Raw genomic sequence first — 144179 nt, 5'->3', positions numbered from 1 at the left:
CCAGCAGCTGCATGTGGAGGAGCGGAGACGCGAACCCGGTTACCCAGATTACGTGACTACCGCTCTTAACCACTACACCACACTGCTAACTGGAACCAAGATTATAGGGAGTTATGATTAGTTGTTCATTGTCCTCAAAAAAGATCTGCATCACTCAAAAAAAGGGTGGAAATTTGCATATGATCATTTATATGTACAGACACATATTTAGAAATAATTACTATAATTACTATGATATAAATGTCTCATGTGCCTGTTCAGTCTGATCTGTTGATAAGTTGCTGCCAACTGTTGTGGCACCTCATCAATGAACTGAGGAGACCCCTGCTTTCTTTTCTTCTGGTTCTTTGCCTTTAAAGCTCAGTTGGGATAGGCCTCAAATAGAGGACATTTTCAGGTAGAGAACCGTCCTCTGTTAAAAAAAAAGCCTCTGTAAAAAAATGGCCTGTCTGCCCATTATTACTCAAATTTCTATATGCTAATTTATATGTATAGATGCTTCCTTATTAAGATAGTGGACAGGGACTCATCAGCATTGCATTTTGCAGTGTGTCCAGCTATCCTTTGAGCAAAGTTTTTAAAAATGTAAGTTGAAGGAATGGGATGGAAGGGGGCAGAAGATTTGGGGCTCAGTTCCAAAGACCCAGGTTTGGGGGCTCTAGGCCTCCCCTAGCAACCCCATGCAGCTTGGTTCATGGTGTCATTCCGGCATCATATCTAGTGATTCAGCTGCATTGCTAGAGCTTCCCACCACAATTAGTCCTCTTGCCATAGCTCAGGCTAATAGCTCACCTCTTAGCTTTCGGCAAGTTATAAAATGGAAAATCTTAGTTATGGGAGCTTCACTGCATGGTGTGTTGTAATTTTTGTCCCTGAGTCATACAGCAAGAGCTTTTTTTATAATATCTTGTGTTTTCTCTCCCTGGAAATGATTACATTTTGAGAGTACCAAAAAGACATTTGAGATTAATTTCCCAGTAAGGGATGAAGATGCTGCAGACAACACTCTTCCACCCAGCATGTGAACGGGCTGCAAATCTTCTGCCTGTTGAGTGGCGTTGGCATAAACACACGCCGCATCTAGGACAAGAATGCAATTCCATGCAGCCCGCTCTGGACAATATAGGAGAGAAGTTCCTTACCATGTAAGGAATGTACATGTTTGATATAAGGGAGATGATTCAAGAAGGCAAAACAGAGTCTGTCTTCCCAGAAAGCAAGAGCAACGGGTGTCAAAAAGTATTCTAGGAAAGAACTGGCAGACAGTTTCTCGTGCAATGAGCTGATAGTCAAAAGTAAAACAGACACAAATCAGTCCAACGTTTATTATCGGACTCCAGCAATTTAAGGAAAAGTGTTGTGCAGAACATATCCCAAAGTACGTAAAATCAGATGAAAAATATGTACTGGTGCTGCTAAGTACATTTTCTCAATAGACAAGAGGAACAAATATCTTCTTTGTAAAATGTGTTTTATTTCAATCTCAGTAAACGTAGATGGGCCTCCCCATCTTTAATGGTTCAGCCTACATAGAATCATAGAATCATAGAATCATAGAGTTGGAAAAGACCACAAGGGCCATCGAGTCAAACCCCCTGCCAAGCAGGAAACACCATCAGAGCACTCCTGACATATGGTTGTCAAGCCTCTGCTTAAAGACCTCCAAAGTAGGAGACTCCACCACACTCCTTGGCAGCAAATTCCACTGTCAAACAGCTCTTACTGTCAGGAAGTTCTTCCTAATGTTTAGGTGGAATCTTCTTTCTTGTAGTTTGGATCCATTGCTCCGTGTCCGCTTCTCTGGAGCAGCAGAAAACAACCTTTCTCCCTCCTCTATGTGACATCCTTTTATATATTTGAACATGGCTATCATATCACCCCTTAGCCTCCTCTTCTCCAGGCTAAACATGCCCAGCTCCTTTAGCCGTTCCTCATAAGGCATCGTTTCCAGGCCTTTGACCATTTTGGTTGCCCTCCTCTGGACACGTTCCAGTTTGTCAGTGTCCTTCTTGAATTGTGGTGCCCAGAACTGGACACAGTACTCCAGGTGTGGTCTGACCAGAGCAGAATACAGTGGCACTATTACTTCCCTTGATCTAGATGCTATACTCCTATTGATGCAGCCCAGAATTGCATTGGCTTTTTTAGCTGCCGCATCACACTGTTGGCTCATGTCAAGTTTGTGGTCAACCAAGACTCCTAGATCCTTTTCACATGTACTGCTCTCAAGCCAGGTGTCACCCATCTTGTATTTGTGCCTCTCATTTTTTTTGCCCAAGTGCAATACTTTACATTTCTCCCTGTTAAAATTCATCTTGTTTGTTTTTGCCCAGTTCTCTAATCTGTCAAGGTCATTTTGAAGTGTGATCCTGTCCTCTGGGGTGTTAGCCACCCCTCCCAGTTTGGTGTCATCCGCAAATTTGATCAGGATGCCCTTGAGTCCATCATCCAAGTCGTTGATAAAGATGTTGAATAAGACCGGGCCCAAGACAGAACCCTGTGGCACCCCACTAGTCACTCTTCTCCAGGATGAAGAGGAACCATTGATGAGCACCCTTTGGGTTCGGTCAGTCAGCCAGTTACAAATCCACTGAGTGGTAGCATAGTCAAGACCGCATTTTACCAGCTTCTTTACAAGAATATCATGGGGCACCTTGTCAAATGCCTTGCTGAAATCAAGGTAGGCTACATCCACTGCGTTCCCTTCATCTACCAGGCTTGTAATTCTGTCAAAAAACGAGATCAGGTTAGTCTGACATGACTTATTTTTCAGAAATCCATGCTGACTATTGGTGATCACAGCATTCCTTTCTAGGTGCTCACAGACTGTTTGCTTAATGATCTGCTCCAGAATCTTCCCTGCTATTGATGTCAGACTGACTGGGCGGTAATTATTTGGGTCCTCTCTTTTCCCCTTTTTGAAAATAGGGACAACATTTGCCCTCCTCCAGTCTGCCGGGACTTCGCCTGTTCTCCAGGAATTCTCAAAGATGACTGCCAGTGGTTCTGAGATCACATCTGCCAGTTCTTTTAATACTCTTGGATGCAGTTCATCTGGCCCTGGAGACTTGAATACATCTAAACTAGCCAAATATTCTTGTACTATCTCCATAGTTATTCTGGGCTGTGTTTCCTTTGCTGAATCATTTGCTCAAAATTCTTCAGGTCGGGCATTGTTTTCTTTATCGGAGAAGACTGAGGCAAAGAAGGCATTGAGGAGTTCAGCCCTTTCTGTGTCCCCTGTTTGCATTTCACCATCTTCTCCTCTGAGTGACCCCACTGTTTCTTTGTTCTTCCTTTTGCTACGAACATACCCATAAAAGCCTTTTTTGTTGCTTTTAACCTCTCAAGCAAGCCTGAGTTCATTCTGTGCTTTAGCTTTTCTGACTTTGTGTCTACACGTGCTGGCTATTTGTTTGAATTCCTCTTTGGTTGTTTCCCCCCTTTTCCATTTTTTGTACACATCCTTTTTTAATCTTAATTCAGTTAAAAGTTCTTTAGATAGCCACCCTGGCTTCTTTAAGCACCTTCCATGTTTCCATCTCATTGGTATTGCCTGACGTTGTGCTTTTACTATCTCCCTCTTAACAAACTCCCAGCCATCATGAACTCCCTTTCCTTTTAGTATTGCTGTCCATGGGATCTCACCCAGCACTGACATATAACGCCACTCCTCCTCCTTTCTTGTCTGGTCTGTTTCTCTGAAATAGATTGTATCCCCCCATTATTACATTCCAATCGTGGGACTTATCCCACCAGGTTTCAGTGATGCCTATTATGTCATATTTAGTTTGCTGTACCAAGAGCTCAAGCTCATCTTGTTTATTTCCCATGCTTTGCGCATTAGTGTACAGACATTGAAGTCCATTAATCATTCCCCCGTGTCTCTTATTTAAGGATTTTTTCCTCCCACCACTAGGTCCGCGTGCTGTTTGCTCCATTTGGTCTATGACATTTGGATGATCATCTTCATCAATTGATAGACTCCTACCTTCAGGAGCACTGTCTCCCTCCCCCACATTAGTCAGTTTAAAGCCCTCCTGATGAGGTTTCTGAGATTTTTGGCAAAAACATTTCTCCCAACCGTTGTGAGGTGCAGCCCATCACTTGCCAGAAGTCCATCTTCTAGAAACTGCAGTCCGTGATCTAAGAATCCAAACCGTTCCTGTTTACACCATTTGCGAAGCCAGCTGTTCACTTCCACTATTTTCCCCTCTCTCCCTGGGCCACGTCGTTCAACTGGGAGGACAGACGAGATGACAATTTGTGCATTTAGTTGCTTCAATTTCCTGCCAAGAGCCTCGTAGTCTCTTTTGATCTTCTGGAGGCTATTGCTTGCAGTGTCATTGGTTCCCACATGAACCAAGAGGAAGGGGTATTTGTCAGTGGGTTTTATGATTCCTTGCAGTCGTTCAGTTACATCTTGGATCTTAGCCCCGGGGAGACAGCACACTTCCCGAGACACCTTGTCAGGCCCACAGATCACTGCTTCTGTTCCCCTCAGTAGGGAATCCCCTATCACCACTACACGCCTCCTCTTGGGTTTGGTCGGGGTTCTTCCGTGAGCTGTCCGTTCCAAGGTCGCCTGCACATTCCCTGATGACTGACTTCGCTGCTCATCTTCATATACCTGATTGACTGTAATGAGGGAGAGATCCTCAAATGGAGTCTGCTCTTCGTCTCCCATGCTAGAGGAGAGGACCTCAAAGCGATTGTGTATTTCTAAACAATCAGAGTGAACCCTGGGCCTCCTACTTCTTTGAGTCACGTTTCTCCATATATCAGGCTCCTGTGTTGGTGAACTATCCTCCTTCTCAGGGGAGTCCCCTGTCTCCTCCTTGGTGGGGACGGTGTGCTCTGTTGCTTCCAAGAAGAGCTCCAGCTCTCTAATTCTTTGGAGCGTAGCTACATGTTCCTCCAGTTGCTGGACTTTGTCTTTTAAAAGGGCAATCAACATGCAATTGCTGCAGGTAAAGCTGCCTGCAACCTTTGGCAAGATGGCAAACATTGCGCAGGAATCGCAGGCGACTGCAGCTGTTCCCTCCCCTTCCATCTTGAGATCGTGTCGTTGGGGGTGGCTACAGAGGTCCTCCATCATAAAAAGCTTGAAGACAGGACAAATAACTTCCCACACAAAAAAAACCTAGGTCTCCCCCAACAAACGTTTGAGACTAGCTCCCCTAAATTTAAAAGATGGGTATAACTGCGCGCACCGCTAGGCGCGCGCCGCTGCCCTGCAAACTCTGATAAGCTCCTCCCACAGCTAATCCCCTGCCTCAACAGAAACCCTGCCCCCTCTGACCTTTACACAGGGAAAACAGCTAATCAGCCACAAAGAAACCCCCACACACAAGAAAAACCTTTTTTGCTCCTTCTTCAACTGCTGCCCTGCCAGTAAAGCTCCATACTGCCAAGATTTGTGATGCAGTATGTACACCATGTTGAGAACTTGCTTGCAGTGCCAACGGTCACTTACGATCAGGCTGGGGTCAGCATAAGCCCTGTGGAGATGCATGTCAATCCAGCAGCCAACTCCCATCCAGACCAGCTTTCTTTAGCACTACAGACAAACTGGCATTCAACGTTAGCAGCCATGTGCAGAAAAATAAGGCAAACCATGAGCACTTTGCACGAGTTCACACACGTGTGATCAAACCAAAACAATGGAGGACGACTTGCATTTACAACTCAGCCATCCTAGATAAAACTTTGAGAATGGGGCTTCATATTTCCTTGCATCGCCTCAAACACAGTGTTTTTCCACGGAGGAAGCTCACACCATCAACTGCAAGTCATCACATGATAAGCCACAGAATGATGAGCCACCCAGTGGTGACCAGGCATGTGTGAATCAGCCTGAGCAAGTGAAGACAATAATGAAATAGATTAGTAATGATCTAGGGTTGCTGGGTTGTTGTTTTTTTAAGAAAACTGATTGAGGTCAAATGAGTCATTTAGGAGTGTTATTTGTGTTGATCTCGGTAGCTGGTTCCACTTCTGGTGACTCAGAAGTGCCTTAGTGCCACTGCTTCTGAGTGAGGTGCCCACCTCAAGTGGCAGAAGTGCTAGAGGCAGTGTTCTTCCAGTCCCACTGCTACCAGCAGCAGTGGTGAGAGGAGGCATTCCAACGTGTGGTGCTGTCACTCGTCTTTCCCTCCCCTGGGTTAAGAAGCTGAGCAACAACACCTTGAGGAGCACCCCAATTCCCACTGAGTTCAGTGAAGGCCAGGATGTGGGGGCAGCGGAAGTGGTGAGGTGTGGCACTGGTGGGACAGGGGGTGCCAATTCCCGTTTTGTCTCAGTGGTCGCCCCTGCTTATCCTTGCTGATGCAGTCGCCACTGAAACAGATCTGACCTAGTTCCTGTCTTTCCTTACTCCTTTAGGCCATCTTGTTTGTGAACAAGTCATGGAAAGTCACTCTTTGTTGATGAAACATATTGCTGGGCTGACTTCTTGTTTATTTCTTGAAACATTTACCGTACTTTTCTGTGTATAAGATTAAGGGGGGGTTACTTTAAAATAAAGTTAAAAAACTAGGGGCGTCTTATACACAGTTGTGCATAAGCCCATTTTCTAAATTTGGGGTCCCCAAACGTAGGGGGCTTCTTATACATGGGGGCATCTCATACATGGAAAAATATGGTATATGTCACTTTTAAGAGGTGAAGTCCTCTTTTGGTGACAACTTCCAGTAACATATGACAACAACAGCAACAACAATATTGGTGGTGCCAAACCCCATAAATCTCTGGCCCCCTCTCCTAGGTCAATCCCCTGGCCCCCTGCCTCCACCACACACTCATCAGAGCCCTGCTAGTCCCTGACAGCCTGTCATGATAAGGCCTGCCTTGATATATCCATTTGGCAGCATGTTTTACAAAGGTTCCTCTCTATCTACTTGAAGCAAAGGCTTCTATGGCTTGGTTACATCATGATGGACAAGGGAAAACTCAAAGCTGTTTAGGTGAACTGAACCTCTATTGTTCTGTATCCATCATAAGGGGCTGTGTTTCTGCCGCACAGGCCACACAGAGTGTTTTCTTGGCCGTCAGGCAAACTGCTGGTTATTTCTTGGTTTACCAGCCTCACACTTATAATAATATACAATTAAACCAGGATGCACTTCCTCGTGGCTCCTTTGACTCCTAAAAGGATAGCCCAGAATGCAATGCAAGATGACATAACTACACACACACACACACCCGTGCTATATGGCACATATAACTTACATGAATATAGTTTCAGCCATACCACAAATTAAATGTTGCCGTGATTCTCAAATTATGTTCTATCACGCAAAAATGGTGAATTCTCTTAGGTCAAGGGGTACAAGGAGCATTTTCTCCCACAGCATATGGTTTCTAGACAAGGAGAACAGGAATGGAAGCCAACTCTGCTAGAGAATTTCAGCACTAGCCCTTTTCTCCATTTTCGACGCCATTTTGATGCAAGGAACCCAGGCAATGTTTTCTCTGAACTGCTCCCCTATTCTTCTTCATTTCTGTCAGGGGTTCAGGAGCTGAGGCACAGGAAAGGGAGGAAACGGAGAGCGAAGGGGAGGAAGACGAAGGAAACATGAGCGATGACGGGGGCCCGAGATCTCCGAGTCTTTCCAGTGAATCGGAAGATTCACAGAAAGGAGCGCCAGTGGTCAGAGCAAGGGGGGCACCTAGGGGGACACCTCAGGAAGAAGGGACCAGAGGGGACTCAGAGAGCAGCAGTTGGAAATCGGGGCCAGCTTCCCCACCAGAATGCAGTAGGGAGGAAGGGTCCCAGGTATCGGGATCAGGCGACTCGCCATAGGCGGGAGGGTTTGAGTCAGAATTGGCCACACCTCCGTCGGGGAGTGAGGAAACGGTCAAGAGGAAGGTGAGAAGTTGGGCGCGCGCGCCAAGTTCAAATGCGCAGGAAGGCGGCACAGTAAGCAGCCCGGAAAGGGAGCCAGGTCCTAAAGCCCGCCGCAAAGAGGGAGAAGGGTCCGGGGGGTCGGCGTCGGAAGAGTCCAGGAAGGAAGAGACCACGGGGGGCAGAGGGACCCAGAGAAGGAAGGAAAGGCGGAAGAGGTGGAGTAAGGCTAGAGTATTAAGTTGGTGTACAGGAGGCGGGGACTCAGACGGAGCTTCGCCGGTCTAGCTTCTAAGACGTAGAGCTGCACGCTGCAGCTTGGAAATGGAAACTGTAACTCAATAAAGACTTTTATAAAGTGGACGCTGGCTAGCGTGATCCTCTGTGAGCTGGGATCTGGGAGCAGCTCTGACAATTTCCATAAAAATAAATAAATGCTGGTTTATAGTATTTTTTCGAGCTTTCATTGCAATAGCAGTGCATACTTTCCAGTGTGACCTGGCACTATTATCTCACCTGGTTTGGAGGTGTGTGGAGTTGTGGTTTTTTAATGCCTCTCTTCATTCCCTGACTGCTATTGTGCCATTATTTTTACCACCCCACTTCCCATCAGCTGACAAGTTGCTTCTTTTATTGCCCAAACCTCAGCAGCCTCCTTCCCTGGGCCTGCCTCTCAGAGCCAGATTGCTGCTGAGCCTTGCCCTCATTACTCCAGTATACATGGTGCTTTCAAAGACAGGCATTTTAGGGAGCAAAAACTGTGCCATACACTGTATTTCCGTCCCTGAGAGCTGAAGCAGTTTTGATTGTTTTCCGCCTCTGCAAATGTGTTTTTTTGAAAAGGGTTTGATAAAAGAACACTTGGCCATGCTAAGGGAGTTGACACCTACTGGCTATGTTTCTAAAAGGTTAGTAGAATACCAAGATATCAATCAATTTTTAGTAAGAAGTTTCTTTTGTGATGGATTAGCCAAGCTCTTACTGGGTTTGTTTATGGCTTCTCTGCTAATGTTGTCTTTGTTCCAGCGATCACCATTAGAAATAAGGTTGCAGTCAGGGTTGCTCTGGCTTAACCTAAAGAAAGTTGCACAATATTTTCACTGGCATCTACTAGGTCCTTCCTAACTGCATTTAGAGTTGCAGGCATGTGTGTGTGTGTGTGTGTGTGTGTGTGTGTGTACACACACATGATGATGATCATGATGATGATGATGACACACACACACACACACACACACACACACAGTTCATACCAGCGCCCTGGAGTTTACTACAGCAAATAAGGGGTGCAAGGACTGCAGTTACGCAAATAGGATATGGCATGCATCTTTCAAACTGTTCCCCATGACCAGCTGGATTGTTGCATCCCAAAAAAAGCAATGTTTTCCCACAGGGCAAAGGTTGTCCCCCTTCTGCTCACATGTATACTGAGAAGAACATTATGTTCCAGTGCACTTGCTAGAAGAGAATTATGGGGCTGCTGGCCCTAAGGGATGATCATTAAAATGCCTTGGTACTGAAATGTTCTCAGCAGCTTTGACGTCTATGAAAAGCCACATGGGAAGGGTCACACTTCCCTGTGAAACAGTTTCACCTTAGGAACACAAGACAAGCTGGCTTGGCTTTTCCTGTTGTCATTTCCTCAATATTATTAGCTTACCTCCTCCTTCCAAAAACACCTCCACCGTTGGTCCTACCAAACATCTATTATTGTCTTTTACTGATCTGCTATTTTGAGGCATACCACATCCTTTTAATGGGAAGTACAAAGATCAAAACAAATCATAAAAGTGGTTAGGCCAAGATATTCAAACTAATCAGAAAGACAGGCAGAGCAAAAATAATAATATTAAGAAGAGAAGAAATGGAAGAAATGAGCTAACAGGAAGGGTTTGAAGCCGAAAGAGTACTTTCCAACTGAAAATAAACTGAAAGGGCTAGGTTTTAAAAATTACTTTATCAGCCCATTCTTCCACACATAAACACCGACAAATATCCTGTCTCAGGCTCAAACCAGAAGTGAATGGTTCATCATATTATTCCAGCTCCACTCACATATAACATGTGAGGCAGCCTTTAAGAAGAACCATTTGCTCCAAGAACCTTCATTTGTTTTGGGCCCAAATAAGTACTTACCACAGTCAACGCTAAGGGGAAATGAGGTTCAAAAGAAGGGGGGAGATTCACAGCCCCTCTCCCATATGCTCCTTTTACTATTCAAACTTTATATGTGAGTGGGCCAGCCTTGAAAAAAAGAGATGTGTTATCTGTAATCACCACACTGAGATTGGCCCTCACACATTGGCTCCTAAGCCAAGACATATGACCAGATAAATAAATGTTTCTGATTTGGGAACTTTCGGGAACAGATCCTGACAGAATGGACCCATTGCTTCTGAGATGCCAAAGACTGAATTGTGTCCTAGGAATTCAAAGTAAATTAAGCTGAGGAGAACTGCTGTTGTGACACTGGGACAACGGGAGGCGCAACAGTCAAGTATCAGTGATCTTCAGATAATGAAGTCCATTGCCTGGCTCACTATAGAAAGCGCCTTTAGTGAATAGAGGCAAAATGTGAAGGAGTCAGTACACTCCTCAGACCCCATGGTAAGAAAAGGGACTCCTGTGGCTAAATACCGCCCTCCCATGGCTGAATTTCAGACTCTGTCAATAATTGCTGGAGTTAGCGAGGTCTTTGACAAGGATGCTGGTTTAACAAGCAGCAAAATGGGTCCTGTGAGGGAGACGAAACGTCCATCAGATAGACATTTTGAAAAGCACGTCATCTGTTCCTGTTGAGGTCAGAAGAACTAGATGACCAAGGTTCTCTTAAAAAATATTTCTTCTTAGGGCAAGGTTTCCTATCAAGGCTAACCATTTGGACCATCAGGGCCTCAGGAGCAGTTTAGGCACTTTATTTAGGACAGAATTTTAAAGACCCAGATTTGTGTGCTTTGGTTGCCAGGTAATTTCCTAGAGATGGTGCTTTTAAATTTAGATGTTCAAAAGCACTAAGCAAGTACTCTGTTCCTCCAACAGTCTTCCCACCCATCTTCATTCCCTTCCTGTGCTGGGGCAAATGTAGTTTTACTAGCCACAGCAGAGGTCCTCCAATCTTGTACTTTATTCTTAGCCAACCTCTTTTGATGGAAAAACTACAATGGGTATGTACATGTGTCCTCCATTCCTAGTTGAACAATAGAGCACCCAGCCAAAAACACAAGATCCTCCTTTTGAAAACATGGGTCTTATTTTCCCTTGGAGAATGTCGTGCTGATTTCAGGAAGCTAGCTATATAAAATGAGCTACCTAATGATACAGTCAGCCCTGTCAGCCAACCTAGCACAAATCGACAGGAATCAGATGCACTGCACACACATCTGATCTTTAAAGTAAGTGCTATGCATCTATCCCTGTAAGTAATGCCATGCGCATAAAGGAGCATCAAGCACGTCTCTGGTGTATATTTTTGCAAGCTGGTGTTGTGGCCAAGTTACCGCATTCCGCTATATTTAACTTTCTGGCCCTTTATCGTGTATTTGGAGCTTGCCATTCAGAATTTGTGCAAGCATTTATATCACCATCTCTGCTTCAAAACATTTCCCAAAATACCCTGATTACAGATCTGCACCGTCTCTTGATAATTTGCCTTGCAATGTGGCAGGGAGTGGCTCTGTTTTCAGTAGGGCAGGTCTGGCTGGCAGTACTCTCCATGCCACCTAAGACGCTGACTTCAGTTCCCAGCAGTTGGGACTCTGCTTCTTGGAATCTGCCTGACTCTTTTGGTTTCATGTGTTTGGTGGTGACCAAACTTCCTTACTTTGATTTCTGTACCAAGACAGGAGTTCTAGAAATACACACCACTTTTTTTTTTTTTACATGACGCAGGTAGATCTATTCTTAGATACAATTGCACAAGTCTGTTCAGCTGACTTTGTTCTGCTAACATCCTTGTCCACACCCACCCTCGTAAGTTTGTGACTTGGCTTGCAGTTTCCTAAATGGAACCATTCAAAAGTTATTAAAGTGCAGCCCTCAATGAAACGACAGAATCGCTAAGTCAACTTCCAGCTCTAATTCTCTCTCCCCCGCCCCCCCCCGGCCGCCCTCCAGCTACTACATTAATGGGACCAGATTTTACACCTCTATTACTTTCTCTTTGAAGTAAGGGAAGAGGATGCATTGCTATAAATACCAAATTAAAATTTGTTCCCTGTTAAACCCCAAAGCGAAGGATATGAGCCAATCACAACTCAAAAAAGAAATATTATCCTATCTACTCACTGTGCTAAAATTAACACATATTAACGCTGCAATATTGGTTTACCCTTAGGGTCCTAACCATTAAAACACATCAAGGAAATAACTTCATTTCTCTTCCCCCACACCCAACCCAAATTTTCTTTTTTAGCAGAGGCATTAAAAAAATTCTAGTGCACCTTCCTCCTCTTCCAGGCCCCAAAGAGTGTCACACACCATATATGTAAAAGTAATTATGGCAGCATAGAAAGCTGCCTTCTATCATACCTTTAAAGCACATTAATTCCCCACCCCCCCCAAAAAAAACCCTAGGAACTGTAGTTTATATCCAGTTCCCAGAATTCTTTGGGGGAAGCAATGTGCTTTAAAAGTGCATTCAATGTATGGTGTTGATGTGGTTGGATAGTCCATCAAACTCAGTCTTCTTTGGCTCCAGGGTACCAGCCCTAGCTGCAGATGGTAGGGTTTATACCCAGGACCAAGCTACCACTGAGTGATGGCCTTGCCTCTGGGCAACATAAAGCCTATAAAAACATTACAAGCATTGTAATGCAGCATACATTACAGCATGCATCTCCTTTGGTGGCTAAGTATGAGCATGAGGACTTGGAGTACAGTATTTTAAGGCAGGAAATTGTATTCGGCGCTAGATTGGGAAGTGGTGTGTTTCATATGGCTTGCTTCCTGCACCTGGCAACAGTTCTTTCGAAGCCTTCTGGGCAGGCACCGTGTCACTGTTGCATCTCAAACACCCCTGGCACTCCACTGGAGCTAAATAACTGGTTAGTAGTAACAGCAACAGTTGCAGAAATCCAAAACGTCTACAGTCTATACAGCCGCCGTTTAAACGATTTAATAACAAACAACAGGGAAAAGTTACAGGAAGTCAATGGGGGCATTAAGGATAGGTTACAAAAATGTAATCTAAATTTGGATGGATGAAGCTATTGAGCAGCAAAGAGTCCTGCAGACATGTCTCTGCCCCTAGTCCACTCTCCAATACAGAATATCCTACTGGGTGCTCTATATATAGCTGCTACAACATAGGTTCTTCATATATAGCTGGCTAAAGCACATGCATAAGTTTAATCCACTTGACTGCTGTCTGATTTCAAGATTCGTACCCTTTGAATTGGGAGACTTGGACACTTTTTGAATTGGAGGATATTCCTCACTTCCTGCTGGTGGAGAATAGCAATTCAGGATTATTATTATTTTTTTAAGTGTGGGAAGCTGATTACTAGCAGCGCTGAATACTAGCATGTCATCTGGGGCTCTTGGGAACATGGATTCAGCATTCCTGAAGGAAACAAATGAGACATGTCTCTGAATGCCAGTCGCTGGGAATCACAAGTGGAGAGAGCGCTGTTGTCCTCAGGTCCTGCTTTTGGCTTTTCCAAAGGCATCTGGCTGGCCACTGTACAAACAGGATGCTAGACTGGATGGGCCAGTAGGTCTGATCCAGCAGACTCCAATTGCATTCTTGTGACATGTAGCAGGAATAATGACAACAACAACAACAACAACAACAACAACAACAACAATAATAATAATAATAATAATAATAATAATAATAAATTATTAGCCCACCCATCTGGCTGGGTTTCCCCAGCCACTCTGGGCGGCTTCCAACAGAATATTAAAATACAATAGTCCCTAAACAGGGCTACCTTCAGATGTCTTTTAAAAGCCTGGTAGTTGTTGTTCTCTTTGACATCTGTTGGGAGGGCGTTCCACAAGGAGGGTGCCACTACCGAGAAGGCCCTTTGCCTGGTTCCCTGTAACTTGGCTTCTCGCAGTGAGGGAACCACCAGAAGGCCCTCAGCACTGGACCTCAGTGTCCAGGCAGAACAATGGGGATGGAGACACTCCTTCAAGTATACTGAAGAAGAAAATATTGACCTTTCATCAGAGCATATTGCATCTTGTCGAGCCATTAGAAATCCTCATACCCATCCTCCACACAAGCTGAGTTCAGCAAATACACCAGCTGCCCAAATTCCAGGTCCCACATTGCTTCTTTCTCTCCATTGCGTTGAAAAGGTACCATTCCTTTCATGTTTAAAAAAACTCAAACATGTATCCTGCCCTTCTCCCAATAAGCTGAGAGTGGTGTAGCCGTAATTGTGGCTCTCCGTAGACCTTTCAAATTCAACTTATGCAATATAACCACAGGGAAGACATTTGTACAAATACATTCATACACCTCCATGTTGTTAGTCTCATACTCCCCATAGGAAAAGGCTACAGTGTTTTCTTTAAAAATTAGCCTACACATTTAGATAGATAGATAGATAGATAGATAGATGATAGATAGATAGATAGATAGATAGATAGATAGATAGATAGATAGATGATAGATAGATAGATGATAGATAGATAGAGATAGATGATATAGATAGATAGATAGATAGATAGATAGATAGATAGATAGATAGATAGATAGATAGATGATAGATAGATAGATAGATGATAGATAGATAGATAGATAGATAGATAGATAGATGATAGATAGATAGATGATAGATAGATAGATAGATAGATGATAGATAGATGATAGATAGATAGATAGATAGATAGATAGATAGATGATAGATAGATAGATAATAGCATATTGTGCCTGTGCAAACACAATCACTTTTAATATGAAATGCAGCGTTTACATATATGCACATTGTGCACATGCCTTCGTGGGAAAATAAGCATGGCTTTTGTTATTTCCATTCCTGCAAACTGAGCGGAAGGCATCAAACAGATCTGATCAATTTGGCTCAGCTACCCACTATTTGCACAACAGCAGGCTGTAATCCTATGCACACTTACCTGGAAGTAAACCCCATTGTCATGTGGGACTTATATTTGAATAAACAGGCACAGAACTGTGTTGTTAAAACACTAGCATCAGGACAAGTGCATAAACGCCATTAGCACATAATATTTTGATGCAACCAATGGAGTCCACTGATTTCAAATGGATTGCTGTCAGATTTTAACTGGTTTATGGATTGGGCTTTTACTCCTTATTTAAGAGCTTTAACGTTATTTAAAACACTTCCCACGACATTGGTGTGAAAGTGCTGTACAATACATACAAATGCTAGAAGCACTATAAATGAGCACCCTCAGAGGACTAGCCATTGCCATGGGGCCAAAGGGAAAAAGGAAATTCCATAACACAGGGAGAAATTGATGGGTGGTGAGATACTCTGAGAGAGCCCTTTCTAGCTATTCATAGACTACCCCCTAGGTATGCGTGTGACCTTAAAATACCTCAAGGATCCAGTCTAAATGTCAGCAATTGTACTATCCTCTGTTCACATTCAAAGCAGTGACCAGAATATGAAAACATATCCTTCCCTTGCTTAACCATCCAGTTTTCTGACAAAAACAGTGTATAAGGCAATTTGCTCTGCTTCTACCGGTGCTTACTAGAATAGGTCAACCTAGAATATCTTGAATGTATTAAAAATGGGTTTGTGGATTTCTGCAAGCAGATGCACCCAAAATCCAAAATGACAGGCTACCAGATACACATGACCATGGCCTTTGAAAACGTCGAGAATAGTCTGTTCCCTGAACCTGGACAAGTTGTGAATCCCAAGACTGCCCATGGGAACCAGACATATTTGAAGACCTTTGCCCCTGGTGTCCCTTTTCAGATTCAGAGAGAGAGAGAGAATGATGAGACAGCTTCCTTGTAAAACATCAGACATGATTAAGTGCGGAATCTGAATACTTGAAGAAGAATGCACTTAGGAGACAAAGAGTAAACAAAAAGTGAGCCATAGGAGCATAACCCTAATATTATGAAATTATAACTTATGTTCAAAAATAAAAAGTAAATAGCAGCTAATGTGCTAAAACTACTACAATACCTGGTAGATGATGATGATGCATGTTTTGGTATTTAGTTAGTTTATATGTTTCTCTTCTTCCCAAGGGAGCCCAATGCAATGTATAACATAGTAAAAATACCACCATTTACAACAATACGTAAACCATCTAAAAACTACAAGATTAAATCAACAGCATAGCACAGCACCAGCACTGCTTGATTTGAATCAGATTTCCTTTTCTCCTGAAAGCCTGGGCAACTACAGAGCTACAGAGACACCCCACCCCACAGGCTATGGCTTTCAAGAGGTTGCCAGTCTCAAAGCAAACACCAGTAGGAATTGGAGAAGGCACTTACAAGATTTCTTAGCCTACCTTTCAGCAACAAGAACCCCCAAGGTAGCTTAGAACATGGACATAAAACACATGTGGTTCCTTGAATGGAACAAAGCTAGAAACTGTTTGTTATGTACTGAGTTGAATAGGATCCAAACTGCAGCAGTCTGATTGGTCCTAGAACAATAGGATCCAAATTGCAGCAGTCTGATTGGTCCAAGAACAATGCAGCAGTATGATTGGTTGGCAGGAACCACCCAATCATGCTCCAGATATAAGTGAATCCACAACCTGATTGGCTTACAGTAGAATTCCAGAATTAACCAATCATGTGCAGCCCATCCTGTAAATAATGTATATAAAGCAGATACTTTGAGGGGACTTTCATTCATTCCTCCTCACCACCATGAGCTGAATAAAGAGCATGAAATCACTTTGCGACTCTGAGTATATTTCACTGTTGTAATCTAACAACAAACATGTTGTGATTTAATACAGGAAGCCTCCGTCTTTAATAACCTTCCAGCTTGTTCTCTCTCACTTCCTCTCTGTAGTCACCCACAACCCTTCACTCCTTGTTCCTTCCAGCCCATCTTTTCCCCTTGGAAAGGACAGCATGTGCTAGCCTTGCATTGTTCCCATAGGCATTCTGCCCCTAGGAAAACCATTGGACTGCTGTAGGCAGCCAAGCCACCTTGGGGTAAAGTAACATCCAAACCGGCCCAATTTTTAAAGGAGCCATGCAACTAGCCACTAACTCTCTAGGGGCAAGTAAAAATTCCTTCCAGTAACTTCCTACCACATCACACTTAAGTACACAAAAACAGCTCAGCTGGTTTTAAGGACAGGCTTCACACCAAAGATATCACTGGGTTTCATTTAAATCTATTTGGCAGGCAAATGATAAATGTAGAAGGAGCAGGAGAAACAACCAGAAATTAGGCCTACTGCTTTGTCTTGGCAGCACAGACACAGTCCTCTTTCTCCAATACCACCACCTTACAAAAATCAGAAAGTTGCCCTGACACTATTTTACAAAACTGTTCAAGAAGTGACAGATGGTAGGTAGATTCACTTTGAAAGAAAACCCTTTTCTTTTTGAGATACAAATACACTCATTTTAGAAGAAAAAAAAAATGGGTGGTCCATTACGTAATTATATCATCATACCATGAGAGACCTGAGCTAGCTGGTACATTTTTTGTGGGCTAGTTAAAATGGTTGCTTTAACTTGAATACATACCACAGTGGTGCACATCAGAGCATATGACGGGGGGGGGGGGTGTTGGGTCAGGATGAAGCTTTCTCTTATAATATACACTGCTAATGAGTAGATATGTGATATGTTCACACAACAAGGATTTTTGCTCCTTCCACTGGAATTAATTCCCTAAGCCATGAATGGGCTTCAGGGGGGTCTGTGAACAAGGTGCAAAAAACCTGAATTTTCCAATCATTAAAATTATGTGCAAAACTGTGTGTGTGAGTATTTATGTGCAGTTTTCTGAGGTCCCTTGCTTACATCAGATTCTCAAAGGGGTCTGTGACTCCAAAAAGATTGAGAATCACTGCTATAAACTAACAAACCAATCCATACCCTCTTTCCACTAGCGAGTCTGGGGTTTGGATTGGGTGGAGGTGTCAGCAGGGGCAGTCAGGATTGCTTCCTAATTTACTGTGGTCTATTTCCAGCTGCTCAGAAAAAGTTTCTTTGCACATGCAGCTGAGACAACTTGAGCTCCTATTTCTTCCATTGATGTTATCAACTCTGTTTTTACTTTAGTTTAGCTTTTGTTATCATGTGAAAAACAATGAGGGGAAATGTTGTACAAGTGTATCACTTTGCAACCTTGAGGAGTTAAAACCTCCAGGCTATGTGAACATGCGATAAACTGGCTTCTGCCCATTAATCCTACGAAAAGTATGCTATTGTTTGGGAGTGGGACCATTTGTTTCTTCAGTTGGCTGATGTCTTCATGTTTCATGTAATCATTAACCACAGGTAAGCAAATTAATTCTTTTGTATCATAACAGGTCTGTCCATAGTTTATTTTTGTGAACGTTCCAGGACTGGATTCCGGTCTTTTCTTTTCTTTTCTACAAACAGCTAGTGACTGTTAAATCAGTTTTCCATCTCTATTATTGTGCTTCCTTCAGCACTGAAGTAAAACATGTACACTGCCTGACGCCCCTGGATTGTGGAATAAAGATCCACAAAAGTAAGAAAATACATGAATTATCTTTGCCCTCTATTGAAAACAAATAAGAGTTAGCATGCTTTTGCTTCCACCCACAGCAGTCTTTAAGAAGTATTGCCTTCTTCATATCATCTGTGATGTAGTTTCAGTGCTACTTTGGCCATGTGTCCAACTGTACAGTTGATGACAATCCTCAATTTGAAGGTGCTGCCTAGCTGAAGTCTGGTTTAAAGATGAAGAACTGTAAGAAGTGAAAATGGGCCTTGAAGTTGCCCATGAGTAGATTTATGCAAATCTGTGCTTCCCGCTCAATGCACACAGGTTCTTTGTGGCAGCTCCAGAATGCTTCCCTTGCAAATTTTGTGAAAGCATAGCCCTGGCCATTCACTTTAAAAAAAAAATGACCCCCCCCCCCAATGTTACAGTAGCATATTGTTATCTTAACCAACTGCCTTTAAAATGGAAGGCAATGGGACATACTTCTGAGTAAACATGCATCAGGTTGCACAGTCATATATTCCACTGGATATTCACCTTTACATGACAAAGCATTTAGGTGACAGTGAGTGTTGAACACAGTGGTAATTTTAACTCGTATATTTTAAACTGTGCATAAACCCTTGTAGGATGGGCTGGGAACCTGCAGCTCATGGGTCAAATACAGGTGCGGACAGTGACAGACATTGCTTACCTATGTGAATTATGAAATTTGAATTATAGGATTGCAATTAACTATACCCCTGCCAGAAGGAATGTCAATTTGCACATTCATTATCATCATTTTTATTTATTAAATTTCCATACCACCCTTCATTCAAGGATCACAGGGCAGTTTGCAACATAAAAACACAAAAATGTATAATGTAGTAACAAATAAAAACAATATCAGGGAGAGTAAACTTCAAACACAAAACGGAATTAAAGGCAGTCACAAAACAGGATTGATAATTTCCCCTTCACTACCATATTGCATCAGAGTTTTATGAGATTTGCTTATCTCGAAAAGGTTTTAGATTTGCATCCCAGCTCCATCCTTTGTTTGATGTTTGCTTGTGGCAGATTTTACTGAGCATTTAATTTCCCACTGAAATGCACCAGAGCCTTTAATTTTATTTCCTCCTCTGATGCAAGAAGCTCTTACCGTCAGCAGAGAGTATGCGAGTCATGAGAATAATAAACCATGCTATATCTTGAAGGTTGAACGACCCGTTCAAACATGCTGGAGGGAGCAGTATAGCCTGCCCTAAGATGCATGGCTTTCCACGGGCAACAGCCCATTTTATGAGTCATGAAACATAATGCAGTATTGTTGAAAGTTTTGGGCCCATGAGAAATTATCTATGGCTGGACATGGCGAATGGTATAAACTGGCAAGAGACTAGAGTTACGTTCTTCTTCAGAAATGAAATCAGAGAGCCTTGGCCCAAGTATACAGTACTACAAATCATGAAGACTTGCATTTAATTAAAGACGATTTATTTTAAATAGCTGCAATCATGAACATAGGAAAAACTAAATTTTTCTTTGTCGTGAACTGGGGTTATGTGCCAATGATTTCAGGTAAGGAAGAAGCTGTTAACTTTGGAACCTTCGATGGATTTCCCAAGTTCTTTGTTTCTCAACTTCATTGCCTTTCATTTCCGTTCCTGTTAATTTGTAGGATGAAAGACTTTCACTAAAAGGAATGTGTTTCAGGTTGCCCATCACTCCTCAGAAATGGGCACAGAGTGACTTCTCAGTCCCAATAATGAAACGAGAAGAGGTGACTCTCCAAAACAGTCTAAGTTGGAATACAGGATTATTATTGTTTTCATTTTATTTAATTTTTCCTATTTTGGTCAGTTTGGGTGGCTTTAAAAGGGAATTAGTTAAATTCATGGAGCATAAGGCAATCAATGACTATTATACATGGAAGCCACACCTCCATTTCCAGAGACAGGGGAACAAACCGCAGGCAAGGACTCATGTCCTGCTTTGGGCTTTGCATAGACATCTGGCTGGTTACTGTGTGGGGAGAATACTAGACTAGAGGGCCTTTTCTGTGACCCTGAATGTTCTTAACATAAGAAATGCGGAATCATGGATGAACATAGCTTATACGTAATTCCGGCACTGGCTAAACAAGCTTATAGCTTAGGGCCCCACTCTCTTGGGGGCCCCCAAAAAAATTAAAGGGGGGAAAACTGGATGTATATTTACAAAATATAAGATAAAAAAACAAATAAAATAAAACCTACATACAGCAACAGTGTTTTGTGTTGTGTATGCTTCTATGATGTAAATAATGGGCCCTGCCTGCTAGCCTGCTCCCTAAAATATCACTGGTTTGCTCCTTTCTATATACAGTGGTACCTGTATATAGGTAAAACAGTGACAATTTGTTGTTGACAAAGGACAGCTGTGTCAGGATCCGTCCTACTCTCGTGTAGGACACATGCCCGACTGGCATGTTCTCTCCCTCCCGGTCGATCGTTCAGGAGCTTCAAAAGCTTTCAACTGCCTGAACATCACAGCGACTGATGCCAACAGACATTGGCACACTTAAGGATCCGTGGAGGCTTTGCAGCTTGCATAACAGACCTCAGCAACTCAGCATTTTGGCTAATCTACTTTATTTACATATAAACACACACGGAGCACTGCAACATGGCTCCCTCTCTCTCTAGCATCAGACAGCAAACAGAAAGGACAATAGTCCCACTTCATGGAACACAGCAACACAAACATTCTGTCTCCGTCACTTCCCACTCTGTGGAGTCAAAACATACACCACATGTGATAGACAACAATCCCATGACTGCAGACCGGGGAATGAATCTCCAATAAGCTGGACATATAACAGGCCCCATTACCTTCAGTAGCTTAGGGCCTCATCAAACCTAAATCCAGCCCTGACCATAGCAGCTACTTTCATGACTAAAACAACTGCAACTCGCCATTTTCAAAGCAAATCATCGCTACAGAGCAAGTTCTGTGAATCTGTAGCACTGTGAAACAGGAGAGCCTCATTTTATAGAGTTGAGAGATATTACCTGCCATGAGAAACATTCAGTTTGTACCCTTCTTGATGTATCCATGTCGGGACAACATTTTAACTCCAATCAGGTGAATCGTATTAGTTTGGCTTTCATCAGACTTTGGAAATGCAATACCTTTTTTAAACAAAAAAATAGGGCTGGTTTTAAAACCCTCTACGCAGCTGTAGGCAGAATGAATCCTGATTCAAGCTGGAAATGAGGCAAAGTGCTTGTTTGCTTGCTTTGCCGCTAATTCCACTCACCTCTCAGAAAGTTGAGTGTGGGTTTGTTTCTGTAAATATACCTTACTCACTGCACACCTCTGGGTGACTGAATGTATGACCGTATTACTTCTCTGCCAATTTGCCAGTTTAGGCGAGGATTCACTCATCCTTCATCTTGGCACTAACAGAGTGGGGCTCAGTAACAAAGGGCAAATGTGTCATCTTCCTTTAAGCAAATAGCTACCTATAATACACTGCAGATGACTGGATGAAAATTGTACCTGACATTTTCTCTGCAAATCTTCCTTGTTGATCCCAAAACAGCTGCTGGGACTGCAAATTTTAGCACAAAACAATGGGGGTGGTGGTCATATGGCCCTTTTAACTCTTTCTCTTCTGCTTGTTTTTCATTCAAAATCTCCCTCCTTCAGCTGCTTTCTGCCCCTCATAAGAGAAAAGATACGCGTGGTGTGTATTTTAGCCCAAAATGGGAATGGTAAAGTGGTGTTATCTGAAGATGACAGATGAGCAGAAGTTTTTATAACACCTCCAGTACAGAAATGTGAAGTAGCAGCCTGGCAGGTGAGAAATACAGGGTTGGTAATAGCTGGAGTGAGATTGAAAAATGGAATTGAAAAGACTTGCTGCCTGTGGCATCACAAATATTGTTGGTGTGTAGGGCTAGAAACTAAAGTTGTATAAGAGAGAAACAATTTATTACACATCCTTACAAGAAATTATTTATATACAATTTCAAAACAAAGCAAAATTTCCCTTTAAAAAAAAAACAAAACTTGGGTTTTCTGTTTTGAAATTATTCAAGTTCCTTCACTCTTGCAAAAACAACAACACATCATGCTCAAAAGTCTGAATAAAGAGTCAGGGAGGGGGGGATCATGTGACTGCTCCTGCGATTTTTGAATGGATTAGCTCTGGCTATGATCAAGCTCCATCAAGATTCATTTGCCGTGAACATTTGAGTGGTCAGATTTTATTAGAATGAACATTTGCCAATAGCAGATTTTTAAAATTTTATTTACTCTTCCTAGATTTGTTTTCAACCAGTCATTAAATCAGCATGTCATCCTATCCCGGGTAGCCAACACAACACTGATATGACAGGATGAGAGAACTATTTGTTTAGTCTAAAGAGCTCAGCACTTTCACACAAATTTTCATTTGGAGTTGTGGAGGGGTGGATTTAGACTTCCAAACCAATTGGAGATCGTGATTGTCTCACACTGTAAGAGGCAGCCTGGTTTTATCCATTGAAAAGCTAGAGTTTCAGCCTTCTGTTTGACTCCTGACTGAATGCTAAGGTCATGCCAAAGGCCTGTCTAGCCCAACTTCCTGCTTCCCATAGTGTGTACATACAAAGAAGCTGCTTTTTGTTCATAATGTAGCATCTGGACATGAGTTAAAGAAAGGATGCCAAACACACAGACACGAAGCTAACCTTAACATTGTACATGCCGCCACAACACTGAGAATGGCATGCATCCCACTATGACTTCTGTTTGCAGGGTTTGTGTTGTTTTCAAAAGCCAGGGAAGCCTGTTTGTTGGAAATAATAAGGGCAATAAGAGAAACATATGTTGGTGAAATAACACCAGCACCAGCCCTTTCAGAAATTACCATTGGTCTCTAACCTATGAGAAAAGAGCAGAGGAAAAGGGTGCCTGAAGTGCTCATTGGCGTGCCACATCATGGCCATATAACTCCAAGGATGAGTTTGCATGCCTTTTAATGGGGAAACAATGCTACATAAATGTTTATAGTCCCCCAGGGCATTCCTGCTAATGAGAAACCAGAGCTACTCTCGTGCCAGCGTTGTTCCTAGAAACCTTAAATTGGTCACCTTCCTTCTCTCCGTTATGGGCTACAGGTTTTCCCCTTCCCATGATGCCTCGGACTCTCCATCCCTTAAAACAACATATGGATAGGAGACAACATTTCAAGCCCTCCGTATTAATCATGTTGACATGCAATGTTTTCCAAGTTCCTGGCTTGGCTGCTGTATTTCTTACATATAAAAGAGACCTCTTCCAAATGAGACTTTTGCTTTTGCAGCATGTGGGTTTAAATTGGTGGGCCACTAATGTGATTAGAGCCCTGCCTCCCTTTCAGCTGCCTTTGTGCTGCTGTGCTGGTCCCTCAGAGGCTACAATTAAGAGTCTGAACTGTATCGTCTTCTCCAGCAGTTCCTGAATGGGAATTACTGGAGAAGCCCTGGATTTAAGAATGCCACGTTGGGTGGCTCAAAAAATCAATGCCCACTAACTCAGTAGATAAAGTTGGCCAAAGTAAGCAATGAAGATGAAGTTGGAATTCAAAGCAAACATTTTCTTATATTCCTAGAGGAATTTTAATTTTTTTAAAGCAAACAAATGTCAAAACCAAGATTAGAAAGGGGGAAAAAGATACCGAGCATGCAGGAAAGAAATATGGCATTGCACTGTGGAATAAGTGCATGTCATCGTCATTGCATGAAATTAACTCCCTCTCCCATTTTTGGCTTCCAAAAAGTTGCATTTTTCATTATTGAGGGGTTGTTTGTTTGAAGAGGGGGTCCCTCTCCCTTTTTTCCAGGAATCAATAGCAGTTTATTATACGGATTACAACAATCACAGTGGAAGGTTTATAAGCATCACACACCTCTGGGCTCATCACATGAAGGATCAAAATATCTACAGCTGGCTGTGCTTGGTAGATTTTGTTGTAACTTTTGCTGGCTTTCTTTAAGGAACAGACCAGAAGATATCATTTAGGTGGAATATAATTGACTCGGCTTTTTAAAGAAAGATGCAAACTACAGATACCTTATCCATAGTAAAGATCTCCTCAAGCACATTTATTTTTAAAAGTTAAAAACAGACGTTTGTTTGTTTGTAAGTATCCAATGGAACAGAACTGGGTAGCAGTTCTTAGTATCCAATATTCGAGTAAATAGACATTTACAGGGTCTCATTTTAGAGCTACATCAGACCAAACAATAATTGCAGCAGATTGTGAAAGCTAATTTTAAAAGAGAAAGAAAGGCATGCAGATCCCCTGCAGACCTTAGTCGTTGAAGAAGCTTGCTATATCCTGAGCATTTTTTGCACCTGTAAGCATTCCAGTTGTCTGCATCTGTCTGTCTAGCGATGTGACGTTGTAGATTCTTCTTAGTAGCTTTGCAAAGCCTGCTCTGCCTGTCTGGGAGTGCAAAGTGTTTAATAGGGTTAGAGAGGAGAGGGTTTTGTGTAAGTTAATACATTAGAAAGAAATCATGCCAGATGCAAACTATGTGCCAGAATGCTACAGTTTCCTCTGCTAGAGCCATTTGATGAAGCAGCCCCCCAGCTCCAGCTGTTGAATTGCCCACTTGCTGCCCTTGTATTCCCACAGTGATATGCAAACCAAATGCCAATGGTCCCACATCATAAATGATTTCAACCTATGCTTAGCCTGTATTCCCTGTTCAGCTGTCACAGCCATTGCTAATGACAAACCAAACTGAAGGCCAGTTGTGAAATAGGCTTTACAAACTTGGGTTGAATAGCATTGCTTCTGTAACACGGCAGAGATTTGTCTGGTGAAAAACGTAAGGAAAGACTTGTGGTTTTACGCAGCCTTTCTGAGAATACAGGGCACATTTCTTCTTTTCTCATGAGAGTCAGCATGGTGTTGTGGTTAGAGGGTCAGGCTCAGACTGGGCAGATCCAGGTTCAAATCCCCACGCAGTTATGAAGAGCGTTGGGTGACTTGGGGCTGAGCACCTTGAAGACAGTCTGGAAGCTGCCGTTAGTGCAAATTGAGTAAGTGGGCCAGCCAGCAGGAATCCTATTGCTTCACTTCTGTGGGAGTTCACTAGCTCCCGATATGCTTCTGAGCCCAATTCACAGTGGTACTTTTGACATATTAAGTGCTAGCTCCTAAAGGAGTAAAAATAAAAAAATTCCTTCCAGTAGCACCTTAAAGACCAACTAAGTTAGTTCTTGGTATGAGCTTTCGTGTGCATGCACACTTCTTCAGATACACTGAAACAGAAGTTGCCGGATCCTTCTATATAGTGAGAAGGTGGGGAGGGGTATTACTCAGAAGGGTGGTGGGAATTGGAGATTGGCAGATAGCTGAGATGAGCCTGTTGACGACTCTTAACGACTGCAATAGGTCTTACAGGAAAAGGCAAGGGGTGAGAAGGTGAAAAATGGCTTAGTCATGTATAATGAGATAAGAATCCAATGTCTTTGTTCATACCAGGTCTCTCCATGGTTTTGAGTTTGGTAATGAGTTGCAATTCAGCAGCTTCTCTTTCCAGTCTATTTCTGAAATTCCTTTGTAGTAAAACAGCTACTTTGAGATCTTGTATAGAATGTCCTGGGAGATTGAAGTGTTCTCCTACTGGTTTCTCTGTTTTGTGATTCTTGATGTCAGATTTATGTCCATTTATTCTTTGGCATAAGATTTGGCCTGTTTGTCCAATATAGAGAGCTGAAGGACACTGTTGGCATTTGATGGCATACACAATGTTAGACGATGAGCAATTAAATAGTCCCGAGATGGTATGTGTGATGTTGTTGGGGCCAGTAATGGTGTTGTCCGGGTGTATGTGGCAGCAAAGTTGGCATCTGGGTTTATTGCAGGCTCTGGTGCCAGTGTCCATGTTAAGTCTGGTTGTAGTATTATTGTGGGTTAGGAGTTGTTTAAGATTGGGTGGCTGTCTGTAGGCAATGAAAGGTCTTCCTCCCAGAGCTTGAGAAAGAGAACTGTCATTGTCCAGGAGAGGTTGTAGATCTCTGATGATGCGTTGTACTGTTTTAACTTTGGAGCTGTATGTGATGACTAGACGTGTTCTGTTGTTTTCTTTTTTGGGTCTGTCTTGCAGCAAGTTTTCTCTGGGTATCAGTCTGGCTCTGTTGATCTGTTGTCTAACTTCATCTGCTGGGTATTTTAGTTCTAAAAAGGTTTGCTGTAGATCTCTTAGGTGAGAGTGTCTGTCTGTAGAATTGGAACAGATGCGGCTGTAACGTAGTGCCTGGCTATATACAATGGACTGTTTGGTATGTTTGGGGTGGTAGCTAGAGGCATGTAGATATGTTTGTCGGTCAGTTGGTTTACGGTATAAGGTGGTGTCTATGCGCCCATCCTGTATTTTTATAGTAGTGTCCAAAAAATGTATTTCTTGCATAGATTGATTCATTGTTAGGTTGATTGTGGGGTGAAAATCATTAAATTTCTGGTGAAAGGTGTCCAGGGTCTGTTGACCATGTGTCCAGATGATAAAAATATCGTCAATGTATCGCAGGTACAAGAGAGGTTTGAGTGGGTAGGAGTTTAGGAAACGTTGTTCTAAATCTGCCATGAAGATGTTGGCATACTGTGGGGCCATGCGGGTGCCCATTGCTGTGCCGCTGATCTGAAGGAACAGGTCATCACCGAATTTGAAGTTGTTGTGGGTAAAGGAGTGTCTCTCTCAACATCGCCCTGCTCTGTCATTAAGATGTGAAAGAGATGCCATAATTAGTGTCACACATCCAGGGCTGCTACATTATATGGTGGCACGAGAAGGGGCTATCTCAAATGTGTAAGGCTCCCTCCCACAGAAGTTTGGTTGGTGCCTATGGTGTTATCGTTTCAGTATCAGCTCAAAACTTATTTATTTCCCTGAGCTTTTAAGTGCTCGGATTTTGTGGAGTCATCCACAGCATTTGTTGGTTTTATGAGCATTGATTGATTTGAGGATTGGTTTAGTCTGCTCCTCTTATGCATGACTATGATGATATGTATTGTATTTATTGCTTTTATATTGCTTTTATATGCTTGTTCTGACTGGTTCCAGCGTACTCTTCCCAGCATTTATCCTATCTTATACATATACATATATAATGACATTGCACTTCTATGAATGCATGAAGCTGCCATATACCAAGTTAAGCCATTAGTACATCTAGTGCAGCAACAACTACTCTGACAGGCAACAGTCCTCTGGGGTCTCAAGCAGAGATTCTTTCCCATCATCTGTTACCTGATTCTTCTTAGCTGGAGATGCCAGGGACTGAACCTGAGACTTTTGGCATGCAAAGTGTGAGTCCTGCCAATGAGCTGCCCCAGGAACACCTGAGACTATTGAGAACTGATATTCCACAAAGAAGCAGCAAATAGAAGCCTTCCATGCTGACTATATTAACTGGGATCATGTTCATCTGATCAAGAATTATGTCTCCTGGATTTGATAATTAACATCAAGAACATGTTACTGCTTTTGTTTCAGCATCTCTCAATGGTGGTGGTTCTGGAGACATTCCCAACACACAGAAAAAGTGAAGGGCATGCAAGAAGTACCTGGAAACATTAATAAATAATACAAATTCCCCTCATGCAGAACATGTTGTGGTTTTTAAAGGGTGTTTTTTTATAAATAAAAAAAGCAGGTTGAACTTTTGCCTTTTCTGATATTTTCTGCTTCAACATGTCAAGTTTACTCTAGGTCAGGAACACAGATTGTAAAACTGAGTGTTTCTCTCAAATGTCACAGCTATATTCTGAGACAAGCACATAGGCCTCTTTCTAAGTGTGGGTCATATGCTAATAATACCATCCCATTACATGCAGTGGAGAAAAGACCAGACTTTGATATCTACCATTCATCTAAAGGAACTATAATGAAGGATATTAAGATAGATATGGCATTGGTGATTATATGTGGTCACCAATAATTTAAAAATGCAAGAAATAGAAACAACAACAACAACAATTTTATTATTTATACCCCACCCATCTGGCTGAGTTTCCCAGTAATACCACTTTGTCTCCCAAAATCCTCCCTCAGGACATGAACCAGGTACACCATTTTTTCCAGTGGTCTTACAAAAGGCAAATAATATTTCCCAGCAGCATTTATCTTGCAAGGTGGGCAAGGGTCATGTAATTTGTTTGTTACTTTTACCTGAAAAGGCAGCTTGAAACGAATAAAAGGCAATGCTATTTGGAAAGGGAAGGGTAAAGTTATAGAACTGATTTCTAGAGCAGTGTTTCCCAACCTTTTTTGGGCAAAGGCACACTTGTTTCATGAAAAAAATCTCGAGGCACACCACCATTACAGCCCCGTGACGTCAGCGCGCAGCGTCACGCCGGGAGGGACATGAATTGCTAGCAAATTACATAATCACCTCTTTGAGGGCTGGCTCATCTTCTCCGAAGGCAGAACCCCATTAATTAACAGGACAGACTCACACCATAGCCAAGACGAGGGGGGAAAACCTCAGTCATGCACAGTCATGCACATGTGGGGGCTAAATGAGGACGAAGACCGGGTAGAGAGCAGGGTTCAAATCACCCCACCTGGCCAGGACAATCCCGGGGTGCTCCCTTGGGCCACTCGCCTGACCCACCTCGCAGGGCTGTTGTTGCGAGGATAACACGGGGAGAACCACGCACGCCCCGGGAGCTCCTTGGAGGAGAAAGCGGGCGATGAATGCAATGCACGAAATATATGAGAGGCGACCAGGTTTTGCAGGTGAGGGGCCCCCGCCAGCCTCCGCTTCCAACACCCGGCGCAACGATGCCGAAGTTTCCCCCCGGGCTCGGCTCGGGGAGCAGCGCGGCTCCCCCCCCGGCTCCCCTTTGCCCTCCCGGCTCTCTCTGCCGCCCACTGGGGACCCCCCTCACCTGCCAAGTCCGGAGCGCCGGTGGAAGTTGCATGCATGCATGCATGCAGGGCGCCGCATTGCCATTGCATTGCACTGCACTCCATGCAACGCCTGCATGCATGCATTGCCTTGCACGCCCGCCAAGGGGTCTCCCCACGGTCCGATGCGTCCCCTCCGGCGCGGATGCAGCATTGCAAAAATAAAAACCCCCGGCGCAGCCCTACCTGGGGGGCAGCCTCCGCCGCTCCGCCTCCGCGGGGATCCCTGGGCTCCATCTTGCCGCCCGATCTCCGCGGGGGCGCAGGCAGGCTGCGCGGGGTCTGCGCAGAAGAGCCCCTGCCCGCCCGGCTGCCGCCGCTGCGCTCATTCCATGGCCGGGAGAAGAGCGCTTCAAACAAAACGCCCGGCCCGCCAGGCCACGCTGGGAAACGTAGTTCGCGCACCCCGCGCGGGTGCGGAGCCCAAGGGCGAGGGGACTACGGATCCAGGCAGCCCCCGCGCTGGGGACGGAGGGGGAGAGGCCGGGTGCAGGGATGGAGGGACAGGTGGGCGAGCGAGTGAGTGAGTGGCAGCCGCCAAGCCTTGGCCGAGAGCCAGGAAGGGCCTCCCCAGAGGAGGAGGAGGAGGAGGGAGGCGCAGAGCGGGAGGGAGGGAGGGAACCCCAGGGGTCATCTAGTGACGGCGCCCCAATCGAAAATTTGACTTAAAAAAAAATCTTTCGAATTTTTTAATTTTTCCCGCGGCACACCAGGCAACATCTCGCGGCACACTAGTGTGCCGCGGAACAGTGGTTGGGAAACACTGTTCTAGAGATGAGAGATGGAGCAGAAAGAAGGAGACGACTGAGTATAATCAAGAAAATGGCTGAGCACTCCACACAGCTCATAATGGAACAGCCCAGATCATCTGTACCTGGGGAAAGTGTGCAGCTATTCCATTAAAAGGAGCAGATGCCTAGCAGATGCTTTGTAAAAAGTGAGTGAACAAAACGTTACTATTCCTCAAGAAGTGCTCAGTGTGAAAACAGCCAAAGATTTTGTGGTTGTCCTGTTTGCCAACCTTGTGTATTTTCTCAAGCTCATCTTGCTCTACATCCAAAATGGAAAAGGTCTATGAAAAGCTCATCTTTTGCTCATAACGGTACACATTCAGAGACAGAGAGGAGGAGAGAATGTCCCTTGCGCATTCAAATGTTTCATGAAATATTCCCATTTTGAGCTTACCTATCAAAGGTGTGCCAAAATCCGCTAAACACAATCCTATCTGATTTTAGGAATTTCCTATATCATGCAAATTTCTAAGTAGTTTCAAACAAGATTGTTATTAACACTTATCCTGTTCATTTTCAGTCCGTCGTGGATTTCATACATGGTACAGTAATTTTAAGCATGCATCATTTATTAGCTTGGGGGGATCAGAATGCTCACTATGGAACGGATGCTGATCTAGTCTTCCATGTTATTTGTTGTTCTAAGGCTTCTAAAAGTGTTTGAAAGGATGCTAAACAAAGGCCCATAAACTTTTTACAAGGCAATGGCAAGCCCATTAGCATTGGAAAGTTATGCACCACCTGACAATAGGCAATATTTCAACTGTGTTTCATCCTACATTAGATAGCATCATTTTTTCCATTCACAGCCTAACCCTTTCATTGCCTCAAAAGCTCATGTGTGGGGCGTTGTCTGCTTTTAGGACTCTGGACATTTATCTAGACCATGGGTAGGCAAACTAAGGCTCAGGGGCCAGACACAGCCCAATCGCCTTCTAAATCCGGCCCACAGACGGTCTGGGAATCAGTGTGTTTTTACATGAGTAGAATGTGTCCTTTTATCTAAAATGCATCTGAAGAAGTGTCCATGCACAAGAAAGCTCATACCAATAACAAAATTAGTTGGTCTCTAAGGTGCTACTGGAAGGATTTTTTTTTATCTTGTTTCAACTACGGCAGACCAACACGGCTACCTACCTGAAACTAGAACCTTGACATTATTAGCGCCACACTTTAACCAACTGAGCTATCCATGCAATCGCATAATGCTTCCCCCAAATATCAGACTTTTCTGCAATGAAAACATAGGGGAAATGTATTAGAAAGTGTGGGATAACCCTTAATTTGACACAATGTCCTCTAGCCTCATCTCAAACAAATCAGTATACATGTCCGATCTTGGGCCTCGATCCCATTATACCTGAAGGAACGTCTCCACCCCCATCGCTCAGCCTGGACACTGAGGTCCAGTTCCAAGGGCCTTCTGGTGGTTCCCTCACTGCGAGATGTGAGGTTACAGAGAACCAGGCAGAGAGCCTTCTTGGTAGTGGCACCCGCCCTCCCATCAGATGTCAAGGAAATAAACAACTATCTGACTTTTAGAAGACATCTGAAGGCAGCCCTGTTTAGGGAAGTTTTTCATGTTTGAAGTTTTATCAGGTTTTTAATATTCTGTTGGGAGCCACCCAGAGTGGCTGGGGAAACCCAGCCAGATAAGAAGTGTATAAATATTATTATTATTATTATTATTATTATTATTATTATTATTATTATTATTATCATCATCTGGAAGCACCCTGTGTGAGAGAGCTAGGGACTGACTCCTTTGTTGTCAGACCAAATTTGAGTTGTAAACACCTTGCATTCCCCTCCCAGTCAACATCTTTTGCCTACAAGGATATCACATAAATGCCACCAGAGTCACAGAAAAATCCTGTACAAGCTGAATATCAGAAACAAGAAGCCTCTTCCAGGAGCTTAAATATTTTTATAAAGACATTCAGGTCATCATTCCTGCACTGCACGCAGTTGAACTAGATGACCCTCAAGGTCGTTTCCAACTCTATAATTCTATGATTTCATAATTCTATGATTTTTTTAAAAACCCTTTTTAAAAAATCAAATATAAAAAAGTTTCTGATGAAATGAGGAACAAAAAAAGTTTAGGTGTTGATCTGTTCAACAGCTGAAATACCACGTCTTGTAAAAATAAAACAGATAACATTTAAGCGACTGTGTGGCTGGAAGAGGCAATTTTTTTTGTTACCCTTTGGGTTTTACAACTGCTGAACTGACGACTTTTTAAAACCTATTTCCTTTTTAAAGGCACTTAGTAGTCCCAAAATCAACTTCTTCGATATGTAACATTTATAGATACTCATTCCCTAGAAATGCAACAGCCTATAAAAGACCTGTGATAGATACAGCCTTTCAAGGGCTCAAGCAGGGTTTTAGTACTTTCTTGACACTTTCCCTGTTACTAAACAACCACTTACTCAACTGATCATAAGTAATCTTCTATGCACAAATGGGATGAATAGCCTTGAGTGGAAGTTTGCAAAGTTCCAAGGAAGCCAGTTAGGGATTCTGTAATGAAAAGTTTTGTTATAAATAGACAAGCTGCCTAAAAGACTTATATGTCTCTGTATTACCTGTATTACCAATTTTTTTCTACAACGCACAGTCTTGGAACTGAAAATGCATTCTAAATCAGCCTTACTATATCTGGCGTTCTATGGATGTTATTGGACTCCAACATCCATCAGCTATAGACAGCATGACCAGTGGCCAGGGGTGATGATGGCAGTTGTAGTACAAAACATTCCCGGGGGGCACCAGGTTGGTGAAGGTTGCTTTAGAATATGCCCCAGAATGTTCTGCGATGTAGAAGGCATCCACAAGAAGATGTACAGGGGCCCCATGTCTAAGAAGAATCCCTGAGGAAAAGAATCTTCATTGGCTTATCAGAAGAAAGACTCTGTGCTCCTGCTCTAAAATGAGTGTTCAATTCAAACCCATGACAAGCCACCCGGTCTAGTGTGATTGCCATAGCAGCATGTTGTTTTTAAGGCAATGCCACTTTATTGAATGATATGCCAGAATTGCATCTCATATCTTTCATTTATAGACCCAAATGGAACAGTTATATCTTGACAGATAGATTCACTGGAGGTAATCATCACATAGATTCAGTCCAAAGGAGACTGAATCCTGCACCAATTCACCTGAGTAGATTTCTGAGTAGAATTCCATAATCTTCAAAGATGTAAAGCCATTCCCAAATAGGGGTCTGAGCAAAATTGGTGGAACATTGGAGGCTTGTGAGTGGTTTACAGGAATGAAAGGAATTCAGTAAACTCATCCTGAATCCTAATATTCTGATAAAGTTCACCCAAAGTGTGGTGATTATCATCATGGCTAGCCTGCTAAAGGTCAAGTAGACTTTGCAGTGACATTATCACAGAGGAGGAGGCAGAACATAGATCCAATTTTATTTCAAGGGGAGTCTACCTAATTCAAATTTCCCAAAACAATGTGTGAAAGAAAAACAGCCATTGTTTGAATTTTTCCCACATTTGCATTGCAGTTCTCCAGCCAAAGAATGTGTACAAAAATGCATATAGAGAGGTGAAGCATGCCTACAAATATATATTAGTGGAATATATATTAGTGCGTGTGGGTGTGGGTGTGGGAGAGAGAGGGGGGGAATAATGTACAGAAACAGATGGTGGGGAAAATTGCACTGCAGAAATGTGTGTATTAGGGGAAATGGCAGACAAATGTGTATATTAGGAGATATTTGCACCAAAATGCTGATGAATTTCCATGCGCTTAAAAAAAGCAAAACTCAAACTGATGTAGAAATGTGCAGAACAGAACTGAAGATTGGAAATATACACCTGAACGGCGGCAGATCTTCAGGGTTTGAGAGAACAGGACTTTCCCCTCTGTAGCTGGAGACACTGGGAATTGAACCTGGGACATTTTGAATGCAAAGCATATGCTGTACCGCTGAGCTACAGGCTTTCTTGATTTGCTGTGTATTTTCATCTTGGAATAATATCATGCAGGACAAACCACACCTGCAGCCCATCTACCATTTGTCTGGGGGCCAGTTTGCTCCTCCATATCATATGTATATTGTTGTGCTTGTAAACCCCCCAGCCTGTTGTTGTTGTTGTTAATTAAATTTGTATATTGGCCTATACCCACGGGTATAATCAAAATAAAAACAAGAACAACCCAATAACCCCTCCCCCCCCAAAAAAAATACCACACATTTTAAAAGGCCATTGAATATCAGTCAACTGAAGGCCTGGTTGAAGAGGAACATTTTTGCCAGGCGCCTAAAGGTGTATAATGAAGGCACCAGGCAAACCTCCCTAAGGAGAGCATTCCACAAATGGGGAACCACTGCAGGGGGAAAAGGTAGGCAGGGGTACAGCTTTGCTAGTAGATCTGCTGCCAGGCAGACCAGGGCTCCACTTGGTAGTGCTGATGGCCATGATGCAGGAATAGGGGGCAGGAGGGATTCAGCTGTATTTTTAGACACTGGGTATTATTGGCACAGCTTGCAGTAAGAAACGTGTGAAATAATTGACCAGAGGCAGCCGCCGTGACATGGCAACGAGAGCCAAGCGTACTTTGCACACCAACTTATGCACGGTGGCCCTGATCCAGGTAACACAATCCATGTGGAGAAAAAGATCTCTGCAGGTGCCTCTGCTCTTTTCAGAACAGTTTGAAGAAGGCAACTCTGGTTGTGCAAAGTGGGGTCCAGGTTCCTTGTGCAGAGATGACTGAAATCCATGTCCAGTGGCTATATAAGAAGACATGCATGTGTAGGAGTCACAAAGTGAGGATGCCAGAGAAGCTACACAGCCATCCTGCTCTGAATGTTTTGAATCATGTAGCACAGTGAAGCATGTTGCACACTGCATTGCTGCTGGTTTATTGTTGCTGAGTTTGGCTGATGTGTGACTGGCATATTTTAGCATTTTCAAGCTGTGCTGAGTGAATCTATGGACTCGGTTGACTATGTTAAATTTTCAGATTGGTGACTTTGTGATCTCTTTTACAGGACTAACACATTATAGACCTGTATTTGGAATTAGGCATTGCATGAACTACTTTTGTTCTGCTGCATATCTACTCATAAAGCTGATGCACAAGGGATAGGGGAAGAGACCACATGCAACATCTTGGATATGCACACCGGAATGTGTTATCTCTTGCCTCTTACATCACAGGAAATCCCAAAGCACACAAAACTTGTGCACAGGATGGGGTTTATCTGCAGGTATGGCTGCAATGCCTGCTGCTGTCTGGAAGTGAGCCAGTCCTTTATTTTCCTCGCCGCTTCCCACTGCCATGTAATAGCTCCTCGTATACAGTAGGTTCAAAAGTCCATGTTTACATCAAGGACATCACTTTAGACTCAATAATTCAATGAGACACAATCTTTAAAAGAAAACAAATAGGCACTTAGGTCACTTTCGAGGCTGTCAGATGGTGTTATCAATTTACATTGTGCCATAAACCAGAAAATGACCTTAAAAAAGGGGGAAGGGAGCAAGCTGAAGTGGTAAAAATATAACATGTCCACTTTCCCAAGAACTGTTAGACACCAATTTACAACAGCAAGTGGTTAATTGTTTAACCGTTGTCTGATTTCAGAGCAGGGAAATGTCTAACTTTCTGCTGTAGGCAGACTTTAACCCTGGAATAGGCTTTTAAGAAAAAGCATATTTCTTCATTGCTCCTTACACTTCCCCACCTGAGGTTCATCCCACTTAAACCAACTCTTTCTCCCTTCTGCCTCCTCCATCCTTTTAACATTACAGAACCTCCAAGAACATGTTCAGATAACTTGTTAAAAGTACCAGTATACTTCTGCTGCATTTTAGTCTTTGCAGGACAGCATTGGTATGCGGGTGGCACTGTGGTGTAAACCACTGAGGCTTGGGCTTGCTGATCGGAAGGTCGGCGGTTCGAATCCCCGTGATGGGGTGAGCTTCCATTGTTCATTCCCTGCTCCTGCCAACCTAGCAGTTCGAAAGCACGTCAAAGTGCAAGTAGATAAATAGGTACCGCTCCGGCAGGAGGGTAAATGGCGTTTCCGTGTGCTGCTGGCCACATGACCCGGAAAAACCGTCTGCGGACAAACGCCAGCTCCCTTGGCCAGTAAAGCGAGATGAGTGCCACAACCCCAGAGTCGTTCGCAACTGGACTTAACTGTCAGGGATCCTTTACCTTTACCTTTTATTGTAAGTCCCAATTCAAAAAGTGCTTCCACACGAGGCCTTTGCAGACAATTCGAATCAAAGTCGGTTTGCGGTGAAATGACTCAGACTGCACTATTTCATACAAAATGGCAGGACAGACATGAGATAGATATGGACTGTGGCTAATGTCATGCGTACTCTGTTTCCCAAACCATGAGAGTGCACTGGCTGCAGAGTACACAGGAATGTGCACACAGCCTTAGTCTTCGAAATTTTGCAAATTGTTATTTCAAACCTGAAATGAGAAAAGCATTGTTCTCTCACAAGTGCAGCAGTATGGAGCGCTGGATATAATGTTATGCCCATGGTGTATGGAAGTTGTATTCAGCATTGTGTTAAGTAAGAAGCTTCATCAGTTCAAGGGTTTGTGCTTGTGCAATGAATCTCCCCCCCCCCATGTATTCTCTTAACCTGGAGCAGATTGGGGGGGGACATGTGGGGAGAGGAGCATGGGGAAAGTCCCATTGCGCATGCAATAATCTTTGAGTTGATGGGACAGTTAAGTTGAATTCTGCCCTTAGGCTCAAGCTACAAGTTGGGAGAAGTCCTGTGGTATTTTTCTCTGCCATTCCCCACCCCCCACCCCAGAGCAGCCAGGACAGACCATAAGTTTGCATCATAGAAGGACATAGAAAGGAGGACAGGTTTTCACTTTGGTTTGGGTCCCCCCCCCCCCAGTTCAGTGTCATCTTCTCTAAGCTACTATTTCATCAGGTATCCCCAAATCTTCTTAAATCATTCTACCCAAAGGTGGGGCAGGGAGAAAGCTTGGGGAGGGGCAATTAGAGCTGGAGAAAGATTTAAACACATCTGCCCACCCTTTTTCTGCAGGGTTTAGAAAAAGAAATCACCATAGCTAATTGCTATAGATAGTGAATCAAACAAAAAAAAAACAGGAGGAAATTTCAAAACAAGCAGAAAGATGTGGAAAGCCATTCACAAAGTCATTAGCCACAATGTTGCCATTCAATGAAACTTTAAGGGACAGCATTGGCCGGTTTCTCACTATGATCAACTAATATAATGAGCAGGAACCTCCCATAAGCTGAACTTTTTGATGTCCCTTTTATTTCAATGGGAGAATTATGCAGGTTCCCAAATCTCTCCCTCTGTAATCATTGGTAATTTAAACTGCTTGGTTTTGGCTGGATCAGCATGCTTAATATATGTTCTAGCCCATGGAGTAAGCCCTGGCATTTATGGCAAGGGCTCTTTTTCTACCCTGTTTCATTGACTTGCAAGAGGCACATAAAACCTGCTAATTTATTCTCAAGTGCCAGTGTGGTGTTGGAGGGTACTTTTAAGGGACCCGCAGGGCACGTAAGCAAAAAGTAGCAGGCATTTCTGCATCTTACCAACAATTTCATCCTTGTTTCAGTTTATGAGAAAAATATCAGTTCATACATTGGGCAGAATTTTGCACTGAATTAACATATGTGCCTGGGGGGCATTTTTAAAAATGTCTGTTTGCTAGCTTTGTTTACTTGCTTATTTTCCTTTCGGTAAAAAAAAAAAAAAAACGTTCACCATGGGCACCATGTTGACGACGACAGACAGAGCACATTTGCATCAGATGAATTAACTGTAGTCAATTCAGAGCAAGTCCACAAAGCCAAAGGAAAAGTATGGCACCTTTACATGAAGACTCCATAGTGGTGCAGCAATAAAACTGCTAGCACATTTGAAATGCCAAGCAGAGTCCAGTATAGTTTCAGACCAAAGAGACCAGCAGAATTAAGCAGCTGAACTCTGTGGTATCCAGTGAAATTATAGATTGGATGTTCCTGTAACATCAGCCTTCCTCAGTTTGCACTCTCCAGGTGCTTTGAACTACGATTCCCATCAGCGTCAGGCAGCATGGCTAAGAGTCAGGGAAGATGGGAGTTTTAGCCCCAGGCACCTGGTGTTCCAGTAACACTGATGTTAACAGCCATCATTTGAAATATTGCAGCCTCCTGTGGAATTAAATATCACGCCAACTATTCTAGTGATATCTCAGCAAATCATTGACCAGATGATCTATTGCGTTTCTGTGACATACATAAGCAATGGGGTCTGCCAATGAGAGTGCTTGCATGTGACTACAGTATGTCCAAGAGGACAGGCTAAGGTGAAAGGTGAAACGAGGATGGTAAAGGCCGAGTGGCTTTCAGCACTTGTGAAGGATAACATTCTCCTGGAAATACGTTTCTTAGAAGGTCTCACTGCTATTCTTAAATCAAACTGATACACTGTATGTAAGGTCGGAAAGCCTCATAACCTTATGGAAGACAACAAACAAGCCCAAGCCACAAAGCTCCAGTCATGGCAAAAAGCTCTGAAATTCTAAAGTTTATTAAATCAGTGCCGGACTAAAAGACTCAGTGCCCTGTACTTAACTGTGCTCTGGGGCTCCACAGCTGTCTAGTGTGTGTATCGGCCACATTTTCTTTCCTGCTCACCCTCAGAACCAACTCCCTCAGAGAGAAAAATCACGACAAGGAGACTTCCCTCTCAATTTTAGTATGGCACGCTGGCCTTGTGGCAGTGCCCACATAGAACAATCTGCAGTCATAACACCTGCAGCTGATCTCCAAGGCCATTTCCCTAGGCAAAAACTAAGGGGGAATGTTTCTTCTCAGTGAGTTTTCGATGGCTGTGAATGACTGCCTGCAAAAAAGGGCAAGGACCCTTCCCATGTTTCCCATATCTTGGTATGGTCATACCAAAAGAGAGAGAAGTATGAAACCCAGTTTTATATTGTGTTCCTTCTCAAGAGCATACTTAGTTAAATGTTAATCCAATCCAATAATGCAAAATAAATGGAAGTTTCATCAGGAAGGTCAGACTCACTGAATTTAGGGTGTACCTTTAGAGCACTTCCAAAGCACATTTCCCCCCTCAAAGAATTCTGGGCACTGTAGTTTACCCCCCACACAGTTACAATTCCCAGCAACACTCAACAAGCTACAGTGCCCATAATTCTTTGAGGGCAAAGATGTGCTTTGAATTTGCTTTAGAGGGTTGAGTTAAATATTCCATATAAGAAATCCTTCTTCGTTCACAAAAGCATGGCTCCCCTAGGCAGTTGTTGGGGGACGGGGGAATGATCGCAGATCAGAGCTATACAGCATTACAAAATATTGTTGTGATTGTTTTGTAGCTGACCCACATATTCTCATGCCACATTTCCACCAAGGATCATACTGTGGTAACAAAGAACACAATCCACATGGAAATCCTCCTGCAAAAAAATTTGGAATGAAAAGCTGGTTTCACTGAGATTTCCAAAGTAGAACTTCCCCATAGTTTGCACCCAAAGTGAATGAAGAATGTGTTCCCATTTTAGATGGGGTGTGAGGGTCATAATATGAATGTGGGGATTCCTCAAAATCAGTTCACCCAGTGACTGAACCAAGGCATATGAGGAATTAGCATGTTTTCAGTGCCACAGCTGAAACCTGGGGCAAGTGAAGTGAAAAGAATGAAGAGGTGATTTGTGCCCTCTCACCACTGAGAAAGCATACATCTTCATTCATCTGCAATTTTTATTCCCTGCCCTCCTTCACCCAAAGGTCCCAGGGCAAGTTACAACAATTAAAAATATCAAAGTACACAAGCAAAATAATAATACAGAAAACTCCCAATTTACATGGGGGGTTACGCTCCAGAGTATATATTTGGAAACCATTTAAAAAGCCTGCAAACACCCTGTCCCCCCCCCGCACCACCCCTTTTTGTGAGGTTTTTGGGTTTGATGCAATGCACACATGCATAGTTGCACATATATCGGAAGCGCCTAAAATGGTCGCTGCCTGTAAACGGTGCTGCATTATCAGTACAATACAGTGCAGGGAGGAGGACAGATTAAAAATTATAACTCTGGGTTTCTAGTCTGGCAAGTGCTTGAAGCCTGGGTGACTCTTGAGTTAAAAATGAAAACCATCACTTATGAATTCAGAAAGTATAATTTATTTCAGCTCTTCTGGTGCTGAAATCCCCAGTGTCTGCTGGAAACAGAGGCCCCTGGTGTTAAACTAGCTGGCTACTATAGCTATTAGATCTAGAGAGTTTCCTTCTCTTGCTTAGCTTCCTATTGTAAATGAAATTTCAACTATCTGCGTGCTTTTGCTGCTAACTTTCCTTGGTATATCAGTGCTTAAGAATGGCTGCCTCTTGGATATCTTGGTTTTGTCCATTCGGAATTGTCTTATTGCTTGCACTCTAGGCAAGCAAGGATAACATAAGCCCCCAGGAATTCATCACTACCCTGATGCTATGGGGCTGGGAAGCATCTCTCAAGCCATCTGTTTCCAGTCATTTTGAACCGAATTCTGAAGAGTCAATTGTTTTCTTCGAGGAAAAATAAACAGGCATGCTGCTACCCACTAAATTTCCAGCAATTTTCTGCTGTGAGTAGGTGCAGTAGAGGGTTTTAGAATGTGAGTCTTGTGCTTGTCCAAAAGTATGGTAATGTAATTACCTCATTTTTACTAACTGCTGCCTTTGGTTGGGAGGGGAGGGGAGGGGGCCGTGTTCAAGGACTCTACCAATAATGTTTTTCTTTTTTGGGGGAAAAAGGTTAATTGAATATTAATCCTATGATATGCCTTTGATACTCATTTTTTCTTGGTTAATATTTAACTAATAATGGCTTTGTAGTAATTGTTTGCAGTTTCCCACTTTATTTACATTACTTTGAGGTTTTTCTAGCTGAATTCTCTGAAAACCATATATATTTAACAAGATATTGCTTCCAAAAACCTTGGAGAGGTGGGTACTGGGTAGATTATATAGCAAGATGTAGATGCAAATGAAGTATGCACATGCTAGAGACAGCATGATCCTGATCTGGGTTCTGGCATAAATGTCTGAGCAGCAACGATATGGAAGGGTAACTCATTCCTCAGGCTGGTGCTGGGGCCTCAGTAGCCTCTTTTAAAGCTTATTGACTGGGCTGCCTCGTGTTTCTCTCTCAGCCCTTGAATGGCACAACTGTGGCCTCAAAGAGCCACTTAATGGTCCAATGATGCCAAGGAAGTGATTCTGCCTTCTTTCTTGCCTCTTTTATGTACCAAACAGCCACATAGGCAGGAACTAACTTCCATGAGTAATCCTTGCTTTGGGGGATGACAAGAAATATATACATCCAGACAGGAATGCATTGATTGTAGTAGAATCAGGGCTGCTCATACACAGCATTCCCCCCCCCCCTACTCTCCACACGGCATTGCTATCATCAAAATGCCAGCCTGTACTTTTTTTGCTTTTAATCTGCATGTTCTCTTAGCTCAGAAAGTCCATTAACTTAAAACCTGTTACACAAGTGCAGTTACCTCTGGGAGGGTGGTGCTTTCCCAACACATTGGGTGATGTTTCAGTGAGTGGTCTCTATTGCCACGCCCCCTGCTTTTGCTTGCTCCTCAGCCAAGCATAACCTAATGATTTTATTTCCAGCAGGTCAGACAAAACAAGCACGTCCATTTCCATTGATTGCCACATACTATAGGCATGCTGAAATTCCAGCAACTCAATTCTGATGAGTCATTCTCTCAAGATCTCAGCACGTGTGGGGGATTACCTTGGAGAATGCAATTGCAGTACATACGCAGGGACTAATTTATTTTTAATGCCAATATCTTGTGCAAGATCTCTTGTCAGAATTGCAATATAGCTCGCCACAGCCCCCACCCCAAAACACAAGCTTCTATTTTGCTCATTGTGAAACATAGTAACTATGGGCTGGTAAAGTTTCCCCTTACGGTGTTCCATACTTTCTGTGGACACCTCCCCCCCAAAAGGTGTACATGATCAGAAAGGAGGGAATTAAGAGGATGACAGTGGAGTAGTGATTGAAGGGTTTTGCCCAGAAAAAATAACATGGAAATATTCCATCAAGGATTCCTCACTGGTGTGGATGGGAAACGGTCAAATGCCTATGAAAAATCTAAGACTGCAGAAGGGAGCGCATGTCAATCACACACAGAGAAGAATTGGATCTGAACATTCCACTTGCGACATAAAGCACCGTCAGAGAATGAAATGTTGGCAACACTGTGAACAGTTACATCATGTACATGTTGTCTAGGAGACACCAAATTGCCTTGTTAGTTATGGAACTTACCCTGAGTTCAAAGGAAATTCCACGTACATGAATGTGACTTATTTCCAAAGAAAATGTATTTAAGGTTTTTTTTCTCCCCTGCTAAAAACTGACTATTCTGTTAGCAGCTGAAACCAAGACACCATGTGGCAATATGAGTTGACTCCAATGTAAGGTTATTTGTTTTTCTGAGGGGTGGTGGAAAGACAGAGTCAAGTCAAAAAGTAATTCTTTGTGTTCATTAGCTTGCACATTGTTTCCTGTTACCAATACTAAAGGAGCAATCAAGGCATTTCAGTTTGGGCCTCCACTCCTTTCCTGCTGGTCAGCTGTTTGGACTTCTTTTCCCACTGTTTGCCACAGCCCGCCAGCCGTCTTTTACTGGCACTGCCTTCATTTATGACACCCTGGAATCAATCAAAGGAACAGGCATGGGAGCAGACCCAACCATCCACCTTGTTCTCATATTCTGTCTCCAGCAGTGCCCAATAAAGGATACCTTAAAGTGAGGTATTTGTTTCAAGTCTGATACATGCAGGAAGAATTGGGCAATCTTCACAATCATGCACCTGGCCAGTTGAGCAATGCCATACCACAGTAATGTAGAAATTGTGCAACCGTATAAGGGGGAAAAATGAGAATTAAATCTCTCTATCGCATGAGCTACTGACAGGTTTCTGAAGCACTGTGATTGGATAGGGCAACCCAAAATAAAATGTTTTCTTAGGGATCACCTGCTGCTTTTGGCAACTACCCCAGCTTCGTTAGGTGATTATTAGGTCTCGTTTGCCTTTAGTGCCTCTTGCCAAGCCAGTTAAATCACAGCTAGCCATAACCATCTCGCAAGCATGTCCAAACAACACCCACACTGTCTAGTGGAGTGAGGAAAAACTGCTACTACCAGAATGGCTGCTAAGGCATAGCCTCCAACATTTCTCCAATGAAAATAGGGACATCCCATTCCATCATGATAATTTTACTGTTTATGCCCCACACATCTTACTGGGTTGCCCCAGCCACTCTGAACACCTTCCAACATATATGAAAACATAATAAAATCTAAGAGATGGACAGGGGCACTACAAATACCCATTTCACAGAAGAAAAAACTGATGTGCTCAGAATCACCACCCCAAACAACAGGCAAAATACCAGTATACACCCCAATACAAATAAAGGAAAGACCAAAAAAAAGAACACCACACACAAATCCCCCCAAAAGACAACAGCCAACCCCTCTAAACTCAACAACCCCCAAAAAGGCAAAAATAAGTTTAAAGGGCATTGTGGGCACTAAGGTGGTTATGTTGGGCACTTTGCTACCCATGGGTTTCACACTGGGGACCCCAGTCCGAAGTCAACCATGAAGCAAAACACTTGTTCAAGCCTAGAAGGAGGTGGCAAAAAAAAATTAGTCTCTAGATTACAGGAGCAAAAATGCAGCCATTCTTGCCCTTTCAATAAAAACCTTTCGTTTTATTCTTTTTGGATCTGGTGTATACAAATCAGTTTGTAAGAAGCACTTAGCTGCTCACAGTATCCTATTTCTTCATTTTCTCATCGGGCAAACAGGTTTTTGTGCCTGTGAGGAAATAGCAATGTACCGTTCCAGATGCATGTCTTCCTTTGCAAAGGCTGGGAAGGTGGGCTCAGCGTTTATGGGCAGTAGCCAGTTTTAGCCTGGACATTTTTATCCTGCCTTTCCACCACTAGGGGCTTTATAGCACAGGTATCGATAGAGTGCCTGACTTACCAACACCAAACACAAATATGTTATATGCATAAAGTGGACACAACCTGCAGAAGGATCTGGCCCCATTAAAAAGGCCACAAAAATAGGAAAAAGAATTAAGTGTGTGTGCAAAACCACAGCTAACATATATGCCCCTTTTGCACAAAGATGAAAATCAGTTATAAGAAGGATTTGCTATGCTTTGTGCTCCATTCAGGCTTTTGCTCCAAGATGACCGAATCCTGCATCGAGAAAAGTTGGATTCTGTGGTCCATATGCCTATACGATACAGCCTGCATTTGTACTGGAATTGCTTTAACATATTTTTAAGATGCTTTACTATTTGTTGTTTTCTGCCCTGGGCTGCTTTGGGAGGAAGGAGAGGATATAAATTTATATCTCGGCTTTCCTCCAAGAAGTTCAAGGTTGCACACATGGCTCCCCTCCCCTCAATATTATCCTTATAAGAAATCTGTAAGGTAAGTTGAGCTGACTACAGCACGGTGGCCCTTGAACATTTGCTTATTTCTGCCCCTGATAATAATGGGGAGTGACAAAATAACATTGGGGTCACAGCTACTCCACTGTATGACCACTGTAAATTCTGCTGCCTTTTTCTTGAGCTTCCACCTGGTATTGTGCACATGCTTAAAATTCTAACTTCACCCTATGGGGTAGTGAATACTGTGCCCAGTATCAATTTCTGTGCTTCATCGATGCAACTGAAGAATAGCTGGGCCTCATTTATAGAGGTGGGCTGGGGGGGGGGGCTGAATGCTGAATGTAGCCAACAGAGAAAAGATGCTCCAACAGTCTTCGCCCTGCTTTGCCTCACCAGAACTGAAGTACAAACGCTGCCCTATGGGTAGATGGCACTGGGGAGAGCCATGTTATGGTGTTAGTACCAACACACCATAAGGAACCAGGGCAGACAAACTCTCTTCCTCACAGCTTGGTTGTGCTGCCAGACATTTTCAGTTGTATAACTCTAGACACAGAAAGAGAGAGAGCGAATGAATGGTGCGAAAGGAAAAATAGCTCTTTCATGGGTCCACAACCAAGTGCAAAACCCCTTGGCTCAGTTTCTCATCCTTCCTATGCCCTTTTGGGCCCTCTGCAGAAAGCAGAGTCTGTGTGCCCAAGAGGTGATGAAATCCCACATGGCACACAGAGAATTTGGAGGATTGCAAAACAGGATGTCTCCTGGAGGAAGCACGGTCCCGATGAGGAAGAGGCTCAAGTACAGTTCATCTCCCAGTGATGTAAGGGCTTGATTATGCATCTCATTGAAAAGCCTGGCTTCGGGTGTTCAGTTCGAGTAGAACTAATGGGCAACACCTGCTGCGATGAAAACAATTTCCGCCCCTCAAGTCCAACAGAAGTGTTTATCTTTTGAATTAGAAAATGTTCCACTGGATGTCTGAACAAGACTCCAGGGACGCGAACATATGCCCAGAACTGACGTTTCCACGCATTAGATAGCTTATAAAAACGAGAACTGAGAGGGGTGGGGGGAATCTGGAATGGTCAAACAGATCCTCCGGTAAAAAGCCATTAAATACAGATTATAGCGATGTCCCACTAAAGCTCTCACTTCCCGTTCCTTATTGCCTATGGCTCATCTTCTTGGTCTTCCACCTTGTGAAGGAAGTCATTGTATGCCTTACTGGGCTGAGATTCCTAAAAACAAAAGAATGTAAGCCTCTGGGTCCCTGTTATCCTCTCCCCACACAGGCAAGAAAGCACTTACGATGACGCCAGTTGAAACCTCGTCTGAGGAAAAAGGAAGAGCCTGAGGACGGTTGGAGCTTTCAATTTTACTCCCTAATATGATTTGTCAAAAGATGAGCTGTTGAACAAGCAGGCCATTTTCCTGTGAAAGCAGCAAAATGGAACGTGTTCCATATTCCAGATAAATTAATATTGCCATGTCACATAAAAATAGGGATTGCCATACTCAGCAGAATGAGGAGGAGACCCCACAAATGCAGCTGTAAGAGACAGCACATTGTGATGCTCGGCCGGTTAATCTCTCCCTCACCTCAGTTTACCTCACGGGATTAGAGCATTGGACTAGGACATGGGAGACCAGGGTTCAAATCCCCACTCAGCCGTGAACCTTACTGTGTGGCTGTAGGCCAGCCACTGTCTCTCAACTTAACCTACCTTACAGAGTTGTGGCAAGAGAACCATGTACGTCACCCTAAGCTCCTTGGGGGAAGGTGGGATATAAATGCCACAATGAATACATGGATGATTAATGAGGGAACTAGCTTTCCGTTATAGTATAGTCAAGAGTGACTAACCATAGGCATATGCCTTGGGTGTGTTTTAATTGACATGAACAACTACCAAAGCTAACATAAAGAGTTAACTATTGATTTCTGCTGAGAGGTATACTTGGAGTTTTGCTAGGGGCACTCTCAGGTGACTCAAATATTTATTTTGGGTGTGGTAAAGTGAACAGTCTGTGACTACACCACCTCATTTTCATATGGGACAATGTGAATCTGAAACACTCCCTTCTTGAAAATGTTCTCATAAAATTAAAATAAAAACTGCTGCTATTTTCTTTTGTTATAACTTTGAAGATATACACTTGGAACCTAACATAGGTGAAAATCTCAGTCTATTTGAGTGTGGACTTTTCCACCTCAAGAATGAGCATGTGAATAGGTCCGTAAAATATATTTAAGCCAATCAGTGCATTGTTCTTCCTTGCGAAATTCGTGCTTCTGTCTACTCGAGGATTTGGCAGTACTCCAAGGTACACAGATACTCTCCATTTTCTCCCTGAAAAATGCTTTCTAAGAATCCACAGTTCACCTGATTTATTCTTCCAGTGATGGCTCAGATATTTTGGCAATGAAATCATTTTTTCTCCAACGGTTGCAAAACTGATGCTTTTGTAACACGGACTGGGAACATGTCCCTAAAGGCACTGGCGGAGGAAGGGGGATGCGATCCGTCCCGGGTGTCATCCCCAAGGGAGGGGTGACACCACCACACTGCCCCCCTAGGGCGCTTGCCACAAGCAGCGTCCCCCTGGGACGCTTGCCGCAGCACCCCCCTGGGACGCTCACCCCCCCCCTGGGTGCGCAGTATGTGCTCCGCTCTGGGTGCTGGAGCAGCTAGTTCCGCCTCTGCCTAAAGGTGTTGTTTGACCACAACTTCCATCACCCCTGACCGTTGGCTATGCTGGCTGGGGCTGATGGCAGGTGGATGCCAACAAGTCTTAGGTTCCCCCTCCTTGCTTTATAAAAATGTGATTTTCAACATTTGCTGCATTGTCTGTTATCTGTAAAGAAACAAAAAATCCAGTTCACTTAACTTTCAAGCTACTAGAGAACAAGCCTCCCTTGCTAAAATTTGTTCATTTGCCTCCTGCTGTAAAGGCACTGGACTGTTACTTCAGGCTGGACTATTATAATTCTCTTCTTTCTTATGTGCATATTTTTCATTCTCTCTCTCCCCTCCAGTCTCAATTCTGTGGCTCATTTCACTTTTTTCTCATTCTACCCACATTGCTTTCTACTACTCCCTTTGTTAGCTTCCATTTCTTTACTGAATTGAATAATAAAGTCGCTGCTCCACTTTTGGGCATCCTCTTATCTAAGTCTTCCTTTTTTCTTTATTTGACCTCTCATCATCTTCACTCTGGCAATGTTCTTGTCTTAGCTTGCCCTTTGGATTACTCCTCCTATTTCAGATCTTTTCTCTTTTTAGCAGCCCCTGCCCATTTTTGTGGCGCTCACCATCTCTGAAAACTCACATTTCTTCCTTCTTGCAGCGTTTGAAAACATGCATCTTCTCCTGGCCTCTCCATCTCCTTCCTTTCCTTGTGGTCAAGTCCTTTTTAGAAAGAGTTTCTCCTTCTTAACATAGATAATGTACAGTGCCTAGCCTTTGAGGTGCGTTCGTCACTATTATCATCATTGCAAATTCTTAAACCACATCAAAACTGGAAATTAACTACTGTAACTCCACTGATAGTAGCTCACAACAATCAGTCAATCAGTTCACATTATTGTTGTTGTTGTTGTTGTTGTTAATAATAATAATAATAATAATAATAATAATTATATACCACATTTGCTTCAAGGAGCTCAAGGTGGTATACATGATTATTATCCTGACAAGAGCTCTGTGAGCTACATGAAGCTGAAAGACAGCGCGTGGCCTAAGGTCACTCAGTGCACTTCATGACAAGAGTGGGGATTTCAACTGTGGTCTCCCAGGTCCTTGTCTTATGCTCTAACCACAACACCACAGAAGCACTAGCATATTAGTCTGGGTTCATACCACATCTCTGCCTGCCTGCAGTTGGGTTGTTTCCTAAGTGGACTTTCCAGATATGGTGGCCAGAGAGGGTCTTTGGAAAGGCAGCCGTCCTGACTAAAGGGCGGCCCTCAAGGTTCATTTCAAAGACTTGCAAGGACAACAATGGAAAGCATGAAAGCATTTGTTGCCGGGAGAATTCCTGATCCGCGTTCCTGGGGGGCTAATCATCACGTATCGTCTAAAATAAAACGCAATGGGGAGGCAGGCGTCCTCCCCGCACCCCGGTGCACATCGTCGTAGGCTCTGCAAGTAGGTTAAATCTGACCGCCTTATTTATCGCGGAGTTTGGGGTGGGGAGGGGAATACTCCTTGCGCGGCCGATGACCTATTATTGTCTGGCATTTGGCTAGCGTCGCCTGCCTTTGACTGCGATAGAGTCCCTCCCTGCAACCTTAATAAGCGAACGGCTACGGACACAGCGGCGAGCTGTGCGCATGGTCTTAAAAGAATCTGATGGTGGCGAAGGGAGTTCGACTTCCCCCAAGAAAAGTCTCTCGGCCGCTCGCGGAGAAGCGCGCAGGCAAAGCCTCCTCCGGCTGGCCCGCTCCTCCTCCGCAGCGCACGTGGCCGGTCCGGTCCGGCGCAGGACTCGCCCGTTCCCCAGCTCAGCCTCGGATGCTGCCCGAAGCGGCGTTGCGGCACTAAAGCGCGGGGGGGGGGAGGCGGGGGAGGCGGAGAAGAGGCATCGTGCGGCCGGGCAGCGGCACGTCTCCGCCTCGCGATTGGCTAGAAGCGAGGGGTGTGTCGGCACAGGGGGCGGGGCCGGCAAAGAGAAAGGGGAAGAGGGGAGGGAGGGAAGCCCCAGAGCGGGGCGCGCACGTGCTTGCGCCATTGTACGAGGTGCCTTTGACAGGCAAGAGAGGGAGAGGGAGAGAGACCCCGCCGGTTCCTGGCCCCCTTCCGCCTTGGCAGGCGCACGTGCGGTACGTGCTCTGCCAAGCCGGTCGGCTCTCATTTGCGCCTGGTAGGGGGGAAGGGATGGCTGGGTTGCAGACAGTCTCCTTTTACAGGGGAGGAGCTGCTGCCCCCCCCCCTCTACACTACACACACACACGTACGTCGCTCTCTTGGGTGAACGAATGGCCTCCTTAAAAGAGGGGCGGGGCTGCAGTGTGTGTCTGTGATGAAGGGTCTTACGATGGAAGGGGTGGGGGTTGGGAGCAACAGACGCCGCTGGGTGTGCAACTGCTGAAGCCTCAACGGCAAAGATTGCGGCATTTAAGGGGCGGTTTTTCTCCTCCAGGAACGGCTTTTTCTGCACATTAAAAGTCAAGACTACCAACCTCCAGATTCGGCACTGAAAATCACTATTAGCACTGATTCGCAGTCCACCAATAAGTATGCACTGAAAACGTGGAAAGGCGCCCTCTGCAACCTTCAAAGAGGCAGTAAATGTGTTAAAATCTGTACTGCGTGAAGGGAGCGTGAGCATCTGCCCTCCAATGCACAACATGATTCCTCATCCCCTACCCCACAATGTATATCATTTAGCCAGAGAGGGATCGTTATCCACCTTTCTGATGCGAGTACAAAGGTGTGGTGAAAACGTTAATAAGAATGAATTGATCCCGGAAGTAAGCAAGTTATGTCTGTGTCAGTGTCACTGTCTGTTAAGATGCTATGCTGCTTCCTCCCTGCCTCCGCATCTGTCTTTTACAATTGTTCATTATAAAGGGGAAAGAGTCCCTATTTGGACATCGTTTGGGAGGTGCTTTTAATCTGCAGGGTAGAAAGATTAGATGGCTAATCAAATGAGGCAGAAGCATCTCAATTGAGAGGGGCTTATGTTCCCACAGCTATAAATAATAAACTCTACTGAAAACTGGTTGGCAAAAATCGAAAAGTATACTAATACAAACACTGCATGCAAGAAATCAGCAAATGCAAACTAGCAGCATTGCAAAACCTTATTGCTTTTCATTCCAGGTGCTTCCCTGCTGGTTAAAAGTACCCTGGTCCAGGTGCTGGATACAGTCAATAACTTTTTGAGACCCTCCTTCCAAGAATAATAACAATTTCAAGAGATTGTTACTCTTTAGCATATTCACTGCTAACACAGATGCATACATCATGCCAGTTTCAAAGTTGTTGGACCATTAGGTCCAGTCGTAGCCAACTCTGGGGTTGTGGCGCTCATCTCGCTTTATTGGCCGAGGGAGCCGGCATACAGCTTACGGGTCATGTGGCCAGGATGACTAAGCCGCTTCTGGCGAACCAGAGCAGCACACGGAAACACCGTTTACCTTCCCGCCGGAGCGTTAAGGTTTCTGGAGGCTAAACTGTGGTGGAGAAATTAGAAGGGTAAGGGAAAATCCAGGGATACTCACGAAGGAGGTGTAGGGAATGTATTAAGAACCTTTTGGCGAACGAATTCTCCAAATGTGGATCTTTCTTTATTTGTCAGGACTTAGGCTGCCCCACCTTTTCTCCAAGGAGCTCTAGGTGGCAAGACACACTCCCCGCCCCCCTTTAACCTCACCACAACCTTGTGAGGTGAGTTAGGCTGAGAGATGGCAACTGGCCCAAGGTCATCCAGCAGGACAGCGTCCTTTTCTAAATGCTCACAGACCCACTATTGAATTACCTGTTCTAGGACCTTTCCTGGTATTGGCCAGTCGTTACCTGGTTCTTCTTTTTCCCCCTTTTGGAAGATGGGGACAACATTTGCACACCTGCAGGCTCTAGGGACCTCACTTGTTCTCCAAGAATTCTCAAAGAACAGAGGCTCTGAGATCACATCTGTAAGTTCCTTTGGTACCCTTACCCTTGGGTGCACCTCATCAGGCCCTGGAGATCTGAATTCATTTAAAGTAGTTAGGTGTTCCCTTATCACCTCCTTTCTTATATTGGGCTGCAGCTCCCTCCTTACATCATTTATTCTGTTATCATCAGGTTGGGCATTGCTTTCCTTTGGGGTGAAGACATGTACCCTCCCATACATAAAGGTAAAGGGACCCCTGACCATTAGGTCTAGTCGCGGACAACTCTGTGGTTGCGGTGCTCATCTTGCTTTATTGGCTGAGGGAGCCAGCATGACTGAGCCACTTCTGGTGAACCAGAGCAGCGCACGGAAACACCGTTTACCTTCCCACCTATTTATCTACTTTCACTTTGATGTGCTTTCGAACTGCTAGGTTGGCAGGAGCAGGGACCGAGCAACGGGAGCTCACCCCGTCGTGGGAATTCGAACCGCCGACCTTCTGATTGGCAAGTCCTAGGCTCTGTGGTTTAACCCACAGCACCACCCGCGTCCTATGTTTGAATTGTTGTTGTTGTTGTTTAGTCGTTTAGTCGTGTCCGACTCTTCGAATTGTACCTGCCTACAAAAGCCAGAAAGAGAACCTGGAGATGGTTAGGAAATCTTTGCAGCCAGCCACACACTGAAACACTGGTGATTGCAGACTGAGAACTGCGGTACTGGCTGCACTGGTCAAAGTGGGTGGGCGTGTGACAGATGCTCAATATTTATTAATTAGCATATTCCCCACCCCCTGCTTATCCTCCGTGATTTATGTGCACCTGCAAAAGGTGATCCTTACTTTTTTCTCCTCCTTTTATCAAACATGGATGGATGTACACTCCAGGGAAGGAAATGGGTGAGAAAGCACGGTCTGAAAATAGGAAGGAGGAAAGGTAGTTTATAGAATGAGTCTGGTATGGTGCACTTGTGTGGTTCCTCGCTGTGTGTGCATCACAAGGAATTTCCAGCCGGTGCCGCCATGACACATAACCATCTACACAGCACTCTCTAGAGCAGGGGTTGTCAACCTGGTCCCTACCACACACTAGTGGGCGTTTCAGGGTTCTAGGTGGGCGGTAGGGGGTTCTATGGCACAAGCTGAATACTCCTTCCATTGAGCACTGGTGGGCAGTAAGGAAAAAAATTACATCAAGAAAAATGCATTAGTGGGTGGTAGGTATAAAAAGGTTGACTACCCCTGCTCTAGAGGACCACAGCTTAGGGGTACAGCCCATGCTTTGCAGGTTTCCAGGTTCAATCCTGGCATCTTCAGGGAAGGTATCGAAAGACTGCTGTCTAAAACCCTGAAAAGCTACTGCTCTTCATTGTAGACAGTACTGAACTGGATGGACCAAATGGTGTGACTCAGAAGTATATGGCAGCTTCCTTTGCTCTTAACAGGAGTTCCACGTTTTCCCAATGTCAAGATGCTGAGTCTGTATGCTGAGAAAATGTTGTGTCCCTACCACAGATGTACTACCTTCAGGAACGACGTCTGGAGTAAATAAATGATCCTTACATGTTCATTGTGCTACATTTCATCTGTAAAACAGATGCCACATACCAAATCTTTTAAAACTATTGCTCTGTCTTAAATCATTTTAAAATACCCTGTAAATCAATACAATTTTCCAGAGGTGTTCCAAGATTTAATCTCTCTCCTAGTGAGCTAGCATTTTCTCCCAGAGAATCAAATTGTGCTCTTTCAGCTACTATTGGATCAGATAATAATATAATAATATTCCTGTAGCCCACTGCAGGAATCCATGACAGCTGTGGAAGTTAGACTCCCTCCCTCCCTCCCTCCCTCAAGAGATCTTTGGCTCAAATGGAGGGGCTGAGAGTTCCATTCTCTGGGTTGCCAAAATTCTACTCACTGTGAATAGGGTCAAATGCATGGGCGTAGCCAGGATTTTTGTTAGGGGGGGGGGCAAGACTTTTGTTTGGGGGGGGCAGAACCAGCATGATTGGTCAGTTAAGTTATACATTTCTATTGTTTTACTTGACCTAGGGGGGAAGCTGCCCCCTGCCGCCGCCCCCTTTGGCTATGCCCATGGTCAAATGGGAACTTTGGTAGGCAAAGCAATGGAAATGCTGAGCTTATCCACTCTTACCTTCTGCCCCACTCTTTCCAGGCACAGGTCCATAATTTAAAGCTCCATGTCTGAGCATTGCCCTGAGCTTACCCTGTGAAAACCCACTCTTTAGCACTCAGTCAGAGCAAAGGTCAGTTCAGGGTTTCCACAGATAGCTGTTTGCTCAGACTGAGCTTTAAACAGAGGGATTCCGTGGAGCAAAAAAAGAAAAGGTGCTGAGAGACAGAGCTTTAATGCATGGACTGTGTCTGGTAACAGCGGAGGAAAGGGGAATGTGGATAAGCTACACTGATCTGCAAACCAGGCTGCTGGCTAGATGCTTGAGAAATATTCCCCTTTGCAGCCATCCTTTCGGTATATAGTAGGAGAGATCCAAGTAGGGAAATAAAATTCTGCATGAAGGTCACCCATCCTTTCTCCTGGGGCTTTTTCCCTGCGTGTAATGGGTGCTGCATTCTGGTGATCAAAAATGATTGGGTCCGAGTCAAAAGCGGGCATTCTGGAAAAACCAAAAGTATGTTAACGGGGCATGAGCTTTTCTCTCTCTCGCTGCCACCCTCTTTTCACTTTCTATCTTTGGGCTCATCCACATTCCCATTTGTACCATGATTTCTAGGCACAGATCCCAGAGGTTTATTTTTTGTCCCACCACTTTCCCCAGGAAAACCTGCTATTTACTGCTGAATTGGAACAAATGTCAGTTGGGTTTTCTGAAGAGTGATGTTTGTTCCAATTCAGCAGTAAATGGTGGGTTTTCCTGGAGAAAGCTGTGGAACAAAAGAAAAATGTCTCAGACCCGTGCCTAGAAATCATGGAAATGGAAATAGAAATCTGGGGGACCAGGGTTCGAATCCCCACTCAGCCACGAAGCTCCCTGGGTGACCCTGGGCCAGTCACCATCTCTTAGCCTGACCTTCCTCACAGGGGTGTTGTGAGAACGAAATGGGAAGAAGGAGAACCATCTACACCACCCTGAGCTCCTTGTATGTAAATGTAATAAATAAATTGTGGGACAAAGGGAAGTGTAAACTTCATGAGACTTTCTGGATCTTCACTTCAAAACTTTTTAAAGTCTTAGGTTATACAATGTGGCTGAACTGTGTCTGCTTGCAGACAATAATGCAGCTTTCTTTGTTCCCTTTTTCTCCTTGTATCACTGAAAAGTGTATTTAAACATACACACAAATGGATATAGTGTGTATGTGTGAGTGAGTGAGTGTATGTATGTATGTGCGTGTACGCGCAAACACACACACACACACTTATACAAGTGCAGTGGTACCCCGGGTTACATACGCTTCAGGTTACATACGCTTCAGGTTACAGACTCCGCTAACCCAGAAATAGTGCTTCAGGTTAAGAACTTTGCTTCAGGATGAGAACAGAAATCATGCTCCGACGGCGCGGCGGCAGTGGGAGGCCCCATTAGCTAAAGTGGTGCTTCAGGTTAAGAACAGTTTCAGGTTAAGAATGGACCTCCGGAACGAATTAAGTACTTAACCCAAGGTACCACTGTATGTGACTCTATTTTAAATGCACAAGGCCAATTAAAGTTATTTTCTCATTGACAGCAAAGGCATAAAACATATTTTTGCAGGAAAATAAAGAATGCCATAACTGCTCTTAGTTGTTGTCAAGGCCCACTGTAATTCAAGTCTCTGGTTTCAGTTGTCACCGACCAACTGAACTCTTGGGGTTTGTTGTTTCAGTGGTACCCTCAACAGAATTATAGCTTATTTGTCAGCCCTGAAGCATGTATGATATTCAACGCCAAACCAGTTCAAATGGTCCTTTGGTTCTGCCACAACATTCCACACACTGTCCAAGGATTACCTATCTGTATGCAGAATGTGTTTTCATTGACATTAAATCCTTCCAAAAAGCTAGCAGGCAAATTTCTTCCCTCATAGTGCTCTTGTCATACCAGGATGTTAGCCGTAACCCAGCACACCTTTTCAGAAACACTCAACAGGAAGAAATTGCAGAAAATAAATAAACAGAACTGTGCAGCAAGGGAGACCCACGTTTTGATATGAACGTCTAATTCCCTTGCCTGTTGAGAGAGAGTGAGCATGAGGATGAACACAAGATGAGCTCTGCTTAATCAGGCCAAATACTTGTCAAGTCCAGCATCCTGTTCTCTAGCTAGATGCCTGTGGAAAGTCGGCAAGCAAGTTGTGAGGGCAACAGCGCCCTACCCACTTGTGATTCCCAGCAACTGGCATTTGGAGGCAAAGTGGACCCAAAAAGTGGAGGTAGCGCATAGCCATTGTTGCAAGTAGCCATTAATAGCTTTATCCCCCATAGATTCGCCTCATCTTTTATAGCCATACAAGTGGGAGCAAATCCTATAGTTCAACTATGTACAGTGTGAAGGAGGATTTTCTTTTGTTTTCTTCCAACATGCAGCATCGGTGGATGACCCCACATTCTGTTATTATGAGAGGAGGAAAACTCCCACTCCACTTTCTTTTTCTGCTGACTTTCCTGCCTCCGCCCCTCCCTATCACCTGCCATGACTTGGAAGAATAAGTAGGGAGTTGGTTCTACTCATTTAGGCTCCCCGTGCAATTAGAACCCTAGAAGGATTCTTCCCCCGCACCCCCAAAAAACATTTATTTAAAAGTTACAATACAATATATTTTCAATCAATATACACAGTCACCTCTGTGATGATAGTGGCATTAAAAGAACAAGATATTTTAATAGAAGGATTCTAAAAACACATAGAGGAGGAGTTTGGATTTGATATCCCACTTTATCACTACCCGAAGGAGTCTCAAAGCGGCTAACAATCACTCTGTGAGGTGAGTGAGGCTAAGAGACTTCAGAGAAGTGGGACTAGCCCAAGGTCACCCAGCAGCTGCATGTGGAGGAGTGGGGAATTGAACCCAGTTCACCAGATTACGAGTCTACTGCTCTTAACCACTACACCACAGCAGTTAGAGACCCAAAGCAAGTAAAAAAGGCTTTCCATTGCAGAATTTCACACCTGAAATTCTAGAGGGCTCTGGGGAGGAAGTGTTCGGACCCAGAGTTACATCTTTGTATGCTGTTTACAAGGCAACAAAGTTATTTTGGTTGACATATAAGTATTCCCTGTCCCCCATGATAATCATTGATGACTAATTTATCTGCTTTGGGCTTGGGCTTGGGTGCTTATCTGGGTTGGTAAGAAAACCCAGTAGAATTACTGGAGAATGGGCTCAATAGCAGCAGACTGCAATTAGGTTTCAAAGGGAAACTTTGATGAAGGGATATAATTTTGCAGGTTCCCTGTTTTTGTGCATATAATTATTTTTCTCTGATTCCCCAGACTCACTTAGGTCTTGGGGATCTTCCAGCACAAGTAGAACAAACCAACAGCAAAAAAACCAACAACAACAAAAAAGTTCCAATTAAAATAAGCCAACCATTAAAATGTCACGGTCTAGAGTGCTCCTGTTCACTGTTCCTTCCATCCATGCACTTTTCAGGGATATTCCATTCTGTTCCATTCCTTCCACAAGCTTTCCATTTCTCTCTCCCCCTTCCAACAGGCAACAAGCATACTCTATTCTCATTGAACTGGTTACAAAGTTAGGGGTGGGAACTTAGAAGGGGTTTTCCTGAAGATTTTTATTTGTAATCCTGTACAAATCTTCAGGTTCTCCCCCCTCCCCCAAGCCTGCTGATATCTCCCTCCTATGTGTGGGTAATACCTTTTGGGCTGCATAAATAAGCCTTAGTAGTCATAGCCTGAACAGAGATTGGAAATAGAGAGAATGATGACGGGAAAACAGCCTAACAAAGGGAATGAAGTGATTTCTGGCTAGACTGGGAAAAGCCCATGGGAATGTTGTACAGGGAGCATTATGCAACTAGTAAAGAGAAGGACCAGATGGGGCTTAGGAGTTCTTTACCATCTATGACCTCAATAATGTTTTAACTGGCTGTTTGCTAAGGATCGGTTCCAACAACCAGCATGGCTCCTGCCTAAGTCTCACCAAAATAAAGAAGGCCGCATTAAAATAAAATAGTTTGTGCCTGATGTCAGCAGTATAATGGTTTACATTGTTAGCAGCGCAGTGCACTGAGCAAATTGCATATCTTACAGGCCGATCCTATGAGCCACTGACACACAGTATGATCCGTTCCCATATTAACACTGGAACAAGTCTTTGGACAGAAGCAGAAACTACTACAGTACTTCGTGTCAATAGTGTCAGCTTATTTGTGGAAACTATGCTTTAATCTCTAACCACACAAAAGAAAAAGGTTTTATAAAATGTATGGAAACCACTGGCAGAGGAACGGGGGTGCAGAGGGAGCGGATTGCCCCTGGCACCACAATTCCGGTAGGGTGTCATTGCAGCATACACCCCCGACACACGCCGGGAGCCATGCCCCACAGGCAGCACATCACACCCCCAGAACACGCACTACGCCCCTGCGGGCAGCACACCACGTCCTCGTGGGTGGCGTGCCACGCCCCCCAGGCATGCATCACCCCCCTGGGGGCACCAGCCATGCCCCCGCCTGCTCTGCCTTCCGTAGCGGAGCATGCAGCTTCGCCACTGATGGAAACATCTATTCAAATATATTGTTGTGAGTTTGGGAGTGGGGTTAGGCTGTATGTCTGAGCCCCTTCTAATTCCTGGATCCAACAAGTATCCAGTTGCTGGAACAGCCAGACAAGTTTCTTGATAACGGCTTTAGTGTGGATCGTTAAGGTAACAAAGGAAGTGGCTCTGTGCCAGAGCACAAATGGGCGGGCCCCCTTCCATCAACTGGCTGGTAGTTACAAAGACAAAAGGCCAGAGTCGAGGGATGTGAGCTGGAAGCTGGAAGCAGGCTGGGCAGCTGGGAGACAGAGCTGTGCCTGATTTCTGTTGGAATCCAAGGCTGTGGCTGTGGGAGAAGCAAGACCCTCTTGGGGTGTTAATGCTGTGAGCCCCTCCACTAAAGGGTCAGGTTGTATATACGGTATGTTTAAATAAGCCATATATCCTAAAGACACCACAGTCTCTGCTGTTCTTCATTCTGAGGAAACCAAACTTTGGGTAAGCATCTGGAACCCCTGGAATCTCGCACTGCTTAGAGATTGGAGAGGTGTGAAAGAATATTGATGCAGTGGCATATGCTATTTGCTAAACCGAGATCCCATTTCCGTGAGCAAAGTTACAATTATATTTTGTGGGAGGCTTTGTGGGCAGGTGGTAAGGAATATACATAGAATAGCAGCCAGAGCTACAGTACAATTCAATTTAGATGAATGGCCTTAGATAAGAAGAAGAAGAAGAAGAAGAAGAAGAAGAAGAAGAAGAAGAAGAGGAGGAGTTTGGATTTGATATCCCACTTTATCACTACCCAAAGGAGTCTCAAAGCGGCTAACATTCTCCTTTCCCTTCCTCCCCCACAACTAACACTCTGTGAGGTGAGTGGGCTGAGAGACTTCAGAGAAGTGTGACTGGCCCAAGGTCACCCAGCAGCTGCATGTGGAGGAGCGGAGAAGCGAACCCGGTTCCCCAGGTTACGAGTCTACCACTCTTAACCACTACACCACACTGGCTCTCCACACTAGATAAGCAGAAACAGCATCATTCTGGTTCAAACAACCTGGAAAATATCTAGATAATCATACATTTGAATTAGCTGTGATGCTATTTGCATGCAAGCAGTTGCACGTACAGGTAGATAGCCAGAATTTCTATTTTAAAACAGTCAGACAGTAAGACTCTATTGTATTAGCGAGTGGAAATAGATAACCACTAACAACATGGCATCTGCTTAAATACATACTGTATTGTGGATAGAACTGGATGGAGAGGCAATTAGCTGTAGCTTCCTGCTATACAATAAACTAAGCAGTGCCACACCTCTGCAACTACTTGGAAACCCAGACAGCCATGGAAATGGGTGAGGAGAGAAGTTATATGGCTTTAGCAGAAATGTTATAAAGAATTAAGTAAAAATAGACTGTTAATGGGCCAAAGGAAAAAAAAAAAAAGGTTAGATTGTGTTAAGATAAACTATAGGACAAAAACTGGGAAAGATGGAAAGGATTTGCTGAAATAGCTAATTGAACTAGAATACAAAAAAGGGAGGTGTGAGGAGGTCGTCGAAACAAGTAAATGAAAGACAAGATATGAAAATATTGGATGTGGTTTTAATTGTTTCTGTCTTTTTGTTTTTGTTTTGTTAAGATAAGCAGTGTTTTTCTTTCTTTCTTTTTATGTATTGTATTGTTTTGCTTTGTTTAACTCTTTTTCTTCTTTTTGTAATTATTAAATTCTTAATAAATATTATTTTTTTAAAAAAAGGAAATGGGTGAGGAGATTAATGGAATATCAGAACAGATCTTACCATGAATTGTTCAGCAATAGTGCAAGCTCAGCTTCCTCCCAGTTTCCTCTGTGCTTTGCAACTGAAATGACAGACATGCATAACAGCAATTTGACATTGAGCCATCAGTCTTGTCCTCCCCACATGCTTCAAGCATTCTGTCCAGCTTTGATATTTTTTTAAGCACTACACTACACCAACATTTAAGCTCATCATTCTGCATTTTAGTAATGGGCTGCATATAGTTCAGTCATAATTTAAAAACCTCTGCATCTACTAAAAAAAGATACTTTTTTTTAAAAAAACAACAACCATGAGTATCAGGTGTCACGTTAGAAAAAGCATACTCTCTCATCCCAGGGGGAATGTCTTTTCTAAGCCAATGCCTACTGTAACACATATAGTCACCATTTACAGTGGTACCTTAGTTTAAGAACAGCCCTGTTTACGAACTACAGAATGAACGTAATTCATTCTGGAGGTCTGTTCTTAACCTGAAACTGTTCTTAACCTGAAGCACCACTTTAGCTAATGGGGTCTCCCACTGCCGCCGCACCACTGGAGCACAATTTCTGTTCTCATCCTGAAGCAAAGTTCTTAACCCGAGGTACTATTTCTGGGTTAGCGGAATCTATAACCTGAAGCATCTGTAACCTGATGAGTGTCTGTAACCCGAGGTAACACTGTACTCGGTTTACGAACTCCACAAAACCGGAAGTAGTGTCCTGGTTTGTGAACTTTACCTCGGTCCAAGACCGTAAGCCGAACGCTGGAAGGGCACCGGCGGCAGGAGGCCTCATTAGGGAAAGCGTGCCTCGGTTTAAGAACGATTTCGGTTTGAGAACAGACTTCCGGAACGGATGAAGTTCATAAACCGAGGTACCACTGTATATAAAAGGAAGCAATTTGTTTCAATTCATTGTTTCTCATATACAAACCATGGAGATTTAATCAAGCAATGAACAAGTTCATTATTTAAAACTCATGTAAGTAATAAACTAGTATTCATTTTATTTTTTTAAGTGCAAGACTGCTCCAGGAATTGGAAGGGGGAGATCATCACAGGAGCCTCATGCACAGCCGGCTTCTGCTTCAGAGCTTGACCTTGGAGAGAAAATATATGCTTGGACTGAAAAGAACTGGGGTCTTCACTGCTCTAAAAATGCCACATTTGTCTTCATCCTTGATTTCTCATGTGACAGATTCTATAGGCCTCTCCAGATGGGCACGGCTGCCATGCAGCAGATGTTTCCATGGCTATCATCTCATATGGTTAGCAGTCATCTGTTTCCCTACTCCATTGTTCCAAGGTGAATTTTTGTTTCTCAGCATATTCCAGACTCAACAGCTCATAATTTGCTAAAATGGTACCTTACATAATAGGATTCCCATGAGCAACTCTTTTTTTGTCTATTGTGGCTCTATTAGGAGACAATTTATGGTGTTGTCTTCCAGATGTTGTTGGACTCCAACTCCCATCAGCTCCAGACAATATGGGCAATGGCCTGTGATGACGGAAAGTGTAGTCTAGCAACATCTGTGGGACCACAGGTGCTACACCACTGATCAATTCATGCAAATACATTCCTCCCATGTCATTACATCTAAGTCACCCTTCTCTAACCTGGTGCCCTTCAGATATTGTTAGACCACAACTCCTATCATTCTGGACCATTGGCCATGCTGGTTGGGCCTGATGGGAGCTGAGAGTTCAATAAAACCTGGAGGGCACTAACGTTGAGGAAGGCAGATCTAATTGCTATAGTCTGACCTCTAAAGGGCCAGCCTTTGTTGTCACTAAAAACTGGGACAAAAGTCTGCTGAATCTCCACATTGCTTCTGAATAGCTATGAATAATGAAATTGCTGGAAATGTCTTCATCTGGGCAGCCACATTTTGAAGACTCTTTTATGATAGACTATCCCCAGTTAGCAAAGAAAGCTGCAATTTCCCCCCAGCTAGGACAGCAGTTAGTGAAATCATGCCTGTTTATCATTATCTGTCTCATATTAGCTGTAATCGCATCACAGTTTTGTTTATATATACAAGTAATGCAAACCATGCATAGCCTAACTTTGACTCAAAAGATTAAAGTAGATACATAATTCTGGCAAATTGCTTGGAATTATGGTTTAACAGCATCTGGTTCAGATATTCTGCAGTAAATTGCTGGAACCAGTGCTGCCTGTGTCCGTACTTTTTCCCCTCCTCTCTTTTTATTTGAACCAAAAACACGTGTCTTCCATCCATTTTCCATGTAATCAGTTGTATAAAACCCACAAGCCTTTGAGAGAAGGAGGTGAAATCAAGATGCTATGGTGGACCACCTTTAAAGCCTTCACAAAAACTAGGGTGTTCACAGCTAAGATTATCAAGAGATGGCTAATGATGCAGCAACTGGCATCATCTGGAAGACAACAAAATGACATCTGCATCTATCCCCCATCATCCTACACAACTTTGGAAGCTGTCAACTACAAAGTTTGATCGCTGGCCTGCCTTGCTCAGATCAGCTCTGCACTGAGAGGTAGCACATCTCTGGCAATTCAGAAAGGGGTCTTTTCCAGCCCTGCCTGCAGAAGGCAGTGATTCAGCCTCTGCATTCAAAATAGATGTTTTGCCACTGAGCTGTGGCCCTTCCCTGCAAGTGTGCCAAAATCAGAGGTCAAGTATTATTTATTCATTGAATACCCACCAGAGGTGCCAACTTCCACCTCAGATTGAGGGGTCCTGGTATGTGGTGCACATGTATGATGTCACGTCCACAACACATGATGTGCATGTGTCATTACATCATTGGGAGGAGGCTGAGGGCAGAGACCAAAGCAGTGCAGCTCAAAGGGCCAACGGATCCTCCTTCCTTGCACTCAGGAGGAGCCAGCCACTGAAGCTGTGTCATGCTCAGCTCCACGCTCAGCCTCCCCTGCCCCCTCAACATTGAGGGGCTCAGTCCCCTCCCAACAGATACTGAGGGGGCCAAAAACACCTTGGTCCCATAGAGTTGGCATGCCTGCTATAACCCACCCTGCATTCCAGGGCAGGTTATAGCATTAAAACAATATATTAAAAACAATTTAATACAGCTTACAACTGTAAAAAATAAGGTGGCTCCTAAAAACATACACCTCAAGTGTCAAAAGCAAGAACAAGAAGATGCATCTTCCAAAAGCTGTATAATGAAGGTGAGAGGCACACCGCTGTAGGGATGGAGTTCCATAGCTTAGGAGCCACCATGGAGAATGCCCTCTCCTGTGCCGCTACACATCAAGCCTCTGAGTGCAGAGGAACTACCAGGAGGGCTCCCTATGCCCATCTCAGCAAAAAGGTATAAATAACTGCAGAAAGTTCAAGTATGTGAACAAACTCAAGGCAAGGCAAGAAATGTGCTATGGAAAGAGGCAGAAAAATCCCTAGCATTATAACTAGTCAGTTTGACCGGAGAAGTAGGAAAAGTAGTCCCAAAAAAGAAAAGCCAACTCTTGCCAAAGGAGAAAGCTCTGGCACAGCTAGAATGGCTTCAAAATATTACAGAGATGGGGGTGGGGGGAAAGGTAACTCCTAATGGTTTCTAGGCAAAGCCAAAACTCACAGATCATGTGATGCCCCAGCAATATGCAATATACCTGCATACAGAAATCATGCATCATCACAGGGTAGATGCGCAAGTTCCCACTTTAGACAATACACAGGAAGTGTACGAAGAGGAAGTGCTTCCTCCCATCTGCTTTCTGGGTAAGATCTAAAGTTTCCCTCACAAGTTCCCAGTTGACCAGCCTGGCAATAGCCTATATCTCCTTCCTTTTCCAAGAGCAGCTGAGCAGTTGGCACAAGTCATAGCAGGAAACAGCTGGGGATAGTTGTGTGTGTGTGTTCGGTAAAAGAAGCAGCAGCAGCAGCCCAATTCCATTGGAGCAGAGACGACAAAGCTGGAGGTAAATATATTTAAATTAGATACATGGATATTCAGGTCTTTGCACAGGGGCTACTTCTTTTTGACTTGCACTTTTTGCGGTCACAGAGTGATGGTACCTGTGTGGAATTGATGGACACGAGATATGCTCCATTGCTAGATGCAAAAAGCAAACTCTCCGTTGAGTTGACATCTTAGTGGAGCCACAGGAGGAGAAAATTAGTCATCTGCCGCAGAATCAGTACTTCCACAAGGTAAAGCCATAACGAGATCTCATCCTGTCAAAGTGACCAATGAGAGTTTAGGACCAATATTCTGTGTTTTCATTGCTTAGATCAGCAGCCCATCATAATCTTCAAATCCAGGATATGATTCATCTGCATAACACACTAGGGGCGTCTCTAGATGATCTATTTATTGAGCATTTCTCCTGATTTATTTGCGCAAAGCTAATGTGGTGGCAAGACTATGTGTGGTCTTTAATGAGTATTTGTTCTCATTTGTTTGTGGGGCGGTTATATGACAAGGAGCATTCATTCTTATGTTTCTTTCTGGGTGCTTACATGTCTTCCTGATAATCACACTTTTCAACACGTGTCTCCATCACCTTCCAAACTGTGAAAAGTCTATTAAAAAAAAAGTAGATGTCTTGCACTAGGGCAACTAGCAAATGTTTTGAACCTTTATCTGTTTTCTGCCTTTAATGGCAAAGAGTTTGCAACTTCAGCAACCTAAGCAGAAAATGGGCTAACTCAAAACTATTACGCAGGCTATTGTCTAAGGTATAAAGGGGGTAGCCTGTAAACACAGGTGATGGTTGCTTTGCTGTTGTCCTACAGGACTGCCGTTTTCAAAATGGTGCAATTTTAGCATTTTGTTCTGCCCATACCTCTCTTTGTATCAAGCGCAGTAGTCACATGCCCAGTTCATGTCCCACATAAAAAGCAAATGATTACATGAGTAAATACCAGTTTTTAAAATATCACAGTGCGACTGTTCTAAATATAAAAAGTTAGGCAGGATTTCTGACACCTATAAATCTTTCAAACAGTTCATATTTTATCAACCAAATAGGCCTTTCTTATAAAATCAGAAAATAACTCCTCACCAAGACGATTTTTCAAATACTTGACCTTTTCATAAAACAACCAGAGGGGAAAAAAGGTGTTTGAGCCATTTAAAATATCATTCCTACTGCTATTTCTTCCATAGCATTAGTTTTATTTTCTTCATTTTATAGTCACCTAAAAATAAAGTTTTCCTCCCATTTATTGTAATGGTTTTGAATTTCAAATACTTTTTTAAAAAAAAATTAGGTCAAAGAGGGTTGCTGATTCAGTTTCTTGTCCACCTGATTCAGTTTGTTGAAGTAACACACATTACCACCTAAAGACAAGCACCCTCCTCCCATTTTAATGGTCTAAAATTAACTGAGAGCACCACTGCTTGTATCATCCCCAGGGAGCCATTTATTCTACAGAGCTTCAAAGGGGAGTTTTGGAACTCTGCTATGCCTCACAGGTACTTACTGTCCTTCTTTTCCAAGTAGTGTCAAAATGTTCACAGTTCTATATGCATATTCCTGAAGATCTGCCAAAAATGACCCAGATTTAAACTATAAGGAGCTGAAATTCTGTAGGAGACCAATTTCACATAAGAAGAGCCCTGCTAGATCAGACCAAAGGCTTATTTATGCCCTTAATATAATTATAGGCCTCCTTTCCTCCAAGGAGCTCAAGGTGACATACAAGAACCCTATGAGGTAGGTTAGGCTGAGAGACTGTGACAGGCCTAAGTTTGCCTGGTAAATTTTAGATCCTAGTCCAACACTCTAACCAATATGCTACACTGGATCCAGCATCCCACAGTGGCCAATCAGATACCTCCAGGAAACTCAGAGGCAGATCATAGGAGCAGTAGGCCTTGCCTGCCGTTGCTCCCCAGTGACTGGTATTCAGAAACATCGTACCTGTGATCCTAGGTGAAATCTAGACACATATAGAAAATGCTGCGAAAATGATTTTTTAAAAAAGTTTTGAAAAAGATATTGCATTTGCCATAGCTCACTATTGCCATCTAGTGTCACATTTGTAAAATGCACTTTACAACACACTTAAAACGTTTTATTTGCGGCTGTATAGCTGAGTCCCTAGTAGTACGCAGCCATCATGACTGCAAACCATTGGTAGGTTTGTTCTCCATGAATTTGTCAAAGCTTCTTTAAAGTGATCTAAACTGGTGGCTGCCATCACATTTTGCATTTTGTGTTGTGAAAGCTGTGGAAAAAGTAAAATATGTGGAAATCTGCATCTATAGCTGGGTTAGAATTCAGAAGTACTTGAGGCCTATCACAAGAGATGGAAGTTAAAGGGCCGGATTCAACAAACCCAGTGGGCTAGCACAAGCTAGCGCAGTGGGGCTCCCCCCCCCCCCCAATTTCACTATGTACTCCTGTGCCTTCCCCCAAATCTGCTCTGGGGAGGGTAATGAGAACCCCCCCAAAACAGGGCATGGGTAGTGTTGTCATATGTCTGGAATTTCCCGGACATATCTGGAATAATGGAGTTGGGAAGTATCTGAGAGGAAACCAGGAAAATCCAGCTATATGGCAAGTCATGCCGACAGTGTCATCTCTGCTGATTCCCCTTAAAAAATTAGCTGAAAAACAGCGATTTTTTTGCTCAATAACTTTGCCTAAAAAGCTCAACAACTACTCTTGGGCTGGGTCAGAACAGTGGTACTGAATTCCTCCCAAAGAATTCTCTGAGGAATCAGAGCCCATGATGTGGTAGATTCACCACAGGAAGGCCCTAAGAACATATGAAGAGTCCAGCATCCTGTTCTCTCAGCGGCCAGCCGGTGGGAAGCATGCCAGCAAGCCATAGCATTATACCCACTTGAGATTCCCAGGTATTCATGGGTAAACTGCCTCCAATACTGGAAGCAGAGGCCATTGACAGCCTCCGTGGACTTTTCTAATCCCCTTCTGAAGCTACCCGAGGGGGTGTCTAAACCTGCAAAGCTTAAAAGAGAAAGCATTCCTACTTCCCTTTTAAAACAGGACTTACTCATGCTCAATTCATTTCTGGAGCTGACTGCCTTGGTTGCCATGGTGAATGCTGAGGAATGGACAGGAGAGGATGACCTTGCTGATTCTCCTGGATCTCTTTGTGCTGTTTTCGTGGTGCCTCTAGGCCTTCCTGAAAAGTATGTTCCCAAAGGTGGCGCTGGGGAATTTCTGTTCTACTCAGTGGCCTTTGGCTTGCAGGATGCTACAGGAGTCCGTCACCAGCATGCCCCCTGCTCTCCAGGAATCTGCTGGGGAAGGAAGGGTGTCTGGAGCTTGGAAGCGCAGTGGCATCAATATGCAGGTGACGCCCAGTCATGCTCACAAAGATCAGAAGACCCAGCCTTGCATAAAATGGTAATAATGCTGCGGTTATTTTTTTAATACTTCCTAATAGCTATAGCAATTTTATCAGCAGAGGTCAGACTGCTGCTGTTTCGGGTCATTTGTTTGGTTTGACCCACAACTGCTAAATCCATTTCCTTGCCAGAGAAACACTCTTGACAAGCAATCACATGCAGTCTGAAGTGAGAAGGAAGAGGCTTCAGACACGCACCCTTCTAAATTAGAATTTGTCAACCTGCTGCCCTCCAGATGTTTCGGGTGGCAACACCTATCAGCCTCAGCCAGCATACCAGTGATGTGAGCTGCAGTCCAAAAACATCTGGAGGGCGGCAGGTTAGTGAAGACTGCTCTAAATGGTATCCCTCACTAACCTCCAGGCTTGTGCATTTATGCATTAGTTCCATGCACAATAATTCCTCAAGTAGCAATTAAACCTGGCTCCCTCCTTCTTTCCAACAGCTCTGAACACTGGGAAACTAACCCAGATCCCCTAAAAGGCAAAAGACAGTCCAGACAAAAGGAAGAGGGCATAAAGTATGCTTTGGCTTTGATATCTGAACTATCTGGTCCCTACGGCTGGAACATCTACACTGGTGTCCAAGCACAAAAGCACCCTGGGGAACACAAACTAGCTAGAACATCATGCTCTACTGTGGAATATTTTTAGCACTTATTTAGGACCAGACATGTAAAGTCTCTGAGACTAAAGGCATTTTGGGGCCTAAATACATCACTAAAAGCAGGTCAGAAGTGTGAGTCTGGAGTACTCTGATGGGCGCAAAGCATGTCTCCACCGCAGATTTTCATGCTTCCCTTCTACTTTAAGCTGTATTCATTGGTTCACATATCTAGAAATGCTTTCCTACTGCTTCCAGTGCCTCCAGAATAAGAAGTGCATCATGACCTGGCCCCTGGAGAATTCTGTGAGAAGAGATTCTGAGCAGATTTGGGCTCTCTTGAGAGCTGAAGTGAGGTCCAATTCAAACATGCAAAAATAGCACATGGAGGAAGACATCCCTCAGGAAAGGCACTGCTTTAGAATGCAAAGGGGATTGTGTGTTTGAATGCACCAGTTATGTAAAACAAAAAAACCTCACTGCATGTAGACAGGGAAAAACGCTAAACTTAAATTATTCTCTCTGCTATGTTAGCTTTCCACAAGCAGAGATGTTTGGTGGTGTTTTTTAACAGGGCTGGACCTTTAGAGGCCCTAAGCATTTGAAAGATTTGGGTGCCCCCGTATATATATCTAATTCAAAATATAAACAATAATAAACTGTAAAATATAATTTTATTTTTCAAAATGAAACAAAATCTAGAGTAAGATGAAAAATAATGTTTATTTTTGTATACTTCCACTTTATTTATACTTGAAAATAATTCCCCTACTTTTTGTAATTGCAAAGTCTTTGATCAGATCCTGAAAACTAACCTTACATAACACATCTGCTTCTATGCTTAGTAGAGATACAGCATCCAGCCTGCCTTGTTGTATAGTTGTTCTGTTGGGATTTTTAATATACTTCAGCTGAGAAAAGGAACACTCAGCTAAGCAATTTGTGACCATGAATGTTAAGAATCTGGAAATGGAAAATTTCAGTGATGCCCCCCTTCCCTTGATGCCCTAAACACATGCTTATTTTGCTTAATGGTTCAGCAACCCTGGGGGTTTTTAACATGGGGAAACCTGCAGCCTGTAGTGATTCAATCGTAGAGGGATACCATCAATATGCTTGTTCTGCACATTTAAATTAACCCAAAATAATCCACAGCTTCTTGACAGAAACTGTCAGCCAAGGCCTGTCTTACTAACAGAAAGCAAAGGAAGGTGGAATCTACTGTTCACTGGTCTGGACTAAAACTATTTTAGATTTATTGAAAGACAAAAAAATGCAAACTGTACTTCACATTGTATATAGTCCCAAATGACAAAGAAGCACCATGGGGTTCCCTAGATCTAACCAGGTCTGCTACAGAGTGAGAATTTTGATTTTGTATGTTTTGTCCACTTTTTGCTTTCAGTGGCAGGAATCTGTCATCGCAGGCATTTCTGCTTGGCCCCTAGAACAATCTCCCCTCTCCTCCCTTGTGTGCTGTTGTGGGGCTTCTCCTGAGACACACACCTGAGACATTCTGATGACAGAGATGGGGGGAGCCCTGTTGTGCTAGCTGCTCTTCCTCCAGTGGGACCACTCAGTTGAACTTGGCCCTATAAGCTGTATCCTGAGCCTAGCACTGGTCACTAAAAAAATGCATTGCAGCACTTCTCCTGTCATTTCTGAAACCTTGCAGCCCTTCCAGGATCCTCAGGAGTGCTCAATACTGCAACTGCAGTTGTAAAAGTGCCCTCAGCTGCTTCTCCCTCACTGTAGCAGCTCTTGCTGTGCCCCTTGCCTAACCTTTCCTGATGAGGGGCAAGGGAAGCTGGTGCCATTGGCGCTCAACACCTCATGGTACCTGGAGTACCCTGAAGTATGAGAATATAGGTGGGTATATGTATGGGGGACACGGGTGGCACTGTGGGTTAAACCACAGAGCCTAGGGCTTGCTGATCAGAAGGTTGGCAGTTCGAATCCCTGTTCCTCGGTCCCAGCTCCTGCCAACCTAGCAGTTCGAAAGCACGTCAAAGTGCAAGTAGATAAATAGGTACCGCTCCGGCGGGAAGGTAAACGGCGTTTCCATAAGCTGCTCTGGTTCGCCGGAAGTGGCTTAGTCATGCCGGCTCCCTCGGCCAATAAAGCGAGATGAGCGCCACAACCCCAGAGTTGTCCACGACTAAACCTAATGGTCAGGGGTCCCTTTACCTTTATGTTTGGGAGGGTACATGTCTTCACCCCAAAGGAAAGCAATGCCCAACCTGATGATAACAGAATAAATGATGTAAGGAGGGAGCTGCAGCCCAATATAAGAAAGGAGGTGATAAGGGAAGACCTAACTACTTTAAATGAATTCAGATCTCCAGGGCCTGAGGAGGTGCACCCAAGAGTAAGGGTACCAAAGGAACATGCAGATGTGATCTCAGAGCCTCTGTCTATAATCTTTGAGAATTCTTGGAGAACAAGTGAGGTCCCTAGAGACTGCAGGTGAGCAAATGTTGTCCCCATCTTCCAAAAGGGGGAAAAAGAAGAACCAGGTAACGACTGACCAATACCAGGAAAGGTCCTAGAACAGGTAATTCAATAGTGGGTCTGTGAGCACTTAGAAAAGGACGCTGTCCTGCTGGATGACCTTGGGCCAGTTGCCATCTCTCAGCCTAACTCACCTCACAAGGTTGTTGTGAGGTTAAAAGGGGGGGGGAGTGTGTCTTGCCACCTAGAGCTCCTTGGAGAAAAGGTGGGGCAGCCTAAGTCCTGACAAATAAAGAAAGATCCACATTTGGAGAATTCGTTCGCCAAAAGGTTCTTAATACATTCCCTACACCTCCTTCGTGAGTATCCCTGGATTTTCCCTTACCCTTCTAATTTCTCCACCACAGTTTAGCCTCCAGAAACCTTAACAAAGACACTTCGACGACACCCCCCGATGCTTTGTACGGAAAGGCTGCGAGGTTTGTGGAAGAGGAGCTGAAAGGCGCGCGGCGGGGCTGGGAGGGGGGGCGGTGTGTGCGCCGGGGCGGAGATGAGGGAAGGGTCCTCCATGGCTGTGCTGTGGAGTGTCACGTCTTCCTCCCAGGGGCTCCCCTCCACTTCAGGAGGTGAGAGTGGATTTTCTCAAGTGCATTTTGACAGCTGGGAGCAAGGGGATCGCAGCAGCAGCAGCAACAGCTGGAGACATTCCTCGCCACGCCCCTCCTCCAGCAAGCCGGCTGTCCCTGGCGAAGAGAGTCCGAAGGGCCCGCCCGCCCCCTCGGCTGCTGCTGCTGCTGCCTGCATTACAGCAGCCAGACAGGACCCGGGCACTCCGCGCCGCTCTCCTCCACTGAAGGCCGGAGGGGAGAAGTTGCAGGAGGTTGGCGGCGTCTGCCTGATGAAACCTCTGAAAGCGATTGCTGCATCGGGGCGTGGGGGGGGGGGGAAGGAGGAAGGAAGGAAGAGGAGCCACCCCGATCCCTGGCACACACACTCCATCGTCACCTGCTCAAGGCTTCCATCGCCTTCCTTAAGGAAAGCAGCTGCTGCCGGAAGGCTTTAGGTGGGAATCCCGAACGCGCCACCGGGGAGGGCGGGCCGCCTTGCCCCAGAATCCGCGCCTCTCAATGCGGATGGGAAGGAATGCGGGAGGATCGGGCTGTGGATGAGGGTTGAGGCACAGCAACCAGATGATGCAACGACTGCGGTGGGGTTACACGAGAAAAGGATCGCCGCTTTCCCCCCACCCCCCAAAATATCCCAAAAAATCTGGGCGAAAGGGGAGGCGTGCGCTAAGGTTGAGGATGGAGACGGTTCCGTAGGGGGGGGGGTACAATAAAACCAAGCTTGCCATTTGAATCCCCCCACCCCCACTTAGGGTCCAAATCTATGTATCAGGTGTTATTTTTTAATGGGGAGAGAGGGCAGTGCGGGTTCCCCATCCCACCATTATAAACTGCTCGCTCCGTGTGACATGTATGAAGAAAACGAGCCAAGATTAATAAAGTACTGCTCTAAAATTCAAATGTTAACCGCAGCGTGCAACGGGGGTTCTTCGATCCAAAAGGCGAAAGTGTCCTTTTGTTCGGGTTCAGGTGCTACACCGGATATCAGATAAGCCCCCTACCGTGCCCGCCGCCCCCCCCCCTCCGCTTCCGAAGGAACACGTGTAGATTGGCGACGCCCTGGGCTCCCCTGGCTGCAAAAAGCACATGGCTCCGTCTAGATCGCCTGCTCGAAATCCGATCTTCGCAGGCTTCGCTCGGTTGCCGCGTGAGCCATACATACCGTAGACGCGCTTGCACGGTGCCAGGCAGGCAGCGAGTCTTGCTGGTGGTTAGCAAAAGGTATCGCTAAATTCACCACGGAAACGACCTGGCCCGATTTCCAAACTACTCATGCAACCCACCCACCCCACCCCCCGTTAGCAGCGCGAGTCTTGCAAGACCCACCGTCCGCATCGCCTGCAAGACCTTCCCTTTTCCCGCCGCCGCCGCTGCTGCTTGCAAGTGACCGCCCTTGCAGAGCCACGCTTTTGTTTCTTAGCGTCGCCTCTCCCCCCCCCCTTTAATCGACTTCCTAACGACCGAGCAAATAAGCGCTCCGCATTGGGAATGTGAGGATTGGGAATGCAAGGCGCAGGAAGGCCGGAGCGCGATCCACTCGCTGGACCACGCTCGCCGGTGCATGCTTTTGCAACCTGCTGCACTTTGCAGCGACTTTCCCGTCCCGAGCTCTCCGGAGTTGCTCGCTGGAGTGTGTAGTAGTTGAGCGCAGGCCACGCCCCCCGAGCGTGGTGTCAGAGTGAAAGAGAGGCTCCGGTTGGTCGGCTGGGCGGACAACATCTGCTCGACTCCTTCATTCAAGTGACACCGGAGATTTGAGGGATATTTGAGGCACCATCCGTTCCCTTTCCTGGCCACTTCTCGCACTTGTACCAGCGCCGATCGCACGCTCCGAGCGAGGCTTGGGAAAGATCCGGGATCTCTCGTCTTGATCACCCCACGCTGCGCGCACACTTTTTTCCTTGCAAAGAAGTGTGTGTAAGAGAGAGGGCGAGCTCTCCTCCGGCCAGTGCTGTTGGCGTAGACATCGGGGCCATGCATGCTGCAGAGTGGTTAGGGAAATTCGTGACCCTGGCTTTGGTCTTTGCAAGCTTGGATCCGGTGGTGGGCACGGAAGCCACCAACCCTCCGGATGGTGCCCAAGATAACAGAGCGCCTCAGCAAAAAGGGCGCCTGTCTTTGCAAAACACAGGTATGTTGGGCTTCCTTTCCAGTATCATCAAACCGTATCGGCATGTGAGTCTAAACTCGGAAGGGGAGCAAACCGGCATTTTAAGTTCGGGGAGCTGGCTCTCTGGGTGCTGCGTTCCTGTGCAGCGTGGAAGGCTCAAGAGGCACGGCATCGCAGGGAGGGAGCAGAAATCAGTTTTTTAGAAAATAAAAAGGCTTCCTGTAGTTTGGAAGCGCACGTGCTTGTTCCCCTGTTGGAACTGCAGACCGCCGAGCTGTGCTGCCATCTAAGTAAGGCAAAAGGAGCTCATCGCAGACAGAAGACGGGGAGGACCAGAGTGAAAGTTAGACCAGGTAATAATTATAAGCCGAGGAGAATACGTGCTTGCTCGCTCTCTCACTCTCTCCTTTTTCCCCCCCCTTTTGCTATAAAAAGATTTTAATGACTAGTCCTTTGCGTGTCTTTGCACGTTCCATACTGGTCAGCTCTCTCCCATCCTTTAATTTTCAGCAAGATTCCGGAGGCAAAAGTCTTAAAGGGGAGGCGGGTAGGAAACAGTAGAAAAAACCGCCTTGCTGGTACAAAGGATGCTTCCTGAGCGCAGGTTTAGGAGCCGATTGAGAAAGAAAAAGAGCACTTGGAACGTGCAGACCTAAGTAGAACTGCTGAGTCTTTCTCTCTATTTTTTTTTTTTCTGCCAGGAGAGGCGTGCAGTGATGCAATTCACCACAGGGGGTTTCCTCTCCTTTTCCGTCTTCCCTCTTTTGTGGGGGGGGGGGTGCGCGTGATCTTTTTAATGCATACTGGTCGCATAAGTCACAATGCAGTGCAGTTTCCTTGGAGGAAACCTGCCAGGCCTGAATTGAAAGAAACAGAGGGAAGCAGCACACACACCCTCCAGTTCTCCCCAGGTTTAACTGTAGCGGAATTTGCTGCTGCAAAGCTTTGATTAAAACACACACACATGCAGGAATGCCCAAGTGCCACATGTGAATCTTATAGTTCTGTGCAATTCTCTGCACACTGACTGAGGCCAGGACGTGTGATTGGAACCGCATTTGCATCCTACCCAACACAAGCACTACATCTGGCCTCCTGGAACACCTACACACACACACACACAGAGACACACACACACCCAAGCTGCATACTTACACAATGTTGGACAAAGAGCCCCTTTTCCCCATCTGCTATGCACAGCTTCTCCTGTGTCTATAGAATTCAGTACAGTGAGGTTTCCTTGAGAAGGAAATATAGGGTGGGAATTATCTGTGGGATTGAGTGTAGGTATGTTGTAGGTATGTTGTATGAAATGTATGTTTGTATGTGTATTAATGTTGAATTATTTTAACAATAAAAATTTATTTTAAAAAGTTTTTTAAAAAAGAGAAGGAAATATAGGAGATGTAGCTGCAAAATCCTGCTCTGGGTCTTCTGGCCCTTTGTCCAATCAGTGTTTTAAAAAAGGAGCAATTCCTACCTGCTTGTTATTTATTTTGCTTAACCAGGATCCCTCTCTCTTAGCTTGGCTTCTGTGTGCCCTTTTAAGGAACGCCCATTTTCTTTCATGTATGTAGTTTAATTATATTTTTTATAAACTGCTTCATCATTGGTGAAAACCTAGAAGCGGTGTATGCAATATAAAACGAAAATCAAAGGATCCGTGCCTTGAGCTGCCAGGGTTAGATGAGAAAGGCTGGAAATAGCTTGCAGAGAGTGATACATAAATGTGTACTAGGGCAATGGCTAGCTATATGGCACCCAAAACCTTTCCCTTTTACTTAAAATGTCACAGTGCTATTTGACTTGAATTTTTTAGACTTCTCAGCAGCTGTGTCAGTACACACACACATTAACACACTATCAGTATTTGAAGTTTACTGGCAATGTTTAAAAAATCTGCCCAAAACATGGAAGGAAAAGCTGGCTGGTTTTACTGTTGCATGCATGCGTGTGGACGTTGTCCTATGGTAGCTGAATTGGGTTTCAGTGGCACATATACTTGCCCCATTTAACACAGCAGTACAGTATTTACTTCCAAGTAAATGTGTGCACAACTGAATTGCAAATGTGTAATGAATATTGGGGGGTGGTAAATGGCAGTGCAGCAAAAGCTTGTAGCAAAAAGACTCTTTTTTCCTGTAGCTATATTAGGAGTTTTGTAATTGACTTCAGTAATCTGGGGGAGATGGGCCCAACCGTAAACCAATCATCAAGGCACTTGTTCTGATTAGGAAATCTTGACAATTCACTTTCTCAGTATCTTCAGGTACAAGAATCTTGGAAACCTTGTTGCGAATATTGCTTTAAGAGCTCTTTGGATCAGATTTGCCACATGAGACAATGGCTCTGAATAGAATGGGAACACCAAACACTGACTTTGCATTTCTGTAACTAAATGCTTGTCTCTTAATTTCTGTAGAAGGCAAGGACAGTTAATGTGTGTCTCATGCACTTTCTCCCCTTTTTCTTGAAATGATGATACTGTTAGCAAAACAAAACCTCCACCTTCTAGTATATTTTCCAGTTTTAAACATGCATTGTGATGGATGTTCATTTTCAGCTGAAATCCAGCACTGTCTGGTCAATGCTGGTGATGTGGGGTGCAGTGTATTTGAGTGCTTTGAAAACAACTCCTGCGAGATCCGAGGCTTACATGAGATCTGCATGACGTTCCTCCACAATGCTGGAAAATTTGATGCTCAGGTAAGCATAAATGCTGCAGAAATAAACAGTGCAGAGTTTTGTTAGATTTTGTTTTGTTCTGTTTTTCTCAGCACATTTTCTGCTTTCAGCAAAAATGAACAAGTCTGAAACACCTTTGGAATAGGGGATGTTCATAACACAGAAGGTTCATTCATAAAGTCTCTTATTAAACTTACATCTTGCCTTCACACACACACTTGTCACTCCTTCTTAGTAGCCCAATATATGTACTGCATGTCCACTTCAAGTCCCACCAGCTGAAGAAAAACACCATATGGAGATTACACAGCATGCTAGGTGAAACAGTATGGGGGCACTTGTTTGAAAAGACAGCTTGTATTACAGACTGTGCAGTGGCTCAGAAGTCATCTTCATTTAATGCAATGGGTGTGTATTCCCAAACCCACTTGCTTAGGAGTAGACCTCATTGAATTTGGTGGCACTTCACTCAGACGTTAACTTGCTCTGTAATGTTCTTGACTTCAGGTTCTAGGACCTGGCATCCTTCAACATACTTCCATTACCAACTGCTTGCTGAGCCCAGGAACCAAAGACTGCACTGATACACCCATATAGAATAACATTTCCCATTGACAAAAAGTTAAGCCACAGTGTGGTGTAGTGGTTAAGAGCGGTAGACTCGTAATCTGGTGAACCGGGTTCGCTTCCCTGCTCCTCCACATGCAGCTGCTGGGTGACCTTGGGATAGTCACACTTCTCTGAAGTCTCTCAGCCCCACACACCTCACAGAGTGTTTGTTGTGGGTGAGGAAGGAGGAAGGGAAAGGAGAATGTTAGCCGCTTTGAGACTCCTTAGGGTAGTGATAAAGCAGGATATCAAATCCAAATTCCTCTTCTTTTTAAAGGGTTTGTCCCTCAAATAGTGGAGATTGTTATGACACAGCATCTAGATATCCTTCTAGCTTCATGCATGGCTCTTTCTTACACACAGGATTTATTTTAATCACAGCCTGGATCTGCAGACCTCGCAATTCTAAGGATGGCTAGTGAACAGCCCTAGTTCAAAATAGTTTGGCACTTGAGGCAAGCAGAACCTCCTGCAGAGTCAATAATTAAATAACTCCATTTGTCATCCTTTTAGTGCCTGGGTTCCCAAGATGGCAACCATGGGCACCTTGTTTTTTAAACTGAGTGGGGAGTTGGCTTGTTCCATTGCATTTTTTTTTTTCAGGGGGTGCCTGCTTTTTTGTCTTACGGTTTATTCGTTTGGGGATGTCTGCAGCTGCTTTGCCTGGGTTTGGGACCTTTTCTCTCCAAACCATTTGTACATCGTTGAAGCATCCTGTTATTATGTCTTGTACAGCTGCTCTCCAATTTCAGTGAAAGAGGGAAGGAGCACATTACGATGGGTCAGTGGCATTTGGCTTGACTAGGCAGTTTACAGAACACACACACACATATATTTATGTGTAAAGATTTCAACCCCTGGCTAGCGGCTCTTAGCATGGCTAGGGCGGAGAGCTGTCTTGCAGACAAAGGTGTTCTGTGCATTTCAGCTACAAGGCTACTCCTCACTTTGGACTTGAAAACAAATCTTTCTAGAAATGTTTAAGCTGCTTCTTCAGACATGTAAGGATGCCTGCTTCCTTTCAAATGAATAGGAATCTATCACCCACTTTCTAATATTGAGACACCTTTGAAAACCTTTCCCTTGATTTTTTTTTTTAAGAACGGAAAACGAAATGCTCATTTTATATTACAATACTTGACACATTTTGTACAATAGGATTCCCATTATGGTCCATTGCCATAATTCTCCACATTCTCCAGCCCCCTTGATGCCCATGCAGGTTGAATTAGATTAAGTTGAATTGCTTCAAGTATTGAAACTTCATCTAGGTATAGCTTTAACAATTACAAAATGAAAATAATATATGGAATATTGGTGCATTACTCAGCAAAGAGCATCCCCCCTTCAAATGCCCTCTCATCGTTTTAATGGGGGGGGGGCATTGTTCTGTGATGAAGAAAATGCCAAACCAAAGGAACTTGCGTTCTCACGCTCAACTGCTATGATTGGTAAAATTTGAGTCAAATTTTTAAAAGAGTGTTTGCCCTATATGGTGTACAGAACATGAAATGCTCATCAGCTCGGATGACCTGAAACGTTAAGGAATGGGAAGAATGTAGGAGGATTGCCAGCTGCCTGTCATTCACCAAGGAGAAGAACTGCTGACCAATTATCCAAAGAATTGTAACACCATTGAAGCATGACTGGACTTCAAACCTAATGGCAGAAAAAGAGGGCAGAATAAGGATAAGGGATCATATAGTATGAGGCATTTTTTATCTTCAAAATCTAACCCTTCTTACTAGGCCTTTTTGGAAGTTTCAGAGTGGATGGTGTGCCCTCCAGCTTCTACTAATGCCATAATGCTATTGTGACATGCTGAATGCTGCATTTTTTCACGCTAACAGAAGGTCTCTTTTGACTGACACGGATAGGCAGGGTGAAGGACGAAGGGCCTTTTGTTAAAGTATATAATAGATAATGACAGGTTGTGACTGCTGTCCTACAGATACTTAACTGTGAATAAATCCCACTGGTTTGAAGGGACTTAGTTCTGAGTAGACATGCATAGGTGGCACTGTAAGGCCACAGTTCTTTTGTATACCTACTTGAGAGTTAGCACTACTGAAGTCAAGTAAACACACAGGACTGTGCTGGAGAAGCTGTGTCTCTGAAGACTAAAATGACACGTTGACCTTTGCTATGGGGAGGGCCAGAGGGTTGTGTAGGGTGTTGCATCTCCATGCCCTTGCAACTCGAAAACATTGCTTAGCCACACTTGGCCTTTTCTATCTATTGCCACATACGTTAATGCCATCTCATAGACACCGATTTATAAATAATAAACGAAATATGCTTGGGTTATGGGAGTCTTCCCCCATAACAGCCTTCTGCTCTAGCGTATTGTGGTCTCAGAACATTCATAGGCCTATTTATAAAAATGTAACGCAACTTTTTATAGGAAAGGCCTTATATCATTAGGGGTTTTTTGTATGTGATTAATAATCTGTGACGTGTAACTCTGAAGGCTTTCCGGAGAAGAGGTGGCAACTCAGCTGTAAGTGGTGCTTCATGGAGATGAAGACTTGGTGTGCTTTTTTGTGTATCTTTCTTCAGGGAAAATCCTTCATTAAAGATGCTCTGCGGTGCAAGGCTCACGCCTTACGGCACAAGTTCAGCTGCATCAGCCGCAAGTGCCCCGCCATCAAGGAGATGGTGTTACAGCTGCAGCGAGAATGCTATCAGAAGCACGACCTCTGCTCGGCAGCCAAGGAGAACGTCCAGGTCATGGTGGAGATGATTCACTTCAAAGACCTGCTGCAGCACGAGTAAGTCAGAGCTTGGCTACTGCAGTGGGAGGTGGCAGGGCAGCTCAGATGGGGAGCCCGCTCTGTGTTATCACCAGTTGCTCCAGGGACGCTCCAGTCGTGATAAGCCTGCTGTTGTGCGTCCTCACAGAATTGCACATACCCTAATTTTACTGACCTGGGAGTATAGGGACAGCCAGCGGGAAAAGAAATGCCGCGGGGGCCATTTCCAAACCACTGGCAGGCTTTGGTGATGCAACTGAGCCTTGAGAGAGAGGGCAACGAACAGGTACATTAGGATAGCACACTACTGGGTGCCTGAGGGCTTATCCACACTTAATTCCTCCACTGTTTCAAGGCACAGACTGCTCTTTAAAGCTCTGTGTCTGAGCTCCTTTTTTTTCCCCTCCAGAGTTTTCCCCATAAAAACCCGCTCTTTAAAGCTCAATCGCAGCAAACAGCAATCCATAGGAAACCCAAATGGACGTTTGCTCCAGTTGAATGCTAAAGAGCAGGTTTTTGCTTGGGGAAAGCCTGGGGCAGAAACGAAACAGCGTTCAGTCATGGAGCGTTAAAGGTTAATGTGGATAAGCCCTTAGTCAACAGAAAGAAATCAATGGCATTGCAAAAGGATTTCCTACTGTCTTGCTAGGCTGCCACTCCCAGATTTATCCCTTGTATCTTCTTGGATGTACTTGGGGACTGATTGATACATTGCATTTGAACTAGGTACACTAAATTTAGTGTGTTCTGGTTTTTTAGTTCAGCTGCCCTCCTGATATTTTGTACAACTGTCTTCAGCTCCAGCTGGCACAGCCAATGGTTGGGGATGCTGGAAGTTGTCCCAAGCATCTGGAGGGGTTGGGTGCGGCTGTTCTGTTGTAATATATGGGCTGTGGTTTCTTAACCATCTACAGAATGTCTGTGCGACCTCAGATGTATTTATTATTTCATAAAATGTATACACCACCTGATTTTGGGGGGGGGGGATCAAAGCAGTTTACAAAGGGAAGCTTCTTGACTCTGTTCAGTTGCTCTTAGGGGTTTTCCCTCAAGTGCCCAAGATCAGAAACATACCTCTTGAGAACTATCCCAAAAGACATCCTGTGAATGCTTCTGTCACAGATTTTATTCTGGGGTATAGCATCTGTGGTGTAATTGTTGTTCTTTGTTTGTTTTTTGTAAACATGACTCTGGTTACTCTGGATCTCTCTACCGTATTTCTAAACACCTTCTTCACACAGGTATAAAAGTGTGGAAAGATGGCAGGTGGTCCAACTACCACACATGTACTGTGTGGACCACAGCCTGGAAAACCAGTTTGGAACAGGGAAGGAATGTGTGGATATTATTAATGGCATGCTCAGTCTTTTAATTGAAATCAAGGCTTGTATCTTCAAAAAATTATATACGTTGCTTCTTAAAATTAAAAGATGAAAGGGAGTGGTGGTGCTGGCATGCAAAAAGAACCCTAATTAGATTTGTCCCAATACTTCTTGTTGGTGCAATGTATCCTCACATAACTGGCTTATATATTATAAGGGGAAATGTCAGGCTTCACAAACACACAAATCCTCAGAACATACTCTAACTTTACACCTGCAGAATCCTAGTGAGGCCAATTTTTGGTGAATGGTTGGCAAAGACCGTACTGTTAATATCTAACTTGCCAAAATATAGGTACAAACGCTCCACTTACTTCTCGTTTCTCTTAAAAGCTCATTTCTCCTGCTTCAAGAATGGCAACAAAGGGACTTCTAAAACCTGTCTTAGGTTGAATATATCAGTGTTAGTTCAACTTCTTATTCAGATCAGGATATGCTTTTAAAAAGAATGCAGCTTTGACAGCTGCTTTTCTCTAAAATGTGGAAGCATTTGTTACTCAGTGTAACAATCAGCAGTTACTGTTTACAGCAATTCACTATGAAGGAACAGCTCTCCCCAAAATCCTGCTTTTAATCCTTCTGGGATTCTGTACAGGATTGAGACCTTTGTAGTGTTCAGGAATGGAGCTGTTGTGGAAGTGGTATAGTCCAGTGAAAATAAACTTGAACTTATAGAAGTAAAGAGAAAATAAATGATTGTTTTTCAAACTATATTCTTTCTTTTTTTAAGAGAACCACCAGCGTGTGGTTAAGAGCGGTAGACCTGTAATCTGGTGAACCAGGTTCGCATCCCCACTCTTCCACATGCAGCTGCTGGGTGACCTTGGGCCAGTCACACTTCTGTGAAGTCTCTCAGCCCCACTCCCCTCACAAAGTGTTAGTTGTGGGGGAGGAAGGGAAAGGAGAATGTTAGCCGCTTTGAGACTCCTTCGGGTAGTGATAAAGCGGGATATCAAATCCAAACTCCTCTTCTTCTTCTTCTTCTTCTTCTTCTTCTTCTTCTTCAGCCTAGCATAAGACACAATATACTGAACATCTTGATGCACAGCCTTTTTCTCCCCAATTGTTATTGGAAATGGCTGAAAAGTGTCAACTCCCTTAATATCTTCACTCCCGTGGAATCAAACGCCAACCTCCTCAAATTTTTTATTTTTGTGAATAAAAATTTCAAATGTTGAATAGTCAAACATTTTGTAGGTTCTTTTGTGTCAATTGTCAGCACCACAATCATGAGAAACACATTTGATATTTCTAAACTAATCTTGTAAATTTTTTTTTGCTATGTAATCATTGGCACACCTTGATGTTAACAGTCACAATACTGTGGTCTACAGCCAGGTTGTTTGGGTGCCAGATAAGATCATGCATGACACCCCATGCCAGTAATAGCCGAAGGAGGTACAAATGGATAAAGAACTGGGTGGCTGCACCCTGTGGCAAGGTTGGTAAGGTTCCATCCTACCCTTCATCCCAAAGGAGACCAGGGCTGCAGTAATTATTCCATATGAGTATATGACTGCAGCCTAAATGGTTGTTAAGGATGAGGACTGGGAGCTTTTTTAATGAATGAGTTCTCCAAGAAAGCTCAGAATCCAAATCTAAATTGTACATTCTGAAATAATCATATAGATATTTGAGTATGAAAGGAGGTAGCTAATCAGTAAAAACAAGAACAACGTGACTGGTTGCCACAACTTAAAACAAAAAAGAAAATTCCTTGTGATCCTCAAATCGAATATTATGGCTTGTCTGTATGACAGATGTGGAATGCAGCTAAGCTCATTAGAAACTAAAAGTCTTCTGCTATGAATAAATCAGTATGATATTATGTTACAGCAGTTAAAAAAATACTGTTGACAAAAATGCCAGTGGTGTTTAGATGATCAAGTAATACAGTATATCCATTTTTGGTGGTGGTTATAATACTATTGGAGACAAGGGAGCAACCACAAACCTACATATACATTCTCATAACACAAATGGTAAAGGAAAAGCACTATGTTTGCCAACTGGGTTTAATACCAGCTGTCATACTTGAAAATAACAGCTAGGGGGAAACACTCTTACTTCTTTGCCCCTGAAGGTATTTTGTCAAGACTATAGGCCTCTCAGATCTGATCTAAGCATATCCATAGGAAACATCTGCTGTGGTTTCTAACAACTTAACAGTCATTGGCTTTAATAGTCAAAGCACTATGTTCCACATTGAATTATTCCACTCCATAATGCATAGTACAGTTTATCCCAGCCTTAACCACTCCTCTGATTGCCATTGGCAACTAAGAATTTTACCCAGACTAGTGAGGAGGCTGACGAAGAAGAGATTTAGTGTTCTGTCCATCCTTCAGTGGCCTCTCATGAGTAAAAAGTAGGTGTATTCATTGAAAGGGGGAGACAGTAGTCATGTTCATTAATTTCAATGGGATAAACATTTCCCACAATCCCTTATTCTGATATTGCAGTGGATATTTCCCTCTTCTACCAGAATCAGCCAATTACGTAGAATGGGGACAGGCTGTGTTCCATCACTGTAATGACCCAGAGGAGATGGTGGGTATTGCCCCTCATCAATCTGTTTGAAGGAGTTTGAACGAGGCACCAGCCATTTTGTGGAAGAGGTCACTTCACAAGAAGTCTCCAGCTTCTCAGAGATGAAATAATATGTAACAGACACTGGAGCTGCCTGGCAACAATATGATAAACGGATATGGTTCTAACACAGGAGCCCTTTCTGAAGCCACGCGTGCTTGCCCCACTATTACACCTGCCACAAGCCCACCACTGTCTCAAGGGAAGGTCTGGATGCATGAAGCCTGTTGAATTTGTACCTCTATGGATTCCAGTTCATGGTGGCTGCCTACTCATATTTAGGTAGACTTACCACCACACATTCACACTTAGCACCATCCCCCAACACATTGATGGTATTGGGAGAGGGGCTGGCACAGGGTGAGCATCTCTCCCCACTCTCTGTCTCCATGTGATCTCAATTTCAGGGAGAGAAGCATCTGAAGAGGGCTAATATGGCTCCAATAACTGGCGCAATTCTCATAATATTGGGGGGGACTAGTTCCTGCACCATTTCCAACAACCAGAACCCACCCAAATTCCACTGGGAGCACTGCTCTGGCAGTAGAAGATTTCTCTCCAGGAAGGCTTGCCTAATACTTTCCAAACCACTATCTTATCACCTCTCTGTGCCAAGGTGAACGCCTTTTGATCTGCCCAAGTCTTTTTCTTTGTGATTTACACTGAGGGTTTGTTGTTGCTGTACTTTTGTTTGTTTTAAACCTGACTTCCATTGTTAATCTTGTTTTAAAAAACTTTTCTGAAATCTGAAAACTGAATTTTCTGAATTCTGAAAACTGTTCTGAAAGTCCTGGGACTGAAGAACAGGGTGGTAGGAAACCGCAATTCAATGTGGGGCTGTTGAGCTGCCTTTGTCTTTTGGGGTCAGGCCTGAAATATATTGATTATTTTCTTCTGATTATTTCTTCTGATTAAAATAATCTTCTGATTATTATTTTTTCTCCTAGGCCGTATGTTGATTTAGTGAACACCTTGCTCACTTGTGGAGAGGAGGTTAGAGAGGCCATCACTCGGAGCGTCCAGGCCCAGTGTGAACAGAGCTGGGGCAGCCTGTGTTCTATCCTGAGTTTCTGCACCTCCATCCCACATGGAGATTTCACCCTTGAACCAGAGAAGAAGCCAAATGAAGTCCCCAGATCCTCTATTAGTCAAGGGGACATTATAGTCCACCCTGAACCTGACGCCAGAGAGAGCTCCCGAAACACCAGAGGGGAGAGAGGTAGCAGGCTTCCTGGGAATGCCCAGACCCGCACTAAAGCTGGGAGCCACAGTCCCAAAGCGGCTCACGGGATTGTCGAACAGGCAGAGGAACTGTCTGACTTCTCTGACATCCGGAGGTGAAAGGAGGATGTAGCTCTTCTTTCCCCCTGCACCAGAACCTTCCTCCATTGAGTTCATCTTCTTATCTAGGGGCATTCCAAAATATGTACAATATAGAGGGGTGGTGTCAGGCATAGGGCATTGTGGGATATGTGGCAGTGACAGTGTATGTATTATAAGTAACAGAGGAAAAGCAACAGCTATTGGTTATTGATTGTATCCAGCAAATTCAATGTGTAGGTGCAACAAAATGTATTCATGTAAATCCTTTCATCTCTTCAAAAAAAGAGGGGAAACGGGAGATTTTAGATGCAGGTTTGGGGTGGTGGTTAAGGGATTTGCCCACATTTTAATTGGTGAACATGTAGACCAGGTTCAACATTGAGTCTCAAGGCAGAAAATAATCTATAGTCTCCACTCTGTTAGAGGCAATGAGGGCTCCAGATCAGCTGCAGAGAAACTCAGATACAGAGCTCTGCATAGGGGACCTTGGAATTGCAAACTAAATTGTCTGTCTGAGCCGTTGATTCTGTCTAAGTGACACCACCTGCCTTAAGTGTCCCTTGCATTGGTTTGGGTGGCTCTTAGCTGACCTCTTCTGCTTTTTGTTCCAGTTTCCTTAGGAAATAGGCTGATGAGGGAATCAGTTTCTGGACAAGGACATTTTCAACCAACTCAAAATCATGCCAATTTCTTTTTTCTTTCCCCCCCCCCCAAAAAAAAACATCATAAAAGAATCCACCTGGCTTCTGACTGCAGTGGGTTTCCCAAATACCGGTAACTCGCATCTTATGATTATTTCACTTGCACGAGCCTGGCTGAGGGAAAATAAATAAAGAAATGGAGAGCAGGGGGAACCCATTCTCCTTTTATTTATTTATTTGTTTATTTACGCACAAACACACTGAGCAAAGCTGCAATCACAGACTTACCTGGCTTTGGGAAGCATCCCAGAGCCCTCGCTGTGTCTGCAAACTTCCTTAAGCTGGGCAGGCAGACACCTGGCTTTGGGAAGGAGGCGTGAGGCATAAGGGCTCTGGCAGGGTCCTAGAGTCCTCCTTCATCTTCTGTAAAGCTGGGCAAGTGCTTACTAGGCTTCGGGAAGGAGGGGTGAGGACTCTAGGACCCTGTCAGAGCCCTCATGCCTCCTTCGCAAAGGCAGGCAAGCCTTCAGAGAGCCCGAAGGAGGTGTGCTTTGAGAAGGTGGTGGAAGGGCTTTGGGACACTGCCAGAGTCCTCACACCTCCTCCCCATAGCAGATACGTAACCCTCCACCCTGGGGGGGGCGCTTCCAGGGGTTCACCCTACAACCGCTGAAACCCAGCCCTCGTGTGAGATGCGAGTTTCCTGTACAGCGTATATATGGTGGGCTACAACTTGCTTAGACACGAAGCTCTTTTTTTTTTTTTTGGAGGTTGGAAGAAAAGTTCTTCTCTTCCTGAAAGCAGGACCACAATGTTTGCTGAGCTATAGAAATCCTGTGCTCTAAGGTTGACTGTGTGTGTGTGTGTGTTGCCAAAGAAATGGTGATGTAGAATAAGCGCAACCCAGCACCGTGCAATGATTTAATCAGGATAACTACAGGAAGCTTAACTCGTCTTGACACCTCAGCCCCAGCCACATTTTCTTGGAAGTAACTTCCCATATATTTCAGTGGAACTTGCTTCTCTTAAGTGCATTTTGGGCTACAATCTCTGTTATTATCCAGAGTTAATATGCTTTATTCCATCTTTACTTCTAAATAAATCTCTCTCTATCGTTAACTAAGATCACTCAGGACACTACATTGCATGGGAGGGACTGCAGTAGTCCTTAAATCGATGAAGCAGATTTTGGTCAGAGACGGTAATACTACATTAATAGCTCCTGTGGCTTCAGAAAGCTTTGGCGACAGTTCCCTCAGCGGAAAGGCAGTATCAGAACGAAATCCCAGTGTAGTGGCTTCTTCTGCACACCGACCTCCTAGGTGCAGGGACTTCCCCAGTCATGGCCATGTGCATTCATGCACATTGCATATGCAAAGCTAGCCCTGGCTGTAGGACTTAGCCTCACTCGGACCAGGAACAACATAGTATAAGCCTTTCCTCCCTTGAGGAACAATAGAATTGTTCATGCAGCCAGGGAATTTTATTTACACTATTTCAAACAAGGGCAACTTTTGTGATTGTGTCAAGCAGTGAATCCAGGTCCCGCTGAAGCAACAATATAGATGAGGTCCCCTTGTTGATGTAAAATTGTTTGAAATGATCACCATACCATCAGCTTACATAGGTACAACCCAAAAAAATCAAGCCCCTATATTTTCATGTCACTAATTGAATCTTATGGAAGTCAGATTTACTTATGGGAACCAAAACACAGAGACACCACTGAATGTCTGTCAACCGATCACCTCAGCATGCATATAATTTATCTTCATTCAGTAAATATATGTTCCCCTTATAGCTTACACAAAGGAAATTCAGGTGTTTTTTGAGGAGGTGGATATAATACCTTTTTCCCCCTCTGTGTATGAAAATTGGATGTATGTGTTCACCTACTGATTCCACATTTTCTTTTATTGTAAATATTTAACGTTTCTATTTATTATAGTTTCTCCATTTAAAAATAATAATAAATCTGAGCACTGCTGGCTAAGGTAATTTAAATATATTTCAGGACCTGTGTTGTATATATTAATGCCACTAGTAGATTTTTGTTATTGTTTAAAGCAAGGGAAATATAATTTTATACACTCCATAATGTTATTGACAGCATAAATCACTTATTTATTGTTAACTTTCATTTCTAAGAGATAACAAGTGCATTTAACCTGATAGTTTTGTCAAGACATCTGTATAGCCTTACTTCTTGAAAATAAACAAATTATCCGCTGTCCGCTCAAGGAGCCAATAATATTTTAACCCGCATAACTTGTGACAACAACAAAAAGTTCTTTTAAAATTATGGACACAGTGCAATTAATGTTAAGCAGTTCTGCTGTATACTTCTGTGCCTGTTTACTCAGAAGTAAATCACAGGGATTGGCCACACTTCTGCTTGTCCTAACACTTTCCCCCAGAAAAACCCTGAATTAGAGCAATTCAGAAAAACCCTGAATTAGAGAATTGCTGAATTAGAGCAAACGTCAATGGGGTTTTTTGTGGATTGACATTTGCTCAGATTCAGCAGTAAGGAGCAGGTTTTCCCAGGGAAAGCGGCGGGGCAAATGTAAAAGCAGAAGGGTGGGTGAGTCCTCGGCGCATTCAACAAGACTTGCATCCAGGAAAATGGACATTGGATTGCAGCCTTTATAATCTTGCTGGGTTGTATCCAATGTTGGTCATATACAGCGAGGACCCATTGAAACTAATGGACTTAACTAACTTGAATTCATTAATTTCAGTGTGTCTACTCTGAGTTGGGCGTAGTTGGCTATAACTCATGGAGCTCAGTCATTAAGTGAATACATTTCAGCCTTTGAAAGCAGAACTGAAAAGTGCTTAACTGGTTGAATCATGCCAGACTGGTGGAAAACGTCCATTACTACTGCTTTACAGTTTCCATTCATTTCAGTACAGAGCTACTATCCCTTCAAACAGGTTTGACAAATCCACTTAGCACAACACGGGGATCCCTCCCGCAAATCTGGAGACCAGAATCAATGCGACCCTCCCATTAACTCCAGAGTAGATGCAAGGCTGCCTCATATGCTGGGTTCTGGAGCAAGCCAAAGTAATTTACACTTCTGTCTGCCTAAAGCTCCTGTACAATGAGAAACTTAAAAGATGCATATCTGAACCCGCATATGTGTCCACCACATGTATCGATCCAATGCGCACTTTTGAGAGGAATGGAACCTTTTGCGTGGAGTCAGTACGTGCATCCATTTAAAATGTGTGTAAACCTTTAAACCTTATGCCTAATAAAGAACTTGCCACACCAGGAAGTATAAGATTGGTTTATTGCACAGAAAAGAAAAGCAGAGTATATGTGTGCTGCTCTTAAGACACCCAAGTTACAAATATGCAAGGAACAAATAATTCAGTACAGACACCTTAGTCTGGAAGTGTGAAAGACAAACCAAAAGTCTAGAGAAAGTGAGCAGTGATGGGGTATACCTGAACTTGAAGCATGCAGAGTGCAAAGTTAGATTTGAGATCTGTATGCAAATGTTAAGCTCATCCCTTTGAAATCCCATGTCAGCAAGGCAACAAATCTTTCAGTTCTTTTGGTCCAGTACCAGTGAATATAGGGTTGATCATTGAAAACATTTAAGAAGAAAACAGGTGTCCCCATTAGAGCCGTGGCTAACTCTTTGACACCTGGGGTTTATGAATATTTTAACTATTGGCTAACTTCTATGGAAGCAAGCTAGGAATCCCAAAAGGTGCTGAGTCCAGCAAGCAAGCAATCCCAAAAGGGGCAGACTCCGTCACAGAATCCTGATTAAATGGGGCCATGTGGAATGGTATTTTTGATGAGGACAATGTCATGTGGCTGCTGTGGGGGGAAAAATCCATTGAGTAGCACCAACTCCACAATAAAATTTTCTGCGAGCCTAGATCTAGCTAAAATGGAAAGAAAAATGAATAATTCAATCCACAGAAGCGGAAGAGGAAGCTCCCTAAAAATTGCAGACATTTATAAAGTTGTACTTTTCCCATAAAAACAGGTGGGTGGATAGGGTGGGTATTCAAATGTGGACACATTTTGCCAGGAATGTGCATATCAAATCTTGAGGCTCTTGTCTTGATATTGCAATTGCAAAGGAGATACGGCATGGCAAACCCAAGGTATTAAATGTAAGAGTTAAACTAAAGCCCCTACTTAACTTGGCCAGAAATTGCAGATCTCTTTCAGGAGTTATGGGTAGGACTGAGGGTTGTTGGTTTCATATATATATATATATATATATATATATATATATATGCAGGTTTTGGTGTCTTCGGGTGTCTTCCCGTGTAAGAGTCGGGGTGTCTGTGCGACGTTTCGACGAGGTCTCACTCGTCATCTTCAGGCTGGTGCTTTCAGCTTCTTGTTACTGGAACAGAGCAGAGTCTGGTGTTTGAGTTCCTATAAATACTGTTGAGGGGTGTGGTGTATAGCCTCCAACGTTCTGGGCAGAGAGGAAGTTCCTAGATTAGTGTGCCTTTTCTTCTTTTGTTCCTTAATTACTTGAGGGATATCTTGGGTGATTTCATGAGTGATATTCTGAATATCACTGGGTGGGTCATTAAGTGTAGATTAGTTGCTAAAGCTTTCGTGTCTTGACCTCTTGAGCTTGTGAAGAGTTTTTCTGAGAAGATGGCTGTGCTGCATTTAGTTGTGCTCTGGCTTGGCTTCGTGTATAGGGGCAAGCTATGGTTTTGTGCCTTGTGCCAGCCAGATCTGTGTAGGGATTGCAGGGGGGTGCAGCATCCGGAGGTGCCACTATAGTTTGGTTACTGGATGGAGTCTGTAATATGTCTGTGGAGAGGGTCTGGGTTTGGGTCTGGTGTGGTTGATTGGTGACGGCGTTCTGTGTGCCTCTGGTTCTGGTGTCGGTTTTTGTGGGGAGGGCTAATTTCCAGATGTCTGGCAGGCGGGACGTGTCGTCACGCTTGTTCATGTTGTGAGGGTCCTAATCTACAAAAAACCTGATGGCTCCCTAGGACACACTATCTACCAGAAAAAAACACACACCAACCGCTACTTACATGCACAATCACATCACCACCCTGCACAAATAAACTCCGTAGCCAAGACTCTCATCTCCAGAACCAAACGCCTGGCTGACAAAGACCACTTGACAACTGAGTTACAGAATCTCTCAAATGTGTTAATCGCCAATGGATACCAGAAAAACAGGGTTACGAAGCTAATCCAAAAAGAAACACCCCCCAAAAACCAAGACACAGAAGAAAACAATGGCATGGCCCTCCTTCCTTATATCAAGGGCACTACAGACAAAATCAGCAAAATCCTCCATAAACACAATATCAAAACAGCCTTCTGCACCAACCAAAAAATAGCCAATATCCTCAGAAACCCAAAAGACAAAATCCAGCTGGAAAACCAAGGGGTCTATGAAATACCCTGCAAAGTCTGCCCAGCCACGTACATTGGACAAACAAACAGACGAATAAATGCACGTATCGCAGAACACAAGAATGCCGTCAAAAAAGAAGAAAAAACTTCCTCTCTTTTCCAACACATGAAAGAAACAGGACACGAAATTAATTTTGCAGATTCCAAATTGCTCTTTAACATGGAACATCACCACAAGAGAATAATCATGGAAGCCATCGAGATAGAGAAACACCCTCACAACATGAACAAGCGTGACGACACGTCCCGCCTGCCAGACATCTGGAAATTAGCCCTCCCCACAAAAACCGACACCAGAACCAGAGGCACACAGAACGCCGTCACCAATCAACCACACCAGACCCAAACCCAGACCCTCTCCACAGACATATTACAGACTCCATCCAGTAACCAAACTATAGTGGCACCTCCGGATGCTGCACCCCCCTGCAATCCCTACACAGATCTGGCTGGCACAAGGCACAAAACCATAGCTCGCCCCTATACACGAAGCCAAGCCAGAGCACAACTAAATGCAGCACAGCCATCTTCTCAGAAAAACTCTTCACAAGCTCAAGAGGTCAAGACACGAAAGCTTTAGCAACTAATCTACACTTAATGACCCACCCAGTGATATTCAGAATATCACTCATGAAATCACCCAAGATATCCCTCAAGTAATTAAGGAACAAAAGAAGAAAAGGCACACTAATCTAGGAACTTCCTCTCTGCCCAGAACGTTGGAGGCTATACACCACACCCCTCAACAGTATTTATAGGAACTCAAACACCAGACTCTGCTCTGTTCCAGTAACAAGAAGCCGAAAGCACCAGCCTGAAGATGACGAGTGAGACCTCGTCGAAACGTCGCACAGACACCCCGACTCTTACACGGGAAGACACCCGAAGACACCAAAACCTGCATATATATATATATATATATATATATCCTGCTGAATTCTGGTAGAACAGCAAATCCTGGATTGTGAAACAAAACAAACCCCCACCCACAAGTGAAATCTGAATTCTCTAAAGTCAACTATCAGCAAAGGCAAGTAGAGTGCCTTGCTGTGCCTTGGCATATTATTTTCTGTCTCATCACATGGGGTTATTTAAAGGGATAGGGAGAGGAATTATGAGCAGAGCAGCCCATGCCCTAGGACAGGAATTGCTTATGGCTGCTTGAAAAGCACATTTTAATGCCCCTTCTGTTAGGTTTAAAAATAACTAATCCAATTTAAACCCTCGGATGAGATGGGACTTTGCAAGCTTAAGTTTGATTTGCAGGAAACTATGACCTGTCATATTCATGCTTAAGGTGCATTGCCATCCGCAGTTTATATGCATAATCCTCCATGGATTAGTTTTAGCCATTGGATAAAGGAAAGGGAATGTTTCCTGCCAGATATATGGTGACAGACCTTAGTAGGAAATGGTCTCTAGCCAAGCTACAGGATTTCTGAAACAAGATGAGAAGCTGACTTACTTGCCATGTGTTGTTCACTTCTGTGAGCGCTTTTTGCAAGCCTTGGTTTGGGGTTCTGAATGTAAGAGCCCTTGATCAGACCACAGGGCGATATAGTTCAGCATCCTATTCTCACAGCGGCTAATCAGGTCCTTCCCTCCAAGCAGGACATGAGTGCTATAGCATTCTCCCTGCTCATGTTTCCCAGCAATTCAGACATCCTTCCTCTGATACTGGACATTATACTAGTACCCATTGACAGCCTTATCCTTCGTGATTTCATCTAACCCCTTTTAAAGCCATCCAAGCTGGTGGCAATCACTAAATCTTGTGGGAGCAAAGTCCATCGTTTGACTGTGTGGTGGTTGAAGAAGCAGTTTCTTCTCCGGGGCCAACTGTATGTTGGCTATTGCACTGTGTGTCTCATTGCCTCTACCTGACATCAGCAGCTGGTAGAGTAGGGGAGACACACTGTGTGATGACAGCATAAGGTGCATTGCTTGCAGTAGATACCACAGAGAATAGAAGGAAAAGAGACCCAGATCTGCAGCTGTTCTTATATCACCCGTTCTGATCCTTGGCCCAAAGCCAGTTTGTAGAGTTAGATTCGGCCAACTCCAACTGTCCCTGGAAGACTGAAGGGAATTATTTCTGTACACGCTCTACCTTAGGAGTGGCTGAATTTTGGTGCCTTTCCTTTCCTTCAAGGGGACGAATCTGCAAAGTAATATAAAAATACATAAATAATGCAAAAATATCTGTGTTAGCAGTTATGCACAAAGAAGTCAAATGCACTGGCTTCCATTTAGTTTCTGAAAACATTTCAGTAATTTGTTTGGTTTTATATGTGTGCGTTTAAAGCCTAAATAATGCAGGAACATGAAAAATACAGGAAGGTGTACTACCTAGGAGAGGTCCACAGCTACCTGTTACAGAGGCCACTTTGACATGTAAGCAGCATAATAAATAACAATAAAACATTGGATATGATTCTAAAGCAGTAAGGGCCCTGCTACATATCTCCATGACATTTGAACTGTTCGTTCCCACATGGCACCTCTGCCATAGCTGCTACCCAAGTTAGGCATCTTCTTAACCATTATTACCCTTTGTTCCATATATAGTCAGCCACTTTGACAATGCCAGAGAGGGAAGAGATGGCTACAGTTGCTTAGCAACCATAAAAAACAGTCCCTAGACTTCCCCACTGAAGCCTTCACTAAGTAACTGAAGACAGGGGGAAAGAGTGGGTTGCCCCCAAACTAAAAAAAAGGTAGCGTTCTGGTTTTTGTCATATTTGTTTCACTAGTGTAAAACTCCTATGTTAGCATAAGACATGATGTGTAAATCCAAACCTCACAACCAAGGATTGAAAACCATGACTCAGGAATTTGAAGATGAGGCATTATGCAGAAGCCACAAGGGACTTGAATCCCTACCTCCGTCAAAGCCTTACGGCTGTAGCCCTAAATTATGAGATTTTCTACAAATACCATGGTCTCTTACTAAAGAAATTGTGGTTTGGAACTGAGCTGGAAATTCAATTAAAAACAGAGTCTGCCTTCCTAGCAAATAAAAAATAAAATAAAAAATCTGTTTCATGGGTTTCCAGTGCAAAAACGGATCATGCCTTAGAACAGCAAAGACTAGGAAACCACAGTGTTCTTGTAGAATGAGGGAAAGTAGTATTTTAATCCACCTCAGTGAGGAGGAGTCTGATGTTAATGTGTGATGGAAATGTGTGGAAGTATACAGTATTTTGATTACGAAGAGATAAGTGGTATCCAAAAATTATATCCCTGGTGCCTTATTGATGGCTTCCATAAGAGCCTGAATTTGCATAATAGACAATATTTTGGCCTGTTCGGTTGTGTTTATGTGTAGGTGTTATATAATGGAAGATGAGCTTATTTTTTGACTATAGAGATAAGGCAGTGAGGTAACCTTACCTTACCAGGCCATGAGGTCACTTTGGGCTAATTGCCAGGATTGATGATTGATTCATGGGTTTACAGGATCAAAGCCATGAGAATGACAGGGACTAGTGCTTCTCGAGCTAATAATAGAAGAGGACAGCTTGCCAACTCTTTGACATACCTTAGAGTGGTACGTGATGATGCCATTGGTACTTCTCCTGACTGACCACAGAGACAAGGGTGCCTGTCATATTCCAGTGCTCAGATAATATAAATTTGGGAGACTGGAGCACTATAGAGACCAAGAGACCAGAATGTAGATCTCAACACAGACAGAGGTTCCAACCCAGACCTTGTGAACAGAGAGAGACAGAGAGAATCCTGCTCCAAGAATGACCTTTCATAAGAATGGAATGCTCTGGCAAGGGTTATGCTATGATAGTGCTTAAATTTGCCTTATTGATTGTGTATATGTATTTTATGTCTAATATTTGTTGTGTAGCTAATACAGTTGCTAAAACGTCACCCATATCGGAAATGTTGGTTTTTGCAAAACAACAACAACTCAACAACTTTTGTGTCCGCATTTTCACTTTGTGAAATATGTGAACCCTATACCAAATGCAACCTATTATTGCATGGGGGCTGCAATGGACCGTCATTTCCTAAGACAAGTACTTGTTGAAGATATGGAACAGAGTCCTTGGGTGTGTTTTTAGCCTCCTATTTCCACTAATCCTTGGAATCCTACAAAAGATACCAGCACAACACAGTTTCACTAACAGAGCCCCACATTGTTACCATCAGCTTTTGCTTGTTAGATTTCTCCACTTGGCAGAACAACATTTTGAGGGCCTACCAGTGACAATAAGCCCCCTAACCCAATGTAAGGGCCAGGTCCTCTATTACTATGTCCACATGTTGAATCTAAATGCATGGCAAATCTAACGCTAACTCAAAAGAAAGCCAAGAAGTCCTTCTGGGTGTAAGAAAACCTTTTAACCAAAAGGGAAATATACTTCAGGAAGTTGATTTTTTTTGCTCAACACCATTGTTTTGACCCTATTTCAAGTTCTATGCACATTGTTTTGCACCATGCTCTGCACTTGAAACATGTATGACAAGTCTGTATGACAATTATTTCAACTCTTCACCCTCCTGTTGACAAATCATTCATTTAAAGGCTTCTGTAATCTGAACTCACTAATTTGTTTAGTGATGTCACCAAAGTTCATGCTTATCGGGCTCATAATACAGTTTTGTTCCGTTAAACATGCTTGGCTGCATTGTTAAGTGAGCATCATGTCCCGGACAGTTCTTCAGATGAAAAATGAGCCAGAGAGTTTGTACCTTCTCCTTTTCCAGCACTCAATAATGGCACTATCCCAGGTGTTAGGTATTTGGGGAAATATAAATTTCCCAGGATGTTTGAGTCATTAGTATTGTAGCTGTGGGGACGGAATAGAGGTCTCCTAACAATTCTCATCATCCTTAACAGTCCCCAGGAATCTTTGTGGGAAGCCATGACTATTTAAAGTGGTATGGTACTGTTTTAAATGTATAGTACAGATGGGCCACAGTCCAAAATTCTTTCAAACATGGGTTCTTTTTGGGTTGCAGCCACAGTTGATCCTACTCAGATCCGTTAAAATTAGTGAATATGAGTAACTTAAGCACATTAATTTCAGTAGATCTACTTTATGCGGGTGGTGCTGTGATCTAAACCACAGAGCCTAGGGCTTGCCAATCAGAAAGTTGGTGGTTCAAATCCCCGCGACGGGGTGAGCTCCCATTGCAGTTCTAAAGCATGTAAAAGTAGATAAGTAGGTACCGCTCCGGCGGGAAGGTAAACGGTGTTTCCGTGCACTGCTCTGGTTCGCCAGAAGCAGCTTAGTCATGACCCAGAAGCTGTATGCCGGCTCCCTCGGCCAGTAAAGCGAGATGAGCGCCGCAACCCCAGAGTCGTCCGCGACTGGACCTATCAGTCAGGGGTCCCTTTACCTTTACTTTAAGTAGGACTAAGTTGAACAGTACATCCCTTCATAAGAACGGAGGTATGCTGAGCTATAAGAGAACTGCACCTTTAGTAAAACTTTGAGCATTGGAAGAATTCATCCTTACTTAAGTGTGCAGGAGAGATTTAAGCAGACAGTTAATTTTCTATGAAGGGAATTAGGTTTCTTGGCTGTGTGTAGATGGGGCGGGGTGGTACAAACATAGCCAAAGAAATATGTGTTGATAGGATTAGGCACTCATGAGGTGGGCAGGCCCAGGTTCAGGCAATGTGCATCCTTGATTTCTAAAGGAAATGAGGGTATTTTTAGCTGTTCTCTGCTGACAGATCCAGTTCCTGGGGACAGGAAAGAGGTTGAATATAACACCATCCCTCAGGCTGCAGGGGCCTGGGAGATGTAGCCTAACTACTACAGCTGAGCTAGCATTAAGCATGAAGAAACATTAGAAAGGATTGAGTGAAAGGAGGAGGGTGAGCTTGAAAGGCATATCTTACAAGTCGGTCAGTTAAAAGAGAGGGACTGCCCTTTCTTAGACCCAGTTCCAGAAAGCAGACTCCTCTTTAGTAAAAATATTCATCTGACTTACTTTCCTCTCAGCAAAGAGATTAGGTAAAAATAGCCTGCCCTACCCCCATCGACCCTCTCTCACACATACACAGACCAGAGCTCTAATATGGCCCTTCTCTGTAGAGACTGGGCAAGTTTTCCTCACTTAGAAAGGTTTTTTGCTGCTTTACTTCTCTCAGGAGCGTCAGAGTCACACAGCACAAAGGGCAATGAATTATCATCCACCTCTTATGATATTAACGACTCTCTTAACAAAATTCCAACTGCATTTCTTAATGGGCGTACACTTCCTTCAAGGAGTAAAACTGCAATGGCCTCTAGGTTTTTCAAACAGCACACTACACATTTATTTTATTAATTTTTAATTCCATGAATTACACTCACAATATTGTTTGCATTATTCTGCACAGCTCATGATAAGGAGAGGTTTACAGTGTTGTAGTCACTGCCTTCCAATAGTTTCACGTGCACGGAAGTCCTGTGGGTATTCATAAATATGGGAGAGGCAGAAGAATCACAGGGATTGAGTTCATAGGAGAGTGTGGAATTTAATTACAGTCTTTTATGGACGAAAATAGTGACCTTGACCAAGTGAATATGGTATCCTCCCTAACCTGCTTGGCATATATTATGGCTGTGTGTCCTACTTTATTTGAAGAGCTGTCTGATCCAAGCCTGATTTAAAGATAAATAACCATAAGAAGAGAAAGCAGGGTAGAGGTGGGGAAGAAATTACATTCACATTTTAAAGTGCACCTACTTAATTCACCCTTCCCAAACCACTGTGCAAACTAACATGCATCTGTCCTTCAAAATCCTCACTTCTGTAGTGCAGTTTTCCAACAAACAAAAGATGCATACAAAAATGTGTATATTAGAGAAGAGTGCACACACCAATGCATATATTAGTGGAAAATACTTCAGGAAAATGCAGTACACTAGGGGGAATTGCTTGCAAACTATGTATATTAGGCAAAATTGCGTACAAAATGTATATTCAAAATGGGTCTGATTTTTCATGCAGAGTTTTGGATTTTGTTTTTGTTAAAGCAAACTGTACAGAAATGGAGAGGGCTGAATTTAAGGTTTAAAAAAAATTAGAATCTGAGAAAAACTAGAATTCACAGATTTGTCCATCTCTAGAGAAGGGGTCTGAAAGTTGCAAATCAACCATGTGCACCTTGGTAGCAGACTGAGCAGGTACACACAGGTCACTTGGTCGCTGTCTTCCACACTATGATGAGATGCTTTTCTTTCTCAGTTACAGTAATTATTTCTAACTTTGCATCTATACACATATAAATTAGCATATAGTATCTTATGCAAATGGGACGCGGGTGGCGCTGTGGGCTAAAGCCTCAGCGCCTAGGGCTTGCCGATCGAAAGGTCGGCGGTTCGAATCCCCGCGGCGGGGTGCGCTCCCGCTGCTCGGTCCCAGCGCCTGCCAACCTAGCAGTTCGAAAGCACCCCCGGGGGCAAGTAGATAAATAGGTACCGCTTACCAGCGGGAAGGTAAACGGCGTTCCGTGTGCGGCTCTGGCTCGCCAGAGCAGCGTTGTCACGCTGGCCACGTGACCCGGAAGTGTCTCCGGACAGCGCTGGCCCCCGGCCAATAAATGTGAGATGGGCGCACAAACCCCAGAGTCTGTCAAGACTGGCCCGTTTGGGCAGGGGTACCTTTACCTTTACCTTTTATCTTATGCAAATGTGTTTTCTTTTGTCCTCTTTTTATTTTTATTTTTTAGTGACTGTCCAACTTCCCCGGTATTCGCCCCCCCATACCTCCCCACTCCCACCCCCTGGAAACCAATAGCAGCCGACATCACATCTGATAGCAGCACTGATGAAAATGAAAGAAATGAAATTTATAAAGCATGGGAGGCAGCAAATAAAGAATTTGACCAGTAGAATGCCAAAACTTTTGATATATTGTAAGACTGGTGTCAGGGGTTCAGGAGCAGAGGCGAGGGCAAGGGAGGAAACAGAGAGCGAAGGGGAGGAGGCAGAAGAAAAGATGAGTGATGACGACGACCCGAGATCTCCGAGTCTTTCCAGTGAATCAGAAGATTCACAGGAAGGGGCGCCAGTGGCCGGAGCAAGGGGGGAGCCTAGGGGGACACCCCAGGAAGAAGGGTCCAGAGGGGGCTCAGAGAGCAGCAGTGGGAAATCGGGACCAGCATCACCAACAGCACGCAGTGGAGAGGAAGGGCGCCAGGTACCGAGCTCTGGCAGCTCGCAGCAGGAGGGAGGGCATGAGTCAGGAGTGGCCACACCTCCATCGGGGAGCGAAGAAACGGTCAGGCGGAAAGTGGAAGGTTGGGCGCGCGCGCCAAGTTCAAATGCACAGGAAGGTGGCGCAGTAAGCAGCCCGGAAAGGGAGCCAGGTCCTAAAGCCCGACGCAAGGAGACAGAAGGGTCCGGGGGGTCAGCGTCAGAAGCGTCCCGGAAGGAAGAGACTACGGGGGGCAGAGGGACCCAGAGAAGAACGGTCAGGCGGAAAAGGTGGAGTAAGGCTAGGGCATTTAGCTGGTGTACAGGGGGCGGAGACTCAGACGGAGCTTCGCCGGTCTAACCCATAAGACGTAGAGTTGCACGCAGCAGCTTGAGAATGGAAACTGTAACTCAATAAAGACTTTTACAAAATGATCGCTGGCTAGCGTGATCCTCTGTGAGCTAGGATCTGGAAGCAGCTCTGACAGTAAGCTCCGTCCCCAATTGCGGGCATCTACGGCCTCGCGGAGAGGAGAGAAAGCGGGTGCCTACTAGCGAGCTCACGAACGGCAGACAATATGACGGCCGAACAGCAGATAGCGGAACTCAGAGAAGCAGTGACACGACTGAATGCCGAGGCACTTGCATCCAGGAAGAGAGAGGAGGACGCAGCTGCCGCCTACAGGGATCTCCAGGTCAGGTTGGAAATGCTTACGAAGCAAGGGCAACTGACACCCAAACCGGAGGGGATTGGGTTGGGGAGACGAACAGGCGGTCTGGTCTCTCACTTCGATGGGAATTTGCAACAGTACCCCAACTTTAGAGCAGATGTAATGTGTGCACTGCAACTGCTGAACAAAGACTTTAGAGATGAGCAAGAGAAGGTGGGATTCATCATGTCCCATTTGCATGGAGATGCTAAAGCATGGCTGCGCAATTTGTGGAGAAATAAGGATCCGGCGCTCCAAAATGCGGATGCCTTTATTAAAGCGATGGATGGGTGCTTTTTATCAAGCATAGACGTGGATCTTGCTCGGAAGGAGGTACATGGACTGAAGCAAGGGAGGGCCAGCGTAAGGCAGTACCATGCCCGCTTTTTCGCTTTGGTCAGTGCCCTGGAATGGGACAGAGATTCGGCTCCAGTCAGAGACCTGTTTTGGGAAGGATTGAACAGCGCGGTTAAAGATGAAATTGCGAGGGGGGAGAGACCCCGGACCACGCAGGAGATCGTTCAGAGGGCGTTGGCGGTGGGAGTGCGGCTGGAAGAACGTCCGTGGAGGTGGGACGATAGGCCAGAGGAACAGTGGCGCAGGAAGTGGCTGGAGGTTGCAAGTCGAGCAACGGACCCGGGAACGACTGAGGCGGAGACGGACGTGGACATGTACGGGGAGGATTTTGGGTTCGAGCACGGAGGCACAGAGATGGAGGCAGAGGTGACCGTTGTCGACGAGCGCAAGGAGGAAGAACCGGAAGTCTTCAGTTGGAGGCCCGCCACGGGAAGCGAACTGTATCCGACATTCGTCCCCATGACACCGCAGCACCCAGCTCCCGCACCGGAAGGAGGGGAGGGGGGAAGGGGGGGCTTCGAGGGGGGGATGGATGTCAGGGGTTCAGGAGCAGAGGCGAGGGCAAGGGAGGAAACAGAGAACGAAGGGGAGGAGGCAGAAGAAAAGATGAGTGATGACGACGACCCGAGATCTCCGAGTCTTTCCAGTGAATCAGAAGATTCACAGGAAGGGGCGCCAGTGGCCGGAGCAAGGGGGGAGCCTAGGGGGACACCCCAGGAAGAAGGGTCCAGAGGGGGCTCAGAGAGCAGCAGTGGGAAATCGGGACCAGCATCACCAACAGAACGCAGTGGAGAGGAAGGGCGCCAGGTACCGAGCTCTGGCAGCTCGCAGCAGGAGGGAGGGCATGAGTCAGGAGTGGCCACACCTCCATCGGGGAGCGAAGAAACGGTCAGGCGGAAAGTGGAAGGTTGGGCGCGTGCGCCAAGTTCAAATGCACAGGAAGGTGGCGCAGTAAGCAGCCCGGAAAGGGAGCCAGGTCCTAAAGCCCGACGCAAGGAGACAGAAGGGTCCGGGGGGTCAGCGTCAGAAGCGTCCCGGAAGGAAGAGACTACGGGGGGCAGAGGGACCCAGAGAAGAACGGTCAGGTGGAAAAGGTGGAGTAAGGCTAGGGCATTTAGCTGGTGTACAGGGGGCGGAGACTCAGACGGAGCTTCGCCGGTCTAACCCATAAGACGTAGAGTTGCACACAGCAGCTTGAGAATGGAAACTGTAACTCAATAAAGACTTTTACAAAATGATCGCTGGCTAGCGTGATCCTCTGTGAGCTAGGATCTGGAAGCAGCTCTGACAACTGGTATTATCTTCATTTCCCAAGAACACCTGATGATAAGGTTCTCCATCCAGATGAAAGATAACCGTGGGGCTGCTAACTATAGCTGAAGAGGCAGGCTCTTGTGGGAACCTAGTTATCTTCTTGGATTCCAGTTCCTAGAAGCTGTTATCAGTGCTCTGAGAATTTATCCTGTTCCAGGTGATACAAACATGCTAGCACTGCCTGGATAGCTCAATTGGTTAGAGCATGGTGCTGATAACACCAAGGTTGCAGGTTCAATCCTTGTATGGGTCAGCTGCATATTTCTGCATTGCAGGGGGTTGGACTAGATGGTCCATTGGGTCCTTTCCAACTTTATGATTCTATTATATCTACCACCACCACAGGATTTTATTATTAGTACTATAGCCCTCCTAGCCTTGAGCCATGCAATATCTGGTTCTCAAGTAACTAATGGAGAAGAGCAATTCATCCTTTAAAATATCAGGGTGTATGCATTCCAGCTTCGCTTTTAAAATAATAAAAATAGAGCTAAACATTTTCAAAGCAAATGTTTGTGAGCCATTGCTACAGAAACACCTTGCATTCACTTGCCTTAAAAAACGGGTGGGGGGATAGGTTCGTTTTCATGCAAGGGAGGTAATTCATAAACAGTCAGTCTGTTAAAAAAAAATAATAATAACAGCTTTTAGAAACTTTTCATATGAATATGGTGTAATGCAGGTTTTTTGGTTTTTTTAGGTGGGCTGCAATACTCACAATTGTTTATTTTCAAGGCAGTGTCCAGTAGGTGCTTGAAACACGCACATTGCCACATAGCACCTGAAACGGCAATGGACATACAGTAGTCGTTGGGGCAAGAATCACAAACTGTCCCCGCTTGCCCCAGGTACAAAATGTGCTAGTGGTGAACTGGGCATGTGGGTGGCTCATCATGAATTTCAGATCCCAATTTTTCAGTTATGCTCCTGCTGTGACGGTTTAAGTGATATGGGAACTTTTAGTCTCAAAACTGAAGACAAGCCCAATTGGATCAGACACCCAGGATCCATCTGTTTCAGAACCTTGCTTCCAGGAGCCATCACTGAAATGCTTCTTGGAAGCCCATAAGTGGGGTGTGAAGGCATCAGTCTTCCCCATTGTTTGTCCTCTGGAACCTGGCCCTCAGCGGATTCCATTGGACGATCATAGCTAATAGCCTGTTGTTATTATTAAGAGCCATTCACAGAACTGGTTTATCATAAGCACTCTTTGCCCTCAGAATGAAAATGGGCAGGTTTGCCACAAGCCCAAGGGGCTGTGTGAACTGGTTCTAATTTCAAAAAGGCGCCTGCTATTAACCTTTTTAAAAAAACTGCAGGAGGTTGAGTGATCATATATCATATGTCATTTGACCCTTAGACTTGTGTAGTGCAGTAATTTCATTTGAGGCTCCCTGGGCAAGAGGCTTTGTTATAGGGCAGCTATAGCTCAGGCCCTTCTTTTTCTGACATGTATCCTCTGTTTCCTTATTCTCCATCGCCATCTTGCTGCCGTTTAGAGATCAGCACCTATTGAACTAGAATGCCAACCGGAAAGTGACATTATTGTAACATGCGCTTTATTTTTAAAGTGAAAGGCAAATACAAAGCAGTTTAACAAGACAACAGGGTGGTCGTGTGTCCTACTTTGCAGAGGACACTCCTCTCTCCAAAGGGCCATCAGACATCAGCCCTGTTTGAGAATGCCCTCTGTCTGAAGGGCTCAGCCGTCCAACTCTGATTTCAAGATGGAGAAGCCATGAAATTTACTATCCACAGTTTGTACCTGGACAGCAGACTGAGCAGGTGCACAGGTCACCTGACTACTGTCTTCCCCACAATGCTGAGATGTATTGTATTTCTATTTAAATTATAGTAACAATTTCTAAATTTGCATCTATGCATATAAATTAGCACATCCTAATTTTATCCAGGATTATGGAGAAAGCCAGAGAGTTCCAGAAAGACATCTACTTCTGCTTCATTGACTATGCAAAAGCCTTTGACTGTGTTGACCACAGCAAACTATGGCAAGTTCTTAAAGAAATGGGAGTGCCTGATCACCTCATCTGTCTCCTGCGAAATCTCTATGTGGGACAAGAAGCTACAGTTAGAACTGGATATGGAACAACTGATTGGTTCCAAATTGGGAAAGGAGTACGGCAAGGCTGTATATTGTCTCCCTGCTTATTTAACTTATATGCAGAATTCATCATGCGAAAGGCTGGGCTGGATGAATCCCAAGCCGGAATTAAGATTGCCGGAAGAAATATCAACAACCTCAGATATGCAGATGACACAACCTTGATGGCAGAAAGTGAAGAGGAATTAAAGAACCTTTTAATGAGGGTGAAAGAGGAGAGCGCAAAATATGGTCTGAAGCTCAACATCAAAAAAACGAAGATCATGGCCACTGGGCCCATCACCTCCTGGCAAATAGATGGGGAAGAAATGGAGGCAGTGAGAGATTTTACTTTCTTGGGCTCCATGATCAGTGCAGATGGTGACAGCAGTCACGAAATTAAAAGACGCCTGCTCCTTGGGAGAAAGGCGATGGCAAACCTAGACAACATCTTAAAAAGCAGAGACATCACCTTGCCAACAAAGGTCCGTATAGTAAAAGCCATGGTTTTCCCAGTAGTGATGTATGGAAGTGAGAGCTGGACCATAAAGAAGGCTGATCGCCGAAGAATTGATGCTTTTGAATTATGGTGCTGGAGGAGACTCTTGAGAGTCCCATGGACTGCAAGAAGATCAAACCTCTCCATTCTGAAGGAAATCAGCCCTGAGTGCTCACTGGAAGGACAGATCGTGAAGCTGAGGCTCCAATACTTTGGCCACCTCATGAGAAGAGAGGACTCCCTGGAAAAGACCCTGATGTTGGGAAAGATGGAGGGCACAAGGAGAAGGGGACGACAGAGAATGAGATGGTTGGATGGTGTTCTTGAAGCTACTAGCATGAGTTTGATCAAACTGCGGGAGGCAGTGGAGGACAGAAGTGCCTGGCGTGCTCTGGTCCATGGGGTCACGAAGAGTCGGACACGACTAAACGACTAAACAACAACAATTTTATCCAAATCTGTGTCCTCTTTCGCTCTCTTTTGTTTATGTGTTTCTTCTTTTTTGGTGATGTGCCTGATGCTGAAGCATCCGTATGACCAGATCACTGCAAGCACTTGGGTGCAAGTAGCCTGTTCTATCAGAGCATGTCCATCCACAATTTAAATCTCACTGAGTTCATCTGATTACTTCCTTTAGATTATGCTTAAGATGAAAACTTAAGGCTGACATTCTTTTCAATATTTTAAACTTAGCTCCAGAAAGAAGAGGAATGGGGGAAGAGTCTGCATGCATTTGTTACAAATCTGTTAACCACTTTTGTATCCCACAATAGTAGCAAGGCCCAGTAAACAGGTAATGTGCATTGGGATCGCAGAAATGCAGCATAGAGCAGACAATTTCCGTCTGGAAGCAACCAAGGAAGATAATTTATTAAGTTATTTAGGCATTTCACAAAATTTCCATATAGCTTGATGGTAAAAAAAACAGCCATCAAAGTGAGATTTCAAGGACTTTAACAACCCCCATTTGAAGAAACTATTTGAAGGGGCTCTTTTCTCCAGATCTCAACACATGTGGAAATTACTTGGAGACTTTAAAAAAAGTACATAAATATGGCCTCCCTCCACCCCCTGCACTCAATACCAATGTCTTGGCAAGACCTCTGTGACAGACTCCCTCACGGAAGATGGGAGCTGGATTTTCTGGGTGTTCAAAAGTTTCAACTCTCCTTGTTAGAAACTGTTTGTGGTATCATTTCTTTATTATACTGCAACCAGTGTTTCACTTGTGTGAAGGATGGCCTGTGTCCACTTATTCCTCACACCAAGTGGTTTGAAATATGAGGAGGCACTTCTGAAACAAACATAGACTTTTTATTTAATTGCACTCAGTGAGGTTATGCATGAGAGGCACAATTCTTAGCTTCAGGCAAACACACTTTACAGAAAACTATAAAACCTTATTCACTACTCTTATTTAAAACTTGTCTCAGGAAGGACGATTTCCACACTAGCTATAAATATTACTACACCAGCAATGCTCTCTGAGGCCCTTCTAGTATTCTTATTTTCTCTCGGGGAATTAAACCAGGTTGCCTTGCATAGCCAACCCCAATCCCTATCTCTCCCAGGTCCCTAACTAGGCACTTTTCGAACCCCAATTGATTCCTGTCTGACAGTTTAACTGTAAAGTTCCAATTTTTATACTCACCAGCCCCTTCTGATTGGCTGCATTCTAACCAGCTCTGATTGGTTGCTGGGTCACTAGGAGGCTGACCCAGGGTGTGTCCATCACAACCTTTTTTTCATCAGAACTTCAGTGTTGTTAAGTAAGAGTCTTGTATAATATATGTGTGCTATTAGTACTATTATTCAATTTAAAATGGATATTGGCTTCTCCCTGCACACACATGCACCCAAAGCACAAGCCTCCATTGTGTTCATCGTGGAACATGATAACAAAAGGCTGGTAGCTTTTGCTCTTATGCTCTCTTCTTGTATGGAGTGGATTTAAAGGAGTGCACTCAGAGGTACAGAAATACCTGAATGCATGCCCACAACAGGAAAAGGTGGTGAAAGGCAGAGGAGTAGTTAATGAGGGAAGGGCCTAAAATACACAGCATGGACCACCCCAGTGTGCATGGGAAACAGTGGAATACCTGTGAAAAGTGTAAGACATACGCCTCACATGCCTATTTCCCACACTGACAAATCAGATAGGAATGAACCAATATGAATGAACCAATGGACCCATTCTGGAAACAGCCTTCATTTTAAAAAGTCACATTTTAGTCTGCAATTGTGATTCAAAATGGCAGCTGGCATCCAAATGTTGATGAAGAGTGCTTTCCCCCACCTCAGGAACCCTCACGCCAAGCTTTCTGATGATATCTCAAGAGGCTTCCAAACACACAGAGAACAAACCAAGTGACAGACAAACCCCTCCCCTCACTAAATGGCAGATAACAAGCACATAATCCAGAAGTCAAGGTTCCATGACCAAAGCAAGAAATGCATAAGTGAATGGGAGCCTTAAAGATGTTAATAATAATAATAATAATAATAATAATAATAATAATAATAATAATTTATTACGGCCATAGGCCCATACAGATAAAAACAAGACATAAATAACAGCTTGTGCACGTGGGAAAAAACAGCCGCTAAAACACTACTATAACAATAAAATACTATAAGATGGAATGGCATGCTACGCCTTAATTAGCTTGTGGTGCTCCTTGGCAACGCTTTTGGGTAAGGACAGCGACCAGGAACCTAGCCACTTTCAGGGTCGTATGGGTATCCTTATCCTGCAAGATTTGGGCAAGGTGGAATTTTGGTGGGGTACCCTCTAGTTTCTGTATGATTGATCCCAACAAATTTGCCCGTGGCACCTTGAATAAGGGGCAAGTGAACATAATGTGCTGAAGCGACTCCGGCGTCTCCTTATCACATTCGCACATGGCGGAGGCTTGGCCCTTTGAGAATCTATGTCTCAGGACATTGGAGGGAAAAACGTTAAACCTCGCTTTGGTGAAGGCCAGCCTATGGGCAACAGTCGAAAGGGAGGAGAGGTATGATGGAACGCGGTAAGTTAAAGTGATACCAATGTTCTGGGGCGAACAAACACCTCCCCCCAGCATATAATTTCGCTGTAAATCGATGTCATCCAGTCTTTGGCGGATCAGTCTTTGAGCAGTGATTTGATCTAGTTTTAGGGAATCTAAGGGAGAGATTCCATAGCTCAGGAGTTTGGCATGAATTCTACTAGTCCGAAGGCTGGAGAATTCATCTCGCCATAAGCATTGGACAAGGTAATGGTCTGGTAATCTATGCCACAATGATAACCAATAATTGAAGACTTGCTTCCACAGGCAAGTTTCTAAGGATGCGATCTTCAATTCTAGTCGCATGGCTGCGTTGCTTACGCACAGGGGGAGCATTAGGAGCCGACGTAGGAATTGGTTTTGCAGAGTCTCAAGAGGAGCAAGGTCTGTCATCACGGCCCAGAGCGGGGCAGCATAAGCAAGCACTGCAACCACTTTTGCCTTGAACACCTTTAGGGCCGAGGGAACATGCAAAGCTCCATCCGAGAAGAAAAATCGGAGGAGCGCATATGACAGAGTTTTGGCCTTGTTAAGGAGGTGTTGAATTTGACCTTAAAGATGTTCCAACAGTTGACATACCCCTCCTGCTAAGCTTTTAAAGGTGAGGCAGGGAGAGCTCACTTGTGGGACTCTCTCACCCTGTAAATCTGCTGCACACACTCATGTCTGCTACATCTGGGCAGTTGTGTTTGATCTCACACCCATCAAGGCAGTGCCTGACTTTCAGTGACAACACTGTCCTGCCCTTCTGCCTCCAGCTCCTCCTCCACCACCATGAGAAGCAGAACATGTTTAGCTTCCTGTTGAGTGTGTTCCGTTTGTAAATTGAGTCCCCCGCTGCTATGGGAAAGCACGCCTTGGTTTAAGAACGCTTTGGTTTAAGAACAGACTTCCAGAACAGATTAAGTTCATAAACCAAGGTACCACTGTAGTCTATCTGTGAGTCAGGGGCAGCATATTGATGCACCCCCATGCGGCAGCGTTTGCAGGGCCCGTTAAAGGGTTGATTGTGGGAGTCACTGGCCCTATAGCGGCGGCATATAGGTCAGACTCCCGGCCTTGGTGAACTGGGAGGGCACGCTGTGTAAGTTCATGCTTTACAGTCCCCTCCCAGTTCACCTGACTGCCCTGCGCATCCTCAGCCCCTGTTGGGTATGAGAGGGATACCTTCCAAGGCCTAAGCCAAGGTTCCTACACCTGAATTTAATAAAGTTGTGGCCTAATTTTAAACCCATACATTATTTCCATATCTCATTTCTGGGTGGTGGGTGCCAGGGACAGGGTTTAGTGTGTGGGCTCGCAATTTCCAGTATGCTGAATGATATAATCCCAGATATGTTGTTGCCAAGGTGAATTAGTTGTGGAGCTCTTATCTCATGAGAAAATTGCATATTACATACTATAAAAGTTCTGTGCCTCTGCCTTAGTTCTTTCCCACAGATTCTTTTCTTGCATATCCCTCCAGTTTCCACATGAAGGCACCACCACACCACATAATACTCTACTAGAAGCAAACAAGAACTAGCAAGGCAAAGCTCTCTTATATTGGGGGGGGGGGTTTCCAGCACAGTCATTGTCTGCGTTCAACCAATCAGCTGAGAAAGCTGCTAATCCCCATGTAATATCTCAAACTGAAGAGCCTGTGTGAACGTTTTTTATAAAAGTCTATCCAGCATTATGCTGGAAACAGCCCTCACAGTTTCCCACAGAGGGGGAAAGCCAGAGGATTCTTAAAGGAAGCGCACACCACCTCGCTGTGAGTATGCAAGCCCCCAATTCAGTGCCAGTGCTGAGAGGTGCTAGAAGACAAGCTTGTCTTCTACTGCTCTGGAGGGTAGGGCTCAAACCAATGGCTTCGAGTTACAAGAAAGGAGATTCTGACTAAACATCAAAAAGAACCTTCTGACAGTAAGAGCTGTTCAACAGTGGAATGATCTCCCTCAGGAGGTTGTGGACTCTCCTTCCTTTGAGGTTTTTAAGCAGAAGTTGGATGGCCATTTGACATGGATGCTTTAGCTGATACTCCTGCAATTCAGGGGGTTGGACTAAATGACCCTTGGGGTACCTTTCAACTCTACGATTGTGTGATTCTAAGACTACTATTCCCCTCACAGAGATACAGTTTCCAGAGTCGTTTATTGGTCAAACCTCCTTCCCAGGGAACTCTGGAACTGGAGCTCTTTGTGGGGAACAAGGTCCTTTTCAACTGAAGAGGTGTACCAAAAAGGTTATATGGTTCATATGGCTTTAAATGCCTTTGGCACAAGTTTATCATTTTCTCCTTTGTATTCTCACAGTCTTTTAACCTCTTCATACATTACCTCCTGACATCTTATCTAATTCTGCCATATCATCTTTTCACTCAAGAAGACCTGTGTAAACCTTTTTAAAAACATTGTTCTGATCTGTTCCAAATCACAACAGATACTTTTAAGACCAGGGCCAGCCTAAGCACAAAGCTATCACTTTAGCTGCTATACTTCTGAGAGGAGGTTGTTTTTTCCCTCCAACCTCCATTTCTATCTGCTAATAAAAATTACAGAAGGTGGAGCAAGTACAAAAAGATCTAAGCTGGCATATGTACAAATTGTTTGTGACAATTATACAAAAAGTATACAGAATACAGAAATAAATCCAAATTCAGAAGAACTAGTTTTTTGCCTAGCTTTAAGTCCATAGACTGCAATGGGGCTGTGAAGGTATTGTTTATATAGTGCCCTAGCCCCCTTGTACCTAGTGTTGCTTGGGAATTCTAAGAAACCAAAATATTGCTGCAGTTTTGAAATCACTGGTTAAGGTCAGTGCAGTTTTTAAATGTTCAGTCTGTGATCTTGATTCAAAATGGCATCCAAACAAAACTACTCCTTGAACTCAGGAACCATCGTGCAAAGTTTGGTTATTATATCTCGAATGCTGTCCAAATGCATAACAAGAAAATAAACAACTTTCCAAAATATATAGTAGATTACAGCGTACACACACAAGATTATTTTAGGCTGCAATCCTAACTATATTTATCCAGGGAGTAAGCCCCATTGAATTCAATAGGACTTACTTCTGAGTAGGCATGGTTAGGATTGTGCTGTAAGCATTTGTGCCAGGGGTGGGGAAGATGTGGCTCTCCAGATGTTGCTGGACTTAAACTCCCATCAGTCCCAGTCAGCTGGCCAAAGGTCAGCAATGATGGGAGCTGTAGTTAAACAACATCCAGAAGCCCAAAGATTCCTCATTTTTGGTTTACACAGTGCTAAACTTACAAAAGCCAAAAACTCCTGAATCACAGCATCTTGTTGCTACATTCAATCAGAGCTTTAGGGAAAGAGTGAGTCATGGGAACACACAAAGAACCTTGCAAATGAATCAGCCAGTGGAGTTCCTGTAGAAATTCATTCCTTGGTGCTGGGGCAAAGAACTGGCTGTGATTCCTTTTGAGCCATTGCTGCTCCTCTGTAATGTTAAGGGAACAGTGAGTTTCTTCTGATTGCTGTAGACCACCTTGAGATCCTACAGCATGAAGTGTGATTTAGAGATACTATCAACAACAACCTTTGGGGGCCTGGGGGTACATTTGGAATCTAATAAACTGTCATAAGCACCACAAAATATCTATTCCACGGGGGCGGGGGGGAGGGGACCTGGTAATGCTCAGAACCCCGTCGCCCAAAACAGGCAACCTCCCAACCAGCCAACAACAAAACACAGCCCCAAACCCTTCAGTCTAAATAAATAAACAAAACTTATGTGGAATAAGAGTCATTGGTTTCCGAGCACGATTCAAAGTGTTGGTGCTGACCTTTAAAGCCCTAAACGGCCTTGGTCCTGTATACCTGAAGGAGCGTCTCCACCCCCATCATTCAGCCCGGACACTGAGATCCAGCGCCGAGGGCCTTCTGGCGGTTCCCTCATTGCGAGAAGTGAGGCTACAGGGAACCAGGCAGAGGGCCTTCTCGGTAGTGGCGCCCGCCCTGTGGAACGGCCTCCCATCAGATGTCAAAGAGATAAATAATTACCTGACATTCAGAAGACATCTTAAGGCAGCCCTGTTCAGGGAATTTTTTAATATGTAATGCTGTACTGTTTTTAACACTGATTGGGAGCCGCCCAGAGTGGCTGGGGAAACTCAGCCAGATGGGCGGGGTATAAATAATAAATTATTATTATTATTATTATTATTATTATTATTATTATTATTATTATTATTATTATTATTGGTGAGCATCAATAAGGAGTGCTTTGATGCGCAAGGATGCCACATTAGGGATCCCAGTACTGTTATGTCAAAATTGGGATAAGATCCAGATGAATTATAGCTCAGTTGGTTAGAGCATGGTGCTGATAACACCAAGGTTACAGGTTCAATCCCCAAACAGGATGGCTGCATATTCCTGAATTGCAGGGGTTGGACTAGACAATCCTCAGGGTCCCTTCCAACTCTACAGTTCTATGATTCTATGAATAGAATAAGACTCCAGCCTGCAAAGAATCCACAAAATTTCACCATAGGAAGGGCTGCATTTGCCACCAGCCATGTTCTATCATGGAGTTAGCATAATGTTTGATTCTCCTACCTGCACCTTGCGATTGTCCTGTTGCTCAGCTCATCAAAGGTCTCACATCAGAAGCATGTGATTATAGTTGAGAAAGTATATCAAACCAATTGTCCCTGATGCGCAAAATCTGAACCTTTCAGCAGCCATTTTTCAATGCAGTCAACATGTCGCTTGATGCCACATGAGAGCAACAAGCGTTTCTCAAAACGATGCTGCAAACTGACCCAAAGCTATGGTGCCTTTTGCCAAAATACCTAGTGAGAATTTTTATAGCCAGCATTTCAATCTGACCTGCCCATAGTGCAAAGAATATGCAGATGCAGCCTGCCTCATGGGGACAGAGGTGTGGGCTGACAGATGGAAGAGCCATGGATTCTAGACTGTTGAGCTGCAGAGGAGTAGAAAAAGGACAGGCATCGTATCTCCTGGGAGCACAACCACCATCTAGAGAGCTTAGGCAAAGTCGCTTTTTTAGAAGCACTTCAGCAGTAAGTTTTGTGCCCCCAAAGTAAGTTTTGGGCTATTTTAAGTTATCGGTTTTTGCCACCCAGTTTACAATACAGACTGTTTGCCCAACTCATGCCACTGTAGCATACTCAATCACCATTACCAGCTAAAAGCACAGCTGAGTCATTCTTTTTCTCAATTCAGATTGAAGCTGATTTGGGGGGGTGTGCATCAAATGAAATGACAGGACATATACAAGATAGATATGGATTGTGGCCAATATCCATTCCCAAACCAGCGCTGCGGGCACAATGGATGCAGAGTTAGTGGGAGTGATTACACAGCCTTGGTCTTTTGATGCTACTGACACTGATATGTGAGCTCCAAGAAGTAAAAAGATCGGTTAATTATCCAGGAAACAGAACCCTTAAAACAGTTTTGAGATCTGCACACAAAGAGCAGCAAAAGAGAGAAAGTTGGTGGGGAAAAGCAAATAAAATCAAAACAAACAACTGAAACAATGTAAAGTCTTTCAAAAACTAAATCATTTTAAAATTCTGCTACCAGGTGAAACCAGCAACTGAGTCTGCTAAGCCCAGAGGGGTCTCTAGGAGTGGGGGCATGGCAACAGCTGGCTGTTCATCTGTTGCCTGTTTTTGTTTTTAAAGAATGATTTGTAATCAGACCGACTGAAATAAATGAAACTTCAATTAGTTATTATTTCAATTGGCATTATCTAACCATGAGCAAATCTGGATCCAACCCATTTTTTATTGTTTGGTATTTGAGTTTCTCTTACATCTTGGGAATCAGGGAGCAGCAGAACAGCAGTAGCAGATGATGATGATGATGATGATGATGATTAATTCATTTCATTTCTATACCACTTTATATTTTTTAAGGGGGGATCTCAAAGCAGATTACAACACATTAAAACATTAATTCAAACAATCCAGAACGAAACATTACTTAAGAAATGTGGTGGTGGTGTTGCTTATTTGACAGTGAAAAACGAAGGCTGCATCAGTAGCTAGGAATTTTGATGGCGCCTCCATTTTGAGAAGCAGTCTACTTCTGATTACCAGATGATCAGTGCTGGATTTACGTATAAGCTAAACACACTATAGCTTAGGGTCCCACTCTCTTGGGGGGCCCAAAAAAATTAAAGGAAAAAAGTGTTTGCATTATTAAGTTTGTTATGAATAAAAGAATCATTTTAAGTTAGAGCTTAATAATTATTTCACTATTAATATACTTCTTCTTAATTGTATTTCACTATTAATATACTTCTTAACTGTATTTCAATTCAACAATTACTTTGATAAAATACATATTTTGTTATGTGCAAATGGCTTTAGATACCTATTAGGTCCATAAATTACCATATAGCACATATTCAACACAAAAAACGACAATTTGCTGTTGACAAAGGACAGCTGGACATATAAAGGGCCCCATTACCTTCAGTAGCTTAGGGCCTCATCAAACCTAAATCTGGCCCTGCAGATGATGGGTACAAAATGATGGGCAAGAGCTTTTTGTCCTGCTAAGTCCTTCCTGTGTGCATCCCATAGGAACCAAGGAAGTTGCCTTATCCAGAATCAGACCAATGGTCCATCTAGTTCAGCGGTGTCTACACTGACTGGCAGAGGCTTTCCAGAGTTTCAGAGAGGAAACTCTCCCAGCCCCACCTAGAGATGCTGGGGACAACATTTGGGACCTTATGCATGCAGGGTTAGGTTTTTGAGTCACCCCTGTGCTGGAAAGGAATTCCTCTGCATCAGAAAGGAAGTTGAGGGTTGAAGGCAAACAGCAATCCTTGGTCAACTGGTAGCTGAGATCAGTGGCAGGAAGCAGCAGATTAGTCATCACCCAAGGGCAGGTTGATTTGTTCCATTTCTTTTTCAGTGTGATTAAGGAAGAGCACTCTCCAGTCTGTGCAATGCATAGTGTTTGTGTGGATTTGTCAGAGGAGAGAGGGAGAGTATTTTCTACATGCACATAGCCTAGGGTTGCCATATTTCCAAAAGTGGAAATCCAAACAAAGGTGTTGAGCTTCTTCTGTATCAGAAGAAGAAATTTGTAGTTTGTCTGCTTTTAAGCAACTTTTCAATACAGCTAATCAATGTTACAGTATCTGTATTTTAACCCCCCCCCCCTTTTAGTATCAAAAAATAGTTTTCCTGTGCGTTTTTGTGTGCACTGTTTGTGTGTGAATGTTTGTGTACCCTTACAGTGAATATTTTCTCTCTTTTTCTCTCCTTCTGCAGCTCAGAAGTAAGGGATAGCTCAGTCAGTAGAGCATGAGACTCTTAATCTCAGAGTTGTGCGTTTGAACCCCATGTTGGACAAAAGATTCCTGCATTGCAAAGGGCTGGACTAGATAATCCTTGTGGTTCCTTCCTACTCTATGATTCCATGATCAGGGCTAGAAAATACCCAACTAAAAACAAACACTGAGTAATTTATAACTTAGATGTTGGGGCTTTAAGAGAGAAAAGATAGATATTCTAAGACTTGGGATGAAATCATAAGTACACGCACACAAATTAACTTCTACTCAGACAGCAGGCACATTGCTGTAAGCTTTCTGACTGCTTCTTGAATGTTCAGTGCTGCAGATTTCATTTCATTTTTATGTGACCATTAAAGAACAATACAAAACAATATTAAGATTAACAAAAAACAAACAAACAAAGCCCTGTTGAATTCACCCACACACTCTCCCCATCCCTGTAACTCATAATCTTCCAGTGCTGTTGTGGAGTATATAAATGCAGCTCCTGCCTCTGAATTTAATAGCAGCATGGTGGGGACTTTTTTTTTTGTTTTGCTTTTGGCCTTCATCTCTGCCAGGCAGCTGTAATCTAATCGCACTGCTTTAGCAGCCATCACTTTTCCTCCCACACTGTCACATATGCCATCACATTGCATCACAGATTCCGAAAGTATGCCCAATAGGTGTAATATGCTAGGATCTTTCTCTGTGACACATCCACAGATTTCCAATGCTTGCCTTTGTTCTACGCATTCAGAGAGACCAAAATAACAAAAGCAGACAGGCGGCAGGATTCATAGGGGCAGCAGATCCCAGTGTCGATATTTACTCCCCGCCCCCCTTGTTCTTGATGTAGATCTTCACTCACCCCTTATTCCATGGCAGGGAGGGGGGTGCCATTTTGTGGTTCTCCTCAGGTGCCAAAATGTCTTGGGCCAGCCCCAGCTGTGTGGAATGAATTCATACAGCTCCTCTTCCTCTGATGTTTACTGCCTGCTAACTAGCAAGTCAGACTGTGTGCCTCTCAGAGGTTGCCAGCCTTTGAGGTCCTGTGGTCACATTTGCAAATCTGGGGAACTGTTGCGGATGCCCCTACACAACCCACAACCAAGCATACAGCACAACCTATCGTACTGGCTACAGCAGAATGCTTCTTCCAAGCCAAAATTCAATCAGAGAAGGGAGACCTCTGTGGGCACATTTCTACCTGCTGGCACCATGTTGGTGATCCCTGGCCTGTTAGGGTGTGGTTTGCTCTGGAGCAGTATCTTACATATTGCTGCTGCCATGTGCTCGCAGTTGTCATGACTCACTCTGGTACTGCATGTTTTTGTCATCTCTGTTGGCAGCTAAAATTGGCACAAACATGTCTCCATTGCTTTCAACATCTCTGTCTTGCCTAGTCCTTGAAGAATCACAAAAAAAATCCTTTAAATTCTGGCTTGATTTTTTAATATATATATTTTTAGTATTGTCTCTCTGTAACTTAAGTATGTTAGCATATTTATACATACAATTACTAAATCAAAGCAGATAAAAAGACATCCCCTTAACCCGGAGACTTTGAGAAGCACAAGAATAGCTCAAGAATATATTGCTGCCTCCATAAAATCAGCACAGTACAACAAACTGATCAGCTGATGTTTGTGCCCCACCCAAAAACTGATTTGTGTCCTGGTATAGACAACCAAGATGTTTGTTAAAAGATAGGAAGGGATGGGATAAGAGAAAGTCTCAGAGAAAAGCAAAATATAAGCATGCTAGTTTTCCTAGTCTAGAGGAGACATCTCAGCATGATGAACCTGTTGACCAGTATATTGTGATAATGAATCTCCTAGATAGTCTTTATCCCAGGTCAGTGACCATGAGCTTATATATAGTTCTTCCTTTTCTCCCTAAAATTCATAATCCCTCCCAAATGAGTCGACCAGGATAAATCCATGATCAAAACAGAACTAGTCAATGTGGAGACCCAAGGCTTGCAGTGCTCCTGCATCCACAGTGAGATGATCCAAGGAGGGGGGGGGCATCTTTATCTATTCTGTGTTGCAGCCTTTTTGACCCAGACTAGTTAATGTATATGGTACAGAGCAGGACCAGATTGCCATAGAAAATGAACTCACTAGCTAAGGCATCTCCTGAAGACTGGTGTAGTGAGGACAAGGTAGAAACTGGGTGTTCCTGGTGCTACGAGAGCCAGCTTTTCACTGTGTGAATTTTAATAGGATTCATTTGTCAGCTGAGAAATGCAAGTGAATCCAAAGTCCCACATCTCCTCTTTAAAAAAAAATAGCCACAAGCATCACTGTCAACCTTTAGCTGAACAGCTTCCAGAGTAGTCTGAGAGATGACAGATTCCCATCAGTCCCAGGCAGCAATGAATTATAAATACACCACCAGCTCTCTGCCACCTGACAGGGTAGTCCTTGAGTCCTACAACTTGTGAGGGAAGGAGCTGTCAACTCTAAATTTGTGCAGAGGCACATGTTATATAAAATGCATTAATCTTTGACCCCTTAATCGATCGCCACAAGTGTAGCGTGGCCAAGCCAAATCAACCTGAAGGAACTACATCAATGTGTGCTCAAAATGCTTATAGTGCAATCCAACCCCTTTATAATTAACTGGAGTTTTGCCATGGAATGCCATGAAGAGTGGGCTGTGAGTTAACCAACATTAGACTAGCTGCAGGAATCCCTCTCAAACAGGCTTACAGCTGAGACATCGGCACAGGGGCAGCCAGATAGCATAAATGGATAGGGAGGAAGTTGTGTTTCTTTCCGTGTGTGTGTGTTTCAAAGCAGCACGTGTTAGAAGATTCTTTTAAATATTTAAAATTCAAGTGACTTTTCAATATCACAGGCAAATTACCATATCTATAACCGAGTGTAATACCCAACACTAAATTAAACACAGATTTAAAAATGATGGTGGGGGACAACGTGGGGTGGGGTGGGGGTTGAAGACCTTTAAAAACATAATTTGGTACAGGTGTGAAGGAAACACTGCTTCCCCATCTCCATACTCCCTCTTATTTAAAAATTTAAAAATTGTTTTAGAATGTTATTTTGTAAACCACCTTAAGAATTTTGGCTGAAAGGAAGTTATACATAATGCAAAATAAGTGTATATAAATATGCGGTAAATACATACAGCCATGGCCACATTCACACCATATTTTTAAAGAGCTATGATACCACTTAAAAAAGTCATTGCTTCCCCCAAAGAATTCTGGGAGCTGTAATTCGTTAAGGGTGCTGAGAGTTGTTAAGAGGCCCCTATTCCCCTCACAGTGCTGTGATGTGTTTCCCAAAGTTCCTCTGAAGAGGGATTGGTTGTTAAACCACTTTGGGAACTGTAGTTCTGGGAAGGGAATAGGGGTCTCAGCACCCTTAAGAAACTACAGTTCCCAGAATTCTTTTGAGGAAGCCATTACTTTTTAAAGTAGCGTCATAGCGCTGTACATCTGTGGTGTGAATGTGACCACAGAATGAAAAGGGGGTTGGCCAGGATATGAACAGGATAAGCTCCAAAGTTAGAAATTGAATGTTAATCCTATAATGAGGCATGCGGGCATAACCATACTCCCTCCCTTGCTTGCATTGTTGCTGACAGCAGTATGCTCAATGAATGGGCTGAGGGTGCAGGATGCTGCTCGTTGTTAAAGCTAAACAGGTCTCATTCTGGTCAGTGCCAGGATGGTATACTCATATAGGCCACTCTTGAAGGAAGAGTAGCATATAAATGTATGAAGACAGAGTCTGACAAGACGAGAGCTCCCCCATTAATTCAAAAGACAGATCTTCAATTAAATTACCCTCATAATGAGAGAAGCTTCCAAACTGCTTATTTGTGGGCTTTTGTAACAATATGTATCTATCAAGGCACAAAATGCCGCAGGCTTCTCAGATCTGACAGTCCTGTATCTTCAGGATATGAGAGTCCTAGGTCTGCTAGTACCATGCTGAGAACTTAGTTCATGTTTTATTTTGGGATTTTGCAGCTCTACTGTTCTTTCTGGTGCAGCAAACCAGATTTGTCAGCATGGTCCAGTCTTTCTTTTTTTCCATAAATAGCCTCCTCAAGTAGAGAATGTTGGAATATTAGGCAATGGTAACAATCCACCCATAACCAAGGCTCTTTCTTATCACTGGTTGGATAACACTTTTGGTAGGGTTGCCAGATGCCTGAGACAGGCCAGAACAGCACAGGAAATTGCTACCTTATACAGTGTCCAGGCCAACTATAATGTTCCAGAATAAACTGGTAAACATATTTTGAAACCATTTTGGAGCTGTCAGTCACAGGCCCTCCTGGCCTTCATCTGTGACTGCTCTGATTCGCTTCCCTGACTGCAAGGCTGAAGTTAGTTTCTCTTACTTTCCAGTGGTGCCGAAGCCTGAAATAAAGTACAGATATTTGCACACCTCTGATCTTCTCAAAAATATTTGGATCATGTCCAAATTATGTCTCCTTCAAGATATCCTAGCATTGTGTCCAGACCAAACCATTTTTGCATAAGGAATTTTCACAGTGTTCCAATTCCAATTGTATTCTTTCACTTACCGTACTTATTATAAAACATTCTGCACCAGTCCCAGTGAGGTTTGCAACCTTGAAATAAATATATTAATAAGAACATAATCTTTCTAACAGAAAGTTGAATAGTAATCCACAGGTGACTGTCCACTAGTTTTTCCACCAGCAACCTAACTTTCTACTGTGTTTGCTTCTGGCTGGGCCAACTGGCATTGCGCCCAGGAGGAACAAAACTAGCCGATTTTGCTAGGCTGCCCCAAAACATTTTGCTTTCCCAAATATTTTGATGTGTGCATCAGGATCTTTTGCAGAGACAGAGAAGGGATGCTAAGGTACAACTCTCTGGTTCCTTGCAATGCTGCAATGAATCCTGAGCCACACCTCACCATTTTGGCATTTCTAAATACATTCCTGCCCCCAAAGCAAATGTGCAGGGTGGTCCTCCATTTAAGCTCTCTATTTTGCATCCCAGATCCCTTCCACAGTACTGCAGCCGGTTGTGGATAATGCCATTATATTGTTTACTCAATAGGTGGCGCTGGACTTCGTTGTATTTGGGTGGAGTTAGCCTGTTTCTGTTCTTGCTTAAGAGATTTTGCGGTAGCACTGCACAGCCACAGAGCTGCCCTCCCAACACCAGTGTTGCTACATCTTACTTAGATGGTGCTGGGGTGAGGTAAGGCAGTAGCAAGGTCAGAGATGTTTCAATGTGCTGGGACAGGCACTGCATTCTCTCCACCAGTGAATGCACACAGCCACTGCTCTGCTCCACCTTAGTGCTGTCCAGGTAAACCATAACAATGCCAGTGTTTGGGAGGATGGCTCCAAAGCAGAGGTTGGTATGGCCATCTGTCAGAGATGCTCTGGTTGTGATTCCTGCATTGCAGGGTGTTGAACTAAGTGATCCTTAGGGTTCATTCCAACTCTACAATTCCATGATTCGATGACTCTGCCCCACCATACTGACCACTAGTGGCCTTCTCTGGCACAGCTGATCTTACCAAATCTCACAACTGTTAAGTTTTTCCAGCAAATGAAATGTTATTTAATCTTGATATGCATTAAAAACATGGGTGTGTGTGCAACCATAGTATTAGAAATCCCCACTTGACCATGAATTTTTTACTGGGTTACTGCCTCTCAGCCTAACCCAGCTCACAGGAGTGTTGTGGAGATTAAATGAGGATCAGGAGAACTTTGTACAGTACTCCACTTTGAGCTCCCAGAGAAAAAAGGTGGATGGGGTATTAATGCAACAAATAAAAATAAAGAAAGAAAGATGGGTTGTGGATGGGTAGATAGACATACAGAAGAAATTCTGATTATCTTAAGGTCAGGAGCGTGTGGTTGTATATAAAACTCCTAAATCTAGCTCACCTAATGAGATGTGGGAAATGACTACAAGGTGAGCCGATTTTAATATCTGTTTTTATTAGCAGCATACTTAGGAACTGTACTAGTGGCCTCAATCCAGGTTCTAGCAGGCAGCTGTCTCCATCACAATAATGCATCACCCCAATTGACACCACTAAGTAGCCCTTGAGTGGCATTCCTGCAAACTACTTACATAGCTAATGCTGAACCAGCAGCTACATTAGGGGTGTGTCTGTGTGTGTGTGTGTGTGTGTGTGTGTGTGTGTGTGTGTGTGTGTTCAGACATGGCAGGCCTCACTACCACCTGTGAAATATTTCGCTCTACTATCTAAGGCTACTTTGATGCAGGTCAGTTTTGCAATATGAAAGCTGGTCGTCTCAAAAATTAATCAGAGCTGTTTGAATGCAAAATTTCCTCGGACTATCCAGAAGTTGTACTTGATCCAATTTTTTAAAGGGGCCGGGGAGAAAACATGCATCCTCTCATTATTACTTATTACGTTGTGAAAGCCAAGGGCTAGCGTGTAGCAAAAGAAAAAATCAACTAAAAACCCAAATGAAATATGGTACGCCTCTTAGCAGTTTGCATGTCGTCGATATAAGCCAGAGAATCCACCTTTTATAGCAAATGTATTGCTTATCCATTATTTTCCATGCCCTTTATTTTGTTTTGTTTTTTACTAATGAAATCAAACAACAAAGGAAGCTACTGCAAAAGTATAGTTCTTCCCACCTAACTTCTAGCAAGTATCTTTCTGTGAGATGTGGTAAAGTATTCATGAGTTTCCAAAAAAAGGAAGCAGACTGGGCTTCCTAAAATAGAGAATAACAGATTATGTTATAGAGATGATTCGCTGTTGCATCCAGCACCACTGTACTCTCCATACAGAGACACAGAGATTATATCTTCCCAGACATGTTATATTTAGAAACCTTTAAAAAACATAGGATGTAGTATGTCTTCCCTATTCTGTATTTTGAAGGAATTGTATCCGTGGAGAAAAATGAGATGCACTTATCGCTCCTAGCTCAGGCTAGGATTCAGTTCCCAGCCTTTTATTTTAAAAGACAGCAGCAGTGGGGCCTGGCTATAAAAATTCAGAAATGACAAGTCTCCTAAGGCTGAAAATTCTATTTATGTTTGTCCTTCAGAGGATCCTCTTTATGGCAGAAATAATTAGTACACTCACCTCACATCTCCAAGCAGTGAAAAATTCTAGGAGCACAGGTTTGGTTTCCTTTGGAAGGAAGTCACTGGAGGCTTATTAACATTGTATAATATTTGCAGATATACATGTTGAGCATAGATGAATGCACACAATTTAAGCACTTCTGCAGACAGACACAGTCCACTGCTCCCACTTCAGATCTGTAAACAGAGGCATATTTAGGGCAGTGCAACCAGTCCCGCTGTACTGATCCTAGGGGGCGCCGCAGAGCGTCACAACTATGATGTAGCAGTGAATTGAGCAGAACAGAAAGCAAGAAGCCGGGGGGGGGGATTTTGGGCTCACACAGGAAGCCAGTGAAATTTGAAAGACCAAAGTCTTTCTCTGCTCTAGAGCCTCAGATGCTTACAAAACCCAAAATCAATTTTCTCTTTCTCCCTCCCCGCCTCCCGAAACTTCAGTCTGCTCTTATTTTCCTTCGCAGACACCTATGGATGATGTCATCCTTAGCTAAAGTGGGGTGAAGTAGAATAAACTTGCTCATTTACCAAAAAGGCTCTCCACTTCCAGAGGAGTCTCCAACTGTTTCACACTCATTGTAGGCAATTTACCTGTAATGGCCCTAACAAAGATATTTCCCCAACTTCTAAAAGCCATGAAGACAGTCTTCCACAGCAATGGGAAGAACATAAGAAGAGCCCATCTGGTCCAGCATCCTGTTTTCACCATGGCCAACCTACGGGAAACCCTCAAGCAAGAGCCCTTTCCCCTCCTCTGCCTCCCAGCAGCTGGTATTCAATACTGGTATTCAGTACTTCTGACTCCATCAACCCACTTCCTGTCCAAACTCCTGAATGTTACAACATACAGCATAACCCAGAGAGGAATGTTCAGCAAAGAATTCAAGGCTCTGTATGGTGCCTATAAGTGAGTGCTAACCCATCTCCATCCATAGCAGGGCTATAACGATGCCTGGTAGAATATTAAGTGTGATCTAATATTGGATATGGAATTTTTGGCTCCTGGAACATCCTCAGGATGGTTTTAGTTAGCTGCAGCAGAGACATGGGGCACTAGCAATTAGAAATGTAGGAGTCTCTGGCCCTGTCAGGCAGCAGCTGTGCCAGCCCTACATGTGTTCCAGGCATGTCTTGGGCACAATCTAGCCACAATTAAGCACTTTTAAGACCCAAGGATTCCAATGGGGCAGTTACTTATGTGTAAAAGAAAATTTTAAGAAACTCCTATTACAAGCAATAGCAGTGGAAAGCGCTCAACCTTAGCTGGATTGTGTTCCAACAATGCAGTCCATCTACTTCATTATACTAACCAGAGCATCTGAATTTTCCCACCCTCCATAAAAAATAAAGAAGAGAATGGTTTAGAAATGTGGTCAGACACATTTCTCTCTCTCTCTCTCTCGGCACATAGTTTATTTGCCATTTACTTTGTTTATATCATGCGAACTAAAAATCTCGTTTTTAAAACTTGGCCTCTTCCCCATCTCCTAGCCTCACTACTCAAAATAATCTTTTTAAAATACGGAAAAATCTGTGATATTGAGAGACAAATGCAGCTGGAGCTACTCCAGTAGCAGCAGCTGAGCAGACTGCAGGAAAGGGCAGTGAAGTTTGGCCAACTCTTAGGAACATTCCACTTTATATTATATTTTCTGCTTTTAACTTCCACATCTGCAAATACAGTTGTGATGAAAAGAAACAGTAAAAATGAGAGTTCAGATCTGGGCACCATATGCACTGAAATGCATGTTTAACCAAGGGAATACTATACTTAGTTGAGGTCAGCAACTGTTTGATCATGTGGGAGTGGTCCGGCCCTAAAAACCAAGGAGAGTACAACTCTATGCACACTTACCTGGAGTAATTCCCATTGAACTCTACAGACCTTACATCTGGGTAGACAAGTACAGAATTGTGCTGTAACAGGTTAAACTTTGATTAATTGACTGAGACACGAGTCCAATAGAAGCTTCCCAATGTTGGGAACTCACACCACGGGGAAATAGGTACAAAGACCACAGCCACATGGGTGGGGCCAATTGCAAGGGTCTTGGCAGCTCAGTCAGCATTCTTCTTGCCAGCAAGGAAGAATGCAGTTGACCCTGTCCCTAACATAGTCTCAGAATGCTAGCTATATACCATGTCAGACCTTTGGTCTACCTGGTTCAGTATTGTCAGGACTGACTGGCAGAAACTCTCCAGGCTCTCAGGCTGGGTCTCTCCAGCCCCACCTAGAGACACCAAGGATTGAACCTGGGACCTTTTCCATGTAGAGCATATCCTCTACCACTGAGCTATGGCCCTTCCCTGAAAGCAGCTCCCATGCAGGTGTGTGTATGGGCATGTTGAAGCTTCTAGTTTTTGTGGGGCTGTATTTGTGACCTCCTGCATATATATAAGAATCACTTCCATCTCTCCACCCACTTTTGACTGTGACTCCACCTACTGCTTGCATGTGGACCCTAGAACCCTGCCACACAAGGGAATGTGGCCCTTAGACTACAACAGGTTTCCCACCCCTTCTGTAAACAACACCGTAGCCATTCTATGAACTGCACAGCGGTTTGTAAACATATCATCTTTCAGAACGTTCTAGTTCTGCTTCAGAGATGCCTCGAGCTCATTAAAGCCTTTTGGAATAAATGCTTTTGAACTCCCAGATCGTTCAGAGATTGTCCAGCCTGTCAGCCTGTCGTCAAACACAGAAGCTGTGGCAAAATAAAGGAACAGTTTAAAAGCCTCCCCATATTTGAGGCAATTCATCCGTGCAATAGTGGTCCCAGTGTCCATCCTCGTGGGGCAGACCTGACCCTTGGGAGGCTATCGCTGACAATGAAAGGAGAAATCAAATCTCCTCTGTCTTTTGGGAGTAACTGGGACAGAGGAGGTGGGGGAGGGAGACGACACAGAGAGATGGTGGGAGCAGGAGACACAGCAGCAGAGCGAAGGGGAGTCTAGGAAGCATGACATCTAAAGATTACTGCAGATGTTTTCATCATTATGGGGGGGGGGGTTTGTTGGTGCCTCTTTGCCCAGAGAAGCAGTGGGAGAGGAAATATCCTCTTCAGTTCTAATTACAGCTGGACATTGACCATGAAAGATGATGACAATACTAAGGGCATTTGTACGAGAAGGCTAGCAAGCTGTTGTTCCCCTTTTCCAAATTAACTCCTGGCGTCCTTGCCGCTCTTAGATTCCTGTCGGCAAGGGCCACGCCGCACAGCAATATTTAGGGAAACATTCTCAAGGTCTTCATTCGCATTCGTTACCCATTTCCATCCTTAATCACACACTTATTTCCACTAATCAGTTAAAGGGTTGCATTTCCCCGCTCTTTCAGAATGTGTTGTACAGATGGAATGGGAATTCCAGTCCCATGAAGAGACTGTTATGCAGAGTGAGGTGGTCAAATATCTACTGCTAGGTGGGCAGGCAGGGGTGTTGCTGGGTACTTAACAGGGCACAAGTGCCTGTGCATGACATTTGCATATGCTGATTTATATATACATACATATGCAGAATTAGGTCTCTGAGGAAATTAAGATGTGGGTGGGTGGATTTTCAAGGGAATGTTTAATTGTGTTAAGCTGTTAAAAAGGGGGGGCAGATGAGTCAGCACCTGATACAGAAAGCTGAGGGCTCCATCTCCCAAAACCACCCCTGGAAAGACGGGGCTATAATTTGGACTGCTTAAATTAGAAAAGACCTGGCACCAGGGGCAAAAAGGGTTAGATTAATGACTAGTTTAGCACACATGTAGAGCTTTTTGCACTCTCACACACACCATGTCTAAAGTGGTACAGTCCGTAATTCTGCCATCTCAGTCTACTAGCTAATTCTGAATAATCGGTATAGGAGTTACTTAGATTAATTCATGCTGAATAGAGTGATATGAGGAGGCAGGGGCATAGCTCAGGGGTGAAGCACACACCTTGCATGCAAAAGGTCGCAGGTTCAATCCATGGGGAAGTCTCCTTCCTGAAACCCTGGAGACCCACTGCCTGTCAGAGCAGATAATACTGCACTAGATGGACCAAATGTCTACCTTGGTAGAAGGCCCTTTCTTCTGTTCCTTACACTACAAAGCTGTGTTTCCTGTGCTAGGTTCACTCTCCTTTCAGACTCACCCCATCCAAAGGGAGGGTGAGCAGAGGCAGCCAAATCATGGAACACATTGATATTTTTCTTACCCCCCCCCCCAAAAAAAAAGGCTTTCAATCAACCTTTGCAAAATGAAAGATGGTCGATCTGGATTCCTTCAAACCTACAAAAGCCTTGTATCTTGCCGAAGTAAAACCCAACATGACTGAAACCACCTCTGTACACAAGGCTTGCCGAGCTTGGCTTCCCTCTCCCACAGTGGAGGGCTGACCACCCTTCAGCATCCACAGAGGAGAGAGTCGGCTCTGATTGTTTCTGTTCCAAAAGCATAGCTGCTGCCAGCCAGGGGCCATTGGATCCCCCTTATCGACCACCTCTAACCCCTAATTACCACAGGGCTGATAAGACAGGCAGACTGTGGATAGCCCTGACAGTCCCCAGGCCTAGACATCAGGGAGACTGGAAGCCAAATTGGGCCAAGCAAAGAAGCCCTTTGCAACGCCACCTTAAAATGGATGTTTTCAAAATGATTGACCTTCAAGGAACTCTTTCCTTGTCAACTTGTTTGCTGAGGGACATCTGAACGTGGCAGCAGAGGATTTGTGGGGATTTTTTTTTCTCAGTTCATTGAGAGCTCTGAGTTGGTAATCTGAAGGACCCCAAAGACGACTTCTGCAAATTGTAAGGCAAGATCCATAGCAGTGGCTGGCCCAACTGCTTTTTGTCTTCTTCCTCCAATGAGCATGTTTTCACCGAAGAACACCTAGAAAACTTGAGGAAAGTGAAGGCCCCCTTGGAACACTGGTTGTGAATGTGTTTAGACAATAGGGAAGGGAACATAGCTCCAACTCCCTGGGGCCTGGGTGCCTGAGCACCCACAAAATTCCCCATGAGGGGGCTGAGCACCCACAAATAAGCACACTGCATGACACCCATGGCCCCAGGGCCAAGTTGGCATTCTTGGAAGGAAAATTGGAAGAGAGAGCTTATACACATTTATTTGGAAAGAAGCCCCACAGAGTCAACTGGACTTCCCCTATGCATATTTACTTAGGAGTAACCACCATGATAGGATCCCCTTGCCCTCTTCCTCTCCTTCCTCCTGTATTTTCTCAAAGCACATGTTCTTTTCAGCAAGCATTCATGGGTCTTTTGCCACCAAAACAGAAACCCCAAACTGTTGGGAGCTTGTAATGAAGACCTTTTGCAATCTATTCCCAACCCCTTTTCTCTTTTAAACTGTTTGTTTCTGTGAGAGCTTCTGTGCCTTTTACAGCAGGCAGAAGTTCAGCAGGTGGAGATGCCCAGCACTGCATCTCCATGCTAGGCAATGCTTTTGCTGTTAAATTTCTGCCTGTCGTGCAACTGTTAGAAACATGTTAGCCTCTGTCAAGCTGGGGGGTGGCTTAAGAAAACTTAAGAAGTACTTCTCCTGGAATTCCCTTCAGCACAGAGTTACTAATATGTGAATCCCATGGAGGCTCCAGATTCAAGTGCAGCCTGCTCTTATGCAGGTGGTGTCAGAAGTAAATCATACCAAGTTCCATGAGACTTTCTCCAAAGCAAGGGTGCATAGAAGCCTTTCACTCACAGCTATGCATGTTATGAATAGGGCCAACTGAATTTAGGAAGATGCTTGCTTAGGATGGATGGACAGACATAGGACGCTACGTGTCTATCTAGCTGACTAGCAGCTGTTCAGCAGACTTTCTGACAAGGGATCTCTTCCAGACCCACCTAGGGATGACATGGATTGGACTGGACCTTTTTTTGTTCTGCTCTGAAGCTGCTCCTGTGCCTTCTTTAATTTGACACACAGAAAGTAATCAGGAGACTTTGAGGTTCTATTAAAGACTGCTGCAAGATTTTGGACAGGAATGCGAGAATGAGCAAGGGCCCCTCCCCCAAACACACACTTTGTAGGTCATACGTTTCTCTCCATGAACCCCTTCTGGAAAACTGTGCTCACCCTTCGGCTGGGTGGAGGGGCTGGAAAACAGATACTGTACTTCATTAATGCAAACATGGGCACAATTTTAAATTTTTCTCCAACAAGATTCAGGCTCCTATCTTTAAGACACAGAAGTGCAAATCCCAAATTGATCTCATGAGGAAATTCAGAAGGGAGGGCATAATAACGCAAAATATTACTTAGAGGCATTATAATTGATTAAATGTGATGACGGTGGTGGTGGAAAGGAAGAGGCAGAGGTATGGACCAATAGAACTCAACCAAAATCAGGCAATTTAAGGTCCTATTGATTTCAGTAGCATTTCTGCTCCGAAGTAAGTCTCGCTGAATTCTCCCTGGGAAGTGTGCACAATGGCGGTCCTGGCCTTTTCAGTTTGCCCCTTTATTTTGTAAATCTGTTACCACCTAGTTTAATTATCAAACATTTTTACATTTTTTTAAAAAATGCACGGCCTTCTTCTTCTTTTAGGTGGCTGGCCTCCTCTCAACCTCCTCTACCTGCTCTATTATTTAGACCTCAAGGGATGGTTCGTTCAAAGAGCTATCTAAAGAAACGTGGAAGAGAAAGGGGAGAGAAGCCAGGAGTTTGGAGGCGTCTCTTCGGACAACATTTCCTGAATGTCCGTTGCAGTTTCCTTGAAATTATTAAAATCTCTTGCGAGATTTCTCAAAACAGATTCACAAAAAAATATTATTTTTAGTATTATTATTATTATTCTGAAACATATAGCAGTGCACACGCACTTTCCTGCAGCAGCAAACAACGAGGATCATCACTATCACGGTTCAGCAACCGGAACGCGGATCACGAGTGTGGTTATATAACATTTTAGGACTGGAAGTGCTTTACAAATATGCCCCATTTCACTTCGCTCGCCGCAACGCCGTTTTCAGGCGATTTAGCTGAGTAAGTTTTGGTTCTCCCGCGTGGGGAGTTAGCGCCCTTGTTCTCCCCACCCGTCACCCCCATATCGTCAACGGGTGGTAATCACGTCAGTGCGAAATAATTTATTTTAACGAGTTTCCCATTTCCAGATGGGGAGCCGGTGTCAGCTGCCGCAAAAACAACAGCTAACGAATTTGTTGGGGCATCCGTTTCTGCAGATTCCTGCCTGCCTGCATAAAGGAAGCTGTAATCTGGGAGAGCTGGTGCCATCATGCTGTTCTTAGTCCTTAGAGTGCTACACAAGTAGCCCTCAGTGTTTTTTCCTTTGACAGGACTACTCTCCAGGAAACTGCGCAAGTCCTGCTTTAGGTCAAGGGCAAAGGGGTGAGCTAAAACCCTTGACGAAGGGCAGGTGATGGGCCAATCAATGGACAACTGGTGAGATCCTGGAGATCCACTCAAAGGGTGGTTTCGCAATCGCACCCGAAACACCCGGTTCCGACGGATCCCGAATCTCCATTTGGTTCCTTGTGGCGCAACGACATCGTGCTATGGCCTGCGACCAATTCACCTTCCTGGCAACCATCAGTCTGATGTGGCAGGACAGCCATATATCCCCTCCGAAAATAATGTGTGGTCAATTTCTGGCACGACTTCGGAAAGAAAGGCGCAAATCCAGAGCTTTGATGAAAGTGGGGGGAACAAGGCTTTTCACGCGGTCGCTTCCAAGGACTCGGCAGCGCTCACTGTGTAAACGTGTGTATTTCCAAACACGTTTCTCCCTCTGCGCGCGCGTCTGTCTCTGTCCCTCCCTCCCTCTGCCTCTCTGTCGTGCCTGGAGGTCAACTCGCAGCCCTCACTATCGTGGGGCTGTCACCCATCTTCTTCAGGAGAGGTTCTTCCTTCCGCGTCTCCTTTCCCCGCCCCCAGTAATCGCCCAGACCCTTGCAAGCCTACAGCACTGAGCTCCAAAAATTCCGTCAAGGCAACCTAAGGTCCGTGGGCCGGATGCGGCCCAATCGCCTTCTCAGTCTGGCCGCGGACAGTCCGGGAATCAGCGTGGTTTTTACATGAGTAGAATGTGTGCTTTTATTTAAAATGCATCTCTGGGTTATTTGTGGGGCATAGGAATTCGTTCATATATTTCCCCCCAAAATATAGTCCGGCCCACCACATGGTCTGAGGGAAGGTGGACTGACCCACGGCTGGAAAAGGTTGCTGACCCCTGGTCTAGGTAAATCATAAAAGGTGGATGAAATGAGGCGCGCTGGAGCAACGGATGCCGAACTCAGACTGAACAGCGAATGGAAACGTTTGCAAGGCTTTCAAAAGTCACTCGGTTTTAAAATAAAATAACGACAATCGCGATGTCAATCTTTATAATGAAGCCTCTTAACCTCGACGGCACGCAGTCTTTTTTTTAATCAAATGGCTGAGAGACGTGATAAATTAAACTCTGTAATGCGAGTTCTCCATTTCCTTGTCCCATTCCACGGCTAGCTAAAGCAGCCCTTCCTAGTGACCACGCTCTCCCCTCCCGGCTTATTCCTGCTTTGATCCGAATTCAGGGATGAGACGGATCAAAAAAAACATTTATTTCTCGCGGAGTTGCTAGCAGATTATTTTTTTAAAGTCCTTTAAAGAGAATTGCAGGGCTGCAAACGCGATTCTTTACTTAAGCGGGGCTGTTTTTGATCCGAATTGGCTTCGCTTGCGGGGAAACCCGAACATACTTTATTTGTGTGCAGTGGTGGTCCATCTAACGTGTTCTCTGAGCAAAACGGTCCTCTGGTTGGTTTCAAACAGCCGATCATCTTACGAACTAAATCTTAGCATCGTGTGTTATACGTACATGCAAGGCTTGGAAGTTCAGTCTCACGGAACTCGGTGAGTCTTACTTCCGAGTAAACACGCGTAAGGATGGGTGCCAGAAGGACCGTAGAAGCGGAACTCACTGGAGGACATCACCCTTCCCTCCGGATGACGATTCACTCTCCCAAAATCTATTGGGCTACTTTATATCCACAAAGTCGCAATCTGTGGACTCCAGTCAGCTATAACTTGGCTGACTTGACAAACAGACTTCTCATGTCCCTCACACCTTCCTTGCGATCAAGGGTGCCAACTTGAATAAAATATTTGGGGGGGGGAGCAGGTAAGTCCCACCCCGTATCATCGATCACATGACACGGTGCATATACACTCTCTATTTGAATGGCAATGGCCATCGACTTTGGGGGAGGACCCCTCAAATATTTCAGGGGCAGCGAAAGGACCTCGGCCCCTAGGAGTTGGCTCCTATGCTTGAGATTCAGGATCTTATAAAGGCTGGGCAGGCTTTTCAAACTGCAATGTGCTCGTTTTAAACAAGCCGCGGGATAGAATATTATGACCTAACTCCGCATCCCTTCCTGTCCCCCAAAGAGCGGAACATGCTGGAAACTGAATTTTTCATCCCGATCATTTGCATTCCATTCCTGTTCCTTTGATCCCAAGAGATTAAATCAGGATCAGATTATATTTCTGGTGCTGAAAGCATTTGTCGGTAGTATGTATCAGCAGACGCAATTATTTCACAAATCGAAGGCAGGCTTTAATTTTGTCACACACAAGCTATGGATGCGTTTTACCCGACCTTATGCGACCGGGTTGGGGAGATTTCACTGCTTTATATAAACAAATTAAAACAGAAGTAGCGAAATTTAAATCCTGTCCTGTTCTACACGTTTTAAATCGCGTTCAGATCCGGTTGGCAGTATTTTTGGTATGGTTTTTCCGAGGGAGGACGATTCATCAATAACCCGTTGTTAAATCTGTTTTCTTGGGAATTTAGTCCAATTGACTTTGATGGAAATGTCTTCAAAGTGACCGATCATGTGCTAAGAACCTTGTTTTCGGAGTTTCCCTCACCTTCCGTAATAAATCTCTTTCCACAAGTTATGAAGATCCTAACCTTATCAGACGCTTTAAAAAGAATTAAGAGCCCCAAGCTACTGTGTCGACATTTAAAAATAAAAACAAATGTATTTAGGCATGACTAGTTGCACCGGAATGAAAATTAATATTGGCATTAGATGTCATGGAATTGCATTGCTGAAGACAACAGAAAGGGAGTAGATATAATACGAAATGCTTTCTACACTTCCAAAATTCCTATTCCAGCAAACGATACATTGGCAGAAGCCTCCTCTCTCCCTATATCTCATTTTCGCCGGACTGAATGTAGTGGCTCTCGCTTTCAAAATCTTACTAGTGTCTTAATGGTTACGTCAAGGAGACTTATCAATTTCTACTGAAGATCGAAGTAGTCAAAATCCAATGAATAATTAAGCCTACTGATATAAAGCACCTTATTCTGCCTCCCAGAATTCTCCGCTTTTTATTTTACATTTTAAGAATATCACGTAATTGTATACCGTCTGTAAATTTTATTCATGATATCCTCGGTACTGGAATACTTTTTAACATAAAGGTTTCTGAATGGCGAGTTGATAGTTTTAATAGGACAAAGCACCAAGCTTAGACACGTCACTTACACCTTGGGGAAAAGTTCTGTAGAAGAAAGTGGGATTATACATCCTGGTGTTGAAACATTTATTCTACCGTCATAGATTTCAGTTGATTTATTCCTCAACTACTGTTAAAGAAAAACTGGTGGACCCTATTGCAACAACAACCACAAAGCAGAACAAAACAAAACAAAATCTCAGAGGTAAGTCCCGTTGCTTTATACAGTATGCTGCCTTACTTCCATGTAAATATGCTTAAGACTGCAGCTTTGTATGTTTGTGTGTGTTTTAAATAAATAGTTGTACTGGAATATACAAGGGATACCCACGCTAAATAACGTGCCTGTGGAACTGTAAGGAAGCCACCCTTGAAGCGTGTCCTCCGCTTGACTTTCTCCAAAGACCTGCACGAGTTTGGCTGAGGACAGACTGATCCCAGTTGACATTCCCACCTCCCACCGCTCCTATGGTCTCCTCCAAAGCTTGCTTTCCTAACTGGATGCAAAGGAAAAGAGGTTAGAGAACGACGGTAGCACCAGGGATCAAGTCACCCACCATCTCCCCATCGCTCCTCTCCTCATCCCCTTTCAGCTCTGAGCCGGAGCCTGCCTAATACTCCTGGGAAAGAGCTGTGGGGCGCGAGGGGGTCTTGTCTTGGGAGCCGGGGCTGGTGAGTGACCGAGGACGGAAGGAGTCCAGTCTGGGTCCTAATGCGGGTGGCGTCTCCCCTGACAAGGCAGCGTTTGGGGACGGCAGCCAAGACCACAGATAGCATGACCTGGCCCTGCCCAGCGGCACTATCTCCCCCTGATAACGCCAGGAAAGGGGGAGAGGGGCGGCTATTTAAGAAACTCTATCGCCGTCTTTATCTTCCCCGGTGGGAAGTCATTTTTAGGTGGGGGGAGGAGAGAGAGAGAGAGAGAGAGAGAGAGAGGAGAGAGGGGGCGGATCTAAACTAATGGCTCTTAGTCGCTGCCTGGCATTTTAGATAGAGAGATACCGCAGATTCCCACCCCGAGAGAGAGAGAGAGAGAGAGAGAGAGAGAGAGAGAGAGAGAGAGAGATCCCCTCCACTTGGACAATTTCACCCTCCTCCTCAATCTGTTCTGTACAGATCGAGTTTCTCCCGGGCATGTCAATTTCATTCCTTCCAGTTTTTACCGGTTTGGAAGTTCTCATGGGGTAAACAAAGCAAAACATTTTTTTTTAAAAAAAAAAGAAATGAACTGGTGTTTCTAAGAAGAGGTGGAAGGAGAGAAGGATGTTGGCCAAAGAGATTCGGTTTCTCAACGCCCATTACCAGAAAGCTTGCCAGACCAAAACCACCAGGCCCCCCTCGCAAAGCATCGTGTGCGGCAGACAGACTGCAGGGTCTCCATCGCTTTGGAGCTGAAACCTCGACGGCTCTGTATTCTATATGCACCGCGTGTACGGCCTGTTTGGCAGAGAGAGAAGCATCTCGTAATAAACCCACAGCAGGTCTGCCCTAATAGGGCTACACTTGTGGTAGACTGTTTCCTTCCCGCTCGCAACAAATGCCGCAGAAACAGCTGCCTCCCAAACAGTGGGTACTACAGTTTAAATAAATGCAACAGTGCAATGGGTCTTATTAAACGACGCCCCCATCACACTTGCTTCGAAGAATCTTATTTCCAAATTAACTGAGTGTGCTCAAGATAGGGACGCCGGACAGCTTACTTTTGCGCGTGTTTCTCTTTTTTGGTTCCAGAAGGAAACCGAGTGTTTTCCCCGGAACTTTGATAATAACTGTCGGTGTCCAGCCTCTGAACAGCTACCTAAGCACCAATGAATGACAAATAGATATCCTTTGAAAGCCACTCTCACGCTGACCAGTTAATCAGAAATACTTTCCTTTAAGTACATTCTCCCCGACCTCCCAAACAGGCCGCTGACTAACATACTCGTCTATGAAGCTATTGACTTGGAAATAAGCCTCCTTTCATTCAGCGCATCTCCTTCCTGTTAGGAGGACGGCGTACAAAGTGCTTTCCCTACAGATACTTCGCAACTCTAATATCTAGCTTTATGCGTGCTGGTTGCTGCTGGCGCTTTATACTGTCAGCTGTTAGTTTGAAGAATGGCGTTTCCAGCAGTGCAAAATGGCTGATAAACCACTTGGTGTTTACTTGCTCGTTGGCCCTCCACCGTTTTTGAAATGCATTTTCTCTTGCTTTGTAATACCAATTTAATGTAAGCTGTCTTCTGCACTTTTTGTAAAAAAAAAGAAAAAGAAGTGAGGTATAAATCAATGTAGAATGACAACCAAGGAGACATGTATAGGATTGCAGTGTTAGCCATTTGCTTCTGACTTTGCAAGACCTATAGGTTAGCGCGGATCTTCTTTTCAGTGCTTTCCAAGCACAGCAAAGTTCACCGAATGCACTGTTGGCTTTCTTACTTGACATTTGCCAGAGACCACCTGAGGATTGCCAATGTTCTTTTCCTAGTGGGGCTCCCAGTCTTTCTCAGCTATGACAAACATAGATTCAGCAAGAGGAGCTGTCCCCCACCACTGCCTCTCTGGGTGAATTTCTGCTTGCTGTGTAGAGCTGGGTGGCTGCAGGAACCACACCTGAGGGGAAATAGCAGCCTCAAACTATGCCATTTTGGTATTATGTATTATTTTTCATTGGCACCTGTAGATTAATGGTATTTGTACAAGCCCTATTCTTCCCATTTTCTTATCAATAGGTGTATTGCCTATCTTGAAGGCAGATTCCCATTTAGCTGCATCTGTCTGATTTTCTGATGTTTAACAATAGCTGTGAATAAAATTGGATTTATCTGAGACAAGCTCTTCTACTGCTGTTTTTAGTTCTCCTTAGTCTTTATTTTCAATGGGAAACCTCCCTTAACATTTCTAAAATACTTCAGAGTTAAAAGACCATGTTAAGATAGATCCCCAGGATGAATGAGGGTATTATTGCCTTTTAGATTATTTTCCCAGTGGCACAGAATTTGTTACGAGCTCACCTTTGTCCAGTATATGTAGAAGTTGTCCATCATCCAAAATGTTTGTCAATGAATTTTGACAAGCATGTCAGAGCTATAAAGCTGTGTTTATAAAAAGGGAGCATGTACACTACAAGTGGAGCACAGTGTATTTGAACTGGCGCCTAATGTCCCCATAAGTGTTAAGAAGTCAGAAGCAATGTCAACAAGACCATTTTCTCCAGCAGCTTCTGCAGTCAAGAAAATGGGGGAGGTGGAAAGCAGGAAGAAATCTACAAAGATTTACTCAAGGAACTGCTAATAGCCTGCTGCTGGAATCCTAGCTCTTAATACACCCACAACACACAGAAGTGCTGGCTCCCAATTAGTGCTAAGGAATCAGAAACTCAGAGTTTACAAACAGAGACCTCCAGCAGATTGCACGCAGTTCAGAACCAGAGCCAGCAACAAACCACCCCCACCCCCACCACCTTCTCTAGAATATTAAATTGCCTGAAAACAAGATGTGACTTTAAAGGTTTCTGGTGGTGTTTTTTAAAGAGAATATGCTTGAAATAAAATTTAAGTACTGTAACTAAAATTGCAACCCTGTGCAGACACTTTCATAAGCTCTGTTGAACTCAGTGGAACTTGTGTCTTAATAAACATGCCTAAGAATAGACTGGGGAAGTTGTCAACCTTTGTTGATAATTGAGCTGAAACTTACAAATTAATAATGAAAGTGTTTACATTTGTATGAGGGTAAAAACAATATTTCTGAAAGAAGAATTTCTGAAAGAAGCAGCACACTGTGTTTTCAGATAATGTATGAGTGTCCTAGCAACCATAATCTTAGAAGCGGCATTATCCCCTATGAGAAAGAAAAGGCAGAATATCTCTTTTAAGATAGTGCTTGTCATAGTTAGACAGCTTGTACAAGTACTTGCATTTTTTTTGTTTGAAAAATGCTGTTTGGTCAGTGAATGTTGCCCTTTCATTAAATTATAAAGGTGACTTAGCTGAAATTAATTCATTTACTTGGTATCTGAGCTATAGGTTGTGAATTAATTTTCATCTTGGCAGGAGAACAGCTGGGTTTCAGCTTTTCACTAGCCTATAGATGCATGCACATATCAATCAATGAGCAAATTTTGGAAACAAAATGAGTTTCAGCTAACTGATGTCATTTCCCCCTCACTGCTCCCCGGGAATAAAAATATTAAGTATGTTTGTGTAGTATTATCAACCCTTTATCTGGATCAGATAGACTTGATTTCCTAGATACCCCATTCCTACAACTGGTTGATGCTATAATTTTTTTCTTGCTGCACTGCAAACCAGTCCATAACTGGATATAAAATGTATGTGAGCCATAATGTAGATTCTATTCTATAAGAACTTTTTATTCCACGTTAACAATATTGATTTATCGTAAATAATATGCAAGAGATTGCTTACAGGATTTCCTTCTTAGTAGCAAAAATAATAACTGGACACATTTCTCCATCCATCAGTCTTGGATGTGCAACAGAATATACAGTGGTACATCAGGTTAAGTACTTAATTCGTTCTGGAGGTCCGTTCTTAACCTGAAACTATTCTTAACCTGAAGCACCACTTTAGCTAATGGGGCCTCCTGCTGCTGCCGCGCCGCCGGAGCACGATTTCTGTTCTCATCCTGAAGCAAAGTTCTTAACCTGAAGCACTATTTCTGGGTTAGCGGAGTCTGTAACCTGAAGCGTATGTAAGCTGAAGCATATGTAACCCGAGGTACCACTGTACCCTTTTATCTAAAGAACCTGTGATATTCATGAGCTCCTCCTACAAACAAACACAGAGCTAGTTCCTCTGTTTGTGTCTCTAGCATCTTTCCCAAAGAGAGATGTAATATTTTGTGCTACAAACATTCCACCCCACTCTTATCTTGGTCAACCTACACGCTGTGCACGCTATCCTGTTTCTTTTTCACGCAGGCCTAGACGAACAAGCCCATTTCTTTCCAGGCCTACTTTCATTTTCCCTTCCAGTTAGAAACCATCCCACTTCCTTTGCTTTCTTTTGCTCCTGTCCCCATGCTCCGAAGATTTCTTCAGGAGAGCCCCTGGGACACACCAGCTTCCTGCTCTTGGGCTCCCCAAGGCCTTGTGATGGCACCCCAACAGTGAGCTTCACCTGTCCTTCCTCCACCTTGCTTTTGGCATCGCAAAAGGAAACTGAATTAGGAGGAGCGGAAAGTGAAGATCCTCAAGTCCTTGCAGTTCTGTTAAGCAGCCAGGCAGCCTTGCACGTGGGGAAGGGTAGCAGCCTTTAGGACCTAAGTGTCGGAAGCAGATGCGTGTGCGGCAACAGGCCCTCGTGACACCCCCGCATGCGGCCCCCTCCGATAAACGCAGGGTCGCCCCGTGGCTCCTGAGGCCTAGCGGCTGCCCATTTCCCCAGCGACCCCTGCGGGCCCCTCTCTCCCGGGTTTCGGAGGGGGGGCTCTGGGGGGGGGGGCCCTAGCGTCTTCCTCCCTCGGCTGCGTGTTTGGGCTGCGCTGCCAGGAGGCTGCCGGGCCCCGCAGCCTCCCGAGCCTCGGCCTGTCAGGCCCAGCTCATCCATCAGGCGGACACAGAGCAGACGCGCCCAATCTGGCCGGGCGAGTGTTTGCTTTTCCCGCCATTATTGCGGCCCTGCAGCTCTTTTTGTTGATACAGTAGTGCGAAAAAGTGCTAATGTCCATTCATCAGGGGGGCGTCCGCCGAAGGGGGCTGTAAACAGGGCGAGGCGAGAGCGCCCATTTGGAGTATTAGCAGAGAGACCCCGCCGGGAGATAAAGCGCCGGATAACGCCTCTGGCTCCCGGCTGCATTAAGCGAGAGGCGGGCGAGGGAGGGAGCAGCCTCGCCTCCGCGGCCCATTAATCACGGGCGCCTGGGCCGCAGACCCAGCGGAGATTCCCGGAGCCGCCGCCCGCCCGCGGCCTATTAATAACGCTTTATGGGCGCGCGGCTCCGGGGGAAGGGGGACTCCCCGCGGAACAGGGCTGGGGTTGGGCGCCCCCCACCCCGCAAGGCATTTGGGGTGCCCCGGCCTCGACTATCTATCGTGCTAATGTTATGTTTGATCTGTTTTGGTTTGACGGTCAAGACTGCTCCTGAGGCTGTTAGCTCGTTGCCCTCTTGTCCTTTGCTCACATTAAACACGCTATATTAGGTGGTTGAGCGCAGTCCCGTGATCTGTTAGGAATCCCTAGGCACTGACTGAGGCTCTAATCTCATGGACGCATGGTTGGGATCAAGTGCCGTTGGAAACTGGCCTTTACTGGCGAGCAACTGATCCCCGTAAGATTGGGATGCAAATACAGTAGATCTCTCTGTTGGGAGATCCTGGTTATATGAGCAGCTCTGCAGCAACGTGGAATCTCCCCATTGCACGGGAGCTGCCCAGGTTGCTTTTATTTTCCACGCTAAATATTTTGTTTTTGGGAGTTCTTATTGGCAGTAGCAATCCCTTAATTTAGGCAGCAATCCTACACACATTTACTATAGAACTCAGTGGGACTTACTGTTTTGAGTAGGCATGCATATGATTGTCCTGCCAATTAGCTCAAGCTGTTCCTTAGCAATGAGAAATACCGGTAATAGGATGTAGGATCTTCTCCAGAAATGAAAAGTTGCCTGTTTTTCAGCTACTACTTTGACTAGCAAACAAAGCTAAGGAAGTCATGTTGCCCTCTGATGAAAAACCTCCAAATCCACAGTCATGCAACGCTTTTATTAGGGCCAGGCAAAATACCTTCATTAGCACTGACTAAAATGTCACAAAATAATGAGTTCTGAAAAACTGACTTGATGCAGTCTGTATTTGGTCACACTCTCGGATCTAAGATGGAGCACCCCAAGTCCATGACATGGTGATCAGGGACTTGAAATACCCTTATTCAGGGAGGTGCCCCATTATTATGAATAGATTGTGCTCATTTACCTCACATAAGTGTTGTAAGAACAAAGCAGATTACCTTTTCTGCTGGTTAGAATGCCAAATAAGTTATTATTAACAATACTAATAATATCACATATGGTGTCATAGTGGAGTCTCCTCCTTAGGCAGAGGCAACTTACCTGAGCGCAATCACAACAAGTAAAGCCAACAGAACAGAATCAGCAAGGGTTGTATCAAGTATACCATATTAAATGTCCTTGCTTTTTGAGTTACATAAAAAGACCATGAAGAGATTTTCAGCAGCAGCAAAAGAGCCTTTTCTTTCGGTTTACATCTCCCACAAGAAATGCCAGATATGTCATGGGAAATATCCTTAAAATCCATATAATACAGAGGATTGAAATGAAGGAATTACATTAGGAAGAGTGGGGTAAATGGCATGATACATCAAATGGCTGTCTATCATAACCACAAAAGAAGTGTTTGACCAGGGGCAATGTTTGGGGCTGCTGTCCACACATTTGCCTCTGAGCAAATGAAACTGGTAGGTGACAGGAGTCTCACCAGAAGTGCACCTTGTGGGGCAGTTAGCTCCCCTATAAGTCTAGGGTCCCCATTATGAGCACCATGACACCCTCAGGCACACCCTTGGTGCACACCAAGCTCCCTTAAACCTCCAATATTTTTTTTTAAAAAAACACTTTTTTGATGTTTGTTGAGGGGCTGCTTGTTTCTGCTTTTTCTGTCTGCATTTTAATCATTGGGGTGTAGGTGTTTTTGCCTGTTTTAGGGGGAGGGGTGCTGAGCAGTGCCCTTCTGTAAATGGATATTTTGTGGTACCCACAAAAGTTTATTAGATTTCCAAATGTGTCTCTGGCCCAAAAATGTAGGAGACCAGTGTATGTGTGTGTTAGAGAGAGACATACAGAGAGAGAGAGAAAGGGAGAAAGGGAGAGAGATTAAATTCAGGGCAGGGGCAGGCGATCTGGGGCCCAATATGCAAAACACACAGGCCAGTGCCTGTGCCATTTGCCTCTGATTTTTCTCTGAATATCATTAACTGAGAGAGAACATATGTGGAGCTTGAATAGCTGCAGCTTGAAACAAGCTCCAATAGGAGAGGGTCCAATCTCTCCCTTTTAGGTCCATTTCCCTCAGCCAGTACCTTCATTCCTAAACACATTAGTGGGAACCCCTGGTGTTTGTGAGTGTGGACAAAGGTGAGCGCAATTAAATGTCATTGATTTCAGTGATCTGTGGTTTACACTACTTATGTAAATCACTTTCAAACCTGTTTGAACTGGGATTAGACAAACCCATTAAGAAAAAGCTTATCAGATGGCTACTAGCCACGATGCTTGTGTACTAACTCCAGCAATGGAGGCGGCCTGTGATTCTGACTACCAGCTGCAAGCAGGAGGCACAAGTGGGGAGAGAGTGGTGTTGTACTTAGTGCTTTTGGTGTCGGTTTCTTCCCACAATAAGCATCTAGTTAGCCACTGAGAGAACAAGATGCTGAACTAGATGGGCCTTTGGCCTGATCCAGCTCTTCTTATGGGAGAGAGCAGAGAATACCCCTTTCAAGACTCTGTCTGCCATCTGCAGTGCCTGAAATTTAATAAATAGATGCTATTCTTTAAATGTTAATTCAGTTAAAAGTTTTAAAATCAATTAGCTTAACGAATGGATTGAACACTGCCATCCCAACTCAAAATACAACCTGGTTTTATCTTCTTATGTTTTGTCCCAGTCAAAGAAACATGAACATAGCCTGAAATGTTTTGATAGAGATAAATTTGTTGATGCAAGGTCGATCCCCTCCAGAGAATACTTTCACGCTGGGATCGTCTGCCCTAACTTCCCAGGAGTAACTCCCATTGAACTCAGTTTGGCTTCCTTCGCGATGGACTACGCTGTTAATTTGTACCAAACGCACGAGAACGAAGTGAACTGAGACATTTTAATCCTCCCCCCCCCCTTTAGTTTTGCAGGACAGAGTGAACACGAAAGAGAAGAGTTGCAACGTGGGGTGGGGTGTGGAAGTGGTGGCCTTGCCGCAGCCCCCCCATCCCTCCAACATTTAAATAGACATTTTGGGCCTCTCTATACACCCTAATCTCTCAAACTGTCATCGCTACTTGGGATCCGATACACCAGCCCCCAAAAACCCTCCCAGGGCAAGAATTTTAATTGACTCGGATGTTGCTGCTTCCATTTTCTTGCGAGATAAAGAGAATTCCACACTCTGGAAGAAGCCGAGGGAGGAGAGAGATTTGGCGACCTTCTTCCACCGCGATCGGCGGGCGGGGGGCGAGTCCTGCTTTCCCCTCCAGGAAGGGCTTGCAAATGGTCGACCATTAAGCAGGGCGCGGAGGGAGGGCCGAGGGCCAGAGATCGCGGTGGAGGCGGGCAGGGACGCGTCCTAAGCCGGAGCCCTAGACGTGGCAATTAGTCGCAGATAAGTGCGAGTAGTCCGGTTTGAGAGCGCCTGTAGCTCCGCGCGCCGCCAGGTTCAGGCGCTGCCGGCCCAGGGCAAGCGCCCCTCGGGCAGATAAGCCGGAGGGAATCGGCCTGTTTAGTAATGGAACAGGACAAAAAACACACACCAGAAGGTGGGAACATGGGCGTAGCCACGATGGTGCAGCTGCCTCCCCCATCAAGTAAATAAATAAAAATACTTAACTAGCAGACAAATTGCGTCGCAGATAACCCCCAGTAAATCATGGGTATGCCCATGGGTGGGAATGAGCTCCGTAAAGCTCCCGAAAGAAGAATCGATTTTGTCGTACAAGGAGGTCGTGGATGTGAAATAGCAGGAACCCCGCCAGAAAATCACGCTGTGCTATTAGGACACGAGAAACAACCATTATTATTGTTGATCTTTAAGCTCCTCCATTAAATTTAGCTGTTCTTCTCCTTGTCCCCAAGTACGCTTTGTGCGCGCTGTTTTGTTTTGTTTTTTGAAAACAATACAACAAATGCCCTCTCTAATCATGCTGAATTCAGTCATCATGAGGACTAGAAACTAAACCTACTGCTTCGAGAAACAGCAGAGGCAACCGAAAACCACATCTTGTCCCAGCTAGGCCCAGATCAAGACAAGGCTTTGAGCGGCGTAAAACTGCGTCGGATGTGGGCCGGAGTGGCCAGGTCCCACCGAAGCCAAGTAGTAGCCCACTTAGAAATACGATCGAGGAGAGAAGAAGGGCGGGTACAGCGGAGTGGGCTTGCCCTCTTTTGCTCAGCGAGGCAGGACTGGGACCAAGGAGCGGCGTTTTCAAGGAAGGAGGCTTTCGTGAACCGTTAGGTACCCAACGTAGATATAGCCCTCCTTTCCTCCCAAAGGAGCTCAGGGCGGCGAATAACACTACGGGATGCTTCTTAACCTGTTTGGCAACTACATGGACTTTTATGGGACAACAGGATGGGGGTGACATGACAAACGAGGGGCCTTATTCCCAGCGCCACGCTCCGCCCTATCTAGGGATAGGGCAATGCTGTCACATAATACTGGTCTGTTATAATTGGGGAGAACTTTCCTTTGTATTATACTGCCTCGTTTTTTCTCTCTCCAAACGCTATGACCCTTTTGGAGCAGGCTGCCTGGGGAGGTAGAGACCTCTTTTTTTGCAAGACTGTTTTGCCTTATCATGAATCGGGCTGTTGTCGAGATCCCCTCAGTAGCAGCCCAACGAAAAGGAAGCGTGCGCACGCTTCTGTACGTCTGGACACACACGTCCAGAAAGAAAGGAAGCAGGAACCTACTCGACAGTGCCTTCACTTGCACCCCGAGCTTTGATGGGGGGTGATTCCTTCTCTCACGGAGACCATCATCTTCCCTTTATATCCTTTTGTATCCGGATAACATGCTCTGTCAAGCAAACCGAAAGGTACATCCTAAACAGTGTTGGCACAGGAAGCCGCCTAACTCAGACCCTTAGTCTATTATCCGGCTCAGTATTGCGCGCATTAGCGGGCAGCAGTTTCTCGCCGTTTCAGACATGAGTCTTTTTTCCTAGCCCTACCTGGAGATGCCGGGAATTGAATTTATGGCTGGCTGTTTGCAAGGCAGCTGCCCCACAACCGACCTACGGCCCTTCCTTGACTTGGAAGTAGGGTGCACTTTATCAGATCCACTTCCTAATAAGGATGCAACCCTAAACCCATTCCGAAGCAAGCCCCACTAAACCCCACAGGGCTTGCTCCCAAGGAGGTGCATTGGAACACAGTGGTACCTCGGGTTACATACGCTTCAGGTTACAGACTCCGCTAACCCAGAAATAGTACCTCGGGTTAAGAACTTTGCTTCAGGATAAGAACAAAATTCGGGCTCTGGCGGCGTGGCAGCAGAAGGAGGCCCCATTAGCTAAAGTGGTGCTTCAGGTTAAGAACAGTTTCAGGTTAAGAACGGACCTCCGGAACGAATTAAGTACTTAACACGAGGTACCACTTACAACCTTACTAGGAATATTTTTTTTCCACACTACGGCATGTAAGTGCATAGGATGGATTTGCAGTCTCTATGGAAAAACCGCAACAATCTCATTATTTCGAAATCATTCTGCTGATCTCTTGCCGCACGAGCGCGCGCGCGCACACACGAGATACTAGATTGTGGGCACCAAAGTCGAAGGGGGGGGAGCATCGGACCGTGGGCACGGAAGGAAGAAATATCCGGCACAGCAAGACGCAGATGCGCTTCCACGCGCCGGTGCGGGCGCTGCTGACACGCTCCTCAAGATGCAACATCTGTCTCTGCAGAGACTCCAGGAGCCCTAATGGCAGGTGACAGTTGTTGCTGGAAGACACACACCCCGCTAGCTAGATCCTACCTAACACAGAGACAGTTTAACTGGTAATTTAGTTCAAGGGACTTGTTCCCTAATTGGTGTGTCTTACATAGGATCCACAGAGGCACCGTAGTTAAAGAAAAGGGGGGGAGGGGTTAGGCGGGGGGGTTGTCCTGGGAGGGAATGCGTACACGTCACGTGACTATTTCTCAGGAGGAGCGCTTATACTTCTTTGGTTGTGATTATTATATATTTTTATTAGCCACACTAAATCCTCTTAAGATAACAGTAGGTTCGAGGGGAAGAGTTAATACAGTATAACCCAGAGGAAGCCTTTCACACTCTTGCCAAGACTTCCACATTCTCCTGAAATCCCCGCTATTGCTTTTCTGTCTTTTAGCACTCTGGTCCGTCCCTTATTTCTCAACCTCGAGGAAGGGGCTTCTCCAGAACCCAACCGGACAGATCTACCAAAACCGCCCGTAAGCAGTGGAAGGGCCCAGGGCAACTCACCAGCCGCCGCCTCTCTTCCGCTCTCGGGTCCTGATTTCTCCATGGTGAGGCTCTTATCGGTCTTTTCCGAAAGAAAAGCTCGCCGTGGGGAAGATGTGCCTGCCTAGTGTTCTTCGCTTCGAAAGAGTTTCCCAAAGAACTGGCTCCAGACTTTCCCCGTCTTCCTTTTCCCCCTTCCTTCCTCAGGCTTACTTTCTTTCCCTTTCTCTGGAGCAGCCCAGATTATTGCTCCCTTCTGCAAGTTGGGTCATCCCCCAGAGTGATTATTTGCCACTTCGGATTTGTTAAGCAATGCATCAATGTAAGTGCTTCTTAAGGGCCTGCTGCGGTCACCCGCATTTCACCGCCCACCACTAGAAGAGCCAAGGCTCGAGCTAGAAAGAGCCTGGAAGCCTGGAGTCTGGAGGGAACCAGGGGGGTCACGCGTCTCCTCGGAAGAGCTTTGGCTCCGGGCCTCGCTTCTGAGAGAGGCCGGGCTGGGGTCTCCCCTGCTCTTGGTGGCCCTTCCGCGGCAGCCTTGCCTTCTACTTCCCAACTCCCGCCCCCAGCTCTCCACTTGTCGTTATTGCCAATAATAGCGCTTAGAAAAAGGTGGAGGGAAAGGCGGACTCCAACTCCCACCCGCCCCAGCCAGCCAGCGGGACCCACGGGGAGGACTGATGAGGGGATGTGTAGTAGCCGGCTACATCTGGAGGGCCATACGATCCTTGCCCTTGTCACAGAAGCTA

At 44.4% G+C, this 144179-nt stretch overlaps 1 protein-coding gene and 3 long non-coding RNA genes across 12 annotated transcripts; 2 read left to right on the top strand and 2 right to left on the bottom strand.

Moving 5' to 3' along the window:
• Window positions 1-5386: 5386 nt before the first annotated feature.
• On the bottom strand, window positions 5387-65431 carry LOC309527054. Its single transcript, XR_014217084.1, has 3 exons — window positions 65154-65431; window positions 59736-59796; window positions 5387-5571 (listed from the first exon to the last, which is right to left on the bottom strand). It is a non-coding gene; the product is annotated as an uncharacterized lncRNA (long non-coding RNA).
• A 6133-nt stretch (window positions 65432-71564) lies between these two features.
• STC2 (stanniocalcin 2) lies at window positions 71565-88666 on the top strand. Its single transcript, XM_082213513.1, has 4 exons — window positions 71565-72861; window positions 75404-75546; window positions 78694-78905; window positions 83806-88666. The coding sequence occupies exons 1-4, from the start codon at window positions 72705-72707 to the stop codon at window positions 84197-84199; spliced, it is 906 nt and encodes a 301-aa protein (XP_082069639.1). The 5' UTR covers window positions 71565-72704; the 3' UTR covers window positions 84200-88666.
• On the bottom strand, window positions 74704-143886 carry LOC309527043. 9 transcript variants are annotated; one of them, XR_014217062.1, is made up of 6 exons: window positions 143452-143886; window positions 101500-101562; window positions 101335-101399; window positions 96574-96864; window positions 93789-93959; window positions 91161-92408 (listed from the first exon to the last, which is right to left on the bottom strand). It is a non-coding gene; the product is annotated as an uncharacterized lncRNA (long non-coding RNA). The 9 variants fall into 9 exon arrangements; XR_014217064.1 differs by lacking the exon at window positions 143452-143886 and adding an exon at window positions 105033-105110; XR_014217065.1 differs by lacking the exon at window positions 143452-143886 and adding an exon at window positions 104466-105004.
• LOC309527057 lies at window positions 92622-94879 on the top strand. Its single transcript, XR_014217087.1, has 2 exons — window positions 92622-92964; window positions 94110-94879. It is a non-coding gene; the product is annotated as an uncharacterized lncRNA (long non-coding RNA).
• Window positions 143887-144179: the final 293 nt, after the last annotated feature.

This window comes from Podarcis vaucheri, assembly GCF_965113315.1.
Source record: "Podarcis vaucheri genome assembly, chromosome: 2".
Taxonomy (NCBI): Eukaryota; Metazoa; Chordata; class Lepidosauria; order Squamata; family Lacertidae; genus Podarcis; species Podarcis vaucheri.
This window is presented reverse-complemented; position numbering and strand designations above follow the sequence as displayed.

What these genes read in the sequence shown, in the direction of transcription:
- STC2 (XM_082213513.1), top strand. Translation starts at nt 72,705, where the DNA reads ATGCATGCTGCAGAGTGGTTAGGGAAATTCGTGACCCTGGCTTTGGTC. An exon ending in CCTGTCTTTGCAAAACACAG is followed by an intron (nt 72,862 to 75,403) that starts GTATGTTGGGCT and finishes GTTCATTTTCAG; the next exon opens with CTGAAATCCAGCACTGTCTG. An exon ending in CTGGAAAATTTGATGCTCAG is followed by an intron (nt 75,547 to 78,693) that starts GTAAGCATAAAT and finishes ATCTTTCTTCAG; the next exon opens with GGAAAATCCTTCATTAAAGA.